General features: G+C 47.3%; 2 protein-coding genes and 1 long non-coding RNA gene across 14 annotated transcripts; 2 read left to right on the top strand and 1 right to left on the bottom strand.

Moving 5' to 3' along the window:
• The first annotated feature begins 8,231 nt into the window (after positions 1-8,231).
• Positions 8,232-49,769, top strand: XG (Xg glycoprotein (Xg blood group)). Of its 8 annotated transcripts, none has more exons than XM_057539077.1 (10): positions 8,232-8,358; positions 22,271-22,312; positions 24,834-24,857; positions 25,961-26,023; positions 28,779-28,841; positions 35,596-35,646; positions 38,268-38,309; positions 39,542-39,577; positions 41,789-41,933; positions 45,215-49,769. In XM_057539077.1, coding segments are annotated over exons 1-10 (528 nt in total). In that variant the 5' UTR covers positions 8,232-8,297; the 3' UTR covers positions 45,216-49,769. The 8 variants fall into 8 exon arrangements, 7 of the variants coding, with proteins under 7 accessions (XP_057395060.1, XP_007173895.1, XP_057395061.1 ...); XM_007173833.2 differs by having other exon boundaries at positions 41,817-41,933; XR_009006753.1 differs by lacking the exon at positions 8,232-8,358 and adding an exon at positions 17,384-17,644 and having other exon boundaries at positions 41,817-41,933; positions 45,215-45,243.
• A 235-nt stretch (positions 49,770-50,004) lies between these two features.
• Positions 50,005-62,434, bottom strand: LOC130706423 (uncharacterized). Its single transcript, XR_009006696.1, has 3 exons — positions 61,552-62,434; positions 58,884-59,245; positions 50,005-52,585 (listed from the first exon to the last, which is right to left on the bottom strand). It is a non-coding gene; the product is annotated as an uncharacterized LOC130706423 (long non-coding RNA).
• On the top strand, positions 62,215-94,148 carry GYG2 (glycogenin 2). Of its 5 annotated transcripts, XM_057538389.1 has the most exons (11): positions 62,215-62,219; positions 62,572-62,697; positions 66,277-66,418; positions 71,608-71,782; positions 73,253-73,415; positions 75,586-75,712; positions 77,287-77,509; positions 79,581-79,775; positions 89,590-89,694; positions 90,852-90,959; positions 92,342-94,148. In XM_057538389.1, exons 2-11 carry the CDS (start codon positions 62,691-62,693, stop codon positions 92,501-92,503), a joined length of 1,407 nt encoding a protein of 468 aa, XP_057394372.1. In that variant the 5' UTR covers positions 62,215-62,219; positions 62,572-62,690; the 3' UTR covers positions 92,504-94,148. The 5 variants fall into 5 exon arrangements, with proteins under 5 accessions (XP_057394372.1, XP_057394373.1, XP_007173897.1 ...); XM_007173835.2 differs by lacking the exon at positions 62,215-62,219 and having other exon boundaries at positions 62,565-62,697; positions 90,855-90,959; XM_057538390.1 differs by lacking the exons at positions 62,215-62,219; positions 66,277-66,418 and having other exon boundaries at positions 62,494-62,697.
• Positions 94,149-120,425: the final 26,277 nt, after the last annotated feature.

Here is a 120,425-nt window from a genome sequence, read left to right on the forward strand (position 1 = left end):
GCTTCCAGAATGCTTGCTTTTATACAGAAGGGCTTTGTTTGCTGGGATTTTTGTGTTCATCTTGGGAAGTGCAGAAGCCCTGATGTTGCAGATGGGCTGGACCTCACCCAGAGACTACCCTCCACGGAAATATTAAGTTTCCAGTGGCACAGGCTTGCCTCGCGTAAAGCTCTTAGGATAGTAATCCAGAGCAGTGGCGGTTTCCTGGGAAGATTTAATCTTGTCACGGATGATGGTGTAAAGAACTGTTGTGTGTTTCACATCAGCCTCTCCAGGTTCAAGGGTATGACATTAGCACACCTGCGTGGGCTGCCTTCACAAACCCCCTGACTTGGGAAAGGGCAGCTATGAAGTATCAGTCATGAATTCTGGGTCTTTCTCACTTCTGAAGCTCAGAACCTCTGCCAGTAGTTTGAGGGGTAGGCATCTGAGCCAACCCCCTGCTGTTGAGGACGCCCGTATCCTTTCTGTGACCTCTCCTCACCGCATTATCTAAAAGCCTCTGGAGTTTCTTTCTCAAGGTATTGCTGGAGACCGTCATCTGGCTATTTAACTTGTTCTGTCTTTGACACTATGATAACTTTTGAGTATATGAAATGGTTTAAAAAAAAAAAATGATTGGCTATTTATCGTATCCATTCATTGCTTCATTCAACAAATACCTATGACCTGGTGTGCACAGTGGTGAACATGAAATTCTGGATTCTACAGGATGGAACACAAATAAATGTCATCCATCAATGGATGGGGTCAGCCAGTTGTCAAGAGCTGAGGGCCGGATTAGTCAATAGGCTTGGGTTCCCTCGCTAACTGGCTCAGAACACCTGGCTACAAAGGTAGCAGAGAGCTTCCATATTCTCCCCAATGAGTCATCAGGGGTTGCCTTTGAGGTCAGATTGTGCACACTGACTTGCTTCATAATAAGAAAAAAATGCATAAAGTCTCTTTGTAACCCTGAATAACGTTGGCATTTTATAAGCATTGCAATCATACTATAAGCATAAATGCCTCATTAAAGAAGAGAAGAGTGAAAGGATGGGTATTTTTTTAAGGATATGAAATTACGACTCATTCGTAAATAAGTATACATTTAAGAAATATGTCAACTGGGCTTTTCTTATGGACGGTGGATGTACATTGTTGTAGACTCAGTTTAATTTCATGTTGACATTAAAATAAACATGATTTTATCAAAGGTCTGTTTTTTGAAAAATTGAATTTAAATTATGTGGCTTGGATCATTAAATACTTGGCATGACGATTGCTTTTTAAAATCATTTTGGAACTCCCATATGAAGAATCACAATCCAACAGATTTTGAAGTCAACATAAAGATTTTATTTAAGGGCCAAAGGGAGACAATACCAGTGGAGGATTTGTTATAAGTCTGGGTCATTATGGATTTTTGATCAACCCACTTAAGCTGTGGCCAAGTTTTTGCTATCAAGATGCTGCAATGAATATCTCTGTAAGCACATTTTTGTGGCTCTGTGCAAGTGTGTGTGTTGCATTAATGCCTGAAGTTGGCTTTGTGAGGAAAAAAAGCATGTGTGTATTTAATTTTTATGGGCACTGCCCAGTCATCCCCCATAGAGCTTGTGCAAATTCATGATACCCCCCAGCGATGTCAGATCTGTTTCCTCACTGCCGTGCAAACTTTCTGATCAGTGCCAATCTATAAGTTGAAAAATGATACCAAATCAACTGCTTTTACATTGCATTTCTCTTAACACAAGTGAGATTGAGAATCTGTGTGTGGGGGACCCATTTGCATTCCATTTCTGTGGGAAATGAATGTGCCTTTTGCCTATGTTTATATGTGTTATCAGTCCTATCCTTATTGATTTGTAGGAACTCTTTACATATTAAAGATATGACTGTGAAGTAAGTAGCAAATACTCTTTTTCACTTTATCCTTCACCTTTGAACTCTGAAGTGATATTTTCCCCCATTCATTTTTATTATTTTTGCACAGTGAAGTTAGTTAATGGTTTCTGGGCTTGCTGTCATACTTCTAACACTTTTGTGGGGTTTTTTTACATTAAAATATTTGCTCCCCTAGGAATGCATTTCTGTAAAGGGAATGAGGAAGAGATTACTTGGTATTTAGTTTTTTAAAAACCGCCATGAGATAATCCCATTATTCCCAAACCATTTATTGAATAATCCATGTTTTCCCACTGATTTGAAATGCAGTTTACGTCATCCACTAAATTCCTGGACCTCCCAGGGGAGGAAGTGTTTCTTTATTTTTTTCTGTCCTATCGGATCCTTTACAGAAAAAGGTTGGTAACACCTGCTTGAATGCATAAAATACCTGTACTTCAAACTGCGTCTTGCAGGGGTCAGGCGTGGTGGGGCAGGTAGTGGCTATTTTGCACCCATTTTGCTTCCACAAGGATTTCCAACAACTGCTGTCCCAGGTCAGTGCTTGCCTCTCCCACACCCACGCCTGAGAACGCATCCCTGCGTCCGTCATCCTGCTTAAGAGATGCCCAGGTACAGCCAGACGCACACTTGTCCACACGTGATTGGACCTCAGCTCTGGTCTCAAGCAGGTCCCACAGGGCCACAGGCCACCTGCTGTCGGGTCTCCTGCTCCTTTTTATGTCACCCCAGCCCCGTGTCCATCCTCACGACCCACCTTCCTGGAAACACCCCAAGCCCCAGGTTGTAACAGGTTAACCTGAGGTGTCCCCACCAGCCATTCCTCACCCTCCCTGCCCCTGGGGGCTCCCAAGCGCTGCCCCCTCTCCACCAGCGGGCTTCCTAAGAAAGGCATTGGGGTTCTGCCCACTCAGAAAGCCCCTGCATCTCCCAGCACACACAGCGCCATCCCCTGCCCCAGGGCACCCTTCCTGTGACCGTCCCCTCTGTGGCCCAGCCCTTCCTCCTTGTCAGCCTGGGGGAGGTTGGAGCAGAGGCATTTTTTGTTCTGCTTGCTTATTCTCCTTCCACCCAACTTTTATGGGGCCGAAGAGGCCCTGGACACCCCCTTGATCAATGTGGGTCTTCCCCAACCTCACGCAGGGCAGGACGGTGGAGGTCTTCCTGCCACGTTGTCTGCTGCTAAGGGCCAACCTCGAAGCAAGATCAGTCCTGTTTGTCTCACGTCTTGATGGTTTCACCATGTTGTGCAACCACGGCCTCTGGTTCCAAGATATTTTTATGAACCCCAGAGGACACTCATCAGGCGACTCCCTGGACGAGTGTCCTGGGGCTGCTGTGAAAAAGCACCACAGATGGGGGGGGCGGTGGCTTAAACGACAGAAATGTGTTCTCTTGCAGTTCTGGAGAACAGAAGTCCAAGATCAAGGTGTGGGCAGGCTGGTTCCTTTCTGGAGGGTCCACGGGAGAATCTGTTCCAGCCTCTCTCTCGGCTTCTTGTGCTGGCTGCCCATCTTTGATGTTCCTTGGCTTATACATTCATCACTGCAATCTCTACCTTTATCATCACACGGCTGTCTCCCTGTGTGCTGTGTCCAGTTTTCCCCCTTAGTATAAGGAGGTGAGTCGTTTTGGATTACATCCCACCTGGCTCTACTGCAACCTTGTCTGAACTAAGCCCATCTACACTGACCTCATTTCCAACACAAGTCACCGTCTGAGGTATTGCAAGTTAGGACTCCAAACTATGATTTTGTTGTGGGGGGGGACACAGTTCAACACATAACCTCCCCTGCCCCCAACCCCTGGCAACGTCCAATGTGCTTTCTGTCTCTATGGGCTTGCTGGTTCTGGACATTTCATATAAAAGGAATCACACACGATGTGCTTTTTTCTGCCTGGCTTCTCTCACTGAGCATAGTTTTTGAAGTTCATGCATTTCATATCCTGTGTCCGAGCTTCATTCATGTTTATGGACGGGGAAATTGGAAGGAAGCCCCTTCCCAACCACATCATCTGCTCTCCTTGACGGCTGTACATACAGTGCGGGATTTTACATGCAGTTTTCCTTAGAGTGTTTTCCTACATACACACACACACGCACCTGTGTGCGTCAAAATGATCCATCTAAGTGACTGAGCTTTACAAAGAGGTAAAAGTGAAAAAAAAAAACAAAACACCAGACGATTGAGAAAAATATATGCACATTTTTAGATGTTCCCCAAATGCAGAAAATGTCAAGATTCATTTCTCCTTTTAGGTCTGTTTGGCATCAAACCGGCCTGTCTGGGTATTTAAAAACTGCTTTCCCAACCTGGATAAATTTTTTTTCTTTCTCATGCACTTATTCCGTGTATCAGAGAGATTCAAAGCCTTCTGCAAATGTTAACCTTTTATTCTTCCCCACTGCTTAGAGGTGGGTAGCTTGTAAAGGTTAACCCTTACATATACATATAACCTTGTATGTTACATATACATATAACCCTTACATATACAACATGTATATGGATAAATGAGGCCCTGTCAAAAGCCTTAGGGCAGAAAATAATAACAGACTGGGTGAAATTAGGAATAATCACTGGCCTCAGTCGCCAGACCATGTTTCAAGTGAAGATGCAGAGAATTTGGAAGTTACAGCAAAAGGCCTCCAACTAAGTAACGTGCGTTCACCCATTTTTGCTGTTTTATGGTGGAACAAAGTCCAAATGAAACAACGAAGGGGAACATTTTCCAAAATCAAATGGAGCTTGAAAGCAACATCTGTAGATCTCTGAATTGCATCGCAGGGTCTTGGAGGGGGCAGAGCAGTTAATTTTTCCAAATCACATCCGAGACCCTCTTCGTGAGCCGTTGAGTAGTTCTTCCGGGGTAATGAAACACGGTGATTGTAGTAGTCTTCCAGTTTGCTAGCTCTGCTTTGACTTTCAATTCTTCATCATTCTCTGCATCTCCGTGGCTGCCGGACGGCCCTGTTTTGTGTTCCTAGAATTGCTCTTACAGAAAATGCATTATTTTTCTCCAGGTCAGCGACAAGGACCTACTGTATAGCGCCGGGAACTATATTCAAAACTTTGTAATAATGTAGAATGGAAAAGAATCTGAAAAAGAATATGTATATGTATAAGCGAATCACTTTGCTGTATACCTGAAACTAACACAACATTGTAAATCAACTCTACTTCAATTGAAAAAAAAAAGAAGAAATTTGCCCCAATCTATAACCACCTCCAAGACCCCTAGTGGGTTTATCTGCACATAAGGATCCCATCTCTGTCCCCGCCCCCTGATTCAAACTGCAACGTTACCCCCCCCCTCCCTGCCACCTGCAGAACACAGATCTTCAGTTGCACATGGAACTAGCAAAATCAAGCCCCGACGTGTTGTCACTTCATTCCCAGGGGACCCAGCCCAACCCCAGACTCAGGACGTTCACACCCGGAAGGTCCTCCCTCCCTTCTCCTGCAGCAACTTTGTGTTCACTCTTCACGCCTCAACTCAAATATCTGAGGGTCTTGATTTTGGGGTTCCCAAAGCACATAGACTTACTTGAATGATCGCCCTTCATGGCAGTTAAGGTGTTTTCTGTTTGCTTGTTTTTTTAATTAATTTATTTATTATTTATGTTTGGCTGCGTTGGGTCTTCGTTGCTGCACACGGGCTTTCTCTAGTTGTGGTGAGCAGGGGCTACTCTTCATTGTGGTGTGCGGGCTTCTCATCGAGGTGGCTTCTCTTGTTGCAGAGCACGGAATCTATGTGCGCGGGCTTCCATAGTTGCGGTGCGCGGGCTTAGTTGCTCCGTGGCCTGTTTGTTTGTTTTTAATCCTTGTGTCTTTGTTGTCAAGGGAACCTTGACTCCTTGTGGCCAGAACTTGTGTCTTAAGCCCCACTGTAGCCCCCAGTTCATGGCATCCAGGCGTCAGGGAGAGTGAAATAGCAGGTGGAAGACGGTTTATACGTTGCCCTCTCTGGGCTTCAATAACAGACGTATTTCCCCCAGTCCTGGAGGCTGGAATCTGAGATCCAGGTGTGGGCAGGGTTGGTTCCTCCTGAGGCCTCTCCCCTGGGCGTGTAGACGGCCTTCTCCTCCCTGTGTCCTCACTTGGTGGAGAGTTGTCTGGTGTCTCTTCTTACAAGGATGCTAATCCCATCATGGGGACCCCACCCTCATGGCCTTATCTAACCCTAATCACTCCCCAGACACCACCCTCTAACACCATCCCATTGGGGGTTATGGCTTCAACAGATGACATGTTGGAGGGACACAAGCATTCGGTCCACACCACTGGGCGATGTGCTCAGCACCCCCTAGAGGTGGTCCCAGAGAAGCCCTGGGTCCCCCCTTCCTACCATGTGCTTTTGCCCCACCCCTTCCTCAGCCTCCACTCTCCATCCCTCCCCTCCTGTTCCCTTCCTACCCAGCCTTTAAATTCAGCGTGAGGTGGGACTTCCCTGGCGGTCCAGTGGTTACGGCAGGGGGCGCAGGTTCAATCCCTGGTCGGGGAACTGAGATCACGTATGCTGGTATAAAATAAAATATAAAATAAGAGAAGAGAAGAGAAGAGAAAATCAAATCAAATCAAATCAGCGTGAGGCTACAACCCTCCCCAGAAGCCTCTAGGACACAAGCTGGGTGCAGAACCTCCCAGGAGCCCCCCGGCCTTGGTGTGCTCCCTCATATTACCGAACATTACAGTGCAACTCTCTCCTCCTCTTTGTAAACAACTTTTCTTTCTCTGTCTCCGCACAGCCGGCATCTAGCCCGCCTCTCTGGCTCAAAACAGCTGTGCGTCAAATGTTTGTTGAATGAATGCACGAGCTCATCTGATGTCCCACACTGTGGAGATGGAAACCTTGGAATTTATAAATCTGGTGCTTCCACTGCTGCATAGCACAGGGAGATCAGCTCGGTGCTTTGTGACCACCTAGAGGGGTGGGATAGGGAGGGTGGGAGGGAGACGCAAGAGGGAGGAGATATGAGGATATACGTATACGTATAGCTGATTCACTCTGTTATACAGCAGAAACTAACACACCATTGTAAAGCAATTATACTCCAATAAAGATGTAAAAAAAATTAAAAATAAAAGAACCTACTGTATAGCACAGGGAACTCTATTCAATACTCTGTAATGGCCTATATGGGAAAGGAATCTTAAAAAAAAAAGAAAGTGGATATATGTATATGTATAACAGATTCACTTTGCTGTACACCTGAAACTAACACAACATTGTAAGTCTACTATACTCCAATAAAAGTTTAAAAAATAAAAAATAAAATAAATCTGGTGCTTCCAACCAGTTCTTTTTTTTTTTATTTTTCAAACTTTTACTGAAGTATCATTGATTTACAATGTTGTGTTTAATTTCTGCTGTACAGGAAAGTGACTCAGTTATACATATATACATTCTTTTTCATATTTTCTGTGACAGTGTATCAGAGGGTATTGACTATAGTTCCGTGTGCTGTACAGTAGGACCTTGTTGTTGATCCATTCTATATATAATAGTTTGCATCAGATCGTACTGTAATATATATACCGAGATGTATGTAAAATTTATACATTTATATATAAATAATATATGTATCATATATGATATAATTTCTATCTGAAAGGTGTAGTAACTCAAGTGTATACAATTGGAAACAAAATGCTTCCCTCCACACCGAGGGGTTATTTTCTAGAAGCCTATATCCTACCACTTCTTACACAGCTCAGGTGGAAGACACGGAGGGAGGGCCAGGTGAACTTTGCTTCTCTGGCCCCCAGCAGCCCCAGCCAGACTAACTGCCCCGGCCACCTACAAAGAAACTGAGGTCCACGGGATGCAGCGCGACTCTTTAAAGGTACAGGGTCTTCAAGTTGCAGGAGCAGAGATTAAACGTGGGTCTATGCTCTGATCTTTGCATGGGCGCTCTGCTGGGTCCGGCGTTGGCGTCGCCCTGCAGGAGGGCTCTGGGGAAGGACGCCGGGCAGGGAGTGTCCTGCCTGCACCCAGGGTTGTCGCCTTTGATCCTGGTGCGTCTCCCCTGCCCGCGGGAAGCAGACCTGCCGGGCAGGTGTGCCGGCTACGCGAAGCCCAGGACACCCGTTGGTGCTGGAGAGCCACCTGTTTCCCCAGCATCCTGAGGCTGGTTGGCCAGCGTAGCGCAGGGAGGCGGCCTCCCCAGGATGCCCTCCAGCATGGAGGCCCACGCCTCACGGGCTCCGGGCCTTGCAGTTTGGGACGGAACGCCCAGCCCTTCAGATTCTGGCAGAGGCACTCAAGTTTGGTTCATCCTTTCTGCTTGGAGACGTTGCCTGTTTCCCTTGCAAACTGCGAAGCGGAAGTCAGCACATCCGTCCAGCAAGGGTTGCGTGGCCAGATCGCCCAGCGCGCACACTGAAGGTTCGCCTGAAAGGTAACCGAGGATGGAACCCTGGTGGGGCATCTTCTGCCTCACGTTCCTGTGTCTTCTGATGCACATCCGAGGTAAGGGAGGGTTTGCTCTGGGGAGAGCTGTGTGGGTGTGCATTTCTATCTGGCTGCTTTAAGACAAAAAGCAAAAAAAAAAACCTCCGCCCCAAACCACTACCACTCGGGAAATGGCTCTAATGTGCCAGATTGTAGAAAAACAAAAAAAAAACAGAAAACAGACCAAGTATGATGGCTTTGAGGGGAGAAAAAGGGGCCGGGTACCAAATCGGGGTCTGGGAATTGGACCCAGAAGTGTAGGATGTGGATCGCAGCACTTAGAAGCGAACTGTTTTTGTTGTCTGCTTTTGATCTCTGGGTGTGTCACACATGGAAAAAAGTGACCCGTGTTCCTGGGGCGTGCTGGGATTTTTCAATTCCTTGTTTTTGATTTAAAATATTAGTGCTGAGTTTCCGTATGGGGACAATGGAACTGAGACACAGCTTGGTTTTGTGGGACCGATCACCCAAGATTGGGTTTGCTGGAAGGGCAGCCTCCGTTCAGGTTTTTAGACATTTCTCAACAATGTCACCCCTCCTGTTGGCAAATTAAAAGCATCTGAATTGTTTACGCCCCAAACTTCAATACAGGCTCTTCTGGTAATGCCGGGATTTTGGTTTGTCGGAGAGCAGAGGTGGGGAGAGACCTAGTTTGGGAACTGTAATTTACCCGGGACATGTAGGATTTAACAGCAATTGGATAAGCTCCTTTGGTCCTTTGAATATTTGAATTTTAGGAGATGGAGGCCCAGGCAGGATTTAAGAGTGAGAAGTGTTGCAGGTTAGGAATTAAAGGATTTCGTTTGGATGGCGCTCTTGTGGCATTTCCTGTTTATCCTGTTTGAGGATGGTTGCTTAGGGGCAGATGTGGTTTTGTGAGACATCCTGGCACCCAGCGCCCAGGACCTTCCCCGAGACCCTTCCAGGAATCCTCGCTGTCTGCGCATCTTGCCCCACCGCCCCCGGCACGTGGGTCACGCAGAAATGCAGTCCAGGCGCTTCTGTTTGCAGGGAGATGTTAGTCCCTGAACTGACTGACACCAGGGCTGAAGGAACAGCAAGAGGGCAGAGCTCTGATTCTACACAGACCCGCCCAGAAACCAAGCCAGCAAAACCCGTTTGAGCGTTTATTCCTGCTGCTGTGCACGCAGTAGGAGCTGTGGGTTTACCTGCGGGTTCAGGCCACTCAGCCTCCTACCAGGCGCGGTTGGTTTGCTCCTTTGGGGATAATGGGATGTCAGATTCCTTCAGCTTCTCACGTGGCTCATCATATGTGCTGGGGAAATTTGCTGTGGATTTAACTGCCGTTCTTCAGAAGAGAGAAAAATGCAGGAGCCGGCCTGGCTGATGTTAGCCGAGTTCTTCTGAGGATACCCAGGTTACGTCGTTCTTTTGATGAGGGCGTGATTTCCTACAGGCTCTGCGGGTGTTAATCAAGTTCATTCTCACACAGCCCTGGGCTGGGGCTGCCAGGCTTGATGCGCTTTTTCTTTCTTTTTCTTTTCTTTTTTTTTTTTTAAATATGTTTCCTTTTTTGATCTAACACGGAAATTTTTTTTTTTCTTTTTGAAGATGATATTATTTTATTTTATTTTTGGCCATGCCACACAGCATGTGGGATATTAGTTCCCTGCCCAGGGATTGAACCCGTGTCCCCTGCATCCCTGCATTGGAAGCGCAGAGTCTTAACCACTGGACTGCCAGGGGAGTCCCTTGATGCCCTTCTATAGATGGGTACACAGAGGCACGGAGGTGTTCCATCATTTATCTGAGGTCACGTTGCTGGGAACGTGCAGAGGCAGGAGAGGTGTGAAGAGGGATAGGAAAGGTCGTGAGGTCTGGGTCAGGGCGTGTCGCTGTGAACACGTTGTGCAGATGTCCCGAGTCCTGGGTAGTTTGTTAAATGCATGGACTGCCCCCTCACACCCCAAACCACCAGCAGCTCTCGGCGTGAGGGAGTTCACGAGGTCCCCAAACACTTCCTGCAAGGCTGTCAAGATGCTTGTTACAAAGGCTCCGGAAAAGCAGACTATCATTATGGTGAACATCACTTAACCATTCTTATAATGACTAAACTGTGTGTATAAAATAAAATAAGAACATGGGTATAGTCCTGAGGCATAGGGGTTTACAATTTGGCAGTTTCAGATTTCCAGTGTATTTAATTACCTTTCACTATCAAACCTGGAGGCTCTTGAAGGACCATGAGACCAAGTCAAGTCTTCTAAAAGCTGATAGAAACAGAAATGGAAACTCCAGGGGCTGCTTGTCGTGTTTGGTTTGTTGAGAAAAAAATCTATCTATCTATCTACCTACCTACCTACCTATCTATCATCTATCAACTATCTAACATCTATCAACTATCTATCTACCTACCTATCATCTATCAACTAACTATCTAACATCTATCAGCTATCTATCTATCATCTATCTAGCTAGCTATAATACAGATATAACTCTAGATTTTGTATATATATATATATTTCCTTATATTCCCTTTTTTCCTGTATATCTATTGTATCCTGGGTATACATTACCATTTTCCTGTGTCTATATTATACAATGGCTCTGAAATTCCCTTCTACATGTATTGTATCTTCTCCTCTTACCAGACAAGACTAAACATCTGTGTGCGTTTAAATAGAGCTCCTTTTCTACCTACAGACTAAAAAAGTACAGGCATCCCTTGGTATTTGAGGGGGATTAGTTCCAGGACCCCCCAGGACACCAAAATCCATGGATGCTCAAGTCCCTTATATAAAGTGATGTCATATTTGCATATAACCCAGGCACCTCCTCCCGTAGACTTTACTTTTTTATTATTATTTTTATTTTTTATAAATTTATTTTATTTATTTACTTTTGGCTGCGTTGGGTCTTCATTGCTGCGCGCAGGCTTTTCTCTAGTTGTGGCGAGCGGGGGCTACTCTTCATTGTGGTGCACGGGCTTCTCATTGTGGTGGCTTCTCTTGTTGCAGAGCATGGGCTCTAGGTGCGCGGGCTTCAGTAGTTGTGGCACGTGGGCTCAGTAGCTGTGGCTCACGGGCTCTAGAGCGCAGGCTCAGTAGTTGTGGCGCAAGGGCTTAGTTGCTCTGCAGCATGTGGGATCTTCCCGGACAAGGGCTCGAACCCATGTCCCCTGCATTGGCAGGCGGATTCTTAACCACTGTGCCACCAGGGAAGTCCCGTTCCTGTAGACTTTAAATCATCTCTAGGTGACTTATCATACCTAACACCATGTAAATGCTATGTGAATAGTTGTTGTCACATGGCAAATGCTAGTTTTGCTTTTTGGAACTTTCAGGAATTTTTTAAAATTTAATTTTTTTTTGGCCTTGAGGCATGTGGGATCTTAGTTCCCCAATCAGGGATCAAATCCGTTCCCCCTGCAGTGGAAGTGCAGAGTCTTAACCACTGGACTGCCAGGGAAGTCCCAGAAAAATTTAATATTTTTATTTTATTTTATTTTATTTTATTTATTTTTATTTTTTTAACATCTTTACTGGAGTATAATTGCTTTACAATGGTATGTTAGTTTCTGCTTTATAACAAAGTGAACCAGCTATACATATACATTTATCCCCATATCTCCTCCCTCTTGCGTCTGCCTCCCACCCTCCCTATCCCACCCCTCTAGGTGGTCACAAAGCACCGAGCTGATCTCCCTGTGCTATGCAGCTGCTTCCCGCTAGCTATCTGTTTTACATTTGATAGTGTATATATGTCCATGCCTCTCTCTCACTTTGTCCCAGCTTACCCTTCCCCCTAAATTTAATATTTTTGGTCCGTGGTCGGTTGAATCTGCAGATGTGGAATCCGCAGATACGGAGCTCTGACGGCAATAAAAACTGATAGTGATATTCTTTATAGTTTTCTAACAGCAGCCCATCATGGTTCTGAGTACTTCCCATTGAATAAAGGTAAGTCAGGTGCTGAGCGAGGTATTTTAGGTTGGTTGCTGCCTTCAGATGTGGCAGGATGTTTGGGCTTTGCTTCTGAGAATAGTGATTTGGAGAAGTTGTGATGCTTGCCCAAGGCATTAAGCCAGCCCACGTGATGCTACCAGACTCCAGCCCTCGTTGGCCTCACCCCACAGCCCTGAGTTGAGTCTTTCTGGATTCTGCCTCCTTCCTCATGGCCCCCAACCTCCCTTTGATCTAACCAATCTCGGGGTGTGCAAGTCACCCCACAAGCTGGTCATTAAAACTGCCCTTGTCCCATGCCCATCTGTGGCACTGAACCTGCCCCCCTCTTTAGGGCAGTGATCCTCAGCCCTTGACGTGCAGACGAATTACCTGGGAGGGAGCAGGTTTAAAGGCACCACCCGAATCCCAGCCCCTCGAGATCTTCATTAGGTAGGTGGGTGTGGTGCTGGAGAGCCAGGGTACCTGCATTTTGGGCAGCACCCTGGTGACGCCCATGCTGGAGTGAGGGCTCCCTTGAGAGGTGATATCTGAGCATGTGGCCATCTGGTTTAAACCTGGGGCTGAGCCTCTTGGGTCCCTGCCACCGTGGGGCCTCTGCTCCGTGGTTCCTGACTCCGTCATGCATCCCTCACCCAACAGGTGCCTAGTGACGCCCCCGGGGTAGAGATGCTGCAGCCAGCCATGCTCAAACAGGGGTGCCTTTGCCCCCAGGGGACATTTGGCAACGTCTGGAGTCATTTTTGGTTGTCACAAGTGGGAGGGGGCTGCTGTCATCAGATGGGTGGAGGCCAGGGGTGATCTCAGTGTTCTGTAGTGCACAGGACATCCCACGGAGCAGGGAGTCCTCCAGCTTCCAATGTCAGGACTGCCGAGGTTGAGAAATCCTGCCCTAGCATGAGAGACTCTATCTACCTATGTATCTATCTATCAGTGTATCTATCTATCAGTGTCTCTATCTATCTATCTATCTATCTATCTATCTACTACCTATCTAACTATTAGCAATCACTAATCTATCTATCTATCATCTATTGTCTCACAAGATTGTAGGGCTGAAATTTGTAGGGCAGGCCCATAGGCTGTAAACTCAGGCAGGATTTAACTGGCACCCTTGACTCAGAATCCCTTCTTCTCCGGGAAACCTCAGTTTTTGTTTAAAAGCCTTCAACAGATCAGGGGAGGCCCACCCACATTATCAAGGATAATCTGCTTTATTTACAGTCAATTGATTGTAGACGTTAATCCCATCAACAAAATACCATCATGGTGACATCTAGATTAGTGTTTGAGTGAACTGGACCCCATAGCCTGGCTGAGTGGACACATAAAATTCACCGTTCAGTATGATTTCATTTTTCCACTTCAAGTGGCCAAGAGGCTGATTCTGTAGACAATTGTATGGAGGGCTCTGAGGTCCTCTTGCCTTATAGCGTAATCAGGCCCACACGTCTGCGTCTTAAGAAATATTTCCGTGTTTGTGGCTATTGCGGGACGTGGGGTGGAGCCAGCACTATTAAATCTTTTTGCTGCCCCAATTTCCCTATTACCATGAATGGCCCCCTTGAAGGGGGTTGCCTTTGCGGTGAAAACAGCTCCTGTAGAAACTGACAAACGCTTGAGCCCCAAGAGTTGATGGGTGCAAAGCACTATGCTCTTCCTTGGAGTAAGTCATTCTCAAGATTAAAAAAAACAAACAAACAAACTCAGGGACTTCCCTGGTGGTGCAGTGGTTAAGAATCCGCCTGCCAATGCAGGGGGCACGGGTTCGAGCCCTGGTCTGGGAAGATCCCACATGCCGTGGAGCAACGAAGCCCATGCACCACAACTACTGAGCCTGTGCTCTAGAGTCTGCACACCACAACTACTGAGCCCTCGTGCCACAACTACTGAAGCCTGTGCGCCTAGAGCCCGTGCTCCACAACAAGAGAAGCCACCGCAATGAGAAGCCCGCGCACCGCAACAAAGAGTAGCCCCCGCTCGCCGCCAACTAGAGAAAGCCCACGCGCAGCAACGAAGACCCAAAGCAGCCAAAAAGAAGAAAAAAAAAAGCAAAAGAGTCCATTTCACCCAAAGAGCACGCTCTTAGAATTAGATGAATGCCTCGTGAGTATTTTCCTCCAATTAATTTTTATTTGTTATGCTTGTGATGGTGATAACACATGGTCTACACAAAGTTCGGATACTCCAGGGAGGTAGTTGGGAAAGTCTGGTGGGTGTGAGTAATTCTGGGGGACAGGGTAAAAATGCAGAGTCCCCACGCCTGACCCCCCTTCCTCCAGGACCCCCTTGGGGTGCTTCGCGAGTCTTCTAGCTGGTTGTCCTGAGTGTCAGCAAGTCGGGGGGCCCCAACCGGTCATCCACTGCCCTTCAGAATCAGATGGGGAACATCTCAGCGCCCCCGCCCCCCTGAGGACGAACACCGCTGCTTGAAGCAGCTTTGCCAGTTTTTAAGGCTCCGGGTGAAGATGAGACCAAACTCACCATCTTCAGGGGTCTCTCGGGGAGCGGCTACTTCCCGTATCCGTCCAACTCCCGTTTCCTTTCAAACGACAGCAGAGCTGTCGCCAGCTGAAGACCAATGCACAAGGGGTGTTGAGGAAAGTGATGGAGCTGGGATATTTCAAGGAAAGAGTGGAATTTTCTTCTCTTGCTGTTTCCTGGGGTTACCTGCAGGGTGGATCTGAAGTTGGTCCAACTGGCATCCCCTTGGAATGTTTTGGGGCTTCACCCATGGGGGTCAAGGTTCAAGGCCGCCTTCCTTCTCTCCTGCCTGTGGGAAGAAGCACACAGGGGTTCTTCTATGACTCCCCCTGTAACTGAGGCTGTGATACCCCTGGAGGGTGAGGACCTCCTGGACCTTGGGGGTTCAGTCAACTGGAGGGTGCAAAAAAGGATCACCATCCCCTGACACTAAGGATGATTCCTGTTTGCATCGTGAACTTCTAAAGCGGGGTCCCCAGACCGGTGGCACTGACATCCCCTGGGAGCTAGTGAGATATGCAGTTTTAGTGTCACCCAGACCTGCTGACCTAGACTCTGCCTGGAGCCAGGTTCTGGGCTGATTTGAATGCCCTGGAGGGTCTGAGAGGCGCTGAGACAGAAGCCCTGCGGCTGATGGGGCAGCTGGGGCGTGGACCAGCGCGCCGTGAGTGGCCTGTCTTCAAACGGCTGCGCTGAAGACGCTCTCCTTTTCGCCCCCCGGTGACTGCCTCTGTCCCGTCCCACTCCACCAGGCTGCCGGACGGTGCCCGCACGGTGGTTGAGACCCTCCTGTGGCTTTGAGTCTGTTACAGGATGTCCTGTGTCCCCCGCAAATTCATGTGTTCAAGTCCTATCCCCCAGGACCTCCGAATGGGACTGTGCTTGGAGATGGGGGTCTTTAAAAAGGTGATGAAGGGAAAATGAGGGGAGGGGGAGGGGCAAGATAGGGGGAGGGGCTCAAGAGGTACAAACTATCACGTACAAAATAAGTTCCAAGGAATTCCCAGGCAGTCCAGTGGTTAGGACTCCACTCTCTCACCGCCGAGGGCCTTCCCTTCCTTTTCTCCCTTGTGAATCGGAACTGCTAACCTAGGCAGATGCTTTCTTTTCTCTACTCCGTGAATCTCAGCGTCCTGGGAAAGAGCCGCTGTAATATGCTTTCTGTACATATTTTTTTTCAAAAATTGAAGTATGGTACTTGTATTTTATTTTTTTCATTTTTTTATTTATGTATATTTATTTATTTATTTTTGGCTGCATTGGGTCTTAGATGCGGCACGCGGGATCTTTGCGGCGGCGCCCGCGCTTCTCTCTAGTTCGCGGGCTTGTCTCTAGTTGTGGCCCGCAGGTTCCAGAGCGCGTGGGCTCCGTAGTTTGCGGCGCGCGGGCTCGCGCGGGCTTAGCTGCCTCGCGGCATCGGGATCTTAGTTCCCAGACCAGGGATCGAACCTGCGTCCCCTGCATTGGAAGGCGAGTTCTTTACCACTGGACCGCCAGGAAAGTGCCCTGAAGTATTTTTAAAGACAATTGAGCCAGTGACAAAAAGGGCACCTAAAATTTGCCTGAAGGAAGCTGGGATGTGTTCCCTGGGAGTCCCTGCTCCAGCGGGGTGAAATCCCTCAAGGACAAGAAAGTCCTACCGATTTATGGCTTGCAAAGTGGCTTAATCTGTGACCGTTGATCCCTGGAAGGACTGGCTTAAATTAACCCACGCTTCAGAGGAAGCCTGTAAAATCCTATGTGAAGAAATGGAAAGCAATTGTCTTGAAGGGCAGCCGTTCCCGAAGGGGACGCAGATACAAGGACACTGGCCGGAATAATAAAATCTAAGATCCTGCCTGCCTGTGAGGGGTGGGGTTTTTATCACCTGATGGACCCACGCAAAGGTAATTAAATTCAGCACCTATAAATTCTGCTGGTAACGGCTGTAATTGGTGCCAGGGCTTTAGATAGTAATCAGTTTTCCCCCCTCTTCTCAGAGCTAGCCTGGGGCTGGTTTTCTCCTTCAGAGGGAACAATTCAGGGGTTAGTTAGCGGGAACTTGCACGTGTGCCTCTGTCGTGGTGTCCGTGGAGGCGTGGTGGGTTTTTTCTAGTGCAAGGCGTCATCCTGGGCACCGTGTCATGATTATTCCAACAGCTCTGCCCTTTGCAAAAATGCCCTTTGTCCTGTAGGCGTGTGGGTCTGAGAAGTTCAGGGAAGCAAACTCTGATACAAAGTATCTTAGAATCTTGTTGGGGTGGAATTTGACTGGGGAGGGAGGGGACTGGTTACTAGAGATAACGAAAGAATTCCTCCAGGGGCCGTTCAGGTGGTTTCGTCTCAAAATCCCTCCTAAATAGCTTGTTTTTTTGGAGGGTAGGGGGTCTTGGGTATGACGCTAAGACCTCCCGCCCAGCAGCGTGAGTCATTTTAAACCCCCGTCTCCAGGATGTCAGCAATGGGTGACCAGCATTATGATCCCAGAACCCACGCTGCTGCTTTCCCCTCGGTGTTTACAGATCCCAGAACATGTGGGATTGATTAGAAACCGCCGAGCCAGCTAAACTAAGCAGATCAGAAACACGTCTTATGTTCCCAGCCCCGTCTTAGGCTCTGAGTGGAAAAAAAAAAAGAAAGCTGGTGGAAGGAATTGCCCTGGGGAGCTGCACCCCCCCCTGCCCCCCAGCTCCACCGAGACTGAGCCTCTGAATCAGCCTCTTCCACCTGAGTGACGTGTCCGGCAGGTCGGCACCCGGTGGGGCTGCGATCTGAAGCACATGGGCAGGGTCTCGGCTGCAGCCCCTCCGGAGAGCAGAGGCCGTCGGCTGAACGGCAGCCCGGCCTGCGGGGCTGGACCGTCGCCCAGCCGAGGGTACAGGAGCCCTCGTACGGGCTGCGGTCCGCCGGCTCTGCGCGTGAGTCATGTTCACGGGCCTCCCAGCAGCGCCACAACTGGGGACAGCTTCCTCCACGACCTCTCCTCCTCGTCAGAAGCGTCTCCAAACGGAAGGAAGCCGCTGGAAAGAGAAGGGGACACAGGATGGGGTTGGGGCGGCGTGCAGGGACTTGCTGCTCTCAGAGCCCCAGCGGGCACTCCCTGGCTTCCGGCTGCAAGCAGGCCGGCTGGCAAGGCTACCGCAGCCCCGGAGGCGACCCGAGGCCCTTTTGGAAAACAGCCGGCTCCCGCCCAGCTGTGGAATGGATTCGGGAGAGGCCGGGGGGAGACAGATAACAGGGGCTTCGATCATCTCAGAACAGGGAGTGGCCAGACGCTCAGGTTGGAGGACACCCTTCCGGTGCCTGTTTTTTTTTTTTTTTATAAATTTTTTTTTTTTTTTTTTTTGGCTGTGTTGGGTCTTCGTTTCTGTGCGAGGGCTTTCTCTAGTTGTGGCAAGCGGGGGCCACTCTTCATCGCGGTGCGCGGGCCTCTCACTATCGTGGCCTCTCTTGTTGCGGAGCACAGGCTCCAGACGCGCAGGCTCAGTAATTGTGGCTCACGGGCCTAGTTGCTCCGCGGCATGTGGGATCTTCCCAGACCAGGGCTCGAACCCGTGTCCCCTGCATTGGCAGGCAGATTCTCAACCACTGCACCACCAGGGAAGCCCCCCGGTGCCTGTTTACGGGATGCCTGGAGCTCCTGCCAAGAGCTTGGTGAGGGTTGTTTGTAAACTGTCAACGGGCGACTAGAATGCAAATTCCAGAGCTGCCCTCGTAGCTGAGGGCACTGGATGCCCCGCACAGGTATCTGTCCTTTCACCCTGGAGGGGGGTCCGTCACAGCCCCACGGCAGCCCTGGCAGGAATGTGTCTTCAGCGTCCCCAAGGCCGGTGCCGAGTCCTGTCCCCCAGCCCCTAGACAGTGACCCAGAGCAGAGAGTGGCCGGCCTGTTCCCCGAAAGAGGACCTGGCAGAAGCTGGAGGGACGCAGAGCCTGGCCGAAGACAGGGGCGATGGGCACAGATGCGGGACCTCCCTGTGTTAGAGTCAGCTCTCCAGGGTTCGGCCTCTAAACGCACCGACCCCCGGCCTCCAGTCCGGACCGCGGGGCTGCCGGTGGGTGCCCTCTGCCCTCAGCTCCTCTGCCCTCCCGTGCCTGGGCCGGTCCCAGCTCAGGAGGCCCCTGCCTGGGGGTGTCCACGCACCGGGGTCCCAGTTCCCTTGACAAGCAGCCCCAGAAGCTACCCCCATGGCATCCCAGCCGGGCCAGGCCTAGGGCTTCCCTGACCCCAGGCTGGACGGGTCAAAACGACCTCCAGGCAGACTCGGGGAGTCTAGGACGCCCAGGGTCTAGGAAAGCGGCGTCCCCCCGCTTCCCGCCAGCCCCCTTCCAGGCACAGGGGCTGCGACTGGGGCTCCTGGAGGGTCTGGGTGCAAAACCTGACGCTGCCCTTAAGCTCCTGGAAACTCAGGCCCCTCGGCAGGCACAAGTGCATAGTCGTAACACTAATGTCCCCTCGTGGGCGGAAAGAGGGAGGCTCGGGTGACCTGCAGATGCTTGCAGTGGGACTTGGTGCGTAGTAGGTGCTCATAGACGGCTGCGCATCCTAATTGGTCCCCAGCGACGTGTTCGCGGCAGGGCTGGTGGAAAGAGGGTTGCTTGGGTGACCTGCAGATGCTTGCAGTGGGACTTGGTGCGTAGTAGGTGCTCATAGACGGCTGCGCATCCTAATAGGTCCCCAGCGACGTGTCCACGGCAGGGCTGGTGGAGAGAGGGAGGCTCGGGTGACCTGCAGATGCTTGCAGTGGGACTTGGTGCGTAGTAGGTGCTCATAGACGGCTGCGCATCCTAATAGGTCCCCAGCGACGTGTCCACGGCAGGGCTGGTGCGGGGCAGCGGGGGGTACAGGCTGGTGCCGCCAGGTCCCCACCTGCAGGCCTGTCTGCACGTCGCAGCCGTCAGAGGTCCTGGAGAGCAAAGCGACGGGCGGTGAGCCGTCCGAGAGCCTGCCGGCCAGAGCGACAAAGCGGGGAGCAGGTCACGGGGGCCTGAAAGCAGTGTCTTTGCCTGAGGAAACCCTGCCCCGGGCGGATTAGGATTTCACACTGAGACGCTTGAGCACGTGGATGGACCTTGAACACAGAATGCTCGGTGAGAGAAGCCAGACACAGAACGACACAGCGTGGGTGAGTCCATTGATAGGAAGCGTCCAGAACAGGCCAGTCCACAGAGGCAGAGGGTGGGTCTGTGGTGTCAGGGGCTGGGCAGGGGGGATAAGGAGTGAGTCTTAAATGCAGACGGTGTCCCTTCTGGGGGATAAGCATGTTCTGGAACCAGATAGAAGTGGTGGTTGCACAGCCTTCATTATAAACATACTAAATGCCACTGGATTGCGTGCTCTAAACGGGTGAATTGTATAATCTATGGATTCTGTCTCAACAAAGCTCTCTTAAAAAAGCTCTTTTTTATCAGCCAAAGATGAGATACAAATTGGTCAGGAGCTCAGAGGTTTTCTGATCGGGCTTCTGTAGTTTTAGAGGCGGCGAAGGGGATGGGTGGGCTGTGTGTGGGAAGAAGCCCTTAAACTGGCAGGAAAGGAGCCCTCAGCTCGTTAAAAATGTTTTCTGGTTTTTTTTGAGATAAAATTCACATGCATAAGAGTCACCCTGTGAACCCTCTGAAAGTGAACAGTGCAGACGTTTTTGTTTAGCACGTTCACAATGTTGTGCAACCGTCACCACCATCGAATGCCAGAATGTTCTTATCACCCCCATAAGGAACCCCGTACCCGTGAGCAGTCAGTGCCAGTCCCCCTGACTCATTTGTTATCCACCCAAGTTTCTCCGAGTTGAGCTTGTAAGAAAACTGAAATCCAGCCTCCGCTTCTCTCCAGACCCTAGACTTCCTCATCGTATTTTTAGCAAGTCTGAAACCCGCGCGTCAACAGAATTTCTGAGCCCCTGAGCACTGGGAGGGAGCCGGGGTTGAAATGTTTGTGAAACACTTGCGGGGGTGTCACGGAGAGGCAAGGACAGCGTGTTTCTGGGCCTCAGTCCCAGATGCATTCTGTCTTAGCCATAAAGGAAAATATCCACAGTTGCAGCCACAGAGCCGCCACCGTACCGCATTTCCCGAAGGCATCCCCTGAGCTGTAAACCGGGGTCAGAGTGTTTCCCGGTGAGTAAACCACTATCTTCCACACGGCTCACGTGACACCTCCTCCAGGCAGGCCTCCAGGTCGGCTCACACAAGACGTGCAATTGCCCCCACTGCCTTGTGGTCCCCGCTGCACCCTGTCCCCACCTTTAGGGATATTCAAGGGTCTCTCTTCCCTAAAGAACCAGGAAGCAGGGCTAGTGTCATTGAAGGTCCCGTCCCCATTGGGTAACAGTGTGCCTGGATCAGAGTCGCAGCTCGTAAATGTTTGCAGAATGCACGGGTCCTTTGCCTTTCCAAGACGTCTGTGTGTTTTGCTCAAGGCAGCTGAGATCCTGGGAGCATCTCCCTCCTCTTTAAGATGGGGATACCAGGGACTTCCCTGGTGGTGCAGTGGTTAAGAATCCGCCTGCCAATGCAGGGGACATGGATTCGAGCCCTGGTCTGGGAAGATCCCACATGCCGTGGAGCTACTAAGCCCGTGGGCCACAACTACTGAGGCTGCACTCTAGAGCCCGCTAGCCACAATTACTGATCCCACGTTCCACAACTACTGAAGCCCGCGTGCCTGGAGCCCGTGCTCCACAACAAGAGAAGCCACCGCAATGAGAAGCCCACGCACCACAATGAAGAGTAGCCCCCGCTCACTGCAACTAGAGAAAAGTCCACACGCAACAACAAAGACCCAACGCAGCCAAAAAAAGAATTTAAAAAAAATTTTTAATTCAAAAAAAAAAGATGGGGATGCCATTGGCAGCAACATGGATGGATCTAGAGATGATCATACGAAGTGAAGTAAGTCAGACAGAGAAAGACAAATACCATATGGTGTCACTTATACGTGGAATCTAAAAAATAATACAAATGAGCTTATTTACACAACAGAAGCAGACTCACAGACATAGCAAACAAACTTATGGTTACCAAAGGGGAAAGCAGGGGGAGAATAAATTAGGAGTTTGGAATTAGCAGATATCAACTATTGTATATAAAATAGATAATTAGCAAGGACCTACTGTACTGCATACTGAACTGCATTCAATATCTTGTAATAACCTATAAGGGAAAATAATCTGAAAAATATATATATATGTATAACTGAATCACTTTCCCGTACAGCAGAAACTAACACAATATTGTGGCTTAACTATACTTAAAAAAAAAAAAAAAAAGACGGGGCTGCCGTCATCTTCCTTCGGAGGCGTCTTTGGTGAGGGGCACAGCCTGCCAGGAAAGCTGAGATGTTGGCTTGACAAACACACCACAGGGGAGGTGGAGAGAGAGGGGGGCTTTGGTCTTCCGCTGACCTCACGGTGGGTGGTGGGCTTGACCTTTGCACCAGGGGGGATGTCTGGGCAGACGGGCCAAGGTGGGGGGGGGGTGACAGGTGTCAGGGGGCCCTGACGGTCCCATCGCGGTGTGACCTAACGCCCTATGTCTCCCCACAGGTCAAGGTGACTTTGATTTGGCCGATGCTCTCGACGACCCCGGTAAGTGCCCGTCTTTCTCCGGGAGATGCTGTGCTTCGCAGCCTGTGGCAGCTCTGTGGCAGCTCGGGGTTGGCTGGGGCGGGGATTCCGAATTCCAGGCAGGGAGAGCTCTGGTTTTCACCCCAGATCACAAGCACCGGGAGACGGACCTCCACGTCCTGCCTTAGCTGTGGGGCTCGGTCTTACGTCTTGGTAGGTCTGGGCTCCCCAAGCCAGGGGTCTGCGCATACGCTGGAGGGTTTTCCTTTGCTTAAATGTGGTTCACCTCTACTCGCGGGGCATCTACGACTTGGAAGACCCCCCTACACCCCGCCTGTTTGTGGCCACTACCCTTGGGGTCAGCGGGACCTGCTTGTCAGCTGGAAAGCTGACTGTACATCTCCTGGGCCCGGGAGGAAGGTCTGGATTAAGGCCCACAGTCGAGCTGGGTGGCAGGAGCGTTCAGACCTGGGGGGCTTGGGGAAGAAGGAAGGGGTGTGACCTGCAGGCACAGTGGGAAGAAAGATGAGTGCTTGTCTACTCAGAGAAAAATCAGCTTCTTCTGTCATCAGGGCAACCCCAGGTCACTCATTGCACGTCAATTACGGTGGATTTTCCGAGAAGTAAAGAAGGGACGTGATCAACAGACCCCCTCAACTTAAAAATGGATGACAACCAAAAAAAAAAAAAAAAGAAGCTTGAGAACCAGGGGAGAGAGTGACCTCCAATAGCAGCCTGTCACCTCTTCTCCACTATTTCCTAGAGACTATGAGCCAGGGGGCGACACTTAGTACTTCTGTACTCTCAAAGGAGCTGCTTTTTAAAACGAAAATACATCTTAGGCATAATAAAATTTTAACAAGATTTCTTCTCTAGAGAATGGCATTTTGAAAGATATTCATTATCTAAGTCTTTACATTTCTGATATGTTGGAATTTTTACTATGCATTATTTTGTAATCAGAAAAATTGCAAACATGTAAGAAATAGAAAGAACAAAATAATGCATGAGGAAAAAAAGAAAAAGGATGGCAACCAATGATGCAAGACCAGCTCCCTCCCCAGTTTTCCGCACTAACTGAGGCTTTTGCTAGTAGTAACCGTGACAGAGCAGATATGAGATTATTGTCAGAGCAGCAGACAAACCTAATGAGGCAGGTCAAGGCTGACACACTGCTTCCCCCGTCAGACTGCAATGGTGAAGGGCTCAGTCCTTCCCAGAGTGGACGGGCTGCGAGGTCAGGGTTATAGGAGGGCCAATGGTTGCAGTCACACTGCGGGGCATTGGGAGGTATCCCCCCAGATTCAGCCTGGGTGGTTGGCACAGGGTCTGGGATGGATAAAGAAGGAGCACGCCCAGGGTAGGGCACACGCAGCTGAGGGCTGTGGTGCAGAATCATCGGAGGCGTTTAATCGGTTAAAAAATATCGTCAACCTGTGAACTGGCAGTTCCCCTCCTAGGAAGAAAGGGAAGGATTGAAAGGAGAGACTCAGACACATACGTGTTTACAGCTGCGTAATTCATCATCGCCAAAAGGCAGAAGCCACCCAAGTGTCCATGGACGGATGGATGGAGAAACAGCCTGGGGTCCGTGCACACAGTGGGCTGTGACTCAGGCACGAAAAGGAGCGAAGCTCTGACCCAGGCTACCACGTGGATGGACCTTGAACCCACGATGCTCAGTGAGAGAGGGCTTTCTGCAGAGGGGAAGGACCCTGTCCACTGTGCCCCCGGGCAGCTCCAACCTCCCTCACCCTTGTCAGGTGCCACCCCTCCAAGCATCTTCCCCAAACCCCCTCCTCCTGCTGCCCCTGTCTGCCCCCCCGACACTCCATCCCCAGACTCACCGAGCCTGGCAGACAGGTACTGTGCACCTGATGCCCCGTCCACGAGTGCTGGCCTCGGGGAACCGAAGCCACCTGGGAAGCTGTGCACCACCCCGTTTACACACCCCCGGCATCAACAGGCACAACGCAAACTTCTGTCACGTGAAGAAACACGTGCAAGAAAGTGAGAGAAGCATTGTCCTGGAATCGGGGGGAAGCTTCTCTCCAGATCGGCCGTCACCCGCCCGGGGGAAGCTCCTCTCCAGATCGGCCGTCACCCGCCCTACCTCTGCTCTGCAGGCGTGTTGTCACCTTGCACGTCTGTCTGGCACGAACTCTGCGCGCCCCTCTGCCCTCTGGATGCTTTTTGCTCAGCCGGTCATCCTGCGAGCGTCCGAAATCTCGCTCCCTCACCTCCTGCAAGGCTCGGAGGAAACTCACTTCCTGAGGAGCTGAGCTGACCACCTCAGGAAAGCTTTGCTCCCCCACCTGGACCTCTGCACAGCTCCCGTGGAGACTGGTGGGCGTGGGTTTTAAGGATGCTTTTGTTCTTCCCCCCCCCCCCCCCCCGAATACAGAGTGGAATTTGTGTTCATATCATGTCTGTGTTAGTGCCTTGAAATTCTCATTGTTTATTAGGGCGTTAACGATTCTTTCTTTGAGCTGCACGTAAATCCTCGATGCGTGTTGAATGTACGTTCTCTCTTTGTCCGCAGAGCCCACCAAGAAGCCAAGCTCAGGTGAGTGACTACTGCCCAGAAATGAGGCTACGCCCCTGAGACGAGCTTTCTGACGGTGTTTCTAGGGACGTGGAGTGTGTGAAAGGGGGGCAGGTGTTTAACGCAAAGCCTAGCCCTTGGGGAACTGGAAATCAAAATCTCAGTGAGACATCATTCCTACTAGGACTGCTGGAATCAAAATATGGGCGATACCAAGTGTCGGTGAGGGTGTGGAGACACTGGAGCCCTCGTGCGTTGCTGGTGGGGATAGAAAATGGTGCAGTCTCAGCGGAAAACAGTCTGGCAGCTGCTCAGAAAGCTACGTATAGAATTTCCCTATGATGCAGCAGTTCTACTCCTGGGTATAGACCCAAATGAACTGAAAACAAGGACTTCAACAGAAACACACACACTTAGGTTGATCGTGTATAATTCCTACGTTAGCCCAGGAGAGAACAAATTAAGAATAAAGTTGATGAAAAGAATAATAAAGTTGATTGAATGAAGAATAAACTTGATTAACTAAATAGAGAAAAATGAAGAATAAGCTGGATTAAATGAAGAATAAAATAAACTTGATTCAATGAAGAATAAAGTAAACTTGATTAACTAAGTAGAGGTCCAGAAATTTTACAAAAAGAAAAGAAAGGAAAAAAAAAAATAGTAGGAATAACGTAACGTTAATTACTGTAGATGTAAAATGATTTAACGACTATGTTAAAAGACAGGGCTTAAAGCACTTTAATATGCTATTAAACAAAGTGAAAGTAAATGTTTGGGTAAAGATTTGGAGACAGATACTAACCAGAGGAAAATGGCATCATGTAGCAACGTCAGACAAAATAATCTTCAAGGAATAAACAGTTTTGGGGTGTTTTTTTTTTTTGCGTACAATGTAAAGGCTAAACAGTTTTGTAACTGTGTGTATGCAGTTTTTTCTTTAAGTTCTACGTTCTGAGGCTTTATTTCTAGCAGCTAAGTGATTTTTAGCGGCTCGATGGTGATCTGTAAGTCTGTGAGCAGCAACTGTGAATAAAATATAAGCTCTAGTTCTTATTTTGTAGGCTGCTACTGACGGAAGGACATTTTTCTCTTCCAAACATGCACTGTTGTCTTCCCCACAGATATCTACCCAAAGCCGAGGCCTCCGTACCAGCCCCAGCCTGGAAATCCCGACAACAGTGGAAGTAAGAACGTTCATTCATTTCAAAACAAGTCTGATGAAAGGTGCTTCTTTTTGTTTTGTTTTTAACTACGAGTTTTCATCTGGCTGCTTCTGAAGTAAGAGCCAGCTTAGCTTTTCCGGGGGCGGGGGGAGCAGATTGCATTATTTTATTTCCTTGTTGCTCAGACACTTGGAGAATACTGAGCATTTGGAGACGTTGGTCATTATTGTGCTGGAATTTTAATCAGGCTGGAGGACGAGTCTTTTTCTAGCTGTTTCCGTGGTTCCTAATGACTTCCCGTGCACTGTGCGTTTTAGGTCATTTATCCTCAGTTTCTCCTTTGTTTTAAAAGCTTGGCAGACACTGCGCCTATACATCACTTTTTTTTTAAAAAAAAGGGGGGGGGCCGGGAGGGGGGTAATATTAGCCAATAGCCCATAAAGTCCTCAGCAATTCAAAAACCCTAAAGACCTAAAAGCTGACCAGGCAGAGGTGACCAGTGACACTGGCCAAGTTGACGACCTGCGGAAGCTTCCTGGAAGCTTGGTGTGGCCTTGAGATGGGTGGAAATTCATCTCCTCGGCGGTGGCGATGGCCACGGTGAGGGAGATGTCACGAAAAGTAAGACGTAAGGTTCTACGAAGCTGTTACCTAATTGCAAAGCAGCCCAGGCCACTAACTGCATTAGTTAAGGGACGCTTACGTCACTACTTTGTCATCCTTGATACCGAAACTTGGCCTCTGTACACCGATGCCAAATTGAATCTCAGAGACAGAGTTTCAGGTGAAGTAGAAAAGAATAGCTTCGTTGCTTTGCCCGGCAAAGGAGAACACAGTGGGCTCCTGCCCTCAAAACTGTGTCCCTACCTGGGGTGGGATTCGGTGAGGAGTTTTATAGCCATGGTTCAAGGGGTGGGGTTGCCGAGAGGACCAGGGTACCTGCAGGACCTGCACTCCTTCAATCTGGACATCACTTGGGCTCAGGTGGCCTCCTGATGGGCGTCTGTGCTTCTCAGAGGTTATCAAACCGTGGCCTTCTCTGTGGAATGAAGAATGATTTATCAAGTAGTCAACATCGTCCATTTGTTGGGGGTTTCGATATCTGCCAAGCAGTACTGTCATGTGTACCCTCGAGGGGGAACCAGGACCTGCCCCAAAGGCTGCACTATTGTTTCTTCACTGCTCCTCCCTTGTCTCTGCGTCCCCTCCCTTCCCTGATTAGCAACTGCTTGAATCTGCCCGTTGGAACTCAGGGTAGGTCGTGGGGGCTGAATGAAGCCTATTTCCTGTAATCAAGAAACGGGGGGACACAGGAAGGCTTTTGTGCCCAGGAGCCCCACTGGGTCCTGCTCGGTTTCATCCTCTTTGTTTTTTTTTTTCCCCTCCAATTTTAACATCCCAGCTCCCTCGATTCCTGTCTTGTAAAAATTCCTCCCAGCCTTTTCAACAAACTATTGTCCGATGGAGCGCTATTATTCTACAAGATGCCGATGGAAATCCCTCCTGGGGAGTGTTTCTTGCTACAGTCTATTTGGGGATCTCGGGTTAAACGTATTCCCATGGGCTTCCCTCCTACGGGGTGCAGAGAATGTTAGATGCTGGCCATCCTGTAAGATGAGTCACCAGGACCAGGGTGACTCATCCACCCCAGGGCGTGGGTAGCAAGCCTCACGCTTGGGAGGGGTCGCTCTATGACTCAGGGTTCCAGCAGCTGACACATTCCAAATTAGAGGAAGGTTGCTTTCTGGCCTTTGTTTTCAAGCTTTGCTAAAACCCAGTGGGGAGATGCCTTTAAAATGGTGCCCCCAAATAATGAATTGATATTTGATATGAGTTATGTGGCTTTTGGTATCAGCCTGACGTTCCCTTAGATGCTGGTTCTTCTGATGGTTTATTGTTTATTGGGGAACACGTCTTGATTAAGAAGTTTTGGAACACTGAGCAGCCTCAGTGAATATGCTTTCTGCCTGACCCATTTGGCATGATTCATAATGAAACGATAGAACATGTAAAAACAGGGACGCAGCAAACTCAACACACACAGCAAACGAAGAAGGGAAAGAACTTGATTAGAACTTAAGTATGGAAACAGCAATACAGGAGTAGAAGGTCTCCTTAAATTTCATGCTTGCTCCCTGGCTCACCCAGTTCCTGTATGTGTCTCTCGAGAAGAAAGGTGAGTCATTGAAGGCAGTGGTGAGCAGTCCCTTGAATACAGGCTGTTCTGGAACATTCTGCTGTGCAAGAAAGGCCCTGAAGGCGGAATGGGAGATCCTGGCAGAGACAGTGTTTTGTGCCAAGGCTCTGGGGCAGGAAGCTTGGGCTAAGTTTGAAGGACAGATTAAGGGCATTTGTGACAAAAGTTAAGATTAACTCCAGTGAGGGCATGTACACACGCACAGCAGGAAGGGTAACACGTCATCAAAAATGTGAGATGCTTTTGTCCTAATACTGACGACGGGCTTTTGCAAACAACCTGATGTTTGCGATAACGCTAAACATTGGAACATTCACAGGGCAGCGTCTGCCAGATTCATTTCAGGAATCCATGAACTTCTTGCTTTCAGAACCAAATAAGGAGGTTCTGGTCCCCGAGATCAACATGGTTTTTAAAGCTTTGGAGACTTTGAGTACCAGAGGTTCTGTGAAAGCGATAAACAGCAAATATAAATAAGCCGGAATATCATTTTGTATTTCGGTCTTTTGTATTGTGTGAATGGTTCATTGCGGGAAGATGTCATTCTTTTCCTAACATCACCTTGGTGTTTTCCAACAGATATCTATCCAAGGCCAAAGCCAATGCCACGTCCCCAGCCTGGCGGCTCTGACAACAGTGGAGGTGAGTCCTGAGTATTGAGACGCCTTCCGGAAGCGTTGGGAGGGATGTAACAGACCACCTTGGAATTCTGTCCTAGGACGGTGAAATACGAGTTGGCGTTTGAAATATGCAGAGGTTCTTTAACAAGGAGTTCACCTGCTGTTACCAATCCCTCTGTTGATAGAGGATGCATTTTGTTTGGTTTGGTTTGGGGCTGAAAAAATGCAATGCGCCCCAAAGGCATCTCACGTCACTATGGAGGAAGGGGATTCTCTTTGTCCTTGGTTGCTCTGTTTTGGGTGTTCCGTTGAGTTTTGCTTCCCTCGTCAAGAGCCGTTTGGGGCCACGTTGCCTGAGTTCCCGCCATAGGTCGAGTGACGTGTTGGGAATCCAGGCACCTGGGGGAGGACCACTCGGGAAGGGATGCCGGCTCATGGTGGTGGGAGAATCGCAAGAATTCCGGGGCTTGGGCAGACACGTGTGCCGACAGATGGGTGCTGGGGAAAGGTCAGCTCTACGGGTATCCCCATTTCCAGCTGGTTTGGCAATGGGGAGTTCCCCTGTTTCCGATTCTCTTGAGATATTATTCGAACGTTGAATTCCTAGGGTGCAAAACACCGTTGCTTATGTCTGCCCAACCAGACAACCTTCAGAGAGACCCAAGCATCATTTCTTCCCTGCAGGTTTCAGCTTGGGGGGGCATCTCTGTCTCCGAGACCTGACCTCTAGATCCTAAACTGTGATCCTTTCTCTGTATCCCTTTGCCCTGCAGCAGGAGATCATGTTATACTTTGTAACATGCAATGCCATGCAATTGTGGTTCATTTATTTCCTTGAGTTAGAATGAAAAGCGCACACACACACACACGCAGGGATTTTTGCCTTTCCTCCACCGATGCATCCCCAGAGCCAGAAGCCAGGCGTAGCACACAGTAGGTCCTGTAAAGATCAGGTGCATGAGCAATGCCTTAGCTAATTTCAGCGACGGAGGGCTCACCCCTAAACGCCTTCATCAGGACACATACCCTCCACTGTGATGTTGGCTTGAAAGGTCTAACGGCCCCGCCTCCAAAAGGCTGCGCTCTTTGATTGACAGCGCCCAGCAAGATGTTCCTAAGGGGTTCTCACAAAGCTGTTCTCTCCTCCAAGATGTTTCAGGAGACACCCTTTTATTATTATTATCAATTATTATTGGCCACACGTCATGTGGGATCTCATTTCCCCCACCAGGGATCGAACCTGTGTCCCCTGGAAGAGCAGAGTCTTGACCACTGGATCACCAGGGAAGTCCTGAGACACGCCTTTAAGCGAAATAGAGCCCTTGAGCTCTCCAGAGGCTTCATCTGATCTTGTTGAAGACGCTGCCCTGTCTTTTGCTTCACACCTGTGCTGGGTGGCAGGACACACAAGGGACACCCCTTCCTTGGGGTTCCCCACGGCTCTGGGAAGGCTTCGCCGAGGGGGTGATCCTCGCTGAGAGAAGGCAGAAGGACTCCTGCCTGCCTTCTGCATCTGACACTTTTCATAACCCCCAGCAGCACGATTTATACCCTGGAGGGAGGGCTGCGTCTCCGCGTGGGTTTCTTGGAGACGGACCGAGTCACTTCTGCAGGGAGCAGACAGGGAGAGGAAGAGCCATCAGGGGTCTCACACATCATGAGACAATTAGGGGTCTCGCACATCATGAGACAATCCCCTTGGATCTCATGGTGGCCCCAAGTAGCAGGGCCTTCAACAAGTTTCCGGAGGCCAGAGGGGCATTTGACGTCCGAGCAGGAAGGAAAGGAGATCTGGGGACGCCAGGCTCGCAAAGCGGGGATGGTGGGTTACGGTGGTGTCAGCTTTTGCTGGGTGGACCCTCAGGGCAATAGGACCGTCTTCTCTCACGCGTGCATCTTTGGGGGCCATCTCTTTGGCTTCTGGAGAGGAAACGCATAGATTTCATGCATCCAGCCCCAAATGCTCCCACCCCGCCGGCCCCAGCCCGGGGTCGAGGGCCTTCCCCTATTTTCCTTTCCGTCCGCATCTTGCAACTTTGCGCTTGGCTGTGGGCATCTGGAGAGTATTAGCAAACGGCACAGCTCAGACCTGAGGGCTGGGGTCCCCCTGTGTTTGCAGGATGTGGGTGGGTGGGGTCAGGCAGGGGGCGGGAGGCAGGGGGCCCGGGGCGGCGGCTTGTGACCCGCAGGAGCTCGCAGAATGCACAGCTTCCTGTCTGGCACGGCCATCGTCCGTCTTGGGTTCTGCTGTCTCCTGACACCCCCACGGCACCCGGATCCCCCACAGGTCGGCTTATACCCAGCAGCCAGGCTCGCCCCAAACCCCTGAAAGCCCTGAGGTTTATTCTGATTCCGAAACACAGACCTGTCTCTGTGACCCGACCGCAGTGGGCAGCCCAGGCTGTGATCGCCATGCCCGTCCCCAGACTTCACCTAGAAGCATCCCCAGAAAAGGGTCTGAACGTTTGCTGCTTAGAAGAGCTTTAGAAATGGCAGTGACTAAACCCACAGATGAGCTTTGCCGATGCTTTGCATGTTAAATCTGATTCTATTCTGACAAAGTTAAAAAATCTGCTCAGGACAGGAGCAAGTTCAGTAAGAAGGAGGCCAGGAATATTCTGGAGGACCACAGGGATCGTATCTGGGTTTCTCCAATGGGCAACCTCGCGGTCTGTCCCGTGTGTGTTTTCCAAAACCACCCCAGCGATTAATTCGATTTTGGTGTCATCTACCTGGAGTCAGCCTTCGACCCCGCAGGTTAAGAGCTCGGTCCTACAGGACTGTCCCCACTGCAGACAACAGTCCCAAGTCCCAGCTCGTCACCTGTGACTCTGACCCACTGGCTATAGATCGGAGATTCCCACGACCCCGCCTCGGGTTCGGTTACTTTGTTAAAATAGCTCACAGAACTCAGAGAAATACTTACGTTTCTGACTTACATTTACCAGTTTATTGTAAATGTTGACAAAAAATTAATCGGTCGAGCTCAGAAGGACATGGAAAATTTTATTCGAGCCAGATTTGATAATTATAACCCAGGTAGAGCATCTCAGAAAAGTCTGAGAACTGTTCCGCCCCGTTTAGAAGTCAAGGCCCACTTCTATAAGTTTTTTGAGACAGAGGGCTGGACATCACAGCATGTACTAGTGACAGTTTACACAACCCAGGTCTAAGCGTCATTGTGGTCCCTTACAAGATGGAGAAGGAAGGTTACCTTGTTAGGAGTCGTCTTGTGGATGCTGGGAGAACGCTGCTGTTTATGGCTGAGCAGATATTCCTGCTGACGGGGGAGGTCCGACCAATGCCTAAGGCAGGTACACAATGCACAGCAGGGCGGGCGGGGGGAGAGAGGAGGCCAAAGGGAAGAGAAAATTTCTTATGTTTAAATTGTTCTTGCCCTGCCATAGAACCTGAATTTTATTTCACATAAAGGATATGATAAACGACACAGATGAACAGCCAGATGAAGAGACACAGGGCGAGGGGGTCCCAAGTGTAAGAGCTTCTGGAGTTGGGGTGCATTGCTTTCCACCATGTAGTTAAATTTACTCATTCAGAAGCTCTCCGAACCCTGTCTCCTGGGTTTTTACGAAGGCTCTGTCCTGTGAGCCTGACTGATGAACTCCTCGGCCACCGCATGGGGGTGAGGCTGGAAGTCCCAACCCTCCAATCACCGGTTGGTTGCCCCGGCGACCAGCATCCTCCAGGGCTTTCCAAAAGTCACCTCATTAACATAAACTCAGGTGTGGTTTGAAGGGGCTTGTTCTGAATAACAAAAGACACCTTTATCTCTTTTGTCACTTCACAAAAGACTCCTTTACCATTCCTACCATTTAGGAAATTCCAAGGGGCTCTGTGTTTGGATTAGGGAGGAAAACCAAATATGTACATTTCTGGTTAAAATCACAGTGTCGCTGGCTGCATCCTCTTTGTAAATCTTGCTTGAGGCTGGGGGGGGTGGAAGTAGCAGGTTGGGGTCCCCGGAGAAGGGCCCGCAGGAGGGAGTTTGCTGTCGTCTGTAGCTACCACCCCGCTCTTCCCGAGGCAGGCCTGGACGGGGAGGCCGCGGGGCGGGGAGAGGGGACAGAGCCTGGAGCCGGGCCCCACGCTCCCGGCTGGGACATCAAGGCCCTCCTGGGACTGGGGCAAGCCCCGGGGGGTCCGCCGTGCGGGCTGTGCAGCGGGGCTGCAGTAGGCTGCCCAGGTGGGCGCGAGGGGCAGGATAGCGTCCTCTGCAGGTTTGTAGCTGCCCCCCCGGACGGACCCCTTCTGAGGACGGCAGCTTAGCTTGCGCTGAGGGCTCGGAAAGCACTTCCTTGAGCGCTTGCTATGGGCCGAGCCTGGTTCTGGGCACCAAACGGACTGTACCAGCCACGCAGCAAGGCGGGCGGGGGAGCGAATGGGCGGTCCGGAAGCAGGGGCCCCATCCAGGGGAAGGCAGACCTGGGGGGTCCGAGGGATGAAGAGCCGGCCCTCTTCCCCCCCCAGGCCGTGTTCCCTCTAAGCTCTGCAGTCGGAGGGCGTCTGTCTCAGCGGCGGCCCTTCCCAGGGTGCTGGGTCCCCGCACACTGCCCGCAGGCAGGAACCCCGGCCGCCAGGACCTCTGGCGTCTGGCCCCAGTGCCCCCCGTGCCCCCCTCACGCTCACAGGCCTGGGTGTGCAGAGGGCTCCCCGGAGGGCGGGCTGCGAGGGCCCTGCGCTCTGTCCACAGGGTCCCTGAGCGACGGGGACCTAGATGCCGGCCGCCACCCGCCCAGGCCCGGGCCGTCCGCTGGCTCCTGTGATCTGTGACCCCCCCGTGGGAGGTGGCGCGCGGGCCCTCCCCTCCATCCCCGCACCGCGGCGGGTCCCTGCGTCCGTCCGTCTGTCCGCGCCGGGGCCTTGCGAGGTGGACCAAACTGGCCACGGCACAGACGCCCTTCAGAAGCGGGGATCGTCTCCATGTGAACGTGTGTGTGTGTGTGTGTGTGTACATGTGCCTATGTACGTACATTCCTTTACACACGTGCTTACATACGTGCCTCCGTATGCGTGTGTCTGCAGTCCTATCTTTATACAGATGCTGTGTCTATACGTGCCTTTATAGATGCATGTCTCTCTCTATGTATCTCTCCTAAAATGTATTTTTATTGTGATACAATCGACACATAACATTTTGTAAGTGTAAGGGGTACAGTGTGATGATTTGATGCTCTTATACATTGCGGTGTGATCACCACTGTCGCCTCAGCTAACACCTCTGTCCTGTTACATAATTAACCGTTTCTTTTTTTTGTGACGGGAACAAAGATCTAGTCTCCTCTATACATCTTTATAGTTGTGTATATATACCTTTCTACACATATCCTTATATAAGTATGTATATGTATATTTATGTGCGTGTTTATATATATACACACATAGATATCTCGCGCTCTCTCTCTCTCTCTATATATATAGGTATCTTGATATATATGTACCTTTATATATGTGCATATACCTATGTACATATGTACCTTTATATGTATACACACATATACATCCTTATAGATATATACCTTTATGTGTATGTTTATGTTTCTATACATATCTTTATATTTATATACTTGTACCTGCATAACACTTTTCTGTATGTTTGTGTTTATATATTAATATATGTGTTTATACACTTGTATAAAATTTAAAAAACACGAGAAAAATTTTATAAAATTACATTTGTATATACCTTTTTATATGTATGTATGTGTGTGTATAGCTTCATATGTGTACGTATGTATGTATCTTTATGTATGTATAGATACATCTTTATATGTGTACATATATCTTTATATATGTATATATTTATGAGTGTGTATAAATACCTTCATATGTGTACATATCTATATCTTTATATATGTATACATCTTTATATGTTTATATGCCTTTCTATATATACATATAAACTTCTCTCTGTATGTGTGTATGTATAGAACATTATATATGAATATATCTATATTGTGTATAGATATCTTTACACATACGTATATGTATATATGAAACTTTGAGTGTAAGGTTTTCTCCGTAACTGAAGTGCGAGCGGCCGCATAGACTCTTTCCCGTATCAGTGAACGTGCAGGCCATGTGCACATACAGGAGAGAGACGCACGCAGTGCCAGGCTCCGGAGGGTGACCTACGGGGCTTTGGTTTCCCAGCAGGCGAAGTTTCTCGTGTCTTTCATGCTGTGATTCTCTTTGAGAAGAGTTCAGAGACTTGCCCCTGATACTTTCCCAGGGTCGTATTCCTCTTCTGGACAAGCACGTTGCATCCAGCCATCTTTTCCGTGGTGTTTAAAGGCCATCAAGAAATAGCTTTGTCTTCAAGGTTATTACAGTAACAATTGGGGAAAATTAAAAGTGCCCAGTGTCTAACAAAGAACGTTTACGATCGGGATTGTCCGCCCGATCTTCCTTCTCACTGAGGCGATTCTGTACCTGGGTCCCTGCAGGAGGGGGGCAAGCCTGCATTAATTCGGAGCCCTGGTTGGGGGGAGGGCATGTGTGTGCTCTGAAGGCACAGAACTTTCTAAAGGGCTCCGTGCGGCATGGGCTTTCCCACCCAGAAGACCTGACTTTGGCGGGCGGTGCGGGGACTCCTGTGGGCATCCCCTGGTGGACCCTGCTTTGCCATCACGTGGGGCTGTCTTTGGGGTGAGTCTTGGGCCCGGCTTTGGTGCCATGGCCAACATCCCAGGTGGATACCTGTTGGAACCCAAACTCCGCGTCCAGAATGTTCCTCAAATCCATCTTCTCTCCTGCAGGAGGCGGTGGCAGCTACCCCCCCAGTCATGACGGCCACGGAAGCACGCATGGTACGTCCAGCACCAGGGCCCGCGTGGGTGGTGAGGCAGGGCTGGCGTTTCCGGGGCTCCCGTGCCTTCCTCCTGGGGTCTTGGGTGCTGGAAGCCTCTGTGCTGGCGTTGATCCTCTGAGCCCTTTCTGCTGACCCTCTGCTGGGCCTCGTCCTGCCCTCCAGGTGCTGCCCCACGCACCTTTGTCCAGGTAAAAAGACACAGAACAACAGGCCACAAGCGTCGTCAGGGACAGAACAGCCGATGAATTGGAGATTCTTTCTGGGGACGCCAAGAACGAAAGGAACGTTCCACAGGAGCGATAAATGGGGTTCTTGTCTACATCAGCTTTTCTCAAAGTGGTGGGTGGATCTTGGAATCTTCAGATGGTCTCTGGTTCTGTAAGGGAAGACTGGAGGCAAGATGTCACAGCCGGGAAAACAAAATGCTTTGGATTCACGTTTCTAAATTGAGATAGAATTGACGTAAAACACTTTATTAGTTTCAGGTGTACAACATAGTAATTCGATATTTGTATCTATTGCGAAATGATCACCACAATATGTCTGGTTAACATGCATTACCAGAGCTCCAATTTTTTTTCTTGTGATGAGAACTTTTAAGATCTGCTGTCTTAGCAACTTTCAAATAAGCAGCACGATATTATTTTTTTAAATTAATTAATTAATTTATTTGTTTTCGGCTGCATTGGGTCTTCGTTGCTGCACGCGGGCTTTCTCTAGTTGCGGCGAGCGGGGGCTACTCTTCATTGCGGTGCGCGGGCTTCTCATTGCGGTGGCTTCTCTTGTTGCTGAGCACGGGCTCTAGGTGCGCGGGCTTCAGTACTTGTGGCACATGGGCTCAGTAGTTGTGGCTCGCGGGCTCTAGAGCGCAGGCTCAGTAGTTGTGGCACACGGGCTTAGCTGCTCTGCAGCACGTGGGATCTTCCCGGACCAGGGCTCGAACCCGTGTCCCCTGCATTGGCAGGCGGGTTCTTAACCACTGCGCCACCAGGGAAGTCCCACAATACAATATTATTAACTGTAGTCACGATGCTGGGCATTACATCCTCAGGACTTAATTATTTTCTAACTGGAAGTTTGTGCCTTCTGACCCCCTTCACCCTCAAATCAATCTATAGATTGATTGAAAGCATCATTGTTTTCTGTGTTTCCTGTGTGTGAAGGGTTTTGAGCATCTTCAATGAGTTGACCGACTATCTTTTTGGTTGAAACTCCTATTTGTTTCACAAATACGGGCCACAGCGGAGGTTGGGGGGCTGCCAGGCTGATTTCCACATCAGGCTCTTGGAAAGACCACCTGCTTCTGTACATGTCTGCACCCCTGTTCTCTTGGCTCCCAGCTGGGTGAGGCTGTGAGTCACCTCTGAGCTTAGCATCAGGGCTTGGGTCATTCAGGGCAGGAAGTCACTCAGCTTCTCCCTGCAGGTGGCAACACGTGTTTGGGGTGGCCTTTCCTTGTGAAGAATGCAGAAGGGCCAGGGCTGACCTTGTGCAGCGGGGAAGGGTTTGCCCAATGACGGGGTCCCCTCCTCGAAAACATTTTACTCATCAGCCCTTTTTAAGGGCTGGCTTTCAATGGCCGGTTTTTCTAATACCCACCGTATGAGTGAGCCCCGGCGGCCAGAGCCAAATACCCCAGACAGAGCAGCTTAAACAGCAGACGTGTATCTCTCCCCGTCCTGGAGGCTGGAATGTGAGATCCAGGTGTGGGCAGGGCTGGTCCCTCCCGAGGCCTCTCTCCTGGGCGTGTAGACGGCCGTCTCCTCCCTGTGTCCTCACAGGGTCGTCCCTCTGTGTGTGTCTGTGTCCAGATCGCCTCTTCTTATAAGGACACCAGTCCTATGGGATCAGGACCCCCCTCATGACCCCATTTTACTTTAATCATTTCCTTAAAGACCCCCATCTCCAAATCCAGCGGCATCCTGAGGTTTTCGGGATCAGGACGTCAACATATTAATTTTACGGGGACACACTTCAGGCCATCACAGCTTGTGTCCACGTGGAAGAGGCCTTTATTAAATGACCTCTCAATATTTAAATCGTACCCACATAGACTATTTCGCTTCAAAATGAACCACCTTCGCACCCAGCATTTTGTTTTCATCTCAAATCTGTCTTTAAAAATTGCTCTCCGGGGACTTCCCTGGCGGTCCAGCGGTTAGGACTCCGCGCTCCCAGTACAGGGGGCGCAGGTTCCATCCCTGGTCGGGGAGCTAAGATCCCGCAAGCGGTCAAAAAAGAAAATGCTGTCCGGACACAAGAAGGTGTAGAGAAATCTCCTTTATTTCTTACTAGCTGAGGTGACTTTGTTGTCTGTTTCTGTGGGAGGCACTTCCCTGGCCTCGGGGGCTGGGGTTTTCCCTGGTTGGCCCGGGAAGCGGGTTCGGACCTGCTGTTAGCAGACCCGCTGCATTTGCAGGGCGAGCCCAGCCCTGTCGCTGTGTGCTCAGGGGACGCCCTGGGGTGACCGTGTCCCTGCCATTGGCTTGGGGAGAAGCAGGTGGGGTCTTCGCGGGATGTCACAGCCTCTGCTTCGGGATCTTGGCTTTCTCGTCGTCGCTTCCTTTGGAGATGTCGCCGGCATTTCCTTCCTCTTCACATGGCCTTTCTGTCCTGCAGGAGGAGGGCGCTACAGACCCAGCGACCATGGGAGTAATTATGGTAAAGGAGTTCTTCCTTAAAAGCTGCATGAGGAGAAATTCTCCTTCTGGAGAACTAAACCCCATGTGGGCGCCGCTGGGCAGCGTGTCCTGTGGGGTCCTGCATGGAAGCTCCCTGACCACCTGGGTTGCTAATCTGTGTCCTCACCGGTCACCAAACCTGCGGAGGGCTTTGCCTGGGCTGCACATTGAAATCCTTTCAAGAATCGGAGGCCTGCTTACATGTGTTACTGTGCTTGCACGTGTGTGTATGCACATGTGTGTGCCCGTGTATGCATGCATGTGCATGTGCACGTGGCTGGGCGCGCACATGGGTTCCTGTGTTTATGCATGTGGACATATGTTCCCATGTGCACGTGCGTGCCTGTGTGTTGTGTCCATGCATGCATGTGTGTGCACTATGTGCATGTACGTAAGGGTGGATGTGTGCATGTGTATACGTGAGTGTGGCTCTTGTGTGTTCACGTGTACACATGTGGACGTGTACCATGCACATCTGTGTGGAGACATGCATATATGTGTCTGTGCTCACGTCCACACGGGCACAATGCATGTGACGCCTGCGTGCATGGCTGCATGTGTATATGTGCGTGCTGGGTGCCTATGTGTGTATGAGTGTGTGCGTGTGTGCACATATTTACACGTGGACACGTGCTTGTGTGCCGCACGTGTGTGCATCCGCGAGTGTGTGCGCTCGTGTGTTGCACGTGTGTGCACCCGCGAGTGTGTGCGCTCGTGTGTCGCACGTGTGTGCATCCGCGAGTGTGCGCTCATGTGTCGCACGTGTGTGCATCCGTGTGTATGTGCGCTCGTGTGTCACACGTGCGTGCATCCACGAGTATGTGTGCTTGTGTGTCCCATGTGTGTGCATCCGCGAGTACGTGCGCTCGTGTGTCGCACGTGTGTGCATCCGTGAGTATGTGTGCCTGTGTATATTTGGGGTGTGTGCTGCATGTGTGTGCACATATGTGTGGTATTCCCTGAGCCATGCGGTGAGAGCCACGCCCCCTCCACCTCCATTGGTCCCGCTCCCCGCTTAGCTGTAACGCCTGCATCTCCCCCTCCTAGCTGTCTGTCCCCACCTGCCCGCTGGGAGGTCAGCTCCGTGAGAGCAGAGGTTTGGTCTGCTCTGCTCGTGGCCACGTCCCTACCATCTTCATGGCGCTGGCAGCAGAAGGCAGCCCGACCAGCTCTTCCGAATAAATGAATGACCGTGTGCTTGTCCCCTTCCAGGTGGAGATGGCTATCCCTCGCACGGCAACCCACAAGGTAACACACAGGGGCGGGGCACCCCACCTTTCCCAGGAGCGAGCTCTCCACGTCACTGTGGGATGAGGTGGGGTAGACGTGTAATTATTTCAGCCTGAGGGTGTTCAGGGAGCACCTACGGTTCCCATGCTCGTCTGGAAGCTCCTGAACACACGTCTGTCCTTCAGGGAGGGGTCCATCCTGTGGGGGTCAGAGAAGGAGGGCAAGGACTGTCCTCAGGCTGGAAGATGCCTCGGAGCTCTGAGAGCAGGGCTGGGGTTCGTGGACCTGCCGCTGGGCCACCAATGGTGTCCCTTTCATTGACCACTACTGACCGGAAGCCAAAAAGGAGAGGAGAGGGGAAGTCGTGGCATTCAGCCATGGAGAACCCCCAGACGGCACTGCCAGCCCCATCACAGGTCCAGCAGTGGAGGCTGGAGTCTGGATGGTGGGCTTTTGTTGTGTGTCACTGGGAGGATGGGGTCCCGCCTCTTGGTGATCTGGCATTTAGGTGGAGGGTGACAGTGAATCCGCCCAGCTGACCCCATGGCTTTGGGAAGAAGAAAGGTGTTGAGGTGCCTTTCCAACCTTAAGACCCTGTCCCCATGCCGAGTCTCAGTACTGCTATTTGCCGGGTGTATGGACATTCTGGGGAAGTCCATGGATGCTTTTCTTCTCGTGGGCAGGAGGTGGGGCAGGAGGGGTGCATCTCAGGGCAAGAATCCAGGTCTGACACATGGTTTGATGGGGTCCACGGCAGGACAGAGGGACGCATCCTAGGCTGGGGCAGAACGGAGGTGGGTAAGGATGCTCCTTGAGGGGACCATCTCCAAGGCCGGGTCTAAAGGACGGGTGAGAGGCAACCAGGACGGGAGAGGTAGGTGCTGTGCTAGGTCGGGCTGGGTACACCCCCGGGAACAACAGTAGTTTATGGGGCCAGGGTGTGGAGTGTGATGGGCAGGGGGCAACACTGGTGACTGGCCAGGCGACCCCACGGGCACGTCTGCACTTTATACATGCTTCACGGGAAAAAGCCTGCCCCTGTTTATACCTATGTGATGCATGGATCAGAGTGCCAGCGAAGGTCAGGGAGATCAGTGTTAAGACCCACCTAGTTCCCAGACTAAAGAGGATGTTGTAGAGACAGTGGACGTGGGGATAAGAGGTCAGCCTGCAGGACCATTTGGTAGTCACCATGGATATCACGTGGTTGATTTGTATGGGGATGGCAGAGAGGAAAGAGGTGTATCAGTTAGCAGTGCTATGTAACAAAAGAGCCCCAAACATAGTGATTTTAAACAACCACCGTTGATTATGATTATGTGAGTCGCAATTGGGCTAAAACCAGCCCACATCCGTCCGAGGGGCCGGGCCAGGATGGGCCACAGGGCAGCCAGACATGGTACCAGAGAATAAAGAGAAGCATGACCAGGATAAGAAGCATCACAGCTTCGTGTCTGCTGGTTCTATTGGCTGAAGACCCAATTCTGAGGATGATGACCTGGACCGCCCCCCCCACCTCCCGTGCCACCAAGTCACATGGTAGAGGGTGTGGACGTGGGGTGGGGAGCCCTGGAGGGCGGGGTCCAGCAGGGGGCAGCGTGAGACAGCAGCACGAAGGAGGGCTAGATCCCTGGGTGCCGTGGTAACGCTCTTCCAAGCGTCACGGGAACTACAGCCATGGCGTGGCCATTCATCGTCACCTACGACACGCCGGGCACTTGCCTGGATCTGATGTAGGACATGGGTGGTTATTTTAGATGGAAGCAACGATTTGTTCTTCTGGGGACGTGTTGATTTTTGTCACATCAAGGTTCCATACCTTGGATTTTGTGCAGGAAAACCTAAGCTTCCCTTAAAGCATTGATGTTTGCTATACGGTTGTGTTCAGAGCCCCAGCATGATTTGAGCATTGGGCTATCAGCGCACTTTTTGGTTAAAAAAATTTTTTTGCATGAGTAAACATTCTATGTCCCCAAAGCTACAGATTCATCCAAATTCACAAATACATGAAAAAACATATCAAGCCTATCTTCTGCCCAAAACTGTTGGATGCCCCAGTTCTATAAGACTGGTTGGTAAACTCCCCTCGGGTGAAAGCAGAATCACTTCCTCCGGCTTCTTGTATGAATTCCATCATTTCCCCATGAATAGGAGGGTGGGGAGGGCCAGGGATGTGATTGCAGAGTTATTTACTATCAGCGGTGTTCCCGCTGGCTGTGTTTTTCTTAGACCATCTTGCTTTTCTGGATTCCCGCAGGCAACAGGATAGCAAAAATAGTGTCTCCTATCGTGTGCGGGGTGCTGGTGACCCTGGTGGGGGCAACGGCCAGCTATTTCCAGTACAACAGGAGGAAGAATTGTTGCAGGGCAAATGGCAAGTTTCCCTCCCAATTTTACCTTCCCTAAGTGTAAAGCCTGATAAATGTATGAATAAATGGAACAAAACAGAAGCAGACTCACAGATACAGAGAACAAACTAGTGGTTCCCAGTGGGGAGAGGGAAGCGGGAAGCAGGGAGGGGCAAGATGGGGCAAAGGGATTAAGAGGAACAAACTGCTGTGTATAAAATAAATAAGCAACAAGGATATGTTGTATAGCACAGGGAATAGAGCCAATATTTTATGGTAACTGTAATGGAATACAATCTATAAAAATGTTGAATCGCTATGTTGCATGCATGAAACTAATACAATATTGTACATTGACTATACTTCACTTAAAAAATTATTTTAATAAAATAACAGCCAAAACAACTTACGTCCAATAGACACATTGGCACACGAATCATAAGTGTCTAGGAAATTTGTTCTTAAAATGAAAAATGTTTCATTTTATTTAGAATTTATTACTTTTCAAAAAGTCTTTAAAGTAGTTTTGCTTTGTTTTTTTTAATATAGGCCTTGAGAGCTGATCTGAAGCCACACCTAAATGATGGCTTTTAAGATCTCTTCTTGTTATACATTTTTTTTAATTGAAGCATATTTGCTGTACAATATTATATGTTTCAGGTGTACAATATAGTGTTTCACAAGTTTTAAGGGTTATACTGCATTTACAGGCATTACAGAATATTGGCTATATTATGTTATAAAATTCTTTGACAAATGTATGTTAGTTAATTTATTTAACTTATGATGAAAGGCTAAATCCTCTTGAATACAATCTATCAGAAAAGTTCATGCAAAATACACACTTTGATTTCGTGAGGAAAAGGCTTTCTGTCTGCTTTTGTTTAATAAGGCAGTGGGTTTAAAAATATTGCACATAGAGTTGAAAGCAGTCACCCGCGATGTATCTGTGTGAGCTGTGTGCAAGTGTCACACTCAATAAATGATAGCATATTCTGAATTCAAAAATACTTTCTGGGGTCCTTCGCTGGTAATGTTATTTCTGATAAAGTCCAATATAGACCCCCTTGCATAATGAAGGGATTTTAAAGCTGGGACTTTATTACGGACACACGGGGGACCTGAGAGATGCTTTTGAAAAGATGCTTACACTTTTATTATTTTTTTAAGGTTTTCTCACCTGTAAGATTTGGTTTTACTGCCACAGACCTTACATAAGTAACTTGCTTTTGTTTTCAGTGAACTTTCAATCACAAGGGAGTCGGGAAAGATATTTGGGTGGAGTCTGCAGTTTTTGGACCCTTCTCCCAAAAGAGAACCACAGAAGGACTAAATTGCAAACCTTTCTGTCGAAAGGTGCACAGACTCCAGGGAAATGGGTTGGGGCCAGGGCTGGGGGCGTGCTGGGACTTTCTGCTTCACCTTTGGGTCCAGGCTTCCTGGTTTGAAGAATTACACGCCCGGGTGGGTAGCCGTCCTTGGGAGCAGAGATCCTGTCTGCTGATCGTGAACGTCCTAAAGACATCACTAAAGGGAAGATGGGCGGGGGTGTGGGTGGAGAGAGGGATGCTTTATTGCAGAAACAACAGCTCAGATGTTAACTCGGGGTCTCTCAAGGTTTGGTCCTGAGACCAACCATGTCAGAATCTGTCTGTGTTTTGCCAGGGGGCCTCCACCTCCAGGAAGGAAGCTATGAAACAGAAGCCTATTCCGGGAGTATTTTTTTAAGGATTTGGGCGACTTCAAAATCCCAAAACCTACCCTTGGCCTCCCTCTGCTGGTGAATGGGTGGTACTGAGCAGCCCCCTGGCCAGGGCGAGCCTTGGTGTATATAACCCCTGACCCTGAAAGTTTGGGGGGCAGGGGGGAAACAGTTTATGAAGAACAACGTTACTTTCTGGGCAACATGCCTTATCATTACAGAGACACTGTGTGTTAATTTCGCTTGCATCTTTGGCCAAACTCTGTAAGCACCTGTGACCCTGGGAGCTCAGGGCTGAAAGTGGGCAAGGAAAGTGAGGCATCATCTCAGGCACAAATGTAAGGGGGTGGAGGGAGCCCCAACAAGCGAAGTTACCAAGATAAATACTATCTTAGTGCCATATTTTTAAAAAAATAACAAACTGTCAAACTACAGCCTGCAGGCTTGTTGCCTGTTTATGTCAATAAAGTTTTACTGCAACCAGAGGCAAGTGAGGCATCAGATACAAATGCAAGACTGGATCCCACGTTTATTTCACATTTTGATACTATGCTCACAGTGGGCTTTTCTGGGCATTCATTATGATTTTTTTAAAAAAGCACTGCATTCAAGTATTACGACATATCCTGAGTTTTCTGGCACTGGTACAACTTGGTGTCCACTCACCTCCTCCTATTTGAATTTCTGAAGCAGGGGCAGTTTTTGTTTTTTTTGGGATCATGCCCTTCCCGTTTATCTGAGGCGGAAGCCCTTTTTGGTTAAAGCAGTGTCCTGTCTTGACGCTCCCTCCTGCCTTTTTCGGGACTAGATAAAATACACGTCTAGCTGATTCACTTTGCTGTACGGTAGAGACTAACACAATATTATAAAGCAACTACACTCCAAAAAAAAAAAATTCTGTCTACTTCCTCAATTATACTTTAATGATAACTTCACCAGGTCCACGAAGGACCGAATTTGGCTGCCGTTCTGTGAAAGTTAGCGAGCTCAGAGAGTTAAGTCACGCTGTGACATCATTCGGGCGCCCCTCCCACAGTGGGAAGGACTGATCCTTGCTGGGTGGAAAACCCGTAAACCGTCTAAGAAATATGGCAGCTTGACATTCCCTCTACGGTACGGTGCTGATGCCGCCTGGCTGGCTGGCATCCCTGAGTAGGGCCAGGGATGCCCGCTGTCTCCCGAAGGATGGCGGGCACGTACACCGGCCAGCTCCGCAGGGATTAGGAGCCGTGCATGACCCAGTCCTGGAGCTTGTGCATCTTGTAGAGACAGTAATGGGGATGGGGGCCTCTATGGGGACGACAGATGTCTATTCGCTCAAGGGGACCGTGTGAACATCACACGTTGCCTTTATTTTGTCAAATGGACGTAATAGTAACTCCCAGTTTAGAGGTTATGAAGACTAATTCGGCCACATCCCCCAAAGGGGTTTCTACAAATATAAGTTGTCACCAAAAATATGAGTTACTCGATTCATTTAAAGTGTTCGAAACCCTGAACAAATAGAAAGCAGTAAAAAAGATACCAGTGCTTTAAGATCAATCCATAGAGTTTTTTTCTTTTTTTCCTGGCTATGACATCTTGCCATCCAATCTTTCCTTACAGAACCAGAAAACATCTGAGGCCTCCAAAATCCACCCTTTGCTTTGAGAAAAGGTCCACCCAGACAAGAACCGCCTTCATCACTCCCGTGCAAAGTTTCTTTCCTTCTTGGCTTAAGCAGCTGCCCTGAAGGGTTTTCTCTCCTGTTTACAATAGACGTGCTACCTAACCAAGAATTCCTAATTCCTCAGACACATCGATCATGATAAGGTAGACAGCTGGACCTAGGGTTGTAAAATGATTGCTTGATCTGTTGGTTCCATCGTGAATCCGGACAGAGATTCCAGCTCTGGAATGAGCTCTGAAACTACCTCCTGGCGTGACCTCAGGCCATCGACATGGTCACAAAGCACAGGGGCAGCAGGATGGCACTGAGGTCTTGGGCAGGAATGCCATCGGCTTCTAAAAGATGGAGACAGACTGCTGTTTGGGTTTCCAACAAGCTGGGGTAAGAAGCTTGACTGATGCTGTAAGTTCCTTAGTTATGTCAGGAATCCAGACCCGTTCATCACCGCCCGTGAATCGGGAATGAGTGATTTCCGACACTAACGGCAGAATTTGAACATTATTTCAGCTCACAAAAGTATAGTCACCTGCAGAGGATGAGGCTGGATTTGGGAAATTTAAGTGCAAAATCGCTGATGTGGAAACCGTCTCGAAGTGATCATGGGGTGCTTTTTCCTGTAAAATAGTACAGTTTCTACATTATTTTGGAGAACGTGGGGTAGAAATAGAGATTTGCAGATGTTGAGGCTTTTCGTATTATTTTTGGTCTTTGATCCTCTGTGGGTACCAGTTCTTAAGGCGACGGCAGTGCTTTCCTTGATTTACACTTTTCTTTTTACTGGGCTAGATAATCTTCTATCCTCAAACATCTAAAACGTATACTAGCTGTTTGCTTCTATTTTAGTAATACTTTAGGGGAGAGGAAAAAGGATGGTTTGGGCAGATTAGTATAGTTTGATTCAACTGAGATTAATGCTGATAGAATTTTAGAGTTTAAATATTAGAACCAAAGAGGAAGCCAGTCACTAGAATCTGGATCTCATAAAGAGGACACATTAAAATTCCAAATATGCATGCTTTGTGCACACCCTTAAGGACTGAGAGCTAGGTCTCCGAAGAGAAGTTGAAAGCAGAAAGCATTTGAAAGAGCTTCGCCAAAATGGAAAAGAACTTAAAACTAAAGATCCTGATTAGATGTCTCAGAATTGCATGACTTCCGGCCTGGATTTACAAAGATTTGAGCCATTTGAAGACAGCCTGTATTTCCTATTTTAATATGAATATCCTAGGACTTTTCCCAAATCTTGTTGAGCTTCCCCATAAGTGAGGATGCCTACTAAACATTTCCCATATATGAGTTTTAGTGGGAAGTTTAATTTAACTCTTGTTAAATCTGTGTGTCAGATTTACACACAGATGTACATAAATGGAACTTAAGCATTTTTAAAGGTAACTCCATCCATTTTCTGTAACTGTCATGGGCAACTTTTCATCATTTAAAATACATGTAAGAGAAAAATAAAATCGGCCTTGTTGGTTGTGTTCTCTTTTCTATATTTTGCACGTATAACCATGAGACAGCGGTGAAAGGGTCGAAAAGTCATGAAGCTACGTAACTTTGCACACATACAGGAAATCCCTTTCTACTCCGTTGTGCATCCTTTGGGCACGTGGCCTTGGAGGCTTATGGCTGAGATGGTTGCCACCCCCAGCTCCGATGGACCCAGCAGTTGTTTGAGAACCAGAGGGGCATCTGTCACCTTCCAAAGGAAGAAATGGTCTCCTCAGTACCATGTGGAACAAGATGGATTATGAACACATAAAGAAACGTATAGTTAGAGAACAGCGGGATAAACGTCACCCCGATGACAAGAGGAAAATATGGTTAGTGTTCAATGTCGTTGAAATTAAAGTATGTGAGTAATGATCTCTCGGGAAGCCTCTCTTTAAGGCATCACCAGGACCACCCGGAGGACATATTTTCCAAGCTGAAAACAGGAGAAAGGTCACAATTAGCTGCAATCTCCAAGGTCTTGAAATAAGGAAATGAGAGCATTGTGTATAGTGTTCAAAGCAACACCTGCCTCCTGGGAGCACGGATGTGTCTGGTGCTCTGTGGATGGAGGTCCTCATGTTCCCATGTACACTTAAAAAGGACACCCTTAAGCCTCCTGCACTGCTGGTGGGAATGTAAGTTGGTGCAGCGACCATGGAGAACAATATGGAAGTTCCTTAAAAAACTAAAAATAGAACTACCATATGATCCAGCAATCCCACTCCTGGGCACATATCCAGAACAGATGAAAACGCTAATTTGAAAAGATACATGCACCCCAGTGTTCACTGCAGCACTATTTACGGTAGCCAAGATACGGAAGCAACCTAAATGTCCATCGACAGATGAATGGGTAAAGAAGATGTAGTACCTATATACAATGGAATATTACTCAGCCATAGAAAAGAATAAATCATGCCATTTGCAGCAACATGGATGGACCTAGAGATTATCATACTGAGTGAAGGCAGACAGAGAAGGGCAAATATCATATGATAGCACTTATATGTGGAATCTAAAAAAAGCAATACAAATGAACTTATTTACAAAACAGAAATAGACTGACAGACATAGAAAACAAACTTATGGTTATCAAAGGGGAAAGGTGGCCGGGGGGATAAATTAGGATTTGGAGATTAACATACACACAGTCTATATATAAAATAGATAATCAACAAGGACCTACTGTAGAGCACAGGGAACTCTACTCAGTATCTTGTAATGACCTATAATGGAAAAGAATCTGAAAAAAATATTTGTGTGTGTGTATATATATATAACTGAATCACTTTGCTGTACACCTGAAACTAACAAAACATTGTAAATTAACTCTACTTTTTAAAAAACAAAAAACACCCTTTTTTCCAAGTATAAACCACTATGTGCAAGGCTTTCCAGTTGTAGGATGCTGACACACCTCCAACTTTTAACATTGGAAAAGCAAATCTCTCTCTCCCTCTCTCTCTCTCTCTCTCACACACACACACACACACACTGTATTAACATATTGTTTTGGGTTGAATCGTGGCCCCTCTCAGATTCATACGCTGGTATCCCAACCCCTGGGATCTTGGAATGGGACCTTATTTGGAAATACGGTCAGTGCAGAGGTGATCAAGTTAAGATGATTCGTTAAGATGTGGTCACCCTGGAGGAGGATGGCTTCTAATGCAATACGAGTGGTGTCCTCACAAGAGGGGAAATTTGGACACAGACACACACGCAGGGAGCAGGTTGTAAGTGGCTTGGAGTGAAGCTGCCACAAGCCAAGGAACTACCAGAAGCTGGGAGAGAGACCTGGAGCCCCCTATAATCTTCAGAGGGAGTGCAGCCAACACCTTGGCCTTGGACTTGCAGACTCTGGAACTGGGAGAAAATAAACATTTCTTGTTTAAGCCGCCCAGTTTGTGGGAGTCTGTTAAGGAAGCCCTAAAAAGCTCATGCTACATGAGTACGTGTGGGGTACATAGCTTTTTCCTAATTCAAAAGAGATGATGGGGAACTCATTTAGCTTGTCTCTCCAGGTGGTACAGGAAGCCAGTCATGATTAAACTCTGGACTCTGAGGTCCCATGCATGAGCTCACAGTCTGGCTTCTCCATCTCAAGCTGTGTGACCTTAGTCAAGTTGTACCATCTCTCTGCGTGTCAGTTATCTCATCCAGAAAGCGGATGTAATAATAATAACATCTGCCTCACCAAACAGTGGTGTAGGAGTGTTAAAAAAGCATGCCGAGTTGTACCTGGTAGGCAGCAAGGGCTGCAGGTAGGAGGGGAAGAATAATAATAATCTTTTTCTCTTAATGTAAGTACAATTCAGCTCATTGCAATACATAGGACATTCCACAGAACCCGGCTGAAAGTCCGGACCATAAAATCAAAACTGCAAAAGCTGACTAAAAACACTGAGTGTTGGAGAATGCAGGTTGTCTGCCCAAATCCCTTTTTTCTATCTTCTGAGTTAATAACCCAAAGCCCCTCTTTCCGTTTTCTGAATTAATAGCTCTGCACCTGGACTCATGGTTTCCCAGGTGAACCAAGGTTCTCAGCATCCTTTGTGGGTAGATGTGGTCACGTGACAGCTCTGGCCAATGGCGTGAGAAAAGGTAGGACTCTCATGTTGTCCGCATAATAGCATCTTCCACCTTGGCCAGCACCAGGATGGGTGTATCCAGTGTATCTCACTTTGGGCGACGGAGTGCTATGTCAGGACCCAACTGTCCGGATGGAGGGACCCTTCCTCTGTGGTCCTTACCTGTGCGGGTAGGCTCTGGTCCTCACAGCCTACCTCTCTGAGCTATCCCTGGCTCTCGGCAAATGCCCTTTGTAGAACATCAAGGTTGGAAGGATGGTTTTTGAAATTTTCAAATTTAAATTCTCCCTCAATCATTTTTTTTTTTCTTTTCTGATGGCATGCATTTTCTTAGGATATCAACCTTTTCTCACCCAACAGAATTCCCTAAAGTCATGAGCTATTCCTCTCTTGGTAATGGCTAAAAACCAAGCGTTCTTTCTGACAAATACTGTAGGATCTCACTTACATGTGGAATCTAAAACAGCCAAACTCATAGAAACAGAGAGTAGAATGGTTGCTAGGGGGTGGGGGGCTGGGGGAAATGGGGGGATTTTGGTCAAAAGGTACAAACGTCCACTTAGAAGATGAATAAGTTCTGGGGATCGAATGTACAGTAAGGTGGCTCTAGTTAACAATACTGTATTCTATACGTGAAAGTTTTTAAGAGAGTAGACGTGAAAGTTTTCAAGAGCATAGCCTTTAAGTATTCTAACCACAAAAAGAAATGGTAATTATGTGACAGGATGGAGGTGTTAACTAAGGCTGGGATGGTAATCCTATTGCAATGTATACACAATGTACACCTTGTTGTATATATATTGTCTATATCACAATGTACCCCTTAAACTTCCGCAATGGTACATGTCAATTATTATCTCCATAAAGCTGGGGAAGAAAAGAGCTCTTTCTGACATTTTCTTCTGGAAGCGTTTTTTGCTTGGATTCTGTAGGCATCCAGCACTCCACATGCACAGACGATCATTTCAGTGGCTTTGGCAAGATTTTCTTCTCTCTTTCCGTGGCACATTCACTAGAAACTTAATATTCTGTGATAGTTCATTTTGTACACACATACATGTATCTGGGGGAGTGCAGCTCGCTTAACGCCCATATGTCTCTACTGACATCATAGAATCTGACTTTCAAATGGTGTTTACTTCTGACGGCGGCGAAGCTTGTTCATTTCTGAGACTGTTTGATAGGATCTGCGTGTGCATCTGTTCTTTTATCTTCTTTCAGATAATTTAGTGTAGATTTGGTGGCTTTTTCGTGCAGACATTTGGACGACGCCTTTATCTGAGTTCATTCATCAGTTTCTTTGAAACTCCTCGTGATTCATGTTCGAGAAGGTTTCCAACATCTCACGCATTTCAAATGCAAGGAGCCATCATCTGTAGTAGAATCATTTCTACCTTCAGCAAATGTTTTCTAACATTTTGTTTGTTTATTGAATTCACTCTTTCTTTGCACCCTCTGGTTTCTTATAAAAGCAGCTCTACGCTCCCCCAAAGGTGGACACGTTCATGCAAACCCTCTGTTACTTTTCTGGCTGTGTTAACCTGAGATAGTCATTCTTAAATCTCACAGATCTTTCTTTTCATTCATTGACAAGTGTCACGTTGAAATGTCTCGTGAGGCAGGTGACAGATTTCGGATCCCCATCTGTAAAACCGTGAGCCTCGGGCAGGTACAGATGAGTTCTGCTCGTTTTTGCCAGCTTTTCAGAATGCAAATTCTAATAGCAGCCAACCGTGTAATTCTCTCCTCGAATTCTTGCTCTGAACCCATCAACCTTTTCAGGACACGTTAATCCATTTTCACAGGGACCTTGAATTTTTTTTTTTTTTTTTCTTTTTCAATTAAGCCCACTCAGATAGTGAGAAGCAAGTCATCGGAAGCTAATCACCAGCCTTAAAAAACCGACGGTTCAGGCACCGTTTCTGAGAAAATGATTCCTCTTTTCACTTGTAAACTCACGAGGGGACATTAGTTCTGGAAAGCTGCCTGCTTTGGTAGAAAGAGCAGAAAGCTGTCTTCTGATCCTGTTTCTTACGATGACGATGACGCTGAAACCAGGCGGACGAAAGCCCCTGTGTTTCCTGAAATCCACCATTCTGATGGGGCAAACTTTTCTTTGGAGAGCCGCCTTCTGTGTTAACAATGTATTTCTTGAATCTTAACATTTCGGGGACACACCCTTGGCGTAAAGCACATCTCCAACCCTGGCAGCTTTCACCTTGGCCCCCAAAGCAGGTGGTACTGTTACGGTTCCGGGTTCTTGGCCTCCTTAAGCAATAGAAATTGATCAGAAGCCAGACAAGAAATTGAGGCCAGGCTTTATGGGGGCCCTGCTGCAGCAGGTGGGGGAGTGAGAACAAATAACAAGTTCCCTTGCTTGCTCGCTCCCTGGGTGGGGGGGGGGGAAGCTTGTTCCTTAAATGGGCTGAGGGTACGGGTAGGTCCAGGGGTCGGGCTGGAGGGGAGGCTTAGGTGGGCCCAGGACCCTGCTTTCGCTCCCGACCCCCTGCTTTTGCTCCGGGCTCTTCAGAAGTGGCAGGTGGGCTTTTTGGTCTCTTTGTATCTAACTGTTCATCATTTGCCCGAACTGCGCATGCGCGCAGTTATTTTTAGTCCCGTACATTTTTCTTTGTATGTTGCTGCCCCAGGAGATCTTCGTCCAGGCACAAGCCCTGCAGCAAAGGGTCCCGGGTCCCAGCCTGTCTCGGTACTTTCAAAGTATTATAATCTCTTAAAATGACTTTTTGAGCACTTTGCCTGTTTTATTCCCAGGGGACGGTTTTTGCCGCTTCTTGGGGGTCGTCCAAACTCCTCTGGTTAGGAATTCCCTGGAGGGACCATCCATGAATCCAGGTCCGGTTGTTGTCCGGAGATCTGTTCTCTGCCTCTTGTGTAGGTGACCCCGACACGCCGAGCTCATGCAGAAGTGGCCCCTTTCCCATCTCTTGGTCTCTTGGTTCAAAACACAGGGTGAGTAGTTACCCTCCAGATGGGCAAAGTGAGAGATTCTGCAGCTTTGTGAGGATTTGGGTCTAGGTGATAATTGCCTTTTGAGCCCATCAGAGGCTGCTGTCTTCCGGCGCATGAGAGAATTACGTTTCCCATTTTGCCCTGGCGGCCCTCTGAAAGCATTCAGATCTTTGTTCTGTGCAGAAGGGATACTGTATGCTGCATGGATTTTATTCCACGGGATAACTTCTCCACGCAAACGAGACCTTGGACCTGAGGAGAAAAGAATTAATGAGATGCAGAATTCCATGTGTTGTCTTGTGATTCTAATGACTTTTCTGTAAAGGGAGAAGATATGTATATATATTCTGTAAAAATAGAAATACGTTTTACTTAAGGTGAGTTAAGCCTTAGAGCTGCGGAAATTTCATTTTTTTCCAATATATTATTCTTAGGTCTATAGCCTTAAAAATCTTTTAAAACAACCTGCACAACAATTTCAAAATTCAGTAAACAAAAGAGGAAGTATCAGATATTAGTTTTCACTAAATTTACTAATGAAAATTTCCCAAAACAGAAACGGTCCTCCAATTCATATATCCCCAAGAATCTTGTAAAATTAGAGTCTCCTGACACTGCGAAGGCCCCTAGTCATTTTATATTAATTAATTCAGTTAAACCGAGTTCCATTTTGTTTATTTTTACAAATAAACATTTTCTATGACACAAATGAACTTCACTATGAAGCAGAAAGAGACTCAGACACAGAGAACAGACTTGTGGTTGCCAAGGGGGAGGCGGGAGGGGGGAGGGAAGGAGTGGGAGTTTGGGGTTAGCAGATGCAAACTGTTATATTTAGGATGGAAAAACAGCAAGGTCCTACTGCAGAGCACACGGAACTATATTCAATATCCTGTGATAAACCATAATGGAAACAAGTATGAAAAAGAATATTAAAAAAAGAAGAAATGACACACAAACCTTAAAAAACATAATTATATAACATTTTAAAAAATAAATTAATTGAAAGAAATAAACATTTTCAATTTGGCAAACAGAGAATGATTTATTACACCATCAAGCCAATGTTAAATCTATCAGGCAAAGAGTAGCAATCTAGAAAATGAACAAAATAACTGATGTTCTGATTAAAAACACCAAGTGCCAGTTTGAGTAATAGTAATGTCAATGACATATACCTATGTTCTATTTTAGTAGGAAGACATGAAAAAAACCAAACATTTAAGATACATTAAATATTTTACGCATGTACACATACACATGGGTGTCATTGACAGTAAATTGTTAGTAAAGATATAACTAGCTCCAAGGTTGACTGGGCAGGTGTAGTGTATTATAGTCACCACCATGCACCCTCCAGGGTCAAAGTAGTAACTATAGAATTCAGGAGATTTACAAAAGAAGTCTCCCCCAGAGTGCTCAATTACTTGTGGAGCCATTGTAAATTTGTGAAGTGGCTTTAAAATTAGTTTAGCATTTTTTAAATCACAGTTAAAAGAAACGGGTAATCATCAATATCTTGCAAATTGCTATAGCCCTCGCACACTAGGGAATCAGAGATTTCCATTGGATGTCCCATGGAAAAGGTCACCATCTGCTATGGTGTTTTTAATGTAAATGTTAGTCTTGGCGGGGTTATTCGCTGCCTATTCTGCTTTCTTTAGAAATCCAATGTCTTTGAACACAACGTCTGTCTGAGCCTGTTGGTGAAAGGCTCGTGACATTTCCTGGGAAAGAGAGAAAGAGGGTCAAGGTGTCCAGGGGCCAGCCCCGTCCTGTGAACCCTTATTTGCAGGTCAGACCCATAAGGGATTAGAATTAGCTTGTCTGGTTTCACACCATGTACTATTCTGGTTCCTGACACTGAAGGGCCTCAGTGCTGTGGGTTGGCCTCTGCCCCAGTCCCATCTTCCTAAAGGAGGCATGTCCCCCGCAGTTCCAAATATAAATGCAGTGCACATCCGTGCTTTGCAGCTATCTCCCTCCTCATCCCGGCCATCCACCCCTTCTCACACTGGCATGCGTCCAACATAACTGCTCCTCTATGAATAGCTGGGGATGCATAAATGGTCTGTGGAAGCACAGACGACGTCCCAAACTCCCCTCAACTGAAAATGAAAACAGTACTTGGACCTGACACACATGGAACATTTTGCCCCTGGGGTGGAGGGCTGGGGGCAAAATCTGACACGCTCACCTTCGGCCGTAGACCAAAGGGGAGATAGTTAGGGAGATGGGACCATTGCAGTCCCAGCCCTTTCCCCCACCCCGCGCGTTCCCTCACCCACCTCCTCTGCCCAAACTTTTGTTCTCTATCTTGTATCCACTTCCCACATCTTATGCAGTATAACTTTTTATTGTTTATTGCCTGGCTTTTTCCCCTCGCCCCCGCCCCCAGAAGGTACATCTATAAAAGCATGGGTGTGTCCGTAACTCCTAGAGCAGTGACGGGCATACAGTAGGTGCTCAATAACTATTTATTCAGTCAACACTTGGAAGAACGAATGAATCTGTCTCAGCTCAGGCTTCCGTAATAGAACACCACAGACTGCGGGGATTCAACAACAGACGTTTTGTTTTTCGCGGTTCTGGAGGCTGGGTGTCTGAGATCTCCGGGTGGGCAGATTAGTTCCCGGTGAACCTCTCTTCCAGATTTATAGACAGCTGCCTTCTTACTGTGTCCTCACATGGTGGAGAGAGAGCTCTGGTGCCTCTTTTTCTTCTTCTAAGGACGCTAATGCCATCATGGGGGCCCTACCCCCATGACTTCATTCAAACCTGCCCAGGGGTCCATCTCCTAACACATCCCACTGGGGGTCAGGGCTTCAGCATGTAGATTTTGGGGGACACACACATTCAGTCCATAGCAGGATTTCTTATTTAGGCCACAAACTTCACATTACAGAGGAGTTGTTTCCTCTTGTTATTCTAGCTAAAGACCTTTATGTGATGAGATTAATAGAGATATGAACAAATGTGAGGTTTTAAAATATATATATTATGAAATAGAATGTGCTAACATTTGGAACACCTCCAGATGACCCATGCATGATATTGCAAGATCCTAAGTGGATAAAAGATCCGTCTGAAGTTCAAGATAAAGCTGTGGATTCTACCTTTATATAGAGTACAAAATTCATTGATTGGTATCCAGATTCCAGGCTGAAATCATGGAACCTTAAAGAAACTACCAATTATCAAGTTTTGGTGTGGCATCAAAGAAGAATGTCAATTGTGTGAAAACCCTATTAAAATATTCCTCTCTTTTTTAACTACCCATCTGGGGGAGGCCAGATTTTCTTTACCCATTTCAACCTAAACTATTATTGCAACAGAACAAATGTAGAAGTAAATATGAGAAATCAGTCATCTTCTATGAAGCGAGACATGAAAGAGATGTTCAAATGTGTAAATTAATACTACTCTTGCCCTCTCCCCCAGTTTTTGTTTGGGAAAATAAATTTATTTTTCTGTCAAAATATGCTATTTATACAAAATGGAATGGGTTTATTATTATTGTTATCTTTAAACTTATTAAATGAATAAATATCAAAAATTTTCAGTTTTAATTTCTAATACAGAAAATATGGATACTTATAAATAAATATCTAAAAATTTCAGTTTTAAATTTGAATATAGAAAACAGATATTTATAGATAAATATCTAACATTTTCAGTTTTAATTTCTAATACAGAAAATATGGATATTTAAAACCTACATAAGCAAAAGCTCTTTGGGTTTCTCACTAGTCTTTCAGAGTGTCACGAATCCAGTGACCAAACTGCTTGAGGATTTCTGCCATGTGGTATAAATTAGGATGCTTTCATGCTGAAGTAACAGAAAGTCCATCTCAAAATAGCTAACACTATAAAGACAGTATCTTGCAAGGGGACTTACTGAGGTTTAGGGTGTCTGGATTGGGGATAATTTGAGGATTTAATGGTGTTCTCTCATGGGTCACCAGGCATTAACCAGTTTCACTCATGGCAGAAAATGGCTCTGTAGCTCCAGCCATCACAGCCTCACCCACTAATATCTGGAGGCCCAATTAAGGCCATTTCCTCTTTTGAGAGTGAAGACCTCTTTCCAGAAGCCAGCAGCTGACCCCGCCTCATTCCTCACTCACACACAATGGGCCACACAGCCCCTCGCTGAAATTGGAATGCATAAATCCTGGAGGAATAGCCCAGTTCTGTTAAAAACAAATAACAGAAAAATCAATGGCGGTTGAGTGGTAACCAGTAGCATGTGACGTAAATGCTTTGCTTCATGTTTTCTTGCAATTGTGGTCCTTTATATCTTACTAGGTTAATGTGTACAGATAAAATACAGATATATAAGGACTTACCTGGCAGTCCAGTGGTTAAGACTGTGCCCTTCCAATACAGGGGGCGTGGGTTCCATCCCTGGTTGGGGAACTAAGATCCCACATGCCGCGTGGCCAAAAAATTAAAAAAAAAAACACAAACGGATCTATCATTGCAATTGGGACGCACACATATATGGATGTATACATACTGCAGACTTCTTTTCTCTCCTTCTCTCACTTATCTTTCAAGGTAATTCATAGGATCTTTGTCACAATAACGTGGCCAGTGACCCAGCTGGTTGGCATCTGCTTCTAGCTCCTGGGCTTGAACTATGCCCCTCACAGGGCCCTGTAACTTTCCAACAATGTTGCAACCGACGCACCAACCAAAGACTCAATTTCTCTGAACGGCTCCCGGGGAGCAGGCCGGCTCACTTTCGCCGCGGGCAAACCTCCTTCCTGCGGCACCCCGAGAAGAGACCGCCTTCCGCTGACGGCGCCCCCCGCTCCCCAGGTGCCCACCGTCCTGGCTTCCTGGAGACCCTCCCCCCGAGGAACCCGGCAGCGCCCACGCCCACGGCAGGATGCCTGCTCTGGGTTTAAAGATGGACGTAACCTTTGCCCAGGGATCCGGGAGGACTGCCTGTGGCTGAGTGCCTTCTGCCCTGCTTTCCGGGCTCCGCGGCAGAGATGGAAGCAGCGGGTGGGAGAGCATGGGGGCAGGGGCTGGGGGCACGTCTACGGAAGTGGGTGCTGGCAGACGAGGCAGGCTGCTCGGGCCTTCCCACCCTCTCTAGCCCCTCAGGCTCCCACCGGTCCCTCCCCACAAAGCCCAGATGTCGGCAATCAGAACCACGGTTCTCAACCTTGAGGGTGGACGGTGCGGGGAAGGGGGGGACTTGTTAACACAGGGTAGGAGAGACTCAGTTTCCTGATGTTCGGGAGGCCTGAGAATGTGCATTTCTCAGAATTTCCCAGGGGACGCTGATACCGCTGCCGATGCAGGGCTGACCCAGCGCTGACCCAGGGAAGCAAAAGATGGGGGGGAGGGAGCGCTCGGAGTGAAACACAGCCTTGGGGGGACCGGCTTGGGTGGGTGGGCGGGAGGCGATGCTTACTTCTCCCGAATGTATCCACCGCCCGGCCTTATTTCCTGTCCTGCTGTGGCTTGGGTAGAATTCGGGATTCCTAGGATTCTTTACCAGCGGGAAAGCGTAATGAAATGGTGCGTTTAGGGATGGGATTGAAGGCATCTGCCTCCTCAGTGTCTGGGTTTCAACTTGGCGTCGAAGGTCCTCATTTTCTCCCCAACCCGGCAAGGACTTGCCAGGATCCACGCCCCTCCCCCAACCTGGAATGTAGCTTTTTTAACCCTCTCTTCCCCGCTGGGCCAAAGGAATCCCCTCCTTCGCTCAGCTGGTGTCAAAACACAGACACAGGGCTTCCCTGATGGCGCAGTGGTTGAGAGTCTGCCTGCCAATGCAGGGGACACGGGTTCGAGCCCTGGTCTGGGAAGATCCCACGTGCCGCGGACCAACTGGACCCGTGAGCCACAACTACTGAGCCTGCGCTCCGCAACAAGAGAGGCTGCGATAGTGAGAGGCCCGCACACCGCGATGAAGAGTGGCCCCCGCTTGCCGCAACTAGACAAAGCCCTCGCACAGAAACGAAGACCCAACACAGCCAAAAATAAATAAATAAATAAAATTAAAAAAAAAAAAAGAGACACAATTGTCAAGCTGTCACAACTGGGGAAGGGGAGCTCCTGGCAGCTGGCGGGTGGAGACCAGGGAAGCTGCTCCACACCCCACAGGGCACAGGATGCACCCATGACAGCAAAGACTTCAGCCCCCTATCTATCTACCTTTCTATCTTTGGATCTATCATATGTATCATCTACCTATCTATTATCTATTATAATTCTATTATCATTTACCTGTTAGATCTATCATCTATGTATATCTATGATTTATCTATCTATCTATCTATCATCTCTCTACGATTGTAGTTTGAAACCCTGAATGGTCCTCTCCCCAGGGGCACAGTTGGTGACGTGTGGAGTCGTATTTGGCTTCACTTTGTGGGGTGTGGGTACCAGGGATGCTTCTCCACACCCCCCAGTGCACAGGACACCCCACATCCGAGAGTCACCCAATTCTGAACGTCCCTAGTCCTGAGGTGGAAATGCTGCTGGCGGGTAACTTCTAACCCAGGGCAAAGGGAAAATTTTGGAATCTCACCACCCCGCACTGTGGACTGAAGGACACAGACGCTGTCTGGGACGTTTCAAAGGGGACCTCTTGTCGTCGGAACGCTCTGGTGGGTCCTTTTCCCCATCCCCAGTGTCACACAGGAGCACTGCACCCCTGGGGCAGAAAGAGGCCAGAAGGGGGCCAAAGGGAATGACCCTGTGGCACGGATGAGTGGGGACACTTGGCAAACACTGGAGACAACAGCCAGACAAGCACAGAGGCTGGGAAACCGTTCCTTTCCTCTGGAAGCCAGGGGGCTGCTGGGGGCTGAGGAGACTTCGGGGCTCAGAACGGACCCTTCCTGAGACTGTCCGGCTGCATCAGAAGCACCTCGACCTCTTTCAGGTTGCCTGGCAGGGAACAGAAAACCAGCACTGTCATATTAAGTAAGTCAGAGAGAGAAAGACAAATATCATTTGATAGCACTTACATGTGGAATCTACAAAGATGATACAAATGAACTCGTGTACAAGACAGAAACAGAGTCACAGATGTAGAAAACAGACTTATGGTTACCAAAGGGGAAAGGGACGGGGTAGGGATAAATTAGGAGTACGGGATTAACAGGTACACACTACTATATATAGAATAGATAAACAAGGACCTACTGTATAGCACAAGGAACTATATTCAGTATCTTGTTATAACAAGATGGAAAATAAATGGAAGTAGATTTTATTAATCTTTTATTAAAAAGAAATAGATTCTTTTCTGTAACGGAAAAGAATCTTGAAAAGAATGTACATACAACTGAATCACTTTGCTGTATACTAGAAAGTAACACAACATTGTAAATTAACTATACTTCAATTTTAATAAATGGTTAAGGAAAAAAACAAAACAAAACCAAAACCAGCACTGACTGCAGAAGAGTCTTCCCCTGGTTGTTACTCAGGCCCTGATGCTTTCACCAATGGCTAAGAAGCTGCAGGGATTTCAGGGAGACTTCTAGAGGCTCAGTAAGTCCTGCAGACATCTCGCAGCACCCGATAATAAGTACGTGCACATAGTGCCCAGGGGGCGGGCAGAGGGGTCCGTGCCCTTTTCCTGCTGAGGGAGACCAGCCACACTTTCATCGCGGACGAGATCTGCATTTTGGAGACAGCGTGATGAGGTGGGGTCCTGCCCTAGCGTTTTCCAGCCGGCCTGGCCCAGCTCTGTCACCTGGATGCGATTTCTGAGGTAGCACTGAGCCCATCTGTGACGGGTTGCTGAAAACACCTGCGGTATCTGTCCCTCGAGGCCGATGGTTATCAATCCACGGTGCTGTCTCCTGTGGACAGATGCCCTGAGACTCTGGGCTCTTGCCTAATCCATCTCCCCACTTGTCACGGGGAATCCCCTTCTCGCTCCAAGGCAAGTGAGCCCCGATGGCTTTTAAGCCTGCAAAGCCCCCTGTTCCCCATGGGGCATGAAATCCAGCAAAAAGCCCAGACAGATACCCCAGTCTGCTGGGCGATGGGTGACATCCACACCTTAGTGCGCTGATCGCTAACGAGGTTTAGCATTGGCTATGTCCTCTCTTAAGATTTTTTCTGTCGCTTCTTGAGCTTAAATTGTACCAGTTCCCAAAGTGTGAGGTGTGGAACCCTGAGGGGGCGGGTTCCCCGAGATCAGGACATCCGCGTGGGAATAACTCTTTTGTCTTTGTTAAAACTATGTTGAGGGCTTCCCTGGTGGCGCAGTGGTTGAGAGTCTGCCTGCCAATGCAGGGGACACGGGTTCGAGCCCTGGTCTGGGAAGATCCCACATGCCGCGGAGCAACTAGGCCCGTGAGCCACAACTACTGAGCCTGCGCGTCTGGAGCCTGTGCTCCGCAACAAGAGAGGCCGCGATAGTGAGAGGCCCGCGCATCGCGTTGAAGAGTGGCCCCCGCTTGCCGCAACTAGAGAAAGCCCTCACACAGAAACGAAGACCCAACACAGCCAAAAATAAATAAATAAATTAATTAATTAAAAAAAAAAAGAAACTTATGTTGAAGTTTGCACAGATGGTGGAGAAGCGACACGGGGGAGAGGGGTGGGGGGGGGTGAGGCCTGCTGGGGCTGTAGCTGGTGTAGTGGAGAGGTGACCCCCGCTGGGACGCCTCCCGCCCATCCCCCAGGTGACATTTTCAGAGCAGGAAGCCCCGTTGCTCAGTTCCTGCAGCGCAGGAATGTCCATTCCTTCTGTCGATCCGTGTTCCCTGGACCCTTGATCCCGCAGGATATGACAACGTGCTGGACGGGCAAGGTCCAGCAGGTGGGAGAATTCCCGAGATGCCGCCTGGCTTCTCGGGCCCCTGGTGCTTACGCGCTCCTACGGCCCCAGCCAGTGGCTGCACCCTCCCTGAGGACAGCATCTGGCCCACTCCTCTCTCCCTCTCTACAGCCCGCCGTGGCTCACAGGGTTCAGATGGCGACTCGTCCACGCATGCGGGCATGCACTCACACGTGCATTAATTCCCTCCTCACCCACCCCTGCGTGCACTCACATGTGCATTCATTCATTCCATTCGTCCACTCCTGCAGGCATTCACAATTCATTAATTCACTCGCTCATGTACGCATTCATTCATAAATGTATTCCCTCGTTTATCTATTCAAGTCATTCATTCACTCATAATTCCCTCACTCCCTGACGCACGTATTCAGCAGCCGAGGTGCCCATCACTCACTTATTTTCGGTTACTCTCTCCTGCGTGCACGCACCGTGCACACTTGCACGCCCCTTTCCTTCGCTCACTGAGCGTTCGTTCAGTAAGATCACGTTTCCAGCGTGGCCTCTGCCCGGGCAGCGCGCCGGCCTTGGGCCCGGCCCGGGAGGCCACTGCAAACGTTTACTTTGGGGCTGGCCGGTGAAAGGTGAGGTGTCCGAGCGGAGACGCCGCAGACTCCTGGATCGGGCGGGGAGGGGTCAGGGGACCGGGGCGGGGCGAGGGTGCCCGGCGGCCGCTGCCCCCTCCCGGCTCTCCTTCCGGGGCGTCAGGGGCACGAGGCGGCGCCGGCCTGGCGCGGGGCTGCGGGGGCCGCGTGGACCGGCGCCCGGGACGGCAGAGCGGGGGCGGGGCCGGGGTTCCGGAGCGCAGCCCAGCCGGCCGGGCCGAGGCGCTGGGGCGCCGGGGACGCGTGGTGGGCGCAGGGCAGGGGCGCCGGCCCGGGCGGAGGCTGCCGGAGCGCCGCAGGTGCGGGGGCGCAGGGGCCGGGCGGCGCGGAGGCGGCCTGGGCGCGGCGGGGACTTGGCGCTGAAGCTGCCCGAGCGCGGGGGAGGATCGGGGCGGGGCGCAGGGGTGCGGAAGGCCGGGGGGCGGGGGAGGCCGGGCGGAAGCTTGGGGGCGCGGAGGAGGTGCTGGGCCTGGGGAGGGGCGCGGAGGCGGCCTGGGCGCTCGGGGGGCCTGGGGGCGGAGCGGGACGCGCGGGCTGCCCGAGCGCTGGGGAAGGGCGCGGGTGGGGGGCGCAGTGGTGGTCGCGGGGCGAAGAGTATCCTGCGGGGCGAGGGGCGCCGGGCCAGCCTGGGACACAGGCTGCCCGGGGCGCGGCGAGGCCGCTGGGGACACACGGGCGGGCAGAGGCAGCCCCGGAGCGCGGAGGGGACGTGGGGAGACGGGGGGAGGGGCTGACCCGGGGGAGGGGCTGTAGGGCGGTGCTGCAGCCCCGGGGCGGGGGGACCTGTCTGGAATGCCGAGCTGTCTCCGCAGGCCTGGAACTCCGCGCGGGTCGCCTGGAGACGACGCCTCCGCCAAGCCCTGCTCGAGGCCGCCCCCGCGCCCAGGCGCACTTGGCCGCCCGGTGCCCACGGCGCGCTGGGCCTCAGACCATGCCGGGTGAGTCGGGAAGACCCCTCGTGCTCAGCCTCCCTGCTCTGCTGGCGCGGCTCAGATTGGCCCGCGCTGGGGGCAGCCCCCGCTTTGCGCGCGCAAGGTCGCCCCCAACCCCTCAGCTCCCACGGTGCGCCTCCCCAGTGCCCCTCGGGGCTGGAGAACTTGATGTCCCTGGGGCAGGTGGTGATGGGGGTCTCAGCAGCTGGGAGGCGGGCGAGGTTTAGTATGGTCAAGGGGCGCTGAGATTTGGTAATTTTCCTTCTGTAAAAAAGTAGCCCTTGGAGATTAAATGGGTTGGTTTGTTGGCCAGCGTGGAAACGCGTGGGCGTCTCACGGACGCGGAGACCCGTGGGAGTTCATGCCCTTGCGGCTCTGGGAAGACAGAGCCTTTGGTTCCCCTCACCCAGCCTCCCCCCTCAAGGTCAGGTTGGAGGCGTAACTGGTTATTCCGATAAAGATCCAGGCTTAATCCCGCAGCAGGCCGACCGTGGCCAGATGCTGGGACTTCGGCGAGCCCTGGCCCCCCAGGGCTGCAGTTCGGTCCTGTCTGCCTTCTCTTGGGTCTGGGGGGGACATCCGATTTGGACAGTAGACCTCCAAAGCTTAGAAACATGATGATGAAGGAGTTCCCTGGGGATCCAGTGGTTGGGACTCTGTGCTTCCAATGCAGGGGGCACGGGTTCCATACCTGGTGGGAGAACTAAGATCCCACATGCTGCGACATGGCCAAAAAAAAAAAAAAAGTTCCCAAGAAATGTGATGATGAAACATAACCTCCACCCATGGGAAAGATGCTCGTCCTGTTCTTATCATGAAGACATACCGTGCTTGCACCAGTCCGGGCGTAAACATGCATGAGCGCATTTTTAAGAAAAAAAAAAAATCTGGTTACTTTTTATTCAGAGGAGCGATTTGGTAATTCAGCGAGCGGTTTCCATGCTTCTGTTCCTCCTCTGTGCCTTAGAGAGGAGAATTGTTGCAGAAAAGGCAGATTTCCTGCCGTGTGCTGCGGTGTGCTGTCAGATTCTCCGCAGAGAAGCAGAAAAGTCTGTCTGTTCCAGGCGGCGGTTTGGAGCTCTGCAGAGTGAAAAACGCATTTTCTGCCAACCCGCTGGGGTCAATATAATGGTAGCATTCAGGAGGGACGTTCGGACACATCGGCCACGGAATGTGCTAGAAAGAGCCCATCTGGGTATTCAGCACTTTGCAGGGAACAAAAAACACCTTTGAGTGAAAGAGGAGGGGCAGAGGAGGAAGCCGGGATGTTATTTCGGGGGAGGGTCCGGGGGTTGGTTGTAAGGTGAGTGGAGTAGAGAAAGAGAAGTCAATATTTCTCCCAGACCCGTTATAAAACCGTCAGCCACCGCCGTCTTCAGGATGAACTCGATTTTGCGACATTTTTTTTTTTTCCCAACCTGGGGTTGGAGGACAGCCATCCGTTCTATTTCTGTTTTCCCACCCTGCACGCATGCCAAAAGTCCCCTCCCCAGCGCCCTGCCTGGTGGAAACTCAGCCTGTCAATGCAGGAGGCTTGGATAATTGCGGGGTGTTTTTTTGATGCCACGCCCAAACCTGACAGCTAGGAGTTTCTCAAAGGTAAGGTGGTGTTGGAATGTGCAGACTTGTCCATGAAGTTTTCAGCCTTTGTGATATTAACATCCACTGGTCTGCCTTTGCACCTGAGATGGAGATTTTATCCAGGCATGATTTTGCACCATCATGCACCGGCCCCTGGGGGCCGGCCTTCGGAGTCATGTGTCTTTGACCTAGAACGTGAGGTTGAGTCTTGGGGTCGCTGGAGAAAGGGGGTCTTCTCTCCGCTGGAGCTGTCTTGTCATCCTGTTAATAGAAGCCATAATCCCTCCCCCTAGCAAAGGGAGAGTCCGGTAGCTCCGTAAAACCCTCTGTGCAGACCCAGCCCTTTCTCTCTCCTCCTGGAGATTTGGAAGCTTTGGACAGTTGCCCATCACTGCTGCCTGGTCCCATTGTAGCCCACCTGCCCCATGCCTCAGCCGTCTGGGTTCCCAGAGACCTCCCAGATGATGGGGTTCTGTCTATAGATAGAGATAGGTGATAGATATAGATAGGTAATAGATGAATGATAAACAGTTGGATAGACAGATGTTAGAAAATGATAGATGGATAGAAAAATGGGTGGATGGGTGGATAGCTAGACAGATATCTTTTGGGCTGCAGACTTGAGTCCTGAGGTTTGCTGTCTTTTAATACTCAGCTCACAGTGGCAATGCCAGGAATTCTCATTCCCTCTTAATCCAGGAAGAAACCCAACAACGTGTAGACAGGAGCTCGTTGGAACGGGCACACTTGGGTGTTTATCCCAGTGGAATGTCAAGGTTAAGATGCCAGCTCCAGGAAAACGGGCGCCAGAAGCTTGGGTCCTGGTGTTCTGTTTGGCGTGACCGTATCTTTGGGCCGTGCTCTGGGGAGGGCACAGCGTCTGGAGGGGAGGACCGTCTGGTCTTTGAGAATTGAGCTCTGTGTGTTCCAGCCGTGGGCTGCGAATTCTAATTTCTGTCGACAGCACGGGAGCCGAGGCCTGGATTTCTTGATCCCATTGTTTTTATCCTGGCAACCAGCTCCTGGGGGCCCCAGACTCACGTTGTTTCAAAGTCCCCGTAAAAGTCAATGTCACGAGTTCACCCTTAGATTCAAAACTGCCATAAATCGGATTGGCCGTCCGAGTTTCTTCCTCTGCTTTGGAGACATTAGGAAACTGAGAGCCTTTTGGTTAATGAGACAATATATTTTCCCTTCTCCCATCTCCTCGGCCTCATATATCCTTGAGTTGAAGTCTTTCCAACAAGTGGGTTGTGTGGAATTGAATTAATGGCTTTGGCCGTTCCTTCTGAGAGCACGGTTCTTTTGAGCTGGGCCGGAGTCCTCATGGTAACTCAGATAATCCAAGCTTTGTTTCCACCTTTTGCTTTGCGTTCGCCCAAGACCCAAATATTTTGGGTGAGTTTTTGAGACTTGAATGCAGAATCAAATAAGGGGTCTGAGCTATGCCCATTTGCCGTGTTGCAGCACCAGGAAGATTTTTAAAAATTGAAGTATCGACGATTTACAATGTTGTGTTGGTTTCAGGTGTACAGCAAAGTGATTCAGTTACACGTATATATCTATATTATTTCGACTCGTTTCCCTTATAGGTTATTACAAGATAATGAATATGGTTCCCTGTGCAATACAAGTAGGACCTCATGTTTCTTTTATATACAGTAGTTTGTGTCTGTTCATCTGAACCAGGGAATTTTAATCGTGCTGTACTTGGCTTTGTCTCCCTCATGTTTAGAGTTTCCTCTTTTCCTGTGTGTGTGTGTGTGTGTGTGTGTGTGTGTGTGTGTGGTTTTTTTTCTTTTTTTTGTGTTGAAGAAGAATTTTTTTTGCTTTATTTTGAAACAAAAGGATGCATGTGAAATGTCCTTGATGCGTATTTTAGAACAGCGAACAGTTATTCAGTTGGAGTCATGAAGCTTGAGAGAGTTGGAGGTGACCGTCAGCCCCGCCGTCCCGTGAGACCCGTCGGAAACATGACCCTGTTGTTTTTGTTCACGTCCACAGTGTCTGACCAGGCGTTTGTCACGCTGGCTACCAATGACGTCTACTGCCAGGGGGCCCTGGTGCTGGGGCAATCATTGCGGGACCACAGGGCCACCAGGAGGCTGGTGGTGCTGGTCACCCCTCAGGTGTCCAACCTGCTCAGGTAAGACTCAGACACACACCTCGTCCTTCCTCCTGAAGAAGCAGGTCCTCCGCGCTGGAGCAGGTCCCAGCCATGGTTCATGGGCCTGGGCCACCGGCTGTCCTGGGGGGCCTCAGACACTTGCACAATGCCCTCCAGTTGTTATTAAAGGAGGAGGCTCTGCCAGGGGTGTGGCCAACTTCAGAATCCACAACACTCTGTGTGGGCACCGTTTCCTGTCTCAACTACGGAAATTCAAATGCCAGTTATTTTGGGGGGGAGTGGGCAACTTTGAGAAGCAACTGTCCTAAGCTAAGTTAAAGATTCTTTTTTTACGTTTTTATTGAAATATAGTTGAATTACAATGTTGTATTATTTTCAGGTGTACAGGAAAGTGATTCAGTTATATGTACATACATATATATTCTTTTTCAGATTGTTTTCCCTTATAGATTATTACAGGATATTGAGTAGAGTTCCCTGTGCTCTATAGTAGGTCCTTGTTGGTTATCTGTTTTATACATAGTAGTGTGTATCTCTTAATCCCCAATTCCCAATATATCCCTCCCCCCTTTCTCCTTTGGTAACCATAAGTTTGTTTTCCATGTCTGTTAGTCTGTTCCTGTTTTGTAAATAAGCTCATTTGTATCGTATTTTAGATTCCACGTGTAAGTGCTATCGTATGATATGTGTCTTTCTCTGACGTACTTCACTTAGTATGATCATCTCTGGGTCCATCCATGTTGCTGCAAATAGCATCCTTTCATCCTTTGTTATGGCTGAGTAGTATTCCATTGTATACACGTACCACATCTTCTTTATCCATTCATCTGTCGATGGACATTTAGGTAACTTCCATGTCTTCACTGCTGTGAACCGTGCTGCTGTGAACATTGGGGTGCATGTTTCTTTTTGAATTAGAGGTTTTTCCGGATATATGCCCAGGAGTGGGATTGCTGGATCCTAAGGTAGCTCTATTTTTAGTTTTGTAAGAAACCTCCACACTGTTTTTTCCACAGTGGCTGGATGCAACTTAAATTTTAAACTTAAATACTACATAGAACACTTTGCTGATAAAATTGAAAGTAGTAAATACTTGATCCTTCTAGGGAAATTCAGATGATCCACATTGACACCAGAAGAAGTGAAACCCTTCTGCTGACCAGTAACAATGGGAGACATAGAGAATGTTATTCAAAGGCTTATCTGGGGGGAAGGACCTGGGCCTGGGCAATTGTAAGGGATGGTCTGTAAAACTGGGCACAATAAATTAATTTCCATGCAAAAAGAACTATCTGAGAGCCTAGGGGGAAAAAAATGTTCATTTATTTTAAGACACTGTGCTAATCTTGATATGGAAACTTGATTTACAGCTTTGATTGTGTTTCCATATAGATGAGAAAAGCCCCCAATACAGATCATCAACAAGGCAGCTCTAGCCATGGAATAAAGAAATAAATGATGCTGGATAAACAACAGGGTCCTACTGTATAGAACAGGGAACTATATTCAGTACCCTGTGATGAACCATCATGGAAAAGAATATGAAAAAGAATGTATGCGTATGTATAACTGTGTCACTGCTATACAGCAGAAACTAACACAACATTGTAAATCGACTGTACTTCAATAAAATAAAAAAGACAAAGAAGGAAATGATGCTTGCTGTAAGAAAGCAAAGATAGTTCATTGTATAAAAATCTATCATTGTAATTCATCACATCACTGTATCAGAGAAAGGCAATGATGTGATCCTTTTATGTAAAAGTTGAACACATACCCACATGATTTCCAGATAGATTTTAAAGATAAAGGTAAAATTTAAAGCATAGGAAAATCTTAGAAGTCGAGACATATAGCTTCTCAATCTTGGCATGACTGACATTTGGGGCTGGGTGACCCTCGGATGAGGGGCGTCCTGGGCCCTGTGGGGTACAGAGCAGCGTCCCTGGTCTCCACCCACCAGATGTCAGTAAGACCCCCCACCGCCAACCCTCCTTGCCTTTGTGATAACGAAAAACGTCTCCAGACACTGACATAGATGATTGCTTCATGTGTCTGCCATTTTTAATTACACGAAACAAAGGGTACCAGAACTGCTGTATGTCAGATGTATTTGTGTAAATGTAAAAGGTAAAACAAGCCAATTAGGGAGCCCATTTACAAAATTTATAACGAGGAGGGGGTGTTGTCCATAGAATAATGAAAGAACTCTTCCAAATGATAAGCAGAGATGGATGGATGGATACAATCAGGGTAGACGGCATGACCAAGTGATACGTACTCTGCCTTCACAGACATTAAAGTCATGTCACATCCAACAGCTCAGTGATATTTATGACCCGTCAGGCTGGCAAATGTCTTTTTAAACGTCGGTGTTTTGGGGGGGGGGGGGCGGGCACAGACCTTAGTCATTGACATTAAGTGATGTCATTAGTCTTTAGCCAAATGGGCTGTCACCCATTCTCCCCAAAGTGTTTCAAATGAATGGATGCTCAAGGTGTATTTCTTCTTGTCTAAGATGATTCCTTCAGGCCCCAAAGAGAAAGAAAAGAGAAGAAAATACATCTGTGTGCAGCGGACGTTTCCCTGTGCCCGGGCCACTGGGTCTTCAGAGTCAGACCAAGGGCTGCAGTGGACCCAGCGTTGGGAACGGTGACCCTGGGGGTAGCCATGCATCCTTGGGGGGACCTCTGTGCGGTCCCATCATCGTCTCCTGAATCACGGTGTGCGTGGAACAGTTACATAGAACTGATAAAGCCAAAAAACAGACATGATTCTCTGCTAGATTCCTATCTCCTCAGCTGTCCAAAGCTGTCAGCATTTTTTTTCAGTCTTTCTGTCTACTCAAGATGAACTTTAAAATACTCAGAGACAGTGTCACAGAAATACTGGGAAAGGTTCACGGATGCAGACCTAGTTGCACTGTTATAGAACCGGTTATGTATTGTGCGGTCATTGGTAGGGTTGAGGAACGGTGCTCTATGATGCATCAGGGCAGTAGGACATAAACAGTGACCTGCGACTCCAAATGACCAGGGGGTGGTGTTCAGGAGACTGCCATTCCTCCAGGCTGTGTGGTACATCCGTGGTTGGGGTAGTCTTTCTGCAGGGAAAGGGACCCAGTAGCATATGCTCGTAGGTTCACACAAATTGCATTCTTGAAACTTAATTCTCCCTCCAGGAATTTAAGTTAAAGAAGCGAGCAGAGCTGAACAAAAGCCTATAAGGAGTAACGTAGAGTGACATTTCTTAGCCCTCTACCTCCCTCTTTATACAATCATGAGGATGCCATAAATTCCATAAATAACTGGGTAAAAAGCAGGAGGAAATTGGTGATGACGTGGTATTTTCTTAGTGAGAGAGTTACTTTGAATACTGTGCAACGTGAAAGCACAAATGTAGAGTAGAAGTGGAAAAGCTACTAAAGAATAGAAAAGATAGACCCAGAAGCTCCAACACCTGTCTAAGACTGGGAGTTTCAGAAAGGACAGAAGTGGAGAGAATGGATTCAAGGAAATATTTCAGCTCTGAGGAAGGATTTTAGATTGTGGGTGTTCCCTGAGCGTTGAGAAGAATGAATGAGGGAAACGCAAGTGTTGATACAGAAGGTACCATTTCAGAGCACAAAGAATGAAGAAAAAGTACTAAATGCATTTCAGGTCTCAGCCTGGTTGAGACAGCTGATGCCTCAAAGCTCTTAGACTAACTAATTTTGAAATGAAATTTCTGTATTCAGCTAAATGCAATTTGAAAGCAAAACCAAGGTGTTTCAAATATGCAGAAGCTCAACAGTTTTACCCCTCAAGGACCTTTGAGAAAAAATTACTTGAGGATATACTCAAGCACAATGAAATGTGAATCCAAGAAAGAAGAAATAGAATATAAGAAGCAGTGCAAACAAATGAGTAACATTGAGAGTTAATTGGGAATGCATTGGTGAATAATTATGAAAATAATCTGGAATTAACATTCCCCATGGGAGGTGGTTGGGGGATAAAAGAGGAGGGAGACAGGTGAACATACGCTAATGTTCCTGTCTTGTCTGGGGTGAAGTTATAGTTGATAACTATCATTATATTTGATAGAAAATAGTAAGGTTAAATAGATGCGTTGAGAGTTTAAGGGTGGCAACCACCAGAGGACTAGAAAGGGTATATACAAAAAACACAAGGGAGAGAAAAAAATCTAAACCAAGCAATGAAAAGTAGGAAAGAATTACAAAGAAGAAAGTACCTTTTTCAGTGCATGGTATTATGGAGTATGTGATGTCTTGCTACTGGTGACATTAACCTTGGTCTCCTTTGGGGTATCTCTACTGTAAAATCATTATTTTTGTCTTTGTAATTGATAAATATCTTGGGAGAGGTACTTTTAGACTATGAAAACATGCTGTTTCTCCTCAAAACCTTTACTCATTGCTTTTAGGGTTCATCAGTGAATTTTGTCTGCAACAGTTATCCCTGTGATGTTCATCTAATGGTGATTTTTCTCTTTCCCTCATTCCTTCTACATTTATTACTTGGAATTCTTCTGTGAGGAAGAGCTACCCCTTTTACCCCATTTACTTATGTATTCAGTTGTGATATCAGTATGGATCCGTGAATATTCATTTTATGCTTTAGGTTTGTTTTTGTTTTCTTGCCCAAATTGCGCCAGCTTTGGCTACTGGGAGCTCCTCCTGATTGACTTCCTGTATCCTTTTGACATGCCCCCATCCTTTTTCTAGCACTTTCTTAATTTTCTGTCATCGCGAAGATATTCCAGGCAATGATGAAGTAGAACTTAAGCAAAAAAAATTTTTAATGGAACAGAGGCACATTTCATTTTGATGAAATGTACATTCTTTCAAAAATTGAGTCTCAAACTTGTATGCAACGAACAGTGTAGGTTTTGAATAAGTAAAGTAAAAACTGATGGAGATCTTCTGTTGGTTTCTACCTACTCAGCCTTCCCTTGTCACTGCCCATGCCCTTTGGAAAGAGAAAGTACCTTCCTAAGAGATGGCCCGAATCAGTCTATGTTAAGATGGTTTAATACGTCTCGCTTTTTACGTTTGCCTAAGTTTTAAGCATGAATGAAACGTGGGCAAAGCCACGAGACCCACATGGGGAAAATAAAACCTGATATGAAGACTGCAGCAGCAAGGGACAGCATGTCTCATGTTAGATGGTAGGCTGTTTTCCTAGGATTTGGCATTTCTTTTCCAGGGTGGTCCTCTCGAGGGTGTTTGATGAGGTCATCGAGGTGAACCTGATAGACAGTGTAGACTACATCCACCTGGCCTTTCTGAAGAGACCTGAGCTTGGAGTCACCCTCACCAAGCTTCACTGTTGGACACTCACCCATTATAGCAAGTGCGTCTTCCTGGATGCAGATACCCTGGTGAGTACAAGGGAGGGTAAGGACCAGACCCTCCACTTGTTGAGGAACCCCCGACAAAGACCATGCCCCTCCCTCCTTAAGCAAGCTGCTAGCTCGTGCTGGTGGATCCCCACCAGGTAACGTCCATCACTATCACCAACATCATTTAGTCGATCAACATCAGATAGAACACACCTACTGCAGTAGACCCTGCTGAGTACACTGGGGTACTTGAAGGCATGTTCATTCCCTAGGAAGGGTTTGTAATCACATCATTTCATCTACACAAAGTAAAATATTGGAGAAATATTCTTCGTTGATTGTACCGTGAATTATAGAGTCCTGAAGGGACTGGTACACCTGGTGTCTTAAGCTGTGGCATCCCCCATTGTCATTTGGGGTAGTTACCTTTGGTGTAGGAGCCCAGGATGGGCACTTTCATAAACAGCCATTGGAAAGTTGAAATGTAAAATGAGGTTGGAGTGTCAAGAGGTACATTTGAGGTTGTCTTGGTTGTGCAAAAGCAGCTCTGTAGGAAAACAGGGGTGCAGAGGAAAATAATAAGTGCATAATCAGAGTAGTTTCTTTCCCAAACAGCACAATTCAGAAAGCCAGTAGGTGTTGGAGAGAACTGCTGTTGGTGGTCAAGCTCTCGAAGACAGTGGATTATACGAAAGTGACTTGCAAACTTCTGTGTTTATGGATTTCGAGTCCTGTAGGTCACATTTGCTAGATGAAAGAGAATATATACAATTAGGAGCATTCCTTGGAGGATCTTAAGAACCTCGAGATGATAATTGCATTTCAGTGACGGTGTTACTTCAAACCCTTGAAATAAACCAGGGAGCAATCTTACACACACACTCTTGTCTTCTGAACATAAGTCTAAAAGAAGAGAGTCAGTCAAAAAATTGGGTATAAGTTTCCCATCTCTGAACGTTGTCTGGCCCATTGTGAAGTTTCTGTTGCATTTCTCACTTGTGCCCCAGAGGTTAAGAGAAGTGTCGCTATCCCTGAGTCCAAGCTTGTACCGCTCACCACACGAGACAGGCCAGTAAATCGAGAGCAAGGAATAATGACTTTATTCGGAAAGCCAGCAGACCGGGAAGAGGGTGGACTCGTGTCCCAAAGACCCATCTTCCCTGAGTTAGAATTCAAGCTTCTTTTATCCTAAAAGGGGAGGGGGTAAAGTCCTGCTTCCGGTTAGAATTTCTTCCTTCTTGCAGTCATTCACAGGTGGGCCTGATGAGGCTTTCCTGTGAGCGAAACAGAGGTATTTTAGCTTAACACTCATTGCACCAGAGGCAGGGTTCCCGGAGATGGGCCATTATCTATTGTTTAAGCTTATGGGCAACATTCCTTTGGTGAATCACAACTTGTAGCAAAAGCAATAGAATGCAAAGGTTAAAGTAAAAGAAACAGGTCCAATACGGAGTCAGATTGGTTCTTCCCCATGAGAGCGTACGGGTCCCCCATGCTCTATTGTTCCAGGTGCTGTCCAATATCGATGAGCTCTTCAATAGGACAGAGTTTTCTGCGGCCCCGGATCCCGGATGGCCGGATTGCTTCAATAGCGGGGTATTTGTCTTCCAACCTTCCCTGGAGACGCATGGCCTCTTGCTGCAGCATGCCACCGACCACGGCAGCTTTGACGGTAGGTGAAGGGCAGCTGGACATTTGTGGAAGAGAATGGGGCCTGTACCCATCCTTCTGCCCCACCGGCACCTAGCCCCACCACCCCGTATCTGTGAGCGGCAAATTAAAGATGGGGATGGAAGAACAAGTCCAGAAAGAGATGAAGATGTAAGTAAGTAAATACACGGTAGAGAGAACCGTTGAAAATATCTTCGATGGGTAGAAGGAAGAACTCCCCAGTCCTGATCACATAGGATGGGTAGACAGCCTTTCTTTAAAGGGCCCGATAGGGGACTTCCCTGGTGGTCTAGTGGTTAGGACTCCGCACTTCCACTTCAGGGGGCAAGGGTCCCATCCCTGGTTGGGGAACTAAGATCCCGCAAACCTCGCTGCACAGCCAAAATAAAATAAAAAAGGACCAGATAATTAATGTTTTCAGCATCGTGGGGCATACTATCTCTGTGACAGATATTTATCCCTGTAGTTGTAGAGTGAAATCAGTCATTGACAGGACTTACATGAGCGTGGATGTGTTCCAGTAAAACTTTATTTACAGAAATGGGTGCAAGCCTTCGTTGGCCACCCCTGATATAGAATAAAGGGGAGAATTAACTGAAACCAGACACTTGCCTGAACAGGCATTAGTAGATGGGGAAAATACTAGAATTTTTGTAACGTGAAAGAAAATGCTAGACTATTGAAAAATTGGAATCTAGATTGGTGCAGCCACTGTGGAAAACAGGGTGGAGCGTCCTCAGAAAACTAAAACTAGAACTGCCATATGATCTAGCAATTCCACTTCTGGGCATATATCCAAAAAAAACCAGAAACGCTAATTTGTAAAGACACGTGCACCCCAGTGTTCATAGCAACACTATTTACAGTAGTCAAGCTATTGAAGCAACATCAGTGTCCACAGATGAATGGATAAAAAACATGTGGCATATACACAATGGAATATTACTCAGCCATGAAAAAGAACGAAATATTGCCGTTTGCAGCAACATGGATGGAGTTGGAGGGCATGATGCTAAATGAAATAAGTCAGACAGAGAAAGACAAATACTGTATGCTGTATGGTATCACTTATATGTAGATCTAAAAAATACAACAAACTAGTGAATATAGCAAAAAAGAAGCAGACTCACAAATACAGAGAACAAATGAGTGGTTATCAGTGGTGATGGGGGGGGCAAAATAGGGATAGAGGATTAAGAGGTACAAACTATTAGGTATCAAATAAGCTACAGGGATATATTGTACAACACTGGGAACAGAGCCAAGATTTTATATTGACTATAAATGGAGTATAATGTCTAAAAAATTGTGAATCACTATATTATACACCTATAACTTACATACTATTGTACAGCAGCTATACCTCAATCAAAAGATAATAATAAACATTGATAGGAAAAAAAAAAATTCCTTCTAGGTAAGGACGAGGTAACAAAGTTGGCAAAAATGGTGGTAAAAGCTGTTGTCGATACCAGATAGAATTCCCTGAGGAGGAGTGGAGAATTTTGGAGACAATGTGCGATTTTATTATTAATTGTTTGCACCATCGGTGGAGAATTCTGGAGAGACTATGCACTTTTTATTTTTATTTCATTTTATTTTCTTTTTTTGGCTGCTTTGGGTCTTAGTTGTGGCACGCAGGATCTTTTGGTTGAGGTGTGGGCTCTTCTTTGTGGCACGTGGGCTTCTCTCTAGTTGTGGCGTTTGGGTTTTTTTTCCCTCTCTCTAATTGTGGTGTGCAGGGTCCAGAGCACATGAGCTGTGTAGTTTGCAGCACACGGGCTCTCTCGTTGAGGTGTGTGAGCTCAGTAGTTGTAGCGCGTGGGCTTAGTTGCCCCATGGCATGTGGGATCTTGGTTCCCGGACAGGGATCATACCCGCATCCCCTGCATTGGAAGGCGGATTCTTTACCACTGGACCACCCGGGAAGTCCCGAGACTATGCGCTTTTTAAATGAATGGTGTGGGTTATCAGTCACTTTTGAGACAACGACCATGTCTTAGTGGGTTGAGAGAGGAAATGTAATTTGTGCGCTGGGATCCCATGTTTGGGATACCAAACATGTCTTGCATTCTCTTGGTGCACTGTACCATTCTTTATTAACTTCTTTGGCTGTTTGGTGCACTGTACCATTCTTTATTAACTTCTTTGGCTGTTTGTTAACTCTCTAGGGGCAGACCAAGGCTTGTTGAACAGTTTCTTCAGTAGCTGGTCCACAGCAGACATCCAGAAACACTTGCCGTTCATTTATAACTTGAGTAGCAACACGGCGTACACCTACAGCCCTGCTTTCAAACAGTAAGTTTCGTGCCAAGCCCAATTCTTCTATACCTGGTCAACCATTCTCTCTCAAAATCTAATATCAGCTTTTGGCATTTTGAAGGAAAAAAAAAAAACAAACCCAGATCATCCTTCTGCTTGCTTATTTATTGCTTTACATGATAGGTAATCAAGGCAGCTAGGCTTCATGAGAGTGGTTCCCAAAGTGTTGCCCAGGGAACCTCCAGGGGTTCCCCATCCCTCTTTCAAGGGTCTTTGAAATCAAAGTGACTTTAAAAAAATTAATTCTAAGATGTCATTTTCCTCTTTTCACTCTTGTTTTCTCATAATTGGACAGTGGGATTTTACAGAAACGCCATGACATGATGTGATAAAAAGCATTGCACTGCATGCAGGTGCAGATGTGAGAAACCAACCGTCTCCTCGTAAAATAGTCAATGTCACTCTTTTTACAAATTTTTAAAAATATACTTATATAGAGAGTTATATTTTATGAAAAGATACGAAAGATTTGACATTTTGTGCATTTCTAAAAAATATAGTTATATTTTATGAAGAGATGAAAGATGTCACTTTTTACACATTTAAAAAATATAGTTATAGTTATTATATTTTTATGAAGAAATACGAAAGATGTCACTTTTTACACATTTAAAAGATATATAGTAATATATAGTTATAGTTATACTTTATGAAAAAATATAAAAGTTATGTTAACGTATAATGGGCCCTTGGTTTTTTAATGAGTTGGTACATGGGTTTTCTAATTTCTCAGTTTTAACTTCTGTTGTGGTGAATATGTACAGATGCAATCCACGTGAACAAACATCTTTTCCTCTGTGATTTGTAAGAATGTCAAGAGGTCCTAGAACCAAAACGTGTGAGATCCACTGCTCTAGGGGACATTGTTATAAGTGAAAATGGAAAATCTGAGAAGATTTTGAGCATGCTTTTTTAATAGGGGCCACACTGCCCACAAGGAGGCAGACACTGGTTTGTGGGGCGTAAAAGAGTCATATCCTTTTTAATGTAGAAAGGACAGCTGTACATACAGAACGTAGATATACAGGGCAAATATGATATTAAAATTTCATAGGAAAGCAATTAAGAAAAAAAATGTTTAAAAAGTTCGAGGTTGGTGGGAGTGGTGATAATGAAAAAAAAAAAGGTCAAGAGGGGAAAATTCACCATCTTGTACAAGAAGCCAGTTTTCTGGTCTGCAGCTTGCATTATCTACTATAAAATCTACTTTTTAAAGTTTTTATCGTTTTCAGGATAAGATGATTTGGGCTACGGTACTGCTCATCTTTCTAAAAAGACTCCTGATTTCTTCTTCCCGTTTTGGGGAACATTCCCCAGTGGGTTATGATTATGTTTCTTGGTCTGTAGAAAATGAAAGGCTGCAAACGTGGATTGATGAAGCAGTTATTTTTACTGCAAGTCAAGGTGGTCGTTAATGACGGGATCGTCCATAACTCGTTGAGATGCATCTTTACGTCCCGCTGTCTGTGTTGAGTCCTGTGGTTGTCACAGGCTCTCTGTGTGTGGTCACTTCCAAGAGGAAGGCAGGATGCTTTGTGTTTCCTCCTCAGATTCGGCTCGAGTGCAAAGGTGGTCCACTTTTTGGGGTCCACGAAGCCTTGGAACTACAAGTACAGTCCCCAGACGGGCTCCGTTTTGGAGGAGGGCTCTGGGCCTGTCAACCAGCATCAGACGTCCTTCCTGAACCTCTGGTGGGGGATTTACCACCGCAGCATTCTGCCTCTTTATGAAAATATCCGGCACGAGGACGAACAGACATCTCCAGGACACACAGTAAGCACACAATTCCCTTGACATCCAAGAGTTCAGACCAGGGATAAACTCTCCGTGATCCACACCTGTGGGTTTTCTTCAAATACACGTTCCTCCCTCTTTTTATGGAGTCTCTTCTCATTTTTTTTTATAAGTGGTTTTATTCTTTTTTTAAATTAATTTATTTTTGGCTGCGTTGGGTCTTCGTTGCTGCGCGCGAGCTTTCTCTAGTTGCGGCGAGCGGGGGCTACTCTTCACTGTGGTGCACGGGCCTCTCATTGCGGTGACTTCTCTTGTTGAGGAGCACGGGCTCTAGGTGCATGCGTTTCTGTAGTTGTGGCACGCGGGCTCAGTAGTTGTGGCTCGCGGGCTCTAGAGCGCAGGCTCAGTAGTTGTGGCTCACGGGCTTAGTTGCTCCGCGGCATGTGGGATCTTCCCAGACCAGGGCTCGAACCCGTGTCCCCTGCATTGGCAGGTGGATTCTTAACCACTGCGCCACCAGGGAAGTCCCTCTTCTGATTTTATGTTTTAGGAAAGACAGATTTAGGATATCTTAAGCGATTATCAAGTTATATTTTTATTTATTTTTAAAATGTCACTTTTTATTCCAAATTCTTTTTTTTTTTTGGCTTACAGGATCTTAGTTCCCTGACCAGGGATTGAACCCACCCCCTCAGCAGTGAAAGTGCAGAGTCCTAACCACTGGACTGCCAGGGAATTCCTAACCAAGTTACATTTAAAAAAAAATCTGTCAAGGCCTACATTAATGAAAGAAAGAAATAAGGTTTTTAAAAAGTTCAACGTTTATAGACATGTTCATTAAAAAAGGACAGAGTTAGAAGATATTAAATAATGTTGATACACACCAGGAAGGGGTCAGGCAAGGAAAAATATGTCATTTCATCGCAAGAAAGAAAGACCATAGTTGGAAGTTAATGACCAGCCAAACTTTAGGTCTTGTGCTAGTTTTCCTTCGTATCCACAGCCTATATTTCATGCAGGAGGGTGCTGAGAGAGGCAGGCAACATTTTTTTTTTTTGGTGCAAAACCATGAATGTTTCATGAGCAGAATTGCTGCTGTGATTTATAGGGCTGATGCATAAATAATTAAATTAGCCACCTTCATCAGGGAAAGAGCCACTCACAGATTAAGTGGCTGAAGATGATTGATTACAAATGTCATTGGAGGGGGCATTTTCCACTTTCCATCCTCGACTGAAGTAGCAATTGGAGGTGGTTTCTGAAGAGGAGTTTTCAGATTGTTGATTGGCACCCATTTGATTTTTTATAACTGTAACCCTACATGCTCTTCATAGTAGAGTTTCTGCAGTGGATTTTTTTTTTTTTTTTTTTTTTTGGCTGCAGCTGGTCTTAGTTGCGGCCTGTGGCATCTTTAGTTGTGGCACTCGGACTTCTTAGATGTGGCATGCGGACTCTTCGTTGCGGCACACATGCAGGATCTAGTTCCCCGCAGGGATCGAACCCGGGCCCCCTTCATTGCGAGCGCGGAATCTTACCCACTGGACCACCAGGGAAGTCCCTCTGCAGTGGACTTAACAGGGAGGCACCTGCCTTGCCAAAGACCTTTTAAAATGAGGTCCCAGGAAATTTTATTTCCTGGTCAGTTTTTGACTAGTGCATGTGTTGGTACAACGGAGTCCAGTGTCCGCAGATGCTTGCGTTGGGATCTTGAAACGAATTCATATTTTAGCGTTTTTACTATGGTTTCTGTTTGGTGCAGCTGGGTGCTGCTTTTCAAGAGAACTAAAGCTTTCTCTGACCGTGGGACACGAGTGATTAGGAGTTTATTCAGATTCTTGATAGGAAGTTGCTGTTCTTTTCTGCAAAGCAGTATGCTAGGTCCTGGGTTGGATATGAAGGAAAATAAGCCAAAGTCAGGTGGTTCTAAGGAGTAAAACGTGGAGAGCAGTCTAGGGACCCTGTGCCTTGGGGTCCTTCCCACCTGGAGCAGTAATGTGAACGCGGATGTTGGCGCTGGGGACCACTGGCCACACAGGGGAGGGGATGGGCAGCGGGAGATGGGCAAAGATGTCAGGAGGACCTTGCTAAGTTGTGAATGCCTTTTCTGCAGGCTCAGCTCGGGGGCGCTGGGGTGCCTTGTTCAAGTTCAGCGCCCACTGCTGAGGGGTCGTGTGCGAATGGTGTGCTCCGCTCCGGGGAGCCCTGTACCAGTTGGGCGGAGGGGCCCCGCCAGCCTTGGCCTGAGAGGACCCTGGTGGTGGTGGAGGAGACCCCCGCTTCGCCTGACGCATGCCCTGCGGAAGATGTAAGTACGTGCTCCTCGCACCGGTGCGACGGGGACACAGACGCTGGTTCCCCCGCGAGATGAAGCAGAGAGGATGTTCCCGGGGAGGGGCAGGGGGGACGCGAGGAACCTGTCTTCAGTTTGCTCTATGGCATCAGGGCCTCCTGAGTGTCTTCAGAGAAAATGGCAACGTTGCACGTCACGGTAAAGCCAATGACAGCCGCGTCCTAATCCCTGGAACCTGGAAATGCTGCCTCATATGGAAACGGGGTCTTTGCAGGCGGGATTGAGTTAAGGACCTTGATGTGGGGACGTGGTCCTGGATTATCCGGGGGGACACAGTGTCGTCACAAGGGTTCTCCTAAGAGGGAGGCGAAAGGCAGCTTGATGAGATGGGATAGAAGCAGACGTGAGACGGGGAGCAATGGGAAGATGCTGATCTGCTGGCTTTGAAGATGTACAGGAGCCAAGCGACACAGGTGCCTCTATGAGCTGGAAAAGGCCAAGAAATGGGTCATTGGCTAGAACCTCCAGAAGGAACTCAGCCTTGCCGAGGACACCTGCCCGGTGAGACCCAGCGTGGACTTCTGACCTCCAGAACTGTTAACATCATCAGTCTGCATTGGTTTTTTTTGTTTTGGTTTTTACACTTCTTGAAGGTTGATTCTTTGCCAGGTGCAGTCCTAAGCACTGCACAGTATACTGTTCCTGTTAAAAAGCACAAGAGCACTATTCTTGTGTCCATTTTTTAAAACTAAATTTTTTTAGAGTATAGTTGCTTTACAATGTTGTGTGAGTTTCTGCTGTACAGCTAAGTGAATCAACTCTACGTATACATGTATCCCCTCTTTTTGGGATTTCCTTCCCATTTAGGTCACCACAGAGCACTGAGTAGAGTTCCCTGTGTCCTACAGTAGGTTCTCATTAGTTATCTATTTTATACATAGTAGTATATGTATGTCAATCCCAATCTCCCAATTTATCCCACCCCGCCTTCCCTCCCCCCACCCCCGGTAACCATAAGTTTGTTCTCTACATCTGTGTCTCTGTTTCTGCTTTGCACATAAGTTCATCTGTATCATTTTTCTAGATTCCACATAGAAGCGATATTATACGATATTTGATTTTCTTTTTCTGACTTCCTTCACTTATTATGATCATCTCTAGGTCCATCCATGTAGCTGCAAATGGCATTTCATTCTTTTTTATGGCTGAGTAATATTCCATTGTGTATATGTACCACATCTTCTTTATCCATTCCTCTGTTGATGGATATTTTAGGCTGCTTCCACGTCCTGGCTACTGTAAACAGTGCTGCAGTGAACATAGGGGTGCATGCGTCTTTTCTAATTATGGTCCTCTCCAGGTTTATGCCCAGGAGTGGGCTTGCTGGGTCATACGGTAGCTCTACTGTTAGTTTTTTGAGGAACCTCCAGACTGTTCTCCACAGTGGCTGCACCAGTTGACGTTCCCACCAACAGTGCAGGAGGGCTCCCTTTTCTCCACATGCTCGCCAGCATTTATTGTTTGCACATTTTTTGATGATGGCGTTGTTTTAAGTCACCTAGTTTGTGGTCCTCTGTCACGGCAACCACAGAAAACTAATAACGTGAAGAACAGATGTTCAGTCTCCTCCAGACACGAGTGGCGTCCCCAGATTTTCAGGTTCAAAGGGCAGTGCTTTCATCCTCCTCCCGGCCACCTGCCAGCAATGCACCTTTGCGTCCTGAGAGGTTGCAGTTAAACCCCCAGCTTGAAGAGGACGTGGGTAGAGTCATGTGGACCCATTTGGTCATTTCTAGTGAGGCTGGATCCGCAGAAATTCTACCCACAGAGACAAAAAATAAAAGCGCACTTTGTTTGCAAAACAATAAGGCTAAATCAGGCTGCTGTTTATCCATCCCCGATTTCTGGGAAATAGGTGGGATGAGTGTCTGGCGATTAAAAAGTTCCCGTTTTAAATCATCACATTCAAAGCCATTTTAAGTCCCTTCGTTGCTCACAATTAACATGAGTTCATTGCTGGGGATGGGTTTGGGGCCTGGATGGAAGGGAAGTTGTCCTTTTATGGGTATTTCGAATAGCTTTGGGAGAGCTGTTTCTTGATGATTATAAACAGTTGATGGATACATTTTAGCAAACGTTTCTGTGGAAGGCACCCTGCACTTTACTATAATGTGGAATCAATTATGTCCAGGCAACTTCCATGCATTAATAATTTTTGAGGGCTTCCCTGGTGGCGCAGTGGTTGAGAATCTGCCTGCCAATGCAGGGGACACGGGTTCGAGCCCTGGTCTGGGAAGATCCCACATGCCGCGGAGCAACTGGGCCCGTGAGCCACACCTACTGAGCCTGCGCGTCTGGAGCCTGTGCTCTGCAACGAGAGGGGCCGCGATAGTGAGAGGCCTGCGCACCACGATGAAGAGTGGCCCCCGCTTGCCACAACTAGAGAAAGCCCTCGCACAGAAACGAAGACCCAACACAGCCAAAAATAAATAAATTACAACAACAACAACAAAACCCCCCAAAAACAAACAAAATAATAATAATAATTTTTGAGCTGCGATTTCATAGCCATCCAAACCAATGGAAAAAGCTCTAGGTTTGGACTGTGGAAGTGGTGGAAAGTGAGCTTTTCCTAGTTGTTTTATTCCTTCTCCTGTACCCCGAGGGCCCCATTGCCTGGCTCTGGCCCCGGGAAGTGCCTTCTGTGAGTTAAATAAAGAGCGTCCGCTGCTTCCAGGAATGTGAACAGTCTTGTCGATCAAGCGATCAAGCTCTTACGTTACGTGGAGAAGCGGCGCCCTGTTCTGCCAGCAGGAGCCGTGCCTGTGATAGGACTTTTAAAATAGAAGTAGAGTTGATTTACAGTATTGTGTTAGTCTCAGGTGTCCGACAGAGTGCGTCAGTTACTTTTTTCAGATTGTATTCCACTATCGGTTATTACAAGATATTGAATCTAATGCCCTGTGCTATACAGTAGGTCCTTTGTGCCGGGATTTTTGAGAAGAGTCCGCATTCCCATTAGATGTTTGACACTTAGACTCTGTGGAGTATCTCTCAGAAAACTCTTTCCAACTGTGATGGTTACTTTTAGGGGTCAGGTTGACCAGAGAAAGGGCTGCCCAGATGGGTGGTGAAACACATTGTTTCAGGGTGTGTTTCTGGAAGAGATTAGCATTTAAGAAAGTCTCTATTGATTGACTATCTTATGTTGAGCATGTGTCTCAAAGTGAGAAGGTCATTGCCCTTCGATAAGGGAGGGGTGCTTTTTTGCAGTGTGTGCGTGTATATTTCACTATTTTACACTCCCAGGCCGTCTTTGCAATTAATTTTGCAGCATTGCTGCCACCTACTGGCCATCCATTGAATGATTCACTCTGGGTTCTTTATTTTGGGGATTTGGAACCAGTCCAAAAAAACCAAAAAGGTTATTTTCATAAATTCCTGTAACTGCAGAAGAGCCGGGTGTCTGGATCTGGGATCCTTATTCCAAATAATAGCCTTTGTATGTCTAGTCATGGCAGTGTCGAGGAGTAGGTCTCTGCTTTCAAAAGTTGAATATCTCATTTATTTCCCATATAAAGGCATGTGTTAGATCAATATTTTTGCAACTTGTTATCTTCTCAGCCAAGTGTCCTATCCTACAGCCTCTTGGGTTAGGAAATGCAGTTAGTGGAAAGATTAGGGATGCCTTTCCTTTTTTTTTTGAGGTTATTGGTGGTTTTTGCTATGGTTAATTTCTAAATGATATCCTTGGATGAAAAGAAGTACCTAGTTTAGACCAATGTGTTAATGTTTCCTGTATGAGTAGTGGGTTTTGTTTACCTTTTAGGAAATCTGTCTCTAAATCAGGGTCATAAAGCTAATCACCTCTAACATCTTACGGATTTTTTATTCTTTTTACTTTTTACATTAAAGTATATAATTGATCTGGAATTGATGTTACGTGATGAGTGAGTTTGGGGTCCACATACATCGCTGTTATGTGTGGATCTATAATGAACTCAGCATGGTTTGCAGTCAAAAGTATTACATCTCCACTGCTTTGTCATGTCTTCTTGGCCATCAGTCAGATACTCACACATTAGGTGGATCTATTTTTGGAGTCTCTAATCCTTTGGGTTTTTTTCCCCCCCTTGGGAAATGGTATATATGTATATTTTTTAAATTGAAGTATAGTTGATTTACAATGTTGGGTTGGTTTCAGGTGTACAACGAAGTGATTCAGTCATATATATATGTATATGTATATATATATATATATATATATATATATACATATATATACTTTTTCAGATTCATTTGCATTATAGGTTATTATAAGATAATGAATATAGCTTCCTGTGCTAAACAGTAGGTCCTTGTTTATCTATTTTATATATAGTAATGTGCGTCTGCTAATCCCAAACTCTTAATTTATTCCCACCCCTTCCCCTTTGGTAACCATACGTTTGTTTTCTATGTCTGTGAGTCTGTTTCTGTTTTGTAAGTAAGTTCATTTGTACCGTTTTTTTAGATTCTGCATATAAGTGATGTCATATGGTATTTGTCTTTCTCTGTCTGACTTACTTCACTCAGTATGACAATCTCTAGTTGCATCCATGTTGCTGCAAATGGCGTTATTTCATTCTTTTTTATGGCTGAGTAATATTCCATTGTATATATATGTACCACGTCTTCTTTATCCATTCATCTGTCGATGGACAGTTAGGCTGCTTCCATGTCTTGTAAATAGTGCTGCTATGAACATGGGGGTGCATGTGTCTTTTCAAATTAGAGTTTTCATCTTTTCCAGATACATGCCCAGGAGTGGAATTGCTGGATCATATGGTAACTCTTTAGTTTTTTAAGGAATCTCCATCCTCTTCTCCGTAGTGGCTGCACCAATTTACATTCCCATCAAGGGTATTCAATTCCTACCTGGCAGTTACCTTACAATGACACTCGGAAGACTTTTCAAAATCTTCTGACTTCCATTATTTCTCCAAGAATTCATCTTCCAGTCTTATGTTTATACATTTGAAGGTCATATGTCTTTTTGGTCTGGCTGCTTTTAACATCTTTCTATTAGGCTCTGGTTTTTATCATAATGACTTATTTATTATCATTTGAATTTACCCTATTTGGGTTTGTAGCACTTCCTGAAACTGTATTCCTCTTGCCCATTCTTTCTCTGTCTCTGTCTCTCTCCTCCTCCCACTTCCCTATCTTTCTGTGATTCCAGTGACATCTACAGTAGGAATTTCATCACATCCCATGTATCTGTGACACACTTCTCCCATCTGTCTTCCCATGCTTCCGTCTACTGGCCTATTTTCCAGGTAACCAGTCTTCTCTTTGGCTGTGTCTAATCAGCTGTTAAACCCACATCCTGCACGCTTTATTTCAATTATCGTGTTTTTAGTCCACATAAACGCCAAATGTTTACGAGGGGGTTTTCAGTACTCCCTTGAAACTCTCCAACTTGTCCCATCATTTAAAGTATTTTCCACATTCCGTTACAGTCTATGTGCCATCCATCATACATCTGCATTTCACGTGGATCTGATTTTGTGCTTTGATTTTGTTTTCTCTTGATTTTCACTCCTTTGGTCTTGTCTCGCTGCATGCCGGTTAATTTTTGATTGACTGCAAGACATTGTGTATGGAAAAATGGCAGGGATCCTCTGAGGCTCTGAATCACAGTATCATCCAGAGAACATTTCTTATGTGTTGTTTTTCTTTTTTCAGCAGGAAGTCTTCATAGAGATGGTTTGCCCACATGCTATTAGAGGTTGAGTTGGAGTGAAATTGGGTTTTGGTGTTTGTGAGGGTTGGTCTTTTTCTGGTTCTCTTTTCAGTGGAGTCCTAAATGAAAGCTTGTGTTTAGAGTGTCCCTCTTGTTGGTCTAGAATTTTAAGTTGCTTTTGGCAGGGGGTTTACTGGGAGACAAGTAGCTTCACCCATTGATGAAAGTGGAAAAATCCCTCTTCGGTTCTTGAATAGATTTGTATATTTACATTTTTTAGTTTTCACCACCTCTTTCAGTCATAACTTTCACAAGATGATCGCCCGTGATGCAAAGGAGTGTGTCTTCGTTATTTGTTCTAAATTTATCTGCTCGGGTCGTGTATGTGAGCATTCTGTATCTATCTGTTGGCGTTCGATTCCCTGCGCAGTCTGGCTGTATGATGTTCTCTTTCTGCTTTCATCTTTCTGGGCTGAGAGTCATTTGATTCTCAAGCTACTTTCCACCCTTCAGCTGCTCTGTCTTCTTTGACCTAAGAATCCTCTGAATTGTTTCCAATCTGAGAGTCTCTCTTTTCAAGGTGACCCAAGCTTCCAGCAGCTAGTTGGGGGTATGCATCAGTGAAATACTGATCATCTAAGGAGAAAAATAAATGCCATTTGCAAAAGTCACATTTTACGTAGGTGTGTTCATAAGCCTGCCAACCATTGGCTGAAAGGCTGGCATTGCACCATCATCTTATGAAATTCTTGTCTTTGGATTCTCTCCTGGCTTTCTGCACATGTGAAGAAAGACGTCCCTATTTGTGGCTAGGAAGAGTAAGGGGAATATTTATTATTACTGTTTCAGTTTATATTTTAGTTGTTAACGTTCATTGTTTTTTTTTTCTCTTTGTTTTATTGAAGTATAGTTGATTTACAATGTTGTGTTAGTTTCAAGTGTACAGCAATTAAACATATATATGTACATATATATATATTCTTTTTCATATTTTTTTCCATTATAGCTTATTACAAGATATTGAATATAGTTCCCTCTGCTATACAGTAAATCCTTGTTGTTTACCTATTTTATATATAGTAGTTTGCATCTATGTCTAGGGGTCTTGTTCAGAAATTTGTATCTACGTCTAGGGGTCTTGTTCAGAAATGTTAGCATGAGTTGACATAACTTCTCTTCCTGCTTAAATTTGTAAGAGTCTAACACATCTGCAGAAGACGAACAGAAAAGTTGTATTATTAGTTCATCCTTTCTTATCAAATAAATAATCCTGAGTTAAATCTCTTCCAAGGAAGGATAAAATTTCATGATGGTCCACGTGGAATTTATTTATGTGTTCTTTCTTGCGAGAAATTAAGCTGACAGAATTGACATTTTCCCTAATCCAGTTCAACTAATCTTTCTGAGATTACTCAAATCTTTTGGCACTTAACCGTTTGCCAGGCTAACTGCTTCGTTTGTCCGTTACATCAAATGTCTGTGCTGTGTATGATTAAAGAACTTGAGTTTCAGAGACAGTAAGTAATTTATCCAGATTTTTTTTTTAATGGGTGTTAGGATTCAAACTAGAAAATTCCACTACCCAACCCTGATTGGATAAGGAAATTATTTATTTTTATGGTATTTATTATTTGTAGATAGTGCAATTATCTCATTCGTCATTTTTTTCTCCCTAATGGTTGTTATGGTGTTTTGTACACCGGGGAGACTTAGGATATCTGCATTAATGATGTGGATCGAATAGGGCTCATAGAGGGCTTGGTGGTCAGAGAGGTGTGAATTCAAATCCCCCCTCTCTCACTTGCTACATCTGGCATGTTTAACAAGTACCTCTGTCTGAAAGTTCAGCTTTTCCTCAGTAAGAGAAGGGATCAAGCTCTCTACGTCATAGGGTTGTTGTGAGATTAAAAGGAATAATGCATAACAAGTTTATGAGTATAATTTAGGAAGCAGTGTTGAACACCTAATAAAAAGGAGCTGTTATTATCCTGGCCTTTCATGTTTTGGATAAAGTTATCATTTTATTTTCTACTGTAACTATTAGAACTTAATTTTATTTTTGGCTTTCACGTACATAATCAACATCAGGAAGAATGAACCCATATTTTTTGCTTTTATTTATTTTTTTAATATTTTATTGAAGCATAGTTGATTTCCAGCATTGTGTTAATTTCTGCTGTACAGCCAAGTGATTGTTATACATGTATCTATACTTTTTCATATTCTTTTCCATGATGGTTTATCACAGGATATTGAATATAGTTCCCTGTGCTCTACAGTAGGACCTTGTCATTTATCCATCCTATATATATAATAGTTTGCATCTCCTGATCAATCCCTCCCCCCCCAACCTTGGCAACCACCAGTCTGTTCTCTATATCTGTGACCCTGTTTCTGTTTTGTAGATAAGTTCATTAGTGTCAAATTGTAGATTCCACATATAAGTGATATCATGCGATATTTGTCTTTCTCTGTCTGACTTCACTTAGTATGATCATCTCTAGGTCCATCCATGTTGCTGCAAATGGCATGATTTTGTTCTTTTTTATGAGCCTGTATTTTAATTTTCACTTTCAAGTTGATGAGATAGAAAAAGCAAAACTAAAAAAGAGCAGCTTTATGAATACACTGTTATCTTCTGCATTAAAAAAGTTTTTACTGAATTTCACCAAAAATGTACTTTTGTGCACTTTTTACTGCCAACTTACTTCAGTTTCCTAATGTCCTCCTTTACCTCTGCCTCAGGACATTTGCACGTGCGTGCTGTCCTGCTTTTCTCACCATTGTCTCTTTCTCACCACATCTCCTGCTCATCTTTCAAACTTCGTTCCAGATGTCACTCCTTCAGGGGTCCTTACCCCTCCTGACGAGGTCAGTCTGACCTTGATAAACCTGCCCTTGATCCTCTGTCGTTTTCCTTTGCAGAATTTTACAGGATTGTCATCTTATAGTTGTTATTTGTGGAACGTTCATCTCTCTCCTTAGACAGTAAGCTGCATGAGGGTGGCCCACTCTTTGGTCTTCCTACTTCGCTCTCTGTGAATATCCCTTGGACGCATACATAGGTGCCTCAGTTAACACAGGGATGACCTGCCCTTTCTCCAAAACGGGAAAGCTGGTACCAGAGATTTGGGAGCCGGGAGTATGAGTTGCCAGCCTTCACGGCAGGTCAACTCACTCAAAATCTCTGGGGCAGTGGCTGGAGAATCTCCCTTCCCAGGATGGAGACTTGTTTAGCTCTGTCTGACCGCCGCAGTCGGGGTCAGCCCAGCCCACGACACGATTCCTGCCGTGTGTTTGCCGTGAGGATGGGCAGGTGTGTCCACGTTCTCTTCTCTGTGGCCGACACTCGTTAGTTACATTGCTGGAGCCTTTGGACTTGAATGGGCTCCAGCCTGGGGGCACGGCCTTGGCCCCCGACCCTGAATTCATCAGGGTGGGCGAGCTACTGTAATAAATAGCCCCCCAAATACATACAAGTGTATTTCTGGTGTGTGTCACGCTCAGCCGAGTGGTCACGATGCGCTGTGCTCCGTGCCGTCTTCCAGGGATCCAGGGTTCCTCCCCTTGGCCTCCTCCATCCCCATCTAAGGAAGCCCTTGTCCGCGGTGGCTCTGTAAGAAACGATTAGGCCCCCATGAGGAAGCCATCCGTCGCCCGTAATGCATTAAGTTGTGTCCTGTGCATCTGGGACGGTCTTTGCTACGTACCACCCTTGGGAGAGCCGAGAAAATAGTCGCTCAAATGGTTTTCCGTAGGGTTTCGTTTTCCTGTGGAATTCCGGCTGAAATTGGAAGAGGTTGTCTGCGGAGGGACATTGCTCTTCACCTGACCTGTGGGGACAGAGGGTAGGAAACGTGTCCCCCACCTCAGCACCCAGTCTGGGGGGGACTCGCGTCACATCTCCTCAACGCCGTGGGTGAGAATTCATCACGTGGTCCTGCTTAGAAATGCGAGGAGCCAAGACGAAGCAGCAGACACAGGCATTGGCGAGTTCCTCTGAGCCATATTTGCCATATTTGGAGGCAGAAAAGCATCAGTTGGGTGTTTGTAGTTATTTGAATGAAGGGTTGTCCTAACTTGGCGTTTGCTCTTTTTTCTTAGATGATAGGTTGGCCGGAAATGGAGACTTCCGCTGGAGTGATGTGTGGCCCGTTGTCACCACCCTCCGCCCAATTCGCAGACTTCACAGAGACCCAAACCAGCTCGGTATAACTCACTTCTGTTTCTTTCTTCTTCTTTTTTCTTTTTCTGTACTGCACAGCATATGGGATCTTACCTAGTTCCCCGACTAGGGATCGAGTCCGCACCCCCTGCCTTGGAAGTTCAGGGTCTTAACCACTGGACCACCAGGGAATTCCCTACTTCTACTTCTTAAACATGGCCGTGTCTCTGCATGCCTGTCCGTCGACCACCAAAGGAGATGCCCCATGGGCTTCTTTGCCATCCCGTGACCTTTCTAAATGGTTTTTCTGTTGTGATGAGTCTCTTTATTTTCCAGGTGGATAGGAGACCTGGTTGTCTATTCATATTTTTTTCCCCTCCTCCATCACTGAGTTTTGTGTTGGTCCTTTGGTCATTCTCTTATATCTTGCTTTAGGAAGACTCAGAAAAGAAAAAGATGCAACATCAAAATGGCCTATATGTCTTCCTTAATTTTTGTTAAGTTTTCGGGACAACTTAGCACCCGTGTTTCACGTCACTATTCAAGGATTATGGCTTTACCTTTTTTTTTTCCCCCCCCTAAATTTACCCGCATGAATCTGGGCTTTTGTTCCCAAGCACCCTCAGAAGATTAAACCCAGACAGACTCTTAATCTCGCTGACAGACCGTCTTAGTCAAATGCTTCCGTAGACATTTGGTCTAAACTAATTGTATCCCTCTCTGAAAAGTTTTTTTGCTGCTGTTTTAAAACTTTTACTGGAGTAGAGTTGATTTACAATGTTGTGTTAGTTTCAGCTGTACAGCAAAGCGAATCAGTTGTACATATACATAGATCCGCTCTTTTTTAGATTCTTTTCCCATATAGGTCATTACAGAGTATTGAGTAGAGTTCCCTGTGCTCTACGGTAGGTCCTTATTAGTTATCTAGTTTATATATAGCAGCGTGTATGTGTCAATCCCAGTCTCCTAATTTGAAAAGTTAACCTTTACATCGTGTGACAAATGTCAGCACCTCATCTTGTGCAAGAAAAAGCTGGGGAAAAGTTCAGAGTGGCAAAGCACAGTAAATGGCTGATTTATTTAGGACAACCCATTCGTTTGGTCTTATTTTCCCAGGAAAAAGAGTTCTCTGTCATTTTGGTTAAGACTGCGGTCCTGTGAAGCCCCCTGCAGACTAACGATGGAACGGTTATGTTTCTAGCAGCCCGTGGAGAGCACGGAAGGTGGCCCATCTGAGGAAGCCTTGGAGCCAAGCCGGGAGCCACCTGTGGATGTCACCAAGGACCCCAGTCTCCAGGATGCTTTGGAGGTGGTGTCCTCATTGTTTGCCTTGTCCAGCTCTTCTGATGGACGCTGGGCGCTAACTCAGGGGCCGGCTGTGTACACGCGCTGGCGTTACCCCCATTTCCAGCCTCGCTTGTGGAGAGAAGGGTCCACCTGCTTCTCCTGCTGCCTCAGACCCGTTTTGTCTTCTCTCTGGCGTTTGCCCGCGGGGGTCGGTCCACCCTCTTTCCTGTCCTCTGCTCTGATAATCACGCCCGTTCTCTCTTCAAAAGCTGTTCTGCAAAAGTTAATTGAAGTTATGGGGCTGTGCTGTGTTTTCCTGCAAAGTGAGCTTGGAAGTTCATGCACGTTGTCTAAAAAGACGAACATAAAAGCTGGGAAATTTGGTGGTGGTGGTGGGGGGATCCTTTCGATCCAAATCGAGCATGCGTTGATTTCTTCTTGAAGAAGGAAATGAAAGATGCTTTCTTCCTGACTCTTCCTCTTACAGATGTTCTGGTCTTAAACTTCAGGCTCTGCGATGATGCTTTTAATGAAGGCTCATTTCTCTCTAACCATGATCTAATAACACCTTTTGGTCTTTTAGAGCAAATACAGCTCTAGAGCTGAGTGTTGGGTGTAGGATGAAAATTCGTATTGATTTTTTGTATTGTGTTTTTGTCTGTTGAGGCTGCCGTAACAAAAACACCATAGTCTGGGTGGCTTATGAATAATAAGAAATGTATTTCTAGCAGTTCTGGAGGCTGGACCTTGGTGTCTGGTGAGAGCCCACTTCCTGGCTCACAGAGGGTGTCTTGTTGCTGGTTCCTCACTTGGAGGAAGGGGTGAGGGAGCTCTCTGGGGTCTCTCTTTTTTTGAATTTATTTTTTAATTGAAGTATAGTTGATTTACAATGTCGTGTTAGTTTCAGGTGTACAGCAAAATGATTATATATATATATTTTTTTCTCTTTTTTTAAGGTTCTTTTCCATTATAGGTTATTATAAGATAGTGAGTAGAGTTCCCTGTGCTCTACAGTAGGTCCTTGTTGGTTATCCATTTTAATGATAGCAGATACAGAACCTTTTTTTGGTGGGTGGAAAGATTAAGATGATCATATAAGTGTGTGTGAAAGGGTTTAGTGGCTAGACATTAAAACAAGTCTTAGGAACAAGTGGACACAAGTACAATGATAAAGTATAAAATTTCAGGAAAGTCAGGCCAACAAAGCATCTTCTTGTAAGAAGGTTATGTTGAATTCAGCATGTGGTTTGTTCAAAAGCAAAGTGGGAGCTGTCAGCATCTCCCTGAGACGTGGTGAGGTTTGTCTGTGGAACCGATTGCTCCGCCAGGTGGATGCCCGGGCCGGCTTTCACTCTCTGACAACAGTTTTTCTAACACCATCTCCTGTGGGCTTGTCTTCCCTAGGTGGACCTGGCCATCTCCGTCTCCGAGATTTCCCTCGAAGAAAAGGTCAAGGCACTGAGTCCTGAGGAGGAACGGAGGAAGTGGGAGGAGGGATGCATCGATTACCTGGGGAAGGATGCGTTTGTCCGGATTCAGGAGAAGCTGGACCGCTTCCTGCAGTGACGGTACCATTGCATTGGATGGTCCTGTTCCGTGAACATCTCGAGTCCTTTCCAAGGGAAAGACTCTTCAATGTGCCTCCCTTTATGGTTGACCAGCTTGAGTGCCTCATATCAGTCACGTGGTCCATCCAAAAGCCAGCTCAAAGGCCTGTGTGACCCCAGCTACCCATGCCTCCTAGGGGTTCCCCAGGAGGTTGCATCTCCTTTACACCTTGTCAGCAAAAGGGAACAGGAATAACCTTCTGGTCAACCCTGGGTCTCTGGTCTTGCTTGAAGGAGCTCAGGATTCTGTCCTGGAAAGGTGCTGCCGTGTCCATGCTACATAGGGTTAGATGTCATTGCAGAGCTTCTGGCATTGCAGAGCTCATAACACGAGGAGCGGTATTGAGTGCCCTGGGAACCTTCATTGAGTGCCCTGGGACTTTGCAGAATGAAGTGTCCTTTCCGTGAAGACTAAGCAAAGGTTCGGATGTCTTGAGCGTGACTCCAGTGTGGACGTTTCCGAGCATGGCTGAGAAACACCACAGCTGTGGTTCCTCTTCGGCAAAAATACCCAAGAGGACTTCCAAGTGCGCTGACGGATGCCCCGTGGAGATGTGTCAGAGAGATTTGGAAGGAAGATTCCAGCTGGCTTGGGAGAGGTGACCTCTTCCAAACTGGTTGACCTACTGGTGTAGAAGAACCAAGGGTTTTCACTGAGGGGTGTCTGGTGGCCATGCGCTCACCGTAACTGGATCTGGTTGAGGCTGTTTGTTCCGAGGCGAACCCGTGTGCGGTCCAGGACGCCGGGCTGCCCTTCGCTGGGTCACGCTACCTCACTTCACAGTATGGACTTACTGTGCTCTCCAAGCCATGTCAGCTCAGTTCTTTCGGGACAGTTCTCCGTTTGATGACACTAGACACTTTATCCCATGAGAAAGCCTCACCTCCAGAAGCATCTGGAAATGAATGCCGTATGTTGGAGCTTCTCCCAGGGTCATTGTTGGTTGCCACCATAGGATAATTAAAGCTGGATGTCAGTCGCTATACTGAAGAGAAGGAAATGCAGTTTTTAAATGTTTGAATGGTTTATCACACATGTGCAATTGGAAATCATGAGTTCATTAGACACAGGTTTGGAAGAAGCTTGAGAGGGTTGTGTTCAAATCCATCTGAGATCTGGGTGGGCTTCTGGGGTTCGTTGTGGCATTCACTTGTGTGAGGTGTGAGCTATGGAGGGGTGGTTTCTTTTTATCTATGGGTGAATGATCGGTAGTCTTGGTTGGTTTCACACATACGATGCTTCAGGGGCTGCTTGGAAATAGCCATGGGGACGTAGTCCTAGGGTGGGTTGGATGGGGTGGTCACCCACCATTAGAGTTATCCCGTAACTTCGTGTTGGGGGAAGAACGTCTGTGCTCTGTGCCATGGTGTTGGGCTAGAAGAAACGGAAGCCTGAGGCTGGCATCCGTGAGAGGAGGATTCCAGAAGATGAACATCTGAGTCCGGTCCAGCTTCTCCGGAGAAGAGGATTCTCCAGTGCCTATGGTCGATTGCTCGTTGGCTTAAAGTGTACGCTTAAAATGGACTTCTGTTGTGCATTCTAGGGTCTGTCCTCGCGTTTGGACAAAGGCTAGCACCCTGCAATTAAAATTTTAAGACAGCAATGGGGTCTCCTCCTGATGTGTGTTGGGGTGTGTTCTGAGCCATTGGAATAACACAGGAATGTGACGCCTTCGTCCTGCCGTAAATTTAAATAACCAAATGGGTTTTTTCAGAATTGATAGTAGCAGTAAAATGACTAGAACTGTTTACTTCTTAGCCTCGGAAATCTCATAAGTTCTCTCTAGGCATGCTGCCCACTTTCCTAGCATTGACTTCTCAATTTCACCCATCCATCCTTTCACCCATCCATCCATCCACCTATCCATCAAACATCCATCATCTATCCATCCCTTTGTCCATCCATCCATCCTTTCATCCATCCATCCATCCATCATCCATCTATCTGCCCATCACATGGTTTTTTGAGTTCTCTCCAAATGGCAGGCACTCTGACATGTGCTAAATCAATACATGAGAACATACAAGAACCTATAAGAACATTTTAATGACGTCTAAATAATATCCATCCAAGAGGTGTAATACGATGTTATTTCCTGAAGAATGCCAATGCCACAATCCGTGCTGTGTAATGTCAGGACTGCAGAATTACATAAGTTGAATCCTTGAGAGATGTGATTTGACCTATACTATCACTAATATTTTGGTACATAGGAGTTTTTCAAAAAAAACACATTTAATTGTTCTAGAAATATTATCCAGTTATTTTGGGGCAGGATGAAATGGCAGGTGAAGAAAAAGCATTTCCAGGTGTATTGACCTGGCCAGCTGGATTAAGGTGTGTAGATTTACAGGAACACAGCAAGTATTTTTGTTATTCAAAGTCACTTGGTCAAATCCTGGTGCTTGAATGCACATGAGTTATCCTAATGCTAATGAGTTTTGGTGTGGAAATGCAAACAACTTGAACTAAAATGGGGTTTCTTTTAGCCACCACACCTGAATTAGGAAAAGTAGACCAATTCTCCTTCCCGATTTCATAGATCTCTGCCCTTCGGAGTACCACACCATTTTTACCTTAGTGCCTTAAGGTAATGTCTTACATACCACTAATGTCTTATATACCAACTCTTTCCATCATCCTAAGAAACAAAATTGGAATATTTTTTGTTCGGGTTTTTTTTTTTTTTTGAAATTTATTTATTTTATACAGCAGGTTCTTATTATCTGTTTTATACACATCAGTGTGTACATGTCAATCCCAATCTCCCAATTCATCACACCACCACCACCCACCCCCCACTTTCCCGCCTCGGTGTCCGTACGTTTGTTCTCTACATCTTTGTTTCTATTTCTACCCTGCAAACCGGTTCACCTGTACCATTTTTCTAGGTTCCACGTATATGCGTTAATATACGATATTTGTTTTTCTCTTTCTGACTTACTTCACTCTGTATGACAGTCTCTAGACAGCACCGATTGTTAACCAAGATAATGAGCAGAGAGAATCAGCAAGTTTAATAATCAAATTGTGTGATTTAAAAAAGGAAAAAAATGGGAAGGAAATCGCAAGAAGAGGTGACATACGTATACATATAACTGCTTCACTTTGCTGTACAGCAGAAACTGACACAACATTGTAAATCAACTATATGCCAATTAAATTTTTTTTAAAGTTAAAAACCTCGCACTGGACTGTCGCCAGAACAAGCCGCTAAAGGGGGAGAGAAAGATGGGACTTGACATCACGTAGACACACAGCTTGGGGACGGGGACAGACACTGAGAACGGAACAGGGTGTGCTAGTGTACAGCGCGGTGATGAAAGCTCACGATACTGTATCACGTACCCGAAAGTCGCTAAGAGAGTAGATCTTAAAAGCTCTCATCACCAAAAAGAAAGGGCAACTATGTGACCTGGTGGAGGTGTTAGCTCATGCTTGGTGGTGACCGTTTGGCAAGATTTATAAACATATAAAATCAGGACTTCCCTGGTGGTCCAGTGGTGAAGACCCCGAGCTTCCAATGCAGGGGGCGCAGGTTGGATCCCTGGTCAGGGAACTAGGATCCCACATGCCGTGCAGTGTGGCCTAAAAATAAATAAATGGATCACAGAATTTCAAACATACATAAATATATGAAATCATTACGTTGCAACCTTCAACTTACACCATGTTTGCATGTCAATGATAATAAAGCTGGGGAAGAAAGAAAAAAATCACATGCATTGGTCTCTGGTGGGTCCCCCACCATCTTTGGGCTTGACACCCCCAGTCTGCATGATACATGCACGGATTTCCGGGTGGGGTTAGTTAACTCTGCCAGCTTGTTGCTGCTTGTTACGTGAAATAATTTTTCTGGAAGGCCATTCCTTGGTATCAACAAAAGGCACAAAAATATTTCTCTGGCCAAGTGCTTTGTAGGAAATGTTGAAAGACATACCCTTTTAGAGCAGTTTCTCAAGGACTTTTCTTTACCCCCTGCCTTTTCCTGTAAGTTCTTGGAATGAGTCCTTTACTAAGTCATCCAAGAACTATTTTTCGATTATTTACTGTTCAAGGAACCAGGAACCTCTACAAGAGATTTGTAAAAATATAACCATGGCAGTTTGGGAAAAGACAGTAGGAAAACAAGTTGGGAAGAAACCCTTGTACTGCTTCCTTTTCAAAGCAATCTGCTCTGATAGGTGTCCTTCTAAGAGACAGCAGAGGAGAGACCCAGACACAGAGGAGAAGCCCCGTGAAGACAGAGGCAGAGATGGGAGGGGTGCGGCCACAAGCCCAGGGACGCCTGGAGGCCCAGAAGCTGGAAGAGGCAGGAAGGACCCTCCCCTGGAGCCTCTGGAGGGAGCGCAGCCCCGGGACACCTTGACCTCAGACGTCTGGTCTCCAGGATGAGGGACGATGGACTTCTAGTGTTTTAAGCCTCTGGCTTGTGGTCATTTATTACAACCACCCCAGGAAACTAATACACACACTCTCTGTCAGCCTGTCTAGATCTTAGCTCTTCATCAAGACTGTGTCCTCCCCCAGAAAAGCTTTTATAGACCTTCCAGGTTTCAGTAGTGGGCCAAGACCAGTATAGAAAGCGCCCAGTATTGGGGACCAGATGTGTACCAAGCATTTGATGTCCCTGATTACTTCATCTTCCAATACCCTGGGCATGGGCACCTACTATTTCCCGTAAATGAAGGCAAGGGTTTGACCAAGTGCAAAGGCAATGCCTTAGAGAAAGGATGGTCTTTTCAACAAATGGTGCTGAGACCACTGGACATTCATAGGCAAAATGATACAGCTTGATAGAGAACTCTTAGAACGCTTGGGTGGGTCTTCTTGAGCTGCCATAACAAAGCACCCCAGACCAGGTCCCTCAAACAATAGACATTTATTTCCCCCAGTCCTGGAGGCTGGAAGTCCGAGATCCAGGTGTGGGTAGGATTGCTTCCTCCTGAGGTGTCTCTGTTGGGTGTGTAGATGGCCGTCGTCTCCCTGTGTCCTCACAAGCAAAATTGAGGAAATCTGAGTAAGATTGATGGATCGCATCCATGCCCGTATTCTGGTTCCCATACTGTATTACTAGAGCTGTATGGTTGAGGGGAAACAAGTAAAGGGCACATAGAAGCTCTGGTGTTATTTCCTACAACTGCACGTGAATCTATAATTATCTCAATGTAAGAAAGTTTATAACAAGAAAATTGACAGCTGTATACGTCTCGTGCTATAGTGGCATCAACTGAACTTGAGTTTCAGTGATGAACCCAAAGACATCATGATGAAGAAACAGAACTAGGAATTTGCACCCAAGACTGCTTGCTTCCAAACCCATATTTTTAACCACCCTGGAAAAAAAAAACAAAAACAAACCAATGGATGAGGGTTCTGATTTCTCCATATTCTCACCAATACTTGTCTTTTTTTTTGTTGTTGTTGTTCTAACCATCCAAATGGGCATGAAGTGGTATCTCACTGTGGTTCTGATTTGTATTTCTCTAACAAGTAATGATGTTGAGCATCTTTTCATGTGCTTATTGGCCATTCCTGTCATCTTTAGTAAAATATCTGTTGACATCTTTTGCCCATTTATTAGATCATTTGTCTTATTTAAAAAAAATTTTTTTATTGGAGTATAGTTGATTTACAATGTTGTGTTAGTTTCAGGTGTACAGCAAAGTGAATCAGTTATACATATACATATATCCACTCTTTTTTTTTCTTTTTTTCATTCGTCTTATTGAGTTGCATTCGTTTGCGAATATTTTCTCCCAGTCTGCAGTGTATCTTTTCATTTTCTTAATGAGTGCTTTGAAATTTGATAAACTCTAATTCCCCGCCCCCCCCCCAGACAGATCAGGCTTTTGCTATCTTATCTAGAAAATTCCTTCCTAACCCAAGAGGGCAAAGATTTTTCTCCTAAGTTTTCTTTGGAAAGTTTTGTCGATTTGTCTCTTCTGTGTGGGTCTCTGGTGGATTTTGAGCTCATTTCTGTGCCTGGCGTGATAAGGAGCTAAATTTGTCCTTTCGCATATTTTGAAAATCCAATCGTGTCAACACCGTCCGCTGAATCCTCCGCTGCGTGTTTTAATAGGCTGATGTTCGGGACCAGCCAAAGGCTTGTTATCCTGTCTGTGAAATTTCCCTCGTTTGGATATTTGAGTGGGTTCCCCCCGAGACCCCGCAAAGCATACACTCCTGCAAAGCTTTCCTTTAGAGGTATTGATGGGGAAAAAAAAGCACAACCTAAAAGGTGAGAACTATGCTTTATTCAGTGGACTTTGTGAGGACTGAAGCCCTGGACACGGGCTCTCAGATCGCTCTGAGGGACTGTTCCCAAGAGGTCCGGGAGGAGCCTGGATAGATAGGAGATAAAAAAAAAAAAAAAAATCCCAGGTAGCTGAACATGAAAAGATGACTGCTAATTAAAGAAAACCAGACACCTCAAGTGCGTGAATGTAGCGCTTTTCTGTGTATGGGGAGATGCAAGAGTCTGGGCTCACTGAAATCATTCCTCTGATGTGCGCCTTAACTCTCTAAGGCCAGAATCCTGTTGTTCTCCATCCTGAATCCCCACCGTCGGGGGCCGCTGCAGAGGCGAGGGCTGCAACATCCTTTGTTTCCTGAGAAGGCAGGTGACATTCTTTGCCCCCAGAGGCGGAGGAGAGGGGGCAGGAAGAGAAACGTGCGAGCAGGCCAGTAACGGGGGGTCAGAATCAGCCCGTGCAAAGCGCCCCACTTCCCTGCCCGTGGAAGGGGCAGCAAGGGCTCTGAAAGCAAGTGAGGTTTCCGAGGGGCTCAGGCCGACCTTGGGGGCGCGGGGACAGGGGGCCGACTGGTCACGCCTCCACGGTCACCTGTTTACAACGCCCTGCCTAACCGGTTAGGCCAGTTGTAAAGGTGCAAAGTCGAAGTAAAGAAACAGGCCCTGGGGGCGCTCGGGAGACTTGCGAACTTTTAACCAGATCATCATAAATCGCCCTGCTCGCAAAAACCAGGCTCACAGGCACCCTGGAGACAAAGACCGCGTTTGTTCGATTCGGGGGTCCGTCACCTCGGTCCCGCAAGCCCTGCGGCACCCCCAGCTTACTACATTCCTGGTGGTCAGCGCTGATTCCTTGCACTTGGGGTCTGCGGTTAGCACCCTTCTCCTGGGGTCTTTCCCCACTTCCCACCTGCTGAGAAAATGCTCGTGTTTTTCTCAGAATCACTTTGGTAACACGTTACCATGGAAACACACAAGGATAGCTGCATAGGGACTTCCCTGGCGGTCCAGTGGTTAAGACTCTGCGCTTCCACTGCAGGGGTCGCGGGTTCGATCCCTGGTCGGGGAACTAAGATCCCACACGCCTCGGAGCGCCGCCCCCACCCAAAAAAGCTGCATAATGCTGACCGTGTTCCATGAGAGGAAAGAGGTTTGACTCAAAATGGAATATAACTCACAAGGAGCGTATCAGAAAGTTCTAAAGGATGAAAAAATAATAAAGCCCCAAAGAAGGTTTTCTGCAGACATTTAAAATGTTAAAAAAATACAATGTTCAACAAAGCCAGCTGGAACCTCTAAATTGGAAGCACACCCGTTTGCATCACTGGTTTTAGAGGTGGGATGAAAGTTTGGGCTTTTTAAACAAGAAAACAGAGAGAAGAAGGGTTTCAAAGTCTACTTATTCTGTACTTTTTTTTTTTCTTTCCTACATGTTCTCTGGCTGCAGAATGCGGGGAGTTTTGAAAACAAGGAGAAACATATTTCATTCTTGTCCCTAGTTGCTCCCAATCGCCAGGGGAGTGTGATCGCTTTAAAAGGCTATCAAGCAGGTGACTTTCCCCTAACAGAGGTGTGGGGTGCTGGGAGGTCTCAGGTCAGGGCTGAGGAATTCTGGCTGGAGATGAACTTTAACCTCAAGCCTGTCACCCTTCCTACTGTCACCTGATCTGGTGGGTTTCCCTCCGTCCCCAGAAGTGCGGGGAATGAGTCTTTCCCTGGATGGCTGGGAAAGGAGACGGTCTTTGTCCCGTAAAAGTCTAGGAAGAGACGAGAAATGACTAGAGGTCGTACAAAGCTGCCTGTGTTGGGCATCGGAATGCCCCCAGGGTGTGGTCAGCAGGGACCCCCCCCCCCCCATCCAGGCAGGAAGGGTGGGTTCCTCATGGGCCAGACATTCCGGGGCTCAAGGCTGCAGAGCTACAGGGCAACTGGAGAATATTCATCCCGAGAGCAGGTGCAGAGTCAAGCTGAACAGGGACATACAAAGCACACTGTCCTAACATCACTCTCCCCGCAGGAGCTGGGCACCCAGGGCAGATGCATTTGGGGCGTGTCCTAGTTTCCTCTTATGGACATAACAAATCACCACGGCTTATTGGCCCCGAAACAGCACAGAATCATTATCTTAACGGTTCCAGATGTCAGACGTCTGACATGGGTGTCACAGGGCTAAAATCAAAGTGTGACCATGCCTCCTTCATTGCCTAGTGAGAGGGACAAGCCAGAGGGGTGGGTGTGAGCACGACATGCACTGGAATTGATTTACAGAAGACGCTGGTCATGTCTTAGGCACTCAAGGAATGTAAGCTGCCCGCCCTGTAAGTGTTGGAAGGCTCCTACGCCTGGCTTTGTGTCCAGGGTTAAAATGTTCTCTCCAGATACGTCTGCTCATTTGATCATTTGTTGCTAAATAAGTCTTTTAATTGGGCCATTAAAAGCCTTCTGGATAATCCCCTTCAGAGACTGACTCATCGGGGAGGGACGCCCTTCTGCTCCCATTCCTTTCCTCCTTCCTGCTGCCTGGGATGTCTGTGTACTGCCTGGAGCAGCGGCAGCTGTTTTGAAAACATGAAGCGAAGGATGGTAAAGCAGGGACTTAGAAAGAGGCTGCCAGTCCTGGGTTGCTTCCCTCAGATTAACTGGGAGATAACATTCCTCCCTCTTGTTTGCAACATTCTTATTCCTAGTGTGTGTTACTAGCAGCTCAAACCAAACTTCACCCAAAGAAATGAGGACACAGGGGCAGTGGTCCTCATGTGTGGGGTTGAAGATTTGAGATCCGCATTTCAACAGCAGACTCAAATCTGTTTTACCTTTCCTCTGTTGCCTGAAAAGAGTAGGCATGAACAGTTTTGCCTGCCACTGTGTGGGGTTGTTCGTGGAAGCAATAAGATTTCAAGGACGCTTTAAAATCGATGGGTAAAAAAACTGGACATTGGCACTATGGTAACCCCCAAGCTTTAGAAGAGAAACAGGAGGGACATTATTGGGTGTCCACTGGGATCTTCTTGTTTCATAGATGAGAAAACTGAAACCCATTCTCTGACCACGCCTTGTTCCTCAAGAAAGGGAAATTTAAGTGAGGACCAAGGTTATAGATGTTTTTTTTTTCAGTCTGGTCACTGACTCCTGGGTCCTGTCTCATAGTTCTGGCCCTTGAAGGGAGCTGACCTTTTCCCTTTTTAAAGTTTATTTTCCAGGTTTATTGAAGTACAATTGATACGTAACATTGTATATATTTAAGGTGTACAATGTGATGATTTGATACACGTATGCATTCTTTGTGTGTGATGAATTTACTCTTTTAGCAAATTTCAACTAAAAAATACATCATTTTTTTAATCTTTTTTTTTTTTTTTGGCCACGCCTTGAAGCACATGGGATCTTAGTTCCCCGACCAGGGATCGAACCCACACCCCCTGCACAGGAAGCGCGGAGTCCTAACCACTGGAATGCCAGGGAATTCCCATATTACTGTTAATTATAGTCACCATGCTGTACATTCGACGCCCAGAACTGGTCCATCTTATAACTGGAAGTATGTCCGATATCTCCCCATTTCGCCCACCCCGCAGTTTGTGGCAGCCAGCAATCTGCTCTCTGTATCTGTAACTTTATTATTTTTTTTAAGATTCCACACATAAGTGAGATCATGCAATATTTCTTTCTTTGGCTGACTTATTTCACTGAGCATAATACCCTCAAGGTCCATCCATGTTGCTGCAAATGGCAAGATTTCCTTCTTTTTTACAGCCGAATAATATTCCATTGGGTGTGTGTTTTACACACACACACACATATATATAAATAAATTAGTTAATTAATTAATTTATCCACTCATCCATTGATAAGGCACTTAGGTTGTCTCCATATCTGGGCTATTGTGAATAAGGCTGCAGTGGACATGGGGGTGCAGATATGTCTTCACTGTCCTGATTTCATCTCCTTCAGATAAATACCCAGGAGTGGGATGGCTGGATCCTAGGGGAGTTGCCTGTTTTCACGGTCTGAGGACCCTCCATCCTGTTTCCCACAGCAGCTGCACTGGTTTCCATTCCCAATGGTGCACGAGGGTTCCGATTTCTCTGCAACCTCACTCACACCCGCTGCCCCCTGTCCTGTTGGTGACAGCCGTGCTGGCAGGGGCGAGCTCAAGTGTCCCCGAGGTCTCCGTCGCGGCTGCAGGAGCGGACGGGGAAGGGTCCGCACCACGGCTGCAGCCACGGCTCCCACGCGATGTGACTCAGGGAGCGCTGCGAGGGCTCAGGGCTCAGGCTCCGCCTGTGCTCCTGCACCGCTTCATCCGTCCTGGCCACCACCGTGTGGTACAGGTGCTCAGCACCGGGGGGCAGGGCCCGGCCTCGGAAGGGTCCCTGGAGAGGTCGGAGAGCAGAGGGGGGTCGTGGTGGGTCACGCTGTCCCCAGAGCAGGGGCACACACGTTGGCCGTAGCAGGCTCCTGCGCCCTCGGGGTGGAAGTGCGGGGTCGTGTAATGGACCTTCCAGAGCCTTCCGCCTGGATGCAAACAGGGAGTCGGTCAGGGAGGGAGGAACCTGCCCACTGGACACCTGACCAGGTGCCAGCACTGAGGAATCCTCATCGACAGCCCATGTCCAGTAAGAAGAGGAGAGAGAGAAATGTATGCTGGGTGGTGCAAGTCTTGACGTCACTGTTGTCAAATCAGGGTGTGTGTGTGTGGGGGGGTGTGTGTGTGTGTCCTCAGGGGGCTCTGTGTGGGGATTAGAATTACAGATGCCTTTAGGGTCTTCTTACCCTTTCCCCCTATTTTTAATTGTTTGGTGCCCCCGTATTACTTTTAGAAACAGAAGCAAAGAGGATTTATCAATAGCACGATTGGCAAGATCTTGTTATGACATCAAGGGGTTCATGGGAATACACCTCAGATACTAAAGCCAGTCACAGGACGGCACGGACGGGAGCCCACAGATCCCTTCTCCCATCAATGGGGCCAGTGCCGGTCTTCCCCTTTTTTGAGATATCAAGTGAATCTTCTCGTTGTGTCAGAATGGAATTGGCTCTGGGAGGATGAACTTCAGGTGTCGACATGGACAGGCGAAGGTGTCAGATATGGGGTCAAACGCTAGTCTAGATATCACCTGGAAAGTACTTTTTGAGATGAACATTGGAATCAGGAGACTTGGAGGTAAGCAGATGGCCCTCCATGGTGTGGGTGGGCCTCACCCAATCAGTTGAAGGACTTAAAACAGAAAAAGATGGCGGTTTCCCAAAGTGGGAGGGATTCTGCCTTCAGACCACAGCATAGACATTCTGCCTGCGTCTCCATCCTTTGGAGTCGAAAAGGCAACACCAGCTCCTGCCAGGCTGCCCTGAAGAGTACAGACTTGACACACCCCACAGCTGCGTGAGCCACTACCTTAAAATCAATCTGCCTGTCACCTGTCTATCTGAACATGCTGCTTTTTTCTTTCATCTTCAGTATTAAAATGGCTACACAAAAATTCACCAATTTTGATGTTTTTTAAAAATGCACGCTGATATGACAGCTGTCACAATACAATCTAACAAAATTGTTTCAGATGAATTTAAAGACAACTGAGCACCGCTAGAGCCATCTTACGGAAGAAAACGGAACTACACCGCTAGAGCCATCTTACGGAAGAAAACGGAACTAACCTTCTGGCCAACCCAATATAAACGCACAGTGTGGTTGCCTGGAGGTCCCCAAATTGGTTGCAACCATAGTTCCAGAGACTGTCACTTCCCCACCAGCAGGCGGGACCCACATCTCCTCCCCGTGACATTCGGCGCGTCTTTGTAGCCATCTCCATCAGCGGGAGGTGGGAGGTGTGAGTTCAGAGGCAGAGCTGGCTCTGGGATTTCATACAAATGGACGGTGGGCTGCCCTCATCCCCTGCCTTCCTCTTTCTGGATGGATGGATGCGAGCGGGGCCTGGGAACCTCCCTTCTGTCCTGGTTCTTCATCTGACTTCCCACCTGTTTCCTTACAGCCTCTCTTAGCCATTCTTCATTTCTCAGGGACCTCCGCCAACGGGTTGGGACCCAGACTGGCTCTTGGAGAAACGCAAGAAATCATCAAGCATAAGGCAACGTGCTCAAACTCCCTAGGCACTCCGGATATGGGGATGAAACGATCATAAATTACAGGGGGGGAATTTTAAACAGGGAGAGACGTGCTAAGAAAATCGCTCAAGAAATGCTTTTTCCTGGAGTTAACATTTTAACGGTCTTGCGTTCCTCTTCTAGGGCTGCATAACAAGGTACTACAAACTCAGCAGCTTACAACAATGCCTAGTTATGAAGTGTCAGTTGTGTAGGTGGGACATCTGGCAAGGCTTGGCTGGGTAGTCCCTTGTGGGTCACACAATCTAAAATCAAGGTGTTATTTGTAGACTATAACTTTGTAGGATACAACCACTGGAAACAATGAGATTCAACTATATATGAGCCTCTTACATCTTAGGACTGTGTATGGCAGATGGGAGGAAGGAGTCACGTCCAAGTTCCTTCAGTTGTTGGAAAAATCCAGTTCATTGTGGTTGTAGGACTGAAGTCCCTGTGACATCTTGGGGATGTATATGGCGGATGGGAGGAAGGATTCATGTCCAAGTTCCTTCAGTTGTTGGAAAAATCCAGTTCATTGTGGTTGTAGGACTGAGGTCCCCGTTTCCTTATTGAGGGGGTCACCCTCAGCATCTCTGGGCTGCCTGCATTTCTTCTCACACATGCGGCCCCTCCACCTTCAAAGCATCAACAGTTTGTTGAGTTCTTCTCATGTTTCAAACATGTGTGACTTCTCTTCCATCAGCCAGAGAAAGCTCTCTGCTTTTATGGGTTCATGGGATTAGGCCAGGCCCACTCAGACAATCTCCCTACCTACCTAGAGGTCAGCCATGCTGTGCTACACAACGCAATCACAGCAGTGGCATACCATCACAGAGGTCAGGGGTCAGGGGGGAGCATTTGGGTGGGGCTGTCCTTCAGAACTGCACATATATATGTATTGGTACATGCCAAGAAGTAAGAGGATCATACAGAGTGTTATTCTCATTATTCCCAGCAGTCTGTTATACAGTGTCATCAGGAACGCTGAATTAGTGAACACTGAACCATTGCTCTTTAGGGGAAATACAGGGTTAGGATCCTGGGAGCCTCTAGTCACTGTATTTTCATCAGTCAATCAATATGTAACCTTGTTTCAAGACACCGTATTCAGCACCACGCATGGGGGATATTTCAAAATCATCAACAAAAAGCACACAGATGCAAAAACGTGGCACTAAATAGAGCAGGAAAGGGACACCAGTTTACAGTCTGAGATCTGTGACGAGAATTCCCTGTGATCTGTCCAACCTTTGCTGGGAGCACACGGGTCGGAGACTCAATTTTTTTGGCCGCTCTTGGAATGATTGACAAAGTGCCATGAGGACTGATTTGGGGCAGACGATACATTTCAGCAAGTAGAACAATTCCCAAAGATGTGATCCGTGAATAAGGCAATGGACCGTGTCAGACTTGTAAAAAGTACCATTGTAAAGTGATTCTACCCTAAATCTGACACGACCCACTGGAATGTAGGGACACAACTGGGGTTATAGTCGGGGTGCTGCCTTTTACTGAGAATACTTATTTTAATTTTATCTTCATTATTTATTAGTACATCTCTCTCTCCTACAGAAACAGAAACCTTGTAAGGGAAGGGTTAGGGTTATCTATCTTGGCATCTAGAATGTGATTAATAGTAGGTGCTCAAGAAATCCCCTTTGAATAAGCTACAAGGATATAGCGTACAGCACAGGGAATGTAAACAATATTTTTTAAAAAAATATATAATCTGGGAGGGGCAAGATGGCGGAAGAGTAAGACGCGGAGACCACCTTCCTTCCCACAGATACAGTGGAAGTACATCTACACGTGGAACTGCTCCTACAGAACACCCACTGAACGCTGGCAGAAGACGTCAGACCTCCCAAAAGGCAAGAAAATCCCCACGTACCTGGGGAGGGCAAAAGAAAAAAGAAATAACAGAGACAAAAGAATAGGGACGGGACCTGCACCAGCGGGAGGGAGCCGTGAAGGAGGAAAGGTGTCCACACACTAGGAGCCCCTTCGCGGGCGGAGACGGCGGGTGGCGGAGGGGGGAGCTTCGGAGCCGCGGAGGAGAGCGCGGCCACAGGGGGGCGGAGGGCAAAGCGGAGAGATTCCCGCACAGAGCATCGGTGCCGAGAAGCACTCACCAGCCCGAGAGGCTTGTCTGCTCCCCCGCCGGGGCGGGCGGGGCTGGGAGCTGAGGCTCGGCTTCGGTCGGATCGCAGGGAGAGGACTGGGGCTGGCGAGTGAACACAGCCTGAAGGGGTTAGTGCGCCACGGCGAGCCGGGAGGGAGTCCGGGAAAAGGTCTGCAGCTGCCGAAGAGGCAAGAGACTTTTTTTTACCTCTTTGTTTCCTGGTGCGCGAGGAGAGGGGATTCAGAGCGCCGCCTAAACGAGCTCCAGGGACGGGCGCGAGCTGCAGCCATTAGCGCGGACCCCAGAGACGGGCATGAGACGCTAAGGCCGATGCCGCCGCCACCAAGAAGCCTGTGTGCGAGCACAGGTCACTCTCCACACCGCCCCTCCCGGTGGCCTGTGCAGCCCGCCACTGCCAGGCTCCTGTAATCCGGGGACAACTTCCCCGGGAGAACGCACGGCGCGCCTCGGGCTGCTGCAACGTCACGACGCCTCTGACGCTGCAGGCGCGCCCCGCCTCCTCCGTACCGCTCCCTCCCCCCGCCTGGGTGAGCCAGAGCCCCCGAAGCAGCGGCTCCTTTAACCCCGTCCTGTCTGGGCGGGGAACAGACGCCCTCAGGCGACCTACACGCAGAGGCGGGTCCAAATCCAAAGCTGAACCCCAGGAGCTGTGCGAACAAAGAAGAGAAAGGGAAACCTCTCCCAGCAGCCTCAGGAGCAGCGGATTAAAGCTCCACCATCAACTTGATGTACCTGCATCTGTGGAATACCTGAATAGACCAGGAATCATTCCAAATTCAGGAGGTGGACTTTGGGAGCAGGATATATTAATTTTTCCCCTTTTCCTTTTTTTGTGAGTGTATATGTGTAGGCTTCTGGGTGAGATTTTGTCTGTATAGCTTTGCTTTCACCATTAGTCCTAGGGTTAGGTCCGTCCGTGGGTTTTTTTTTGTTTTTTTTTACTTAAAAATGTTTTTTTTTGGGCTTCCCTGGTGGCACAGTGGTTGAGAATCTGCCTGCCAATGCAGGGGAAATGGGTTCGAGCCCTGGTCTGGGAAGATCCCACATGCCGCAGAGCAACTAGGCCTGTGAGCCACAACTACTGAGCCTGCGCGTCTGGAGCCTGTGCTCCGCAACAAGAGAGGCCGCAATAGTGAGAGGCCCGCGCACCGCGATGAAGAGTGGCCCCCACTTGCTGCAACTAGAGAAAGTCCTCGCACAGAAACGAAGACCCAACACAGCCATAAATAAATAAATAATTTTTTTTAAAAATGTATTTTTCCTAATAAATGTTTTCTTAATAATTTTTTCCTTATTTTCTATTTTTAGAAATTAAAAAAATTTTTTAATAAGTTTTTTCATATTTTTATTTTAAAAAATTAAAAAAAATTTTTTCTTAATAAACTTTTTTAATTTTTTTCTTTTTTACTATAAAAAATTAATAAATTTATTTTTAAAAATTAAAAAAATTTTTTCTGCATACATTTATTCTTAATAACTTTTTCTTATTTTTTATTATAATAGCTTTATTTTATTTTATTTTATCCTCTTTCTTTTTTTCTTTCTATTTTTTTCTCCCTTTTATTCTGAGCCGTGTGGATGAAAGGCTCTTGGTGCTCCAGCCAGGCATCAGGGCTGTGCCTCTGAGGTGGGAGAGCCAACTTCAGGACACTGGTCCACAAAAGACCTCCCAGCTCCACATAATACCAAACAGCGAAAATCTCTCAGAGATCTCCATCTCAACATCAAGACCCAGCTTCACTCAACGACCAGCAAGCTACAGTGCTGGACACCCTATGCCAAACAACTAGCAAGACAGGAACACAGCCCCATCCATTAGCAGAGAGGCTGCCTAAAATCATAATAAGGCCACAGACACCCCAAAACACACCACCAGACGTGGACGTGCCCACCAGAAAGACAAGATCCAACCTCATCCACCAGAACACAGGCACTAGTCCCCTCCACCAGGAAGCCTACACAACCCACTGAACCAACCTTAGCCACTGGGGACAGATACCAAAAACAACGGGAACTACGAACCTGCAGCCTGTGAAAAGGAGACCCCAAACACAGTAAGATAAGCAAAATGGGAAGAGAGAAAACCACACAGCAGGTGAAGGAGCAGGGTCAAAACACACCAGACCTAACAAATGAAGAGGAAATAGGCAGTCTACCTGAAAAAGAATTCAGAATAATGATAGTAAAGATGATCCAAAATCTTGGAAATAGAATAGACAAAATGCAAGAAACATTTAACAAGGATGTAGAAGAACTAAAGAGGAACCAAGCAACAATGAAAAACACAATAAATGAGATTAAAAATACTCTAGACGGGATCAATAGCAGAATAACTGAGGCAGAAGAAAGGATAAGCGACCTGGAAGATAAAATAGTGGAAATAACTACCGCAGAGCAGAATAAAGAAAAAGGAATGAAAAGAACTGAGGACAGTCTCAGAGACCTCTGGGACAACATTAAACGCACCAACATTCGAATTATAGGGGTCCCAGAAGAAGAAGAGAAAAAGAAATGGACAGAGAAAATATTTGAAGAGATTATAGTTGAAAACTTCCCTAATATGGGAAAGGAAATAGTTAATCAAGTCCTGGAAGCACAGAGAGTCCCATACAGCATAAATCCAAGGAGAAACACGCCAAGACACATATTAATCAAACTATCAAAAATTAAATATAAAGAAAACATATTAAAAGCAGCAAGGGAAAAACAACAAATAACACACAAGGGAATCCCCATAAGGTTAACAGCTGATCTTTCAGCAGAAACTCTGCAAGCCAGAAGGGAGTGGCAGGATATACTTAAAGTCATGAAGGAGAAAAACCTACAACCAAGGTTACTCTACCCAGCAAGGATCTCATTCAGATTTGATGGAGAAATTAAAACCTTTACAGACAAGCAAAAGCTGAGAGAGTTCAGCACCACCAAACCAGCTTTACAACCAATGCTAAAGGAACTTCTCTAGGCAAGAAACACAAGAGAAGGAAAACACCTACAATAACAAACACAAAATATTTAAGAAAATGGGAATAGGAACATACATATCGATAATTACCTTAAATGTAAATGGATTAAATGCTCCCACCAAAAGACACAGACTGGCTGAATGGATACAAAAGCAAGACCCATATATATGCTGTCTACAAGAGACCCACTTCAGACCTAGAGACACATACAGACTGAAAGTGAGGGGATGGAAAAAGATATTCCATGCAAATGGAAATCAAAAGAAAGCTGGAGTAGCAATTCTCATATCAGACAAAATAGACTTTAAAATAAAGACTATTACAAGAGACAAAGAAGGACACTATATAATGATCAAGGGATCGATCCAAGAGGAAGGTATAACAATTGTAAATATTTATGCACCCAACATAGGAGCACCTCAATACATAAGGCAAATACTAACAGCCATAAAAGGGGAAATCGACAGTAACACAATCATAGTAGGGGACTTTAACACCCCACTTTCACCAATGGACAGATCATCCAAAATGAAAATAAATAAGGAAACACAAGCTTTAAATGATACATTAAACAAGATGGACTTAATTGATATTTATAGGACATTCCACCCAAAAACAACAGAATACACATTTTTCTCAAGTGCTCATGGAACATTCTCTAGGATAGATCATATCTTGGGTCACAAATCAAGCCTTGGTAAATTTAAGAAAATTGAAATCGTATCAAGTATCTTTTCCGACCACAACGCTATGAGACTAGATATCAATTACAGGAAAAGATCTGTAAAAAATACAAACACATGGAGGCTACACAATACACTACTTAATAACGAAGTGATCACTGAAGAAATCAAAGGGGAAATCAGAAAATACCTAGAAACAAATGACAATGGAGACACGACGACCCAAAACCTATGGGATGCAGCAAAAGCAGTGCTAAGAGGGAAGTTTATAGCAATACAAGCCTACATCATGAAACAGGAAACATCTCGAATAAACAACCTAACCCTTGCACCTAAAGCAATTAGAGAAAGAAGAGCAAAAAAAACCCCAAAGCTAGCAGAAGGAAAGAAATCATAAAGATCAGATCAGAAATAAATGAAGGAAACAATAGCAAAAATCAATGAAACTAAAAGCTGGTTCTTCGAGAAGATAAACAAAATTGATAAACCATTAGCCAGACTCATCAAGAGAAAGAGAAGACTCAAATCAATAGAATTAGAAATGAAAAAGGAGAAGTAACCACTGACACTGCAGAAATACAAACGATCATGAGAGATTACTACAAGCAACTCTATGCCAATAAAATGGACAACCTGGAAGAAATGGACAGATTCTTAGAAATGCACAACCTACCGAGACTGAACCAGGAAGAAATAGAAAACATGAACAGACCAATCACAAGCACTGAAATTGAAACTGTGATTAAAAATCTTCCAACAAACAAAAGCCCAGGACCAGATGGCTTCACAGGCGAATTCTATCAAACATTTAGAGAAGAGCTAACACCTATCCTTCTCAAACTCTTCCAAAATATTGCAGAGGGAGGAACACTCCCCAACTCATTCTAAGAGGCCACCATCACCCTGATACCAAAACCAGACAAAGATGTCACAAAGAAAGAAAACTACAGGCCAATATCACTGATGAACATAGATGCAAAAATCCTCAACAAAATACTAGCAAACAGAATCCAACAGCACATTAAAAGGATTATACACCATGATCAAGTGGGGTTTATTCCAGGAATGCAAGGATTCTTCAATATACGCAAATCAATCAACGTGATATATCGTATTAACAAATTGAAGGAGAAAACCCATATGATCATCTCAATAGATGCAGAGAAAGCTTTCGACAAAATTCAACACCCATTTATGATAAAAAGCCCTGCAAAAAGTAGGCATAGAGGGAACTTTCCTCAACATAATAAAGGCCATATATGACAAACCCACAGCCAACATTGTCCTCAATGGTGAAAAACTGAAACCCTTTCCACTAAGATCAGGAACAAGACAAGGTTGCCCACTCTCACCACTATTATTCAACATAGTTTTGGAAGTGTTAGCCACAGCAATCAGAGAAGAAAAAGAAATAAAAGGAATCCAAATCTGAAAAGAAGAAGTAAAGCTATCACTGTTTGCAGATGACATGATACTATACATAGAGAATCCTAAAACTGCCACCAGAAAACTACTAGAGCTAATCAATGAATTTGGTAAAGTAGCAGGATACAAAATTAATGCACAGAAATCTCTTGCATTCCTATATACTAATGATGAAAAATCTGAAAGTGAAATTAAGAAAACACTCCCGTTTACCATTACAACAAAAAGAATAAAATATCTAGGAATAAACCTACCTAAGGAGACAAAAGACCTGTATGCAGAAAATTATAGGACTCTGATGAAAGAAATTAAAGATGATACAAATAGATGGAGAGATATACCATGTTCTTGGATTGGAAGAATCAACATTGTGAAAATGACTCTACTACCCAAAGCAATCTACAGATTCAATGCAATCCCTATCAAACTACCACAGGCATTTTTCACAGAACTAGAACAAAAAATTTCACAATTTGTATGGAACACAAAAGACCCCGAATAGCCAAAGCAATCTTGAGAAAGAAAAATGGAACTGGAGGAATCAGGCTCCCTGACTTCAGACTATATTACAAAGCTACAGTAATCAAGACAGTTTGGTACTGGCACAAAAACAGAAATATAGATCAATGGAACAGGATAGAAAGCCCAGAGATAAACCCATGCACATATGGTCACCTTATCTTTGATAAAGGAGGCAAGCATATACAGTGGAGAAAAGACAGTTTCTTCAATAACTGGTGCTGGGAAAACTGGACAGGTACATGTAAAAGTATGAAATTAGAACACTCCCTGACACCATACACAAAAATAAACTCAAAATGGATTAAAGACCTAAGTGTAAAGCCAGACACTATCAAACTCTTAGAGGAAAACATAGGCAGAACACTCTATGACATAAAAAACAGCAAGATCCTTTTTGACCCAGCTCCTAGAGAAATGGAAATAAAAACACAAATAAACAAATGGGACCTAATGAAACTTAAAAGCTTTTGCACAGCAAAGGAAACCATAAACAAGACAGAAAGACAACCCTCAGAATGGGAGAAAATATTTGCAAATGAAGCAACTGACAAAGGATTAATCTCCAAAATAGACATGCAGCTTAATATCAAAAAAACAAACAACCCAATCCAAAAAATGGGCAGAAGACCTAAATAAACATTTCTCCAAAGAAGATATACAGATTGCCAACAAACACGTGAAAGGATGTTCAACATCACTCATCATTAGAGAAATGCAAATCAAAACTATGGTGAGGTATCACCTCACACCTGTCAGAATGGCCATCATCAAAAAATCTACAAACAATAAATGCTGGAGAGGGTGTGGAGAAAAGGGAACACTCTTGCACTGTTGGTGGGAATGTAAACTGATACAGCCACTATGGAGAACAGTATGGAGGTTCCTTAAAAAACTACAAATAGAACTACCATATGACCCAGCAATCCCACTACTGGGCATATACCCTGAGAAAACCATAGGTCAAAAAGAGTCATGTACCAAAATGTTCATTGCAGCTCTATTTACAATAGCCAGGACATGGAAGCAACCTAAATGTCCGTCATCGGATGAAGGGATAAAGAAGATGTGGCACATGTATACAATGGAATATTACTCAGCCATAAGGAGAAACGAAATGGAGGTATTTGTAATGAGGTGGATGGAGTTAGAGTCTGTCATACAGAGTGAAGTAAGTCAGAAAGAGAAAAGCAAATACAGTATGCTAACACATATATACGGAATCTAAGGAAAAAAAAAAAAGGCCATGAAGAACCTAGTGGCAAGATGGGAATAAAGACACAGACCTACTAGAGAAGGGACTTGAGGATATGGGGAGGGGGAGGGGTGAGATGTGACAGGGTGAGAGAGTGGCATGGACATAGATACACTACCAAACGTAAAATAGATAGCTAGTGGGAAGCAGCCGCATAGCACAGGGAGATCAGCTCGGTGCTTTGTGACCACCTGGGGGGGTGGGATGGGGAGGGTGGGAGGGAGGGAGATGCGGGAGGGAGGAGATATGGGAACGTGTGTATATGTGTAGCTGATTCACTTTGTTATCAAGCAGAAACTAACACACCATTGTGAAGCAATTATACTTCAATAAAGATGTTAAAAATATATATATATATAGGGCTTCCCTGGTGGCGCAGTGGTTGAGAATCTGCCTGCCAATGCAGGGGACACGGGTTCGAGCCCTGGTCTGGGAAGATCCCACATGCCGCGGAGCAACTAGGCCTGTGAGCCACAATTACTGAGCCTGCGCGTCTGGAGCCTGTGCTCAGCAACAAGAGAGGCCGTGATAATGAGAGGCCCGCGCACCGCGATGAAGAGTGGCCCCCACTTGCCGCAACTAGAGAAAGCCCTCACACAGAAATGAAGACCCAACACAGCCAAAAATAAATAAATAAATTAATAATTAAAAAAAAAAAGTTATAAAAAAATATATATATATGTTTTTAAAATTACTTATTTATTTGTTTATTTTTGGTTGTGCCGGGCCTTAGTTGTGGCATGTGTGCTCCTTAGTTGTGGCATGTGACCCTGTGAGGACACAGGGAGGAGATGGCCGTCTACACAGCAAGGAGAGAGGCCTCAGGAGGAACCAGCTCTGCCGACACCTGGATCTCACATTCCAGCCTCCAGGACCGGGAGAAATACATGTCTGATGTTTACGTTACCCGGTCGGTGGTATTCTCTTACCCAAGTTGACACAATATTACTCCAAAGTGTGACTATACCAGTTTATTCCTCCACTCCCCTGCGGATGAATGGTTTCTGTATTGGGGTCTCACAAGCAGTGCTGTCATGAACATTCATACGCATGTCGTTTGTAGAACATACGTGTATACATGTTGGGCATACACGTAGGGATTGCTGGGTCAGGGGACATGCACACATTCAGCTGAAGCAGAACCTGAGCAACAAATGTCCACAGTGGTTGTGCCTGTGCATACCTGCAGGCACAGTGCATACCTGCATCCTCTGTGCATACCTGCCCCCTCAGTGAATACCTGCACCCACAGTGTTCAAGGGCTTCCTAACATTCTGCTTCCTTGTCAGCACTTGATACTGACCATCTTTTTTAATCCAGCCACTCTGCTGAGTCTGCGTTCGTATAACTCTGCGGTTTTTGATTGTATTTTGGATGGTTCCGCACTGTTCCCCGTCACTCCCATTGTATGTGCTTTGGACCATGTGGAACATCATCTCACACCACAAGTTTTGAAGTGCTTCCCTGTACTCGTTTTCCGATTGCTGCTGTAACCAGTGATCATAAACGTGGTGCACAAAACAACAGATTTACTTTCTCGTACTTCTAAAGATCAGAAGTCCCACATAAAGGTGTCGGCAGGGCTGAATTCCCTTTAGAGGACTCCTGCAGGGCTGTATTCCTTTCAGAGGGTTAGAGGGAGGGTGAGGGATATAAATTTGGTGCCGTAAAACAATATGGACTTACCTTCAGAAGCCTCACCTCAAGGTGCTGGCAGGGCCGAATTCCCTTTAGAGGACGCCTGCCTTCCTTGGCTTTTCCTTCGTCTTCTAAGTAAACTGCACCCACCTCTTACCTCCATCTCTGACTCTGACCTTCCTCCTTCCTTCTTACAAGGATCTTTGTGATGACCGTGGGCCCACCTGGATAATCCAGGATCATCGTCACCCCGTCTCAAGATCCTTGCCTTCATCACATCCTCAAGATCCCCTTTGCCAGATAAAACAACATTCATGGATTCTGGGGCATTAGGACCTTCAGGGGCCACTATTCAGCACTCCCAGTCACCCAGAACCCATCGGAAATCACAACTTCCCATCAAGATTGACTCAAAGGAAGGTTTATACCTTCCTTTATACCTGACTGTATAGGAAGGTTCATAGCAGCATTATTGCTCAGAGTTAAAAAGTGGAAAGAATCCAAATTATCCATCAGCACAGGAATGGATTCCTCAGTGTGTCGTTCCCATAGCAACCAAGATCCCCAATGCCAAGATCGTCTGCCATTGTCAGTAGAATATTCGGTTTAAACGCATTCGCTGCTTTTAATTCTCAAGTCCTCAGAAGCAAACACACAGTGAGAAGAACCGCCAAAGAATCCCTGGACAGAAAAAAACCCAAAAAACAAAAAACGCAGAAATAAACGTCTCTCTTTTGGAATGAAAAGTCGGCCTTTCAAACCAGGTTGCTGGGAAGGTGTGTGTATTTTTCCACTGTATTAGGATTTAACAAAGGACGGCGTCCAGCTTTTGAATCCTTTGGTCCCAAAGACTTGCCTAATCCCGGGCGCCGCAGGAAAGTTGAACGCGCTGGCTTTTGGTTTAGAAAGTCGTGGTCGGCCCAGATGCGGCTTCTCTCCCTGAACGCATGCAGGCCTCCACCTTCCCGCCGCTGGGTGAGTACATTCTCCCTGCAGGGCGGGCGCGCCTCCCCGCGTCTCCGCTGCGCTCCGGGGACGGGGATCTGAGCTGGGGTGGGGGGGGACGGGGATCTGAGCTGGGGGGGGACGGGGATCTGAGCTGGGGGGGGACGGGTCGCGGCCGGACAGCTGGAGGGGGCAGGGGGAGGCCCAGGGGCGGACGACGCGTATCCTGGAGGGTCTGGGGAACACGGCCACGCTTCCGGGGGAGGCGGGAGGGGTGTCCCAGGGCAGGACGGGGTGCAACTTCGTTATGGGGTGGAGGGGACACGCCGGCGCTCGGGATGGAGGTACGGGGGGGGGGGCGCGTGGCGAGAGAATACAGGAAGGAGGATGTGGTCGCGCTGGGGGGCTGCCTGGAGGAGGGAGCCTAGGGGGTGGCGCCCTAGCGAGTGCGGGAGGGGACGCGGCCGCGCCCGGGGGTGGGGTGGCGGGGACCTGGGGGGGGTGGACCGGAAGTGTATGGAGAGCGGGGGAGGGGGCGGGGATCTGGGGGTTGGACCGGAAGTGTATGGAGAGGGGGGGCGGGGACCTGGGTTTGGACCGGAAGTGTGGAGAGCGGGGGAGGGGAGGGGAGGGGAGGGGGAGGGGAGGGGAGGGGAGGGGGAGGGGAGGGGAGGGGAGGGGGAGGGGAGGGGAGGGGAGGGGAGGGGGAGGGGAGGGGAGGGGAGGGGAGGGGGAGGGGAGGGGGAGGGGAGGGGAGGGGGAGGGGAGGGGAGGGGAGGGGGAGGGGAGGGGAGGGGGAGGGGAGGGGGAGGGGGAGGCGACCGGGGGGGTGGGGCTGGGCCGCTCTCTGCCGGGGGCGCGGCTCGCCAGGTCCCCTTCCTCTTCGCGACCCTCCCTCTTTCGTTCCTTTCCCTTCCGGTGTCCTCGCCACCCCCAGCCCCCCGTTTCGTGGGGCGAGCACTGCCCGCCCGCCGCCCAGCGCTTCCGTCCCGCGGGTGTCCAGGCCGGAGAGCCGGCCTCCAGCTGCCTTTTGGTGACTCCGAAGCGCGCATGCTCAGCCGCGCCTTCCTGGGCCCCCGCCCCCCCGCTTCCCGACTCTCTTCTTCCATTCCGTGCCCCCAGCCCCGGGGTCGAGTAGACACCGGGGCGCAGGGTCCCGCGCACCTGGCGGCGCCGTGGGTCCCATGGCCGAGCTCGGCCCGGAGCGCAGGACTTGGCCGCGAGCGCTCCGTGTCCCGGGCCCGCCCACGTGATGCGGGGTGTGGCGTCCCCTCCCTCCCTAATCCGCTGAAAGCCCTGGCGCCTCCGGGGAACTGATCTGGTAAACAGGTTTTCCTGGGTGGCTTTCTCGGGGCGGGCACTCCCGGGAGACTGGGGCCAGATAGGAGCTGATTAATCCTGGCCGGGCCTGGGCACGGTGAGCGCCCCCTGTGAACACAACCCCCCCCCCCGGTCTTCCTCCTGCAGGCTGGCCACCAGGATGTGAATCCAGACTCACGAGGGTCCAGGATGCCGGACTTCTACTCTATGGCCAAGGGGAGAGGCGTTTAAATGTGTTGGCCTCGTTGGACCCTCAGCCGACTTTCTGTGTGTGCGTCTGTTTGCGGGCCGGTGGAGTTTGCCTGGTGGTCAATTCCAGGTCCCCGTCCCCATGAGCTGCCCTCCAGTTCTTTTCTTTTTACCTTTCCAACTCATTTCTGCATGTTTACCAGATGGTGATTGGAAATCCGTGTTAACCAAAAGCCTGGGGCGTAACGGGGTGTTGGAATTTCCAGAAATGGGGCTGGAGATTCTGTTTGGAGCAGAGACCTTTGCCTTTTCATGGGTAGATTTAGTTGGCTTGTTTTTGACGGGGTGATGGCTTTAGCTGGATTCATTCTTGGGCGTTGTTTATTGCTTCACTCTTTGTCCTGGGTTATTGATGATTCTACAGGCGCTTTTATCAGTGGAGGACTTCTGGGGAAATACCACACAGATTGAGGCTTGGAGGGAGGGGCAGGAAGCCAGGAGCCCAGGAGTAGCTTTGCATGGAGTTTGGCAAGGGTGGAGACCAGATTTGATCCGTTGAAGAAATTCTACATTGGAGGCAGTCAAGATTCCCCAAAAATGTGCAGAACAGGAGCCCTGGGGACACTTGGGCCAAGTACCCTAACAAAATACAGGCTGTCCTGAGGGTTTTGGAATGGCAAAGAGGGATGGGGGCCAGGGAGCTGCTGCCCCGAGAAGTACTATTTGGGGGATGTTGCATAAGCAGGTAAGAAGGAACCAGGCATGGCTTCACTGACATAAGAGAAGCCATTTTTGGCCTGAGCCATTTGGGATCTAAGCCTGGCCACCATGCTTGCTCTTGAGCAGGTCTTGGTAATGAATGATTTTTTTTTTAATTAATTTTTACTGGAGTATAGCTGCTTTACAGTGTTGTGTTAGTTTTTGCTGTACAGCAAAGTGAATCAGTTATACGTATACATATATCCACTCTTTTCTGGATTTCCTTCCCATTTAGGTCACCAGAGAGCACTGAGTTCCCTGTGCTCTACAGTAGGTTCTCATTAGTTATCTATTTTATACATAGTATCAATAGTGTATATATGTCCATCCCAATCTCCCAATTCATCCCACACCCCCCTTTCCCCCTTGGTATCCATATGTTTGTTCTCTACATCTGTGTCTCTATTTCTGCTTTGTAAATAAGTTCATCTGTATCTTTTTTCTAGATTCCACATTTGTTTTTCTCTTTTGGACTTGCTTCACTTTGTATTACAGTCTCTAGGTCCATCCATGTCTCTGCAAATAGCACAATTTCGTTCTTTTTTATGGCTGAGTAATACTCCATTGTATATATGTACCACGTCTTCTTTATCCGTTCTTCTGTTGATAGACATTTAGGTTGCTTCCATGTCTTGGCTATTGTAACTAGTGCTGCTATGAACATGGGGTGCATGGATCTTTTTGAATTATGGTTTTCTCTGGCTATATGCCCAGGAGTGGGATTGCTGGATCATATGGTAGCTCTATTTTTAGTTTCTCGAGGAACCTCCATCCTGTTCTCCATAGTAGCTGCACCAGCTTAACATTCCCACCAACAGTGTAGGAGGGTTCCCTTTTCTCCACACCTTCTCCAGCATTTATTGTTTGTAGATTTTTTGCTGATGCCCATTCTGACCGTGAGGTTATAACCTCATTGTAGTTTTGATTTGCATTTCTCTAATGGTCATTAATGATTTTAAGGGAACCAGGGAGCAAACTGTTATCAGGCAAGAGAAGGAACAATAGCAAAGATAACAAACCAGTGGTAAAGTCTCCCAGTTCTGTTTCAGTGGTGAAGATTAGTCTGAAGCCTCAACTACCAGATCCACTGGGACCTAAAGGAGGAGGATGATATAGACCTTTTCTGACCCTGTGACTTCAGTCAAGCCCCCTCATGAATATGCATGTACCCTGAGATTAAAGCTTCCCCGGGAAACACTGCTTTGGGAAAGGTCCCCTGTGTTCTCCCTACTTGCTGCAAATGATAAATTGTTCTCCTGATTTTGGCTTGGTTGTGTCTTTTGGCTGCACACCCACCAAGAGGCGACCCCAGTTTTCAGGTAACACTCCTGGGGTCTGGCCTTGATCTTATGGGTCTGAATTCACTTTAAGGAATGCAAAGACTCTAGTGGCTTCAAAGTATCAGGGACAAGGGTGTGGACGGGTCTGGGAGGGAGGTGACAGAGCACAGCTCCTATTAAGTGGCCCAGAGTGGCTCAGTGGGCCAGGGATGCAGGCACAGCTGGCCAAAAGCTCTGGCTCAGTGTTGGCTAAACACACCCAAGGAGAGAGGCCTCAGGAGGAACCACTGCCCACACCTGGATCTTGCGCTTCCAGCCTACGGGATGAGGATAAATGTCTGATGTTTAAGACCCCCGTTTGTGGAACTTCGTTATGGCAGCCCTAGCTGGTACTAGGGGTGTG

This window comes from Balaenoptera acutorostrata, chromosome X (genome assembly GCF_949987535.1).
Source record: "Balaenoptera acutorostrata chromosome X, mBalAcu1.1, whole genome shotgun sequence".
Lineage (NCBI taxonomy): Eukaryota > Metazoa > Chordata > Mammalia > Artiodactyla > Balaenopteridae > Balaenoptera > Balaenoptera acutorostrata.

What these genes read in the sequence shown, in the direction of transcription:
- XG (XM_057539074.1), top strand. Translation starts at nt 17,652, where the DNA reads ATGTTCACGGGCCTCCCAGCAGCGCCACAACTGGGGACAGCTTCCTCC. An exon ending in CACCAAGAAGCCAAGCTCAG is followed by an intron (nt 24,858 to 25,960) that starts GTGAGTGACTAC and finishes TCTTCCCCACAG; the next exon opens with ATATCTACCCAAAGCCGAGG. An exon ending in AAATCCCGACAACAGTGGAA is followed by an intron (nt 26,024 to 28,778) that starts GTAAGAACGTTC and finishes GTTTTCCAACAG; the next exon opens with ATATCTATCCAAGGCCAAAG.
- GYG2 (XM_057538389.1), top strand. An exon ending in CAGGTGTCCAACCTGCTCAG is followed by an intron (nt 66,419 to 71,607) that starts GTAAGACTCAGA and finishes TTTCTTTTCCAG; the next exon opens with GGTGGTCCTCTCGAGGGTGT. An exon ending in AGACATCTCCAGGACACACA is followed by an intron (nt 77,510 to 79,580) that starts GTAAGCACACAA and finishes CCTTTTCTGCAG; the next exon opens with GCTCAGCTCGGGGGCGCTGG.